Source organism: Talpa occidentalis, unplaced genomic scaffold (genome assembly GCF_014898055.3).
Source record: "Talpa occidentalis isolate TD23 unplaced genomic scaffold, MPIMG_talOcc4v2.1 talOcc4.5, whole genome shotgun sequence".
Lineage (NCBI taxonomy): Eukaryota > Metazoa > Chordata > Mammalia > Eulipotyphla > Talpidae > Talpa > Talpa occidentalis.
In genome coordinates this window covers 75,388,756-75,532,934 of record NW_023604861.1, presented here as the reverse complement: position 1 = coordinate 75,532,934, position 144,179 = coordinate 75,388,756, and the positions used below count along the sequence as shown (strand labels likewise).

The following is a 144,179-nucleotide window of genomic DNA, read 5'->3' as shown; positions in this document are numbered from 1 at the left end:
TGCAGAGGCTGCAGACAGCTTCACAGCTTGGCGCTCAACCCGCTGCGCCACCAGGGAGGCTTGGTATCAGCATAATTTTTTTAAAAAACCTGTTTTTCTTCTAACAGTTCTGTTAATAAATTGGAAAAAATAAACAAAATTATTTTGAATTAATATGTGTTCCTATTGATTTATGTGGCAGTGTTAACACTAGAACTGCTTCTGGAGGCTAACTTCTCACACATATAATTATTATTTACTGATGGCAAAGCTCTGTGGATGCAACGAAAGTGTCAATGTCATAAAGAAAAGCCTGTTTAAATGATTTGCAAAGCAGGGCCACAGCTGTAACTTTGCCCTGGCAGACCCTGTCAAGTAAATAGCATGATCTTTTCAAACACAGCCATATCATTTCCTTCCTGGCATTTGTAATTCGTTAAAATTCTCAGTGTTCATTCCTTTCTTCCTAATAACAATCGCAAATGGCCAATCTCTGTACTTATCTCTTGTACACACATTACTTCTATGTATATTTGGTCTAGTTTCTGTATCTGAAGGAGCTATATTTATATATATATATATATATATATACACACACACACACACACACATATATACACACACAAACATATACATATGCATATGTATATCTATGTATCTATTGAAGAATGTACTAGCTGCAAATTTTAAATAGCATTCAACGACTGATATAACCAATAACTCAGTGATGTAACACTTAAAATGCCAAATAAAATCATTTCATTTGAGATGTTATGAAAGTAGCTCAAGATCAAATGCCAAATCTGCTTAGAATAAAAAAAGAAAAAAATACCATGATACTTCAAAACTGTGATATTTGGTTTTGTAAGACATGCTACATCTGATATTTATAGACTTAGTCTTTTTTTTTTTTTTAAAGATTTATTTATTTATTTATACAAGCACTGGGTACAGTCAGAGGCACGGGAGGATGAGAGAATTCACCTGAGCCACAGCGGAGATGAATAGGCAGAGTGATAAAGTACACTGCTGAGGGGAGCAGCGGGCAAGTCAGGAGAGGGCTGCACGCCATGTGGGACCCTCGCCCAGCAGCCGAGGATCTAACTGGCACTGCAGAGACCGGGCAGCTTAACAACCCAGCGCTCAACCGCAGCGCCACCGGGGAGGCCCTATAGACTTAGTCTTATTGCCAGAGTACCAAGAGTGTCTGTCTGGGATCCCATCCATTGTCTACCAACTTATTTGTACCTTGGTAGATATGTGACCATCCAATAACTTTCTAACTTAGAAGCGATGGCTGGATTTTCAGTAACTTTTGCTTTATTTATAACTTAAAAATTAGATACTAAATCAGGAACCACCTAACATCGCTCACCACAACAGTAATCTTTAATATAAATTCCTTTAAGCATAAATTTTCTCCCCAATTTCATGTTTTAAAGAAATAGTGAAGATTACTGAAGCCAACCACTCCTTCCAGACATTTCTGTATTGGTAAGAGTTGGAATCCTGGAAACAGATCGGCTGTGTTTGAACTCATACTTTTATACTTATGAAAGTACGATGTACATACTTCATCTTTGTGAACCAGGGATGCCTTTTAGTCTCTCTAGCTTCTGTTTCATTTGTTAAATAGGGATGGAATAGAAAGTGTCTCATTTAGTTGCAATGACTAAATGAGATATTGCAATAACTCAGTAACTACATACAGTTGGTGCTCAAGAAATGTAAGAACTTTAGTTCCGGCAGCTTTAGGGACTCCCACAGCATTGGTTGAAGCCTCCAGAGACAAAGACCTTTCCACCTCAGGGATCCCTATAACACTTTTGAATCACTCTGGCTCTTAAAAAAGTTCTGCTAGAACTTAAAATTTCTCTTTCTCTTGCTAGTTGGTGACCCTGATCATGCTCCTCATAACTTGCAGGGGAAAAATAACAATTTTTCCCTTAAATATCTCAAAACAAGCTAACTTGCCTTTTCCCCCACTTTTGTGAGTTTTTTTTCCCTAAGTGAAATATTCCGAAAGTTTTTCTTCACATGACATGTCTTCCATCCCCTCTTTGTCACTAGCATGATGATTCCGCTACAAATCTCTTTTGGTTTACAAACACACAATATTCTTATAATGCAATACACATAACTAATGAAATAGCCCAGGAGAGGACTAAGAAGTTAAAAACATGTGAAGTTTTGATTCTGAATAATGAGTTTCATTTCTCCATTTTCAACCCTTATTTCTTTTATTTTCAACCTTTTAATTCTTTTTCATTTCCTGACTAATTCAGTACTGAGTAAAATGGGGTTAAGGGAGCAATAGGAAGTACGCTTGTCTTCTTGATTTTAAAAGGAATGTTTGTATCAGCAAGCCCTACTATATCAAGTAAATTTTAGTGAAACTTGAGGTAGGCCTATTGGAAATGGAGGATTTCTGAAAAATGGTTAAGGTCTGATGTTTGTATCTGACAACCTCAAAGAAAATGAATCACTGAAGCTGTGTTTCTTATACCTCGTTTCACTACAAAAATTGTTCATCTGAACTTAAAGATGAGGAAGTATTTTTGATTACACAGATTCGCCATCAGTTGTCTAAATATTATTCAATAAAATAAACAATCTCGAGTACTTCTAAATCAAACAAGCTCTGATGCCTGATTCCTTTCACAGTGTTGCCAGATTATAACTTTTCTGGACTTTAAGCTTTATTAACAAAGTCCAAGATCCCGGTAATTTTTTAACAGCCAAAGCACATGGGTACTGGCTCCCCTATCCAGAGGTTATGTAATTAGTATTATGAACCCAAGAGCTGCCCTTCATAGTCTATTCATATTAAATATTACATAACATATGAGGAAAGAGTTACATAACTTGAAACTATCTTTCTGAGTAGGACATGAAAGGCAAAAACAATAGAGTAACTGATAGATTTACTGTCTTTAAAATGAAAAATCTTTCTTGGGCCAAAAATAAAATTCATAAACAAAAGAAAGGACAAACTTGGGAGAAATTTGCTTTATGTACTTTTAAAAAATGTTAATGTGTTTAATATATAAAAACCCTTAAGGAATATTACAACAGATATTCTAGTTGAAAAATTAACAAAAAATATGACCATAGATGATGCTCCAAAGTAGCAAATGCAAATGATTGATATATGTGAAAAACATTCAGCTTTACCAATATTCAAAGAAAAGCAAAATTAAGCAATGTGTGCTTACAAAATTAACAGGGATTTTGAAAATCATAGTATCCAGTGATGACGCATCAGGGAAATGGAACAAGATACTCAAATGTTGGTAAGAGATTATTAGGGGGAAAAAAAGTTATAACATTTCTCCTAAAATATTGCTACAAAAATAGTCATAATTTTGAGACAAAAAATATGACAGGGTGCAGGAAGCATTCTAATAACCTAGTATAGCATACTGGTTAAATAATGGTACAGTCATGCAACTGAAGAAAAAAAATTTAACTTGGAAAAATTTTTATGATATTTAGGTGAAAATATTTAGAAAATAGTATTATTGCACTATCCTGAGAGTCAATTGATTAAATAAATTATGGTACATTGAAACATTATCATAAAATAATATTTAATAATTTGGAAATGTTTATGACTTCTAAATGATGAAATATTTACAAAATAGTATTATTATCCTAATAATATTTTTCACAAAAAATAGATCAAGACATAACTTTCTCAATAATTTTCTAAATATTTGGCAGTGAACATACATTATTTTTGTAATAAAAAATATTTTTTAATGTTATCTTGTTAGACTTAGCTTATAGGATCTTGCTAAACAATGTTTTTTCTCAGTGAATTTGATAAGCATGTCTCAACAAAGATGTTGATAAAAATGTTGAATACAACAAGGCCAATGGGAAAAGCTTTTATTATAAACAAAAGAAAAGGCAAAAATAAAGAGAAGAAAATATAACCTCACTCCGATTGAAACAATTCATTGCTTAGTATCCTTTGTGTATGCTAACTTAATAAGCTTTTAATTCATTGATTTGCATTTACATTTAGTGAAAATTTATCAATCTTGTCCATAGTGTCTTAATGAAATACTTGGCTGAAGCTCAGATTTCTCTGATAGATTAGTCTCTTGGTTGCAAGGAAGATAGACACATTCAGGTCACCTGAAGAAATGAAATTCCTTTTAAGATTACACATTCAGTACCTACAATTAAATAGATCCCAGGATCCAAGAAAGTTCTAGGAAAAAACTCTTTCTTTATGACCTATATGGTATCTCACTCAAGTACTTGCTTCCACTCCAAGATTTGCGTTATTCTCCTTTTCAAACTGACTAACCAATCCATTCTATATTGTTCTACTCCAAATCACAGAGAGAGCTAATCTGCTTAGTCATCACTGTGCAAAGAATAGCTCAACTGTTTCTTTAAGCGGAGGCTGTGGATGAGTCATTTTCATCTAGAAGAAACAATGGGGTTGGCAGGCACTATGATTGATGTGTCTGATGCTACTAATCTGCTAATTCTGGCAAGAAGATACTGAGATTAGAATGACATGATTTGTTCATAGCAGAAACACTCTGCCCAATAATCACCAATTTTACTTTTAAATATATTCATAGACCAAATCATGGGGAGGGAAAAAAAGGCAAAAAATAAATTTTAAAAGCACAGAAAATGTATGGTATGCAGTGAAAAAGTCTAATTTAAAATATATTTGGTTTCCTAGAACAGAAGAAAGAGAAAATAGACAGAAGTAATATTTTAATATTTAATGACCAAGAATTTTCTAAAAATCCAAAGTATATTAGTCTCTTCCACAGGGTTGTCTACAGAGGGCGGCCCCATCTCCTACTCAGCTTCATGGCCACCTCCCCTGACCACCCAGACAACTCATGAAACCCTCAAAAAGAAGACCAAGAAGTTCATCTGTTACCAGTCAGACCAGTAAGTCAAAATTAAGTATAATTGGTAGGAACCCAGGGGTACTGATAACAGGGTACACAGACGATTCAAATTTTGATGCCAAACATTTGTTATGGGAGCAATAAGAAAACAAAGCATATGCTGCCCGGTGGCTTCTGAAAGTTCCTGGTTCACTATGTCAGGGAGCTGGAAGTGACACTGATGTACAATAAATCTTACTGAGCTGTGGTTGCTCACAATGTCACTTCCAAGTATGGCAAAACCACTGTGCAAAGAGAAGCCCAGTTCACCATCAGAGTGACCAATTCCAATGTGTGTGCACATTGTATTTTGTTAATAAAACCACAATATATATGTGAGGGTATGGATGTAGACGTATCAACCATAAGAAGTGCTACAAATATTAAGCGATACGAATTTTAAAAAATTGGCATCTAGGGCCTCCCCGGTGGTGCAGCGGTTGAGCACTGGGCTGCGAAGCTGCCTGCAGCCTCTGCAGGGCCCGTTCGATCCCAGGCTGCTGGCGGGGGTCCCACATGGAGGGCAGAACTCTCCTGCCATGCCTGCTGCTCCCCTCAGCAGTGTATTTCGCCAGTCTGCCTGTTCTGCTCCCTGCTCTGGCTCTGGTGAATTCTCTCACCCTCCCTGAACTTCTGATTGTACCCAGTGCTTGTATAAATAAATAAATAAATCTTAAAAAAAAAAAAAGGCATCTATACATATCATAGTCAACCACTGAAACCAAAGACAAAGTAAAATCTTCAAAGTAGCCAGAGAAAAAAGATATCTTCATATCTTCAGAGGAACAAGAATAAAACTAATAGCTGATTTCTCATCAGAAATAATGGAAACATCAAATGTCAAAAAAATGGATGACTAGATCAAGAAGATGTGGTACTTATCTACAATGAAATACCATTCAGCAATCAAAATGACAAACATGTCATTCATGGCAACATGGATGGAACTGGAAGATTATAATAAGAGAAATAAGTCAATATCAGAAAAACAAATTACTGGATGGTGCTGCTTATAAGTGGAATATAGTGAAACTAAAGAAAAGAATAGATAAAAAATAAACTTATAAATTAACCCTGCAAATTGATCATAGAACTGAAAAATCTAGAGGGAAGGGGAGAAGGCAGGGTAAAAGCAAGGCAGGGAGGAAGCACAATGGACCACAGGGGTGGGCCACAGATACTTTGGTGGTGGGTGCTATCGCAAAAACACTTGAAGTAGGGGGTCCTATCCTCTCCTATCCTCAAAATACAAACAATGATGTAAACCAACATTACCTCAACAAAAAATAAATAAGAAAAAATGGAAACAGAGGCAATGGCATGTCATCTTCAAAGAAAAAAAATAAATAACTTTCAACTTAGAATCTACATCCAGTGAAATATCCTTAAAAAAATAAAAGCAAAACAAAGACATTCCAGACCAAAAAAACTGAGAGGAATTACTGTTGGTAAATCTGACACTGATTTGAAAGTTGGTTGATACTGAAAGCAACAAGAAATATAATCCCAGAAAGAAGCATAGAAATGCAGGAAGAAATAAAGAGCAACAGAAAGTAAAAATCTGAGTAAATCTAAGAAATGTTAACTGAATAAAACAATAATGATATATTGTGAGATTTCAATTATACACAGAATTAAAATGTATAACAATATTCACATTAAAGTTCAGAAAGCAGCAGGTAGTATTCACAAATCCCTGTGCTACCTGGGAAATGGCAAAGTGTTACTTTGTAGCAAATTCGAGGATGTATCTTGTCTCTAAGGCAATTACAAAAGGAACAATAAAGAATGTAACCCTAGCAAGCTAACAGACTGGGTATAAAATAATTTAAAGTAAATCCGAAGAAAGCAAAAAAGGAAAAGAAACAGGGCCTCCCCTGGTGGCACAGCGGTTGAACGCTGGGCTGCGAGGCTGCCCGCAGCCTCTGCAGCGCTGGTTCATTACCCGGCCGCCGGCGAGGGTCCCACAAAAAAAAAAAAAAAGAAACAGACTATAGAAAAAGTGGGGAAAATAGAAAACAAACAAAAAAAAATGACAGATTTAAACCCAGATATTTCAGTCATTATGTAAAATATAAATGAACTAAAGTATTCAACTAAAAGACTGGATTGAAAAACATTTATGCTGCTTATAAAAGACATATCTTAAGAACACAGAGAAGTTAAAAGTAAAAAGATGGAAAAAATAAATTATCAAATATTTACCAAAAAACCTAAAAGATGGGGCATACTATAAATACTATAAAGCAAATGATTTCTAGAGCTAATGCAGGTTATTTCAAAATGATTTTAAGAAAGTCACTTCATCAGGAAGTTACAATAGTTCTAATTTTCTAAGCTCATAACACAGTTTCAAAATATCGTAAAGAATACTAGCAGAGGGCCTCCCCGGTGGCGCAGCGGTAGAGCCCTGGGTTGCGAAGCTGCCCGCAGCCTCTGCAGCACCGGTTCGATCCCCGGCTGCTCCCCGGCCACCGGAGGAAGGTCCCATATGGCGCACAGACCTCCCCTGCCGCCTGCTGCTCCCCTCAGCAGTGTACTTCTGTCCTTCTGCCTGCTCTGCTCCCTGCTCTGGCTCTGGTGAATTCTCTCACCCTCCTGCGCTCTGACTATACCCAGTGCTTGAATAAATAAATAAATCTTTAAAAAAAAAATACTAGCAGAATTGAGGAGAAACAGGAAAATACACAACTAGAATAGAACATCTTAACTTACTTTCCTCAATTGCTGATAAAACAGACCAAAAAAAATGATCTAGATTTCACTAATATAATTAACAAACATGACCTAATTAAATGTCCATAAAATTTATTGCTCAAGATCCTCCAAAGAAACAGAATCAATAGGATATATAGAAATAGAACAAGAAAAGAGAATTATTAGAAGAATTGGCTCACACAAGGTTATAGAGGCAGAGAAATCCTACAATCTATCTAATGCAAGCTGGAGAACCAAGAAATTAGTGGTATAATTCAGTCTGAGCCTGAAGTGCTAGTAAACAGGAGCTCTAATGCACAAGAGCAAGAAAAGATGGACATCCACCTCTGAGACAGAGTGGATTCACCCTTTCTTCACCTTTTTGATCAATTCAGGCCCCAGCAGATTGGTGAGGGTAGACTCTTTCTTTCAGGCTACTGAATCAAATAATAATCTCTTCCAAAGACACTTTCACAGACACACCCAGAAATAATGCTTTACCAGCTATCTGGGCATCTCTTACACCAATCAAGTTAATACATAAAATTAACCACCACAACACTGCCTCCGCCAGTTGAAGGAAACGCATTCTAGTTGAGTGTACTTGGACATTTAAATCAAAATTACCAAAACTGATTATATACCGGGCCAACTGTCAACAAATAGCAAGTATTGGAATAATACTGAGTATGTCCTCTGATCACAAAGAAATTAAGCTAGAAATCAATTATAAAAACATAACTACAAGTTCCCTAGTGTTAGGAAGTAAAGGCAGTATACTTCTAAGTATCCCATGGGTCAAAGGCAGACCAAAATAGAAGTGAGAACATACATATATTTCTTTTAATTTTTCAATTTATTTATTACATTGTTGTTCACTTTTGTACAGTATTGGATTTCTCCCCTCAAGTGTAACCCCTATAATCCTCCCACCACCATAGCACCTGTGATCTATCACCATAGTCCCTTGTCTTCTTCCCTCCCCTGCTTTGACTTCCCTCCCTCCCTGTCTCCTTTGGTGTATGCCTCTGATCTATAGTCTGCTTGCAAGTTTTGTCTTTTACTTGACCTTTTGTTCAGTTTCTCTATATTCCACATGTAAGTGAAACCATCCAATATTTATCTTTTTCCATGTGACTTATTTCATTTAGCATAATCGCTCCCAGCTCCATAAATGTTGATGCAGGGCCTCCCCTGGTCGCGCAGTGGTTGAGTGCTGGACTGCGAAGCTACCCGCAGCCTCTGCAGCACCGGTTCGATCCTCGACCGACAGCGAGGGTCCCACATGGCACGCAGACCTCTCCTGCCATGCCCGCTGCTCCCCTCAGCAGTGTACTTCATCAGTCTGCCTGTTCTGTTCCCCACTCTGGCTCTGGTGAATTCTCTCACCCTCCCACGCTTATGACTGTACCCAGTGCTTGTATAAATAAATAAATAAATAAATAAACAAACAAACAAATAAATAAATCTTTAAAAAATAAAATAAATATTGCTGCAAATGGCATGAGTTTATCTTTTTTGATCATTGATTAGTATTCCATTGTGTATATATAACACATCTTCTTGATCCATTTGTCTAGTTTGGGGAATTTAGGTTGTTTCCATATCTTAGCCTTTGTAAACAGTACTACAAAAAACAGACGAGTCAGGTTTTCTTTAGAATTAGGATTTTTGCATCTTTTGGGTAGATTCATAGACGTGGAATCACTGGGTCATATGGTAGATCCATTTTTAGTGTTTTGAGGAATTTCCACACAGCTTTCCATAGTGGCTGGACCAGTTTATATTCCCGCCAACAGAGTAAGAGGGCTCCTTTTTCTCTACATCCAAGAAAATACTACATATCAAAACTTGTAGAGTAGTAAAAACCAAACTTAAAGGAGAATTTATAACTTCTAATGCATACTTTAAGAAATAAGAAAGTCTCAAGTCCAATAATGTACATATCTACCTTTAAAAGTATATCTAAAGATAAAATAGAAAATGAACAAATAGAAAGCAGAAATAAGGAAATAATAAAATTAGAACAGAAATTATGGGACACAAAATAAATATAGAATAGAGAAAATCAATATGCCAAAATTGTTTTTTTCAAAAGAGTAATACAATTGCAAACTGCTGTTAACACTGATCAAGAAAAAAACAAAGGTACAAATAATAAATATCGAGAAGAAAAGGAGAGACATCAATATAAGATTCTATATACAGGACCTATAGAATCTAGCAATAAAAGGAAATTATAAACAACTACACGCCAATGAAATGGACAAATTCCTAGAAATACAGATCTCCCTTGACTACAATGGGATTACTTCCCAATAAGCTCATTGTAAATTGAAAATACTGTAACAAAAATGCACTTACACCTAACCTATTGAACATCACAACTTAGCCTAGCCTTCCTTAAGTGTGCTCAGAATACTTTGATTAGGGGCCTACCCGGTGGCACTGTGGTTGAGCGCTGCCCGCAGCCTCTGCAGCGCCGGTTCGATCCCCGGCTGCTCCCTGGCCACGGGAGGAGGGTCCCGCATGGTGCGCAGACCTCTCCTGCCGCCCGCTGCTCCCCCCAGCAGTGTACCTTGGTCCCTCTGCCTGCTTTGCTCCCTGCTCTGACTCTGGTGAATTCTCTCACCCTCCCGCGCTTCTGACTGTACCCAGTGCTTGCATAAATAAATAAATCTTTAAAAAAAAAACAAAACTTTGATTAGTCTACAGTTGTGCAATCACATTAACACAAAGCATATTTTATGAGTAAATATTGAATAGTTCATGTAATTTATTGAATACTGTATTGAAAGTGAAAAACAGAATGGCTGTATAGGTTCTCACCATTAAATGTACACAGCTGAAAGGGCACCAGGCATGAAGCACATTTGAAGCACTGAATTAAAATTAATTGCTGAGTGACAGGGATACTACAGCAACGGGATAATCAATTTCCCTCTCTGATGAGGTTTGGGAATGGCTGGTAAAATATTTATTTTCCCTGTGATCATGTGGCTGCTTAGATGCTATTGCTCACTGCTGTTGCCCAGCATCACCAGAGTATAGCCTACCAATTATCACTAGCTCAAGAAAAGACCAAAATTCAAAATTTGAAGTACCATTTTTACTGAATGTGTATTCCTTTCACACCATTGTTGAGTCAAAAAGTCACAAATTGGGGCCTCCCCGGTCGCGCAGCAGTTGAGCCCTTGGTTGCGAAGCTGCCTGAAGCCTCCGCAGCGCCGGTTCGATCCCTGGCTGCTCCCCGGTCCCACGTGGCGCAAACCTCTCCTGCCGCCCGCTACTCCCCTCAGCAGTGTACTTCGGTCCTTCTGCCTCCTTCGCTCCCTGCTCTGGCTCTGGTGAATTCTCTCACCCTCCCGCGCTTCTGACTGTACCCAGTGCTTGTATAAATAAATAAATAAATAAATAAATAAATAAATAAATAAATAAATCTTAAAAAAAAAAAAGTCACAAATTGAAGTTTTGTAAGTTGAGACCCCTGTATTTAACTTATCAGAGTTGAAAAAAAGAGTAAAGAGAAAATCCAAACAACTCTATGTCTATAAACAAAAATTAAATTCATAATTTTAAACTTCTAAAACACATAGAAGAATTCTCTGGGGAATTCTTCCAAACACAAAAGGAAAACACTAATATTTCACAAAGCCTTCCAAATAACAGACAAGGGGAGAATAGCTCCCATTATTTTATGAGGTTGGTACAACCACGATATCAAAAACTGACAAGAGCATTTCAAGATAGGAAAATTTCAGGTTAATCTTTCTCATAAACAAGATGCAAAAGCCCCAAATAAAATATTAGCAAGCAAGTCTTCCAAATCAGAAAAAAACAAAAACAATGTCTATTACCATTGTATAAATAAAATTCGTAGTATATTCAAACAGCAAACTATCATACAGCAATGAAAATGAATAGTTTTCATTGACTTCTCCATGCAACAAAGTCGATGAATCTCACATAAGTAATGTTAAGTGAATGGAGTAAGTACAAAAGGTACACAATATAGGACTTCATTCACATAAAAGTAAAATTAGGGAAAATTAATCTCTATCAAAATCAAGACAGTGGTAAATTCAGGAGGAGGATAAGATTGAGAGGGAACATGAAGTTCTTGCAGCGTGTTGGAACTGTTTTCTTTCCTGATCTAGGTGTTCGTTACAAAGGTGAGTTCACTTTATCAAAATTCATGGAGCTCTAGACTAAAGATTTGTACTTTTTATGTGTATTAATGACATTTCAATTGAGGAAGAAAAAAAAATTCTAGTTTCTTACTTGAATTGACATTAATCTCGCCAGTCTGTGTTATTCAGAACTGATCATCCCACTCTCCCATAAAAATTAAACTCTATTTATTGTATAACTACTTCCTTGAGGACTCTCAATTCACAGGGATATGAATCAGAAATGGCTTTATTTTTGTCAAATAATCCCAAACACATACTAATTGTGCTATACCCCTGCCATTTTTAGCTGGATATCAACTCTCTCAATCACACCTTAGCTTGATTCTACTTATCAGTCTCTTCAGTTACTAGAATCATCTCATTCTGGCAAGTAAAATTCAGTTCTGCTTATTTTCAATTTAGTTTCAAGATGAGATAAAAATTTCTTTCCCCTTCTTCTCTCTAGAGAAAAGCAGACAGTCTGTTGGTGGCTTTCAGTGTGTGTATGTATGGCCTGGCGGGAGGCTGGGAGTGGGACTAAGAGCTGGAGAGCTCTACTCTAATACCCCTCCTGTTCCTCCTTTCCAGTACTCTCATTCTGATGTTAGAGTAAGAGAATGAATGTGGAAATAGGTATTTTATTAGCTCCCCTAATATGCTCTCTTTAAGATGCTGCTGTTTCTCTAGTCAACACTGTCAGATTTTCAATGCTGTCTATACTGGAGAGAATCCAAGTACTGACTTCCTTACTGAAAAGGACCCTTGGGGTGCCTCCTTGCTGCCTAGTTCCTATAAGGTATGTCTTTTGCCTACTTGACTTCTTCCACTGGTGTCCAGCAAGCTGCCTCTCTTAGATATGGCAATGTGGGTTTCTCTTACCTAGGCCGTCTCTCTGCCATCCCCATCCTTGTCCTAGAATACCAAGCACTTTGCTAGCCCCAGAGAGGTCAGAGATGAGACAGTCATCAGTCTCCAGTCTAGCAGAGAGGGATGATTTGGCATCTGCAACTTTATATGCAGTTCTCTTGAGGGAACTTTAAGGGGAAGACTCGAAGAGGAAGAAGAGTCTCCATCTCCTCCCTAACAGTGAACACAGGGTGAAGGCAAGGTGTTGTCACTTCACAAAAGGCTAACTTCCGATCTACCCACCCTTGCTCATACTCCAGGGAGTATTCATTCAGGGATGATTTAGGGAATTTTTGGTGGTCAGCCTGTTTTCCTGTGTTGACATTTCTTAGTAGACTGGCCTAACCATAGGTGGTCCGTGAACTTAGAATATGTGTGCTTACCACCTTCTGTGAGCAGCTTTGGACCTTATCCAGGGCCCAGTGAACATCCCTGTTGACATCCTGTTATACTTGTTTCCAACCACCTGGAACTTGGGTTAATCTTCACAGCATATATTGGAAGAAGAAAAAAAGAACAATTCTGTATTAACCAAAAATACAGTGACAAAGGGAAAGGTATACAGGAATAATTACAATAATTTTCTATTTTGCAAAGAAAACTTACCTTCAAGAAAATTTGGAGATCTGTTACTTATCTACATAAATTTGCTAAAGGCATTGCGCCACAATTTAAAACAAGCAAGAGGGTATGATGCATTAATATGTAATGAGGGGAAGGCACAATATTGTATTATAGTCAATAAATGGTAAAGAGTAATTTCTATCCAGAAAGGGAAACATCAGGCATAATTTCCATTTTATACAGTCATATAAAAACATTATTATTAATAATATCACAACTAATTCAATAAAATGGCCACTTGCTTCTAATTAGTATCACAGTTCACTTGACAGATCTGAAGTTTCCTAAAGAAGGTTTTGCTTTACTGATTCTTCCTGAGCTTGTCATTCCCATCTCCCACGTAGTTTCACACATGGACCAGCTGCCTGCTATAGTAGTTGAGCAGCGTGGTAGGCTAACACAAAGAAATGCCACAGAACCAAAAAAAAAAAAAAAAAAAAAAAAAACCTATAATATAAACAGCATTTTTAAAGTAAGAACTATTCTAATAAAAATGTTCAATAGGGATGTCTTTGAAAACAAAATATTGAAGTTAGCCTTGAAATATCACTTAATACAGTATGAAAATTTCCTTTTATGAGATCTGACTTTCTATGTAATACATAATCTGATTCTTACAAACCGTTGAAAAGTGCTGTGAATAGAATATATTGTACTAGTGGCTTAAAATGGTTTGGATTATCCATTAACATGCTTGAGGAGTGTAAGATTACATTTCAGGTAATTCAGAGTAATATTTTTAAAATGTGGATGCTGATGTGGAATCATATCCAAAAATATTATACCCGATTATGTGCTATCTTTTAAATTTATCTAAATTCTTAGAAATATCTCACAGTTCATTTTAAGGCAATAAATTGAGTAACAATTCACTTAAAAACATTATTTCATAAGTCCTTATTAGTATCAAGTAGAAAGAATTTCTATTTTTATTATACCATGGAATAATTTTAAATAACTCCCAAATCAACTACTTGCCACACAGAATAATACATCATTCAAACAAACCATTTCATTAGTCTCTGAGTTTTTATGAAAATATTTAGTAAAGCAAACCACTGATATAATTAAACCCCAATGAAAAACATTAAACAACTATTTGAGAATTAGCTTTGGCCATCAATGTTATTATAAGAAGTAAACAGTTTAACTTTATAAGGTTATTGATTAATCTTGCTGGGAATGAGTCTCATAATTTTAAAAGAAATTCTGTATTCTTTCCTTAGAATCTGAGTAATAAGTCTAGGACTAGACCAAGGAAACCCAAATTATACTAGCCTCCTGTCCCATGAAAATGGATTCTCTTCTCTGTTCTTTAGTACTTCACGAATGTTATTGTGAGCATCACTCACAACTCTGAGCATCAACTAACAAAATATCTGGAGTTTTTTAACACTGAATAATTTGTGACATCAATAATGGCAGAGTTCGTTCCAAATCAGAATTTTTCCTCTCAAAACTCTTCCACAATATTTTTTGCACTATTATTGCCTTTCCATCTCAATTTATTTTTAATAATATCTTTTCATATGATAAAATGCATGCTAATCATAGCAAAGCTGAGTAATAAAACTAAAGGGAAAATATCCATAATGTCATCGATTCTTTCTTCCAGGATATTGTTGAAATTACAGTCTGAACAAGGTGCTTTACATATTTTTTCAATGCTAGGGATGATCTTTAATTCACTTGGGTTTTTGATAAATTTGGCTACACATATGGAGTACTTCATGGTTAAATGCACCTACTGTGTTTACTAAAAAAGCCTCTAAGTATGGCCTAGCCATTGCGGCTGAATTTAAAAATTTAATGTTGGTATAATTTCATTCCACTGTAGGTATTTCTTCTTCACAAACATTTTAACAGATAAATGATAGCTATTACATATAGAAAGCCTTATTTTATGATATAATTATATCAACAGTAAGTTATTCGTATTTTCACTTTACAGAACAAAGTCTAAAATCAATGGAATAACTCAGGAGTGGTAAAATGAGAATTTTAGGGGCTCTGAACCCAATTCTCTCTGTTTCCAAGGACATTCTTTCTACCATAGTCCAACACTGTCCAACACTGTCCAATACTGTATAATCTGCTCAAGTGAACCCTGTGGTTGGGCACTTCAGATGTTCCCATCATTTTTTTAAAAACAAGAATCAATAATTTTGACAGCAATATCTAGATGTATAACATATTACTTGTTTTTATAATTATTTCCCAAAACAGAGGCTAACATTTTGGATTATTTCATTAGTGGTCAGACCATTTTTAAAAGCAATTTGTACAGATTGCTGATTGTTTTTCTCCAAGACATTGCTCAAATCATAATTTAACCTGCAGAGTATGAAGCTTCTTGCTTCACTGTGTTTTTGTAAAAACTGTGGCTAATTTAATATATGAAAGCTATTCTTTGTTGCTATATTTAAAAAAATTATTCATGATTCATCATTTTAATATAGCAATTCTCCATGATATAGAATGAATCTGATGTCAGAATTGAATAAATCCTCGAACTAGAAATAGGAAGTCACAGGAGTTGTCTTTAGACCATTTTCCCCTTCATTCATTCAATAGTTACCCAGTTCCTACTCTAAGCCAAGCATCATGTTGGTGTCCAGGAGATAAATAGGAAAGCTTATCCGTGAGTTTATAAACTAGCAAGAGAAACAGGCACAAATAAACAATTACAGTACACCATGACCAGTACTGGTCATGTACAGTACACCAGACCAAAGTAACAAAGAGGAAAATACTTTGAGAAACAGAGGAAGGCACTTAATCCAACTTCAGGAAGGTTCTGGAAGCCATTTTAGAGATGCTAAGGTTTAAGCTCCAGGCTTTCCCCAACCAGAATTAATTGCTTCTTCATATGTGTTCCTATACTAAAGCATATTATATTTACTGTTTCTACACCTCTCACTCCTCAGTGGGCTGAGATTCTTGATAGGAAGGGATTATACCCCTAATAATCTACTATAACTCTTCCCAAAAGCTAGTAGGAATGCAATATACATGTTAAATTATTTTGAATTCTAGCCTCAAATGCATATTCTCTCATACTTTCCTCTTGATATTTGTATAAATGTGTGGTTTTCCATTTGATTGTAAAAATAATACGATTCCCTTACAACATCATAATGGTTAAAAGGAAAGGATGAAAAATAGTTAAGTTTTGGTGATGGATCTGGAGCAACAGGAATGTTTATACATTGCTGGAGGTAGCAGAAATTGGTACAACCACTTTGGAAAAACTGTTGGCATCTATTAAACCTGGATGGTACCTTACAAACTAGCAACTCCACTCCCAGGATTTTACTCAAAACAACATAAATACATGCAAACATTCACCAACCGTATTTTCACCAAAAGTGGCACTATTCATAACAGCTCCAAAATAGAAAACACACAGATGCTCATCAATAGAAGAACTTATAAACTTATTATGGTGTGGTTATACACAACAAAGGAAAAGAATCTACACTCAACAATATAAAAGAATTTTATAAAATAATGTTGACAGCAAAGAGCTAGATTTTTAAAATATTTATCGTGTTTGATACTTTTATACAAGGCATAAAAATAGGCAAAACTATTTTGTGCTACTAGAAGTTAGGAAAGGTCAGTTAGTAGTAGGAAGTTAACGAGCATAGGAGGACAGAAAGGCAAGCTTGTGGAAGTGCTGACTGATAAAGGTCTGTTTATCTGAGAGCTGGCCACAAATATATGTTTCTGCCCTTTTCTATATGTATATTGCATTTAGTTTTTTTATTAAACATACAACTTGTTTGAAAGCTGAAAAAACAGACATAATTTTAAAAATTTAAGTCACCCAAAAGCCATCATCCAGAACATTTTAGATTACCTTCTAGTCCTTTTTTGAAGCCACAATGTTTGTGTTCCTCTCCCTGCTCCACACACACACACACACACGCACACACACAGACTTTGCTAAATTAGGTTCATTACTATTTAATTTCTGTTTATATGTTTACTTCAGGTTAATCCATATCAAGTATTTCTTGCAAGCATGTCTTTAAAACTGCTGCTATTCCATCAAATATAGGTGCTCTAATGTGTTTCATCAGTTCCTCATTGTTGCATATCTAAAGAAACAAACGGATATTTGTTATATATTGATATATCACATCTCTCCCTTCCAAGCGGGCTCGCGGTCAGCGCCTGGGCCTCTACAGTGCAGCCGCGGCGCGCGCGCGCACGTCCCCGGTTGCCGTGGGAACCGCTGAGCGCAGCGGGCCCGACAGTGAGCGAGTGCGAGGCCCGGATATGGAGCTTCCGAACCCGGTCCGTCAGCGGCTGGGAAACTTCAGCCGGACCGTGTTCAGTGACTCCAACCGGACAGGGCCGGAGTACGGCGAGGGTTCTGGTGAGTGGCCGAGGCCCAGCGTAGAGGGTGTGGGCCGCGTGGACCTGGCGTGGGTTTTAGAGCGGCCAGATTTTTGCCAGGACCTAAAATGGCGGTTTCGCCTTCAGCTGGTTCTCCGCAGTGCGGAAGCGCCCTGGAGGAGGGGCCGGGCGGAAGGCTAGGCTAGGGCTGGGGTTCCTCCGGGCGGGTTCCTGTCTTTCCAGGGCTGATCTTGCTGCGGCCCCACGGCAAGCCGGGTAGCTGAGGTAGGGCCGGCCTTCCTCAAGAAATAAAAATGTAAAAGCCGCCTCCGCGGCATTCGTGTGGGGCCTCGCGTCCTCCGAGAAAGCTCGCGTAGGCTTTTCTGGTCAGGAGGGGAAACCGCTCAAGCAATCTCCCTGCCCACTCCCCACCCGGGTAAAATATCTCCCTTTTTCAATTTGTAACAGAAGATATAAGCTGCGCCGCAAGTCCATTTTCTGGCGGAAAAGATGGCAAATGTTTTGAGTCACTTTAAGCCGCTCTGCTTTCCAGAATGACAGCTGCCGCATTAGTACAACCTTCAGTAAAACGCTTTCCCTTCCCTGCCATCTCCTCCCCATCTCCTATACATAATGCTTTCCCTAAATCTGGCCACAAAATATCAAGATGATGCATTCTACATGACAGCAAGTGAATAACGCAGTTTCCTTCGTCTTCTCCTCTTAAATCGTGACGATAAACAACATACTGTCAAACCCATGCAGTTTTTATCACTGAACTCTTCTCAGAAATAGAAATCGTTTCCTCTTGCCTTTTCAGAGATTTTTTTTAAAGGATGGGGAAGTCCAGTCAATTCCCACAGTTGTAATTGTCACCTGATGACTTGCCTCTTCCTAAATTCAGGCCTTTTCATGATTTAGCATGTACTGGGAAGAACAATGTGAAAAATGGGTATTTATGTTTCTGATCTTACAGCTCATGTTTAATAGGAGCTAAAATCTGATCGTAGAAGGTGTCAGGATCAATTGACCTTTTCTGTAAAGGGCCAGATATTAATATTTTAGACTTTACAGGCATAGGTCTCTGTACAGCCACAGACAATGGTAACTAAGTGAATATGACAGTGTTCCAAGAAAACTTTATTTACGGATACTAAAAATTGAATTTCATATGATGTTCAGTGTCTCATTGTTTTGGAGGTGGAGGGAGCGTTCGCCCACCATTTATAAATGTGAAAAAACATTTTTAGTAACTGGCTGGTCGTATCCCTACCCTTGATTCACAGCTGTAAAATGTAGCTCATTGTGATTTAAGTTCCCTTTATAGAACTCAAATGGCACTCTTGCAAAATTTAATAGATTCATTTCTGGTGTTTTCAAGGTTTATTTACATATTAACTGGATTTTCAATTGCATAATTAGTTTGACCTGAAATATAGGCATGGCATCACTCATATTCAAAATTTCTAACAAAAAAACTTACCTACAAAAATGTTGATTAATTACTGCTCCAAAGCTACTAAAAATTTTAGCTTAACCTAATTTATCTTTACTTTCCCATATTTTATTTTTTATGGATCTGAACTAGGATTATTTGTACTTAATTACAAATGAATATCTTATGTACACAGCTAATCAAGAGTAGTACTGTTGTTATGAATTTAGAATCCCTGACTAGTGAATATATCTTCAGATGTAACACATTTTAAGAATTCATTTATCAGTGGTAATTTAATAAATAGCAAACAAAAGTGGATCATAATAATGAGGTCTCATATACTTGGAGCAAATGGAAACTTTGATGTGAGAGACCATAATTATATGTTATATTTTAAAATTATTAAATGATAAATATAAATACTCAACTGCAGAGAAAAAGAAAAAATAGTTTTTAAGAAATTTCTTTTAGAACCTTTATATATTCTTTCATTTAGATCAATGGATTTCAAAGTAGATGTCTACTCTTCAAGTGTTAGAATTCAGTCAAATTTAAGGGTGCTTTTGTAGAACTCAATTTTAAAAATCAAACCTAATTTAGAATCCTCTTCCTTCCCCCCCAAAAAAAGTAGTATGTAATCAGCATTAGATAAATGAAATTTATGTATCACAAATGGCTACACTGAATATATCCTTATAATATTATGCTTTCATTAATTCATTCTCTCTGCTTTTGTGTATTTGGTACTGTTTGTAGAATAAGATGATAGGTTCTATGAGGGTCTCAAATTTGGGTAGACTGCTTACAAGTAATCTATATATTAAGAAAAGGAAATGGGACTAATATTTATTAACCCCTAAGTGCCATGCATAGTGCTGGAGTGAAATGATTTTTATTCTCTCTACTACTAACAACAATCTGTGAGGTAATTTGGTTGATTGATTTCCTACCACCATTCCTTATGCCTCCTTTGCCTCTGTTCTCTCTCCCCTCTCCCTCTTTACCTTAGAAACCTCACTTTATTTGTGTTCACTAATTTTTATAAGTCTTTTGCTTTGTTGTCTTTTCCATTACATAAATGACCAATATTTGTCTGTCATTCTGACTTGCTTTACTACACATAATTTCCTCAGAATCTTTCCATTTTGCTATAACTGTCAACATTTCATCCTTCCTATCACTAAATAATATGCCACATCTTCTTGATCCAGTACTCTAGTAATGGGCACTTAGGTTGTTTCCATTGCCTAACTGTTGTACATAATGCTACAATAAACAATGTAGAGCATCTAATTTGTTTTTAAGAAGTGGGGTAGAGGCCAGAGTCACTGGAGGTGAGAAGATTCACCAGAAAGAGTGGAGAGCAGACCAGTAGATGTACCGAAACACACTTAGAGCATGTGATTTTGAGTTGATAATTTCATGTTCTTCGGTTGGATGCCCACAAGTGGGATTGCTAGATCATATGGTATTTTCATTTTCAGTATTTTTTGCTTTCCACAATGGCTGCACCAGTTTGCATTCCCACCAACAGAGTTAATAGGGTTCTTTCTCCACATCCTCTCCAGCATTTGTTGTTGCTTTTTTAATCCATGACATTCTGGCAAGTATGAGATGATAGCTCACTGTGGTTTTAACTTCCATCTCCCTTATTAAAAGCAATAAGGAACATTTTTCCATATCTCTGTTGGTCTTCTGAATATCTTCCTTTGGTGACTTGTTAAGATGTATCCATTTATTAATTGGGTTGTTTAGGTGTTTTGTTGCTAAGCTGAATAAGTTTTTTATAAATCTTGAATGTTAACTCCTTGTTGGCTGTGCAGTGTGTGACTATTTTCTCTGATTCAGTAGGATGTCTTTGTAATCTACTTATATTTTCTTTCTTTGAGCAAAAGGTTTCTAATTTGAGGTAATTCCAATTGTTTTTGCTTTTATTTCCCTTGCCATAGGGGTCAAGTCTTCAAAAACATCCTGATATGATTAATATCCTGATATGATTCACTGAATTTTTTAGATATATTTTATTGTTGCAGGTTGCATATCTAAGTCTTTAACCTATTTATTTATTTATTTTTAAAGATTTATTTATTTATGCATACAAGAACTGGGGTACAGGCCAGAGGTGTAGAGGGTGAGAGGATTCACCAGAGACAGAGTGGGGAACAGACAGGCAGACTGACTGAAATACATTGCTAAGGGTAGCAGGTGGGCGAGTCAGGAGAGGTCTGCTGTGCCATGTGGGTTACTCCCTCGCGGGCTAGGGATCAAACTCCTGCTGCAGTGGCTGCGGATAGCTTATAGGTTGCATCTTAACCCCTCGCACTGGGCCCCTTTAACCTATTTAGAATTCATTTTTGTGCCTGCAGTTAGAGAGTGATCCAGCTTCATTCTTTTACACGTACTGTTCAGTTTTCCCAGCACCATTTATTAAAAAGACTCTCCTCATTGAATGGCTGTGTCCATTTTTTTTTGCAAATTAAGTACTTATATATACATGGGATGTTTCAGGGCTTTTGATTCTGCTCTTTTGGTCCATGTGTCTGTTTTTATGCCAATAACATACTGTTTTAATTACTTTTGCTTTATGGCATAGTATAAAGTCAACTACTTTATAATATACTAGCCTCTATTTTTCTTAGGAATTCTTTAGCTATTTGAGAACTTTTATGGTTCTATACAAATTTTTAATATTGTTTTTCAATTTCATTGCAGAATATGTTGGTTTTTTAATGGCGGTTATGTTAAATTTATATATCATTTTGGATGGAAGTCATTTTGACTATATTGATTTTCCCCCCATCCATGAGCATGGACTATCCATTTATCTCCTTATCTCCTTGTGATTTATATCCATTAATAATATCTTGTAAAAAAAATAATGTCTTGTAGTTTTCATTGACTTCACTGCCTTGGTTAATAGCTAGGTGTTTGATTCTTTTTGATGTAATTGTGAATGAAATTATTTTGATTTTTCTTCTCATTCATAGTTTTCATATAAAAATGCAACCGATTTTTGTGTGTGTTGATTTTGTAACCTGACACTTTGCTGGACTCATGTATTGTTTCTATTAGCTTTCCCCTGGAGTTTTTAGGGTTTCTATAAATAGTACCATATCATCTGCAAATAATGAGTTTTACTTCTTCTTTTCCAACCTGGAAAAACTTCTTTTATTTCCTAATGTTGCCTGGTTACTCTAGCTTACACCTCTAATACTAAATTAAAGTGAAGTTATGCCAATAAGCATTCTTGTCTTACTCCGAATCTTAAAGGGAAAGCTTCCAGTTTTTCACCATTAAGTTTATGTTGGCTGTAGATGTGGATACATAGCTTTTATTAGTAGGTTCCTTCTATTCTCATCTTGTTTACTTTTTTTCTTAAATAAGTACTGAATCTTATCAAATGTGTTCTCTGCATCTGTTAATAGTAACATGATGTTTATCTTTTCTTTTGTTGATATAATGGCATCACATTGATGAACTACATATGTTAAACCATCCTTGCATCCCTAGGATAAATCCCACTAGATTGTGGTGTCTAATCCTTATAATGTATTATTCAATTCAATTTGCTGGAATTGTATTGAGAATTTTCATATGAATATTCAGAAGGAATATTGGTCTGTAGGTTTCTTTTCTTGTGCTGTCTTTGTCTAGTTTTGGTATTAAGGTAATGTTGATATCATAAAATGTTTAGGAAGCATTCCCTCTTGGATTATAAATAGGCTTAAAACTTGGAGTTTTGTTGAGTCTATACTATAGTTACTAATTCTAGGGAACTAAAGAACTTCTAGGGCATAGACCAGGATTAATAGTTTGTTCCTTTTATTTCTTCTGTAGATAATGAAATGGTCTCCAGTTTGGAACTGCAGATGTCACTTTATTTTAACACTTACTTTTTCCCACTTTGGTGGATAAGCAGTGTTATGATGCTTCAGATGAAGGTCAGTCTATGCTCCAGTACTTCTGCTGAGATCTCTTCTGACCACCCCTGGCATTGGAATACTGTTAATAAAATTAAAGTTCTTAATATTTTTTTCTGTCTAAGTTTTATTATATGTAAAATTTTACAAACATTTTTAATTTTTATTTTTTAGTATTCAATCTTGCCTGATTACTACAAATTTATTGTGGTCACTGTTATCATCCTGATAACCCTAATTGAAGCTATCCGGTTATATCTGGGCTACATGGGTAACCTACAGGAGAAGGTAGGCTCTTCTTTCCTTTCTCTTAGCACTACATACATAAAGGCATTAAGATTTTCATAGCAAGGAAAAGGGAGTGAGATATGCTAGAAAGCAAAGGCCTACAGTTAAGGCCTGGCTTCAACTTTCACACTGCTGTTACTGTGGTTAGCTTAATCTCTTGAGGCACAGTTTCTTCATGTATAAAATGGGGGACATATTCATTTCACGGGTTTGTTGGGATTAAATGAAATAATTTCTGTAAAATACTTGAACACAGTAAACACCAAAGAATTGATAATTTTCCCTCATCTCATCAGTTTTGAAAATACTTGGTCAATTATACATGCTTATTTGGAATCTGAATAAGAAAATGGGGGGAAATTATAACTCATTTCCTATGCCAGTCACATATTTTCTGAATCATCTTGATGCATAAGTATTTACCATTACCAGAGCTTAGGGATAGAGCCTAAAGATTTTATGGTTTTCTAGGCCCTTCATAATTAGGCCCCACCCAGCCTGCCTCACCATATTGCTTGCTGTTTCTGCCCAGCATCTTAGGCTCAAATAATGATTCCCAGTCCGATTCATCCTACATCTTTGCTTACTAACCTTTTTTCCTTGTCCTCCTTCTCCCAACCTTAAATTGGGAGAATTTAGAATCCCAACCCCTTTTTTTTCCTCCAGTTTTGAGACATAATTCACATATAACGTTGTGTACATTTAAGCTATACCAAAAAATGAATTGAGATATATACATGCACAGCAAAATGATTGCCACAGTAAGTTTATTCACTTCACATAGTTACAAAGATATTTTTCCCATGTGATGAGATCTTTCAATATCTACTCATTTAGCAGCTTTCAGATACACCTATCAGTATTGTTAACTATAGTGATCAATAATTTGTGATACCCATAATTTATTTATCTTCTGACTGGCATTTTGTTGTCTTTTAACCATCATCAACAATTCTCGTAATCCCACCTCTAGTAACCAATAACATGACCACTGTTTCTATGAATTTGGTTTTTATGATTCCACATGTAAGTGAGGAATACCTTGAAGACCCATCTATGTTGCCACAAATAACAGGATTTCCATTTTTATGGCTGAATAGAATTGAATTCTTTTTTTACCACCCTAATCACTCTCTTAATTCTTGTACCATTCGGTATATACCTCTAAGTGTTGTGCTTAATTTTCCACTAAGTTATAGTATTCTACGATTGTCATGTAAGTCAGTTTGTTCTTCTTACGTAGAGTTTAAGTCCTCTGAGAACAAGGACTGTACTATTTTTCAGTTACTCCCAAGGTCCATGATGCAGGTTCATAGCAGTGCTAAGTACTTACTTATCTGTATAAGCAAAAGGCTGTACTTTACTGATCTTACTATTCTTTTTTTTAAAAAAACCTTATACATTATAAATTAACTGCACATTTTAAAATACTTACATTTATGTAAAATATGCATGTATACCATCAATCATAATGATAAAAACAAAATGAGGATCCAGCAGTTATGAAACCACCTCTTAGCTTAAGAATTATATTAGGAAAAGCTTGCTACTTATCTATGTGTTGTACTTCATTTATTTCTTCTGACACAAAAGATAACTACAATATTGATTTTCGTATTTGTTATGATGTCCCTTTATGTGTTATGCACTTAACCATATATCCATGCATTCCCAATGTAATATTGAGCTTAAGTTGTATTTAAACTTTGTACAAATATTCTAAAATTTTTGCAAATTATTTTATGCATCATTAAATATAGTACATATGTTCACATTGCACTATTTCACTATATTTCATCTATATAGTGATCTTACTATTCTTAACTGTGTCATTGCAGGTTCCTGAGTTGGCTGGCTTTTGGCTTTTGAGCCTTCTTTTGCAATTGCCTTTAATTCTTTTCTTGCTCTTTAATGAGGGCCTAACAAATCTGCCCTTGGAAAAAGCAGTGCATATTATCTTCACCATGTTCCTTACTTTCCAAGTTGTTTCAGCATTTCTTACCTTGAGAAAAATGGTAAATCAGTTGGCAACTCGTTTCCACCTTCAAGATTTTGACCGGCTCTCTGCAAACAGAAGAGATACTAGAAGAATGAGATCCTGTATAGAAGAGCTTTGACCCAGCGCTTTTCAGTGGAAAATTTAGAAGAATGTGTTTAGAAGATGACTACAAGAGTTAGGAAAACATCAGAGCGCTTGCATAAGAAAAGGGACAGTGCAAGTGTTTTGAATTATATACTTTCTAGCTCTGAAATTCCAAATTTGGGGGCAATGATAAAAGACTGTTTGTACTTGAAAGTAGCCCTAAAATCTAGATGTTGTCCACCTGATGCCAAATGTCTTATTTTTGTTGTTGTCAACTTTTTCAGGTATGTAGAAATCTGTGACAGTGATCACAGTTTAGCTACTTTAATGTAATATTTCTAGTTAACACCTTTAACTAGACAGTAGCACCTGTAACTAGGAATATATATATTTCTTTTAAACTTATTGGCTGTCCATATCTTGGTTGTAAATTTGACCATGTTTCTTAGGGCACCTAGAAATGCTTGTCAATATTCTTGTGTATTAGACTATATTTATAAACCAAATTTTCATATCTGCTAGGGTTAAATTCTAGCTCTAGTGCTAGCTGTTATACTGAGTAGAAGAAGAAAACTAGTAAATTGTGGTACTTAGGAAATATTTTTATCATGAATTTGTTACCTTTTATAAAATGATGTTCAGTATTTATGGTGGTGTTGTGCAAAATGTCTTTACAATAAATAAAGTATTTATGTTAAATTTTCAGCAACAAATCATTCCTGTCATTTGCAGTTCTTTTGGGCAGTGGATTTTTTTTTTTTGTTTTATTACAGAGTTGCTAGGAGAGGAAGGAGCAAAAAATATATATATTTAGGACCTTTACATAGTGGCACTGCACTAGGCACATTGACCCTTTTTTTTTTTTTTCATTTAGTTATTATTTATTTTAGGCACATTGACCCTTATCTCATTACATCACTATTCACTGAAGAACTGCTTTATAGCAGGGAATTCACATGAAGTTTGACTTGAAAACCAGGGTGTCTATTAACAATAGTGAGAGTTAAGATGGCCAAAGGGAATACAAACACAATCTCAAATGAGGATGTTCGCTGAGTGAAACGTGCCTTTATAAGTAACATAAATGAGAGATAGTTGCAGCTACCTTTAAAATGATTCCAATTTTCTTTTTATGCCCTATGTTCATTTAAGGATTGCCCTGTTTTGCCTTACTCATCCTTATAATAAAACGTCTGAACTTCCCACTCTTAATTACACCTGCCCAAACTGTTTATACTAATTTTATTATTTCTGCTTATTATTATATATAATGTCCCATCAATGATTTCTCCCCCATGCACTGACTGATTACTCTTTCCCCTAAACCAAAGTAGTGCCTGCGTATACTCCAATAATTTGACATTCAAAATAGAATTCCATTCGGATATTATTTTTTCAAGATAGGAATAGGTGATTCTATAAGAATTTAAAAAAAAAACTAAATATAAACAACAGATGAATTAAGGGAGTGATCAAAAAAGAATTTCCTATTTAGCAACTGTTTCCAGAGTTTGAAATAGAAGTGGCTCTGATATATTTAAACGTTAGAATTTTAGCTTTTAATCTCTTAACCCTAAATTAAAGTTTAAATGTATCAGAGGCACTAACGTTAAAAAAAATTAAGACTAGGGGCCTCCCCGGTGGCGCAGCGGTTGAGCGCTGGGTTGCGAAGCTGCCCGCAGCCTCTGCAGAGCCGGTTCGACCCCCGGCTGCTCCCCAGCCACCAGAGGAGGGTCCCACATGGCGCGCAGACCTCTCCTGCCGCCCCGCTGCTCCCCTCAGCAGTGTACTTCATCAGTCTGCCTGCTCTGCTCCCCACTCTGGCTCTGGTGAATTCTCTCACCCTCCCACACTTCTGACTGTACCCAGTGCTTGTATAAATAAATAAATAAATAAATAAATAAATAAATAAATAAATAAAAATAAATCTTTAAAAAAAAAAAAAATTAAGACTATAAAAATTTTAGGAAAATGAATTTGATTTATTAAATCTTTCCAAAAAAATTTTCTTGCTGTAATATATTGCTTAAAATGCAGATATAATAAGGATGGAGAAAAAGAATTAAGAAAGTCTGTTGAGAACATGACCAAGTCATTTATTTGTTTTTCATCTAAACAAATTTTGTGTTAGGTTGAACCAATATTTTCTATCAGAGTATACCTAGGTCCCTACATGAAAATTGAGGTAGGGAAGATAATCACATGTCAAGCACGTTTGGCGTTTAGGCAGTCTTTATTTTATGTGAATATGTCTGTCAATCCTTAATTCCTATGACAGCCTTCTTTCTAGGGGTTTTCACACTGTTGTGAAAAAATTCAGTTAAGATATTGAGCTTCACAGATAATTTTGGATTTCACAGATTTTTTTCTTCTGGAAGCTTATCTCCATCACAGAAAAGGTGGCTGTAAATTTCTATAAACCAGACTGATTTTTAAAATCAGATTTTAATCCACATGTTTGAAGAGTAGTGGAGGGTTCATAGACAAGTAAGACATGCTTCTGGTTCTCAGGAGTACATTGTGGGATGTGCAAGACAACCTTAGGACAGTACAAAAGTCGAACTTCATCAGAGAGGTGTATTGAATGATTTCTACCTGGAAACAGTCCTTAGCTTCCAGAAAATCTCCTGTGTTCCAGTACTTAGTGTCCAGGATTAGAACACTGGCCTTTCATCAATATCATGTAACATTCACTATTCTTCTCATTATCTAAGCATAGGGGTATAATGAGGTGGTGGTGGAGGGTGTTGGGGGGGGAGGGTGTGCAGTTAAGCATACACTCACTTGTACTCGCCTGTGCACACAATAACCAGTTTACTGTCTAGAGGGAAAGGTGGAACAATGATAGCGCAGTGTGATGGGGCACTATAGGATCAAAGAGAAGGGACATGTAAATGAGATAAGGAATCTGGAAGTGTTTCCAAACAAAGTAACACTTGAGATTTGGAATGAGTAGGTATTAAGTGTTAAGTTCAGTATTGACAACAGTAATAGTGACTGTGAGCACTATTTCAGGTATTACAAATAAACAAAGCTGGTGGGAAGGGTGCATATGAAGGACATAGAATGAGGTAAAGAAGCTTGGGAGGATCTAGTAAACTGACCTGAAGATGCTCATATTCTGGGCCCCCTCAACAAGCAATAGAGTATCACAAACAGTTTTGTCAGAAATATCTCTCTAAAGACAGTGTGGGAAATGGAGTGAATGGTGTGAATCAATATACAAAAACCCAGGAGGCTAGAAGACAGTGCCCAAGTAAGCCCAGTCAACATACTTCAAGCCCCAGCATGGCTCCTATCACAGGGATGTTGCTTCTCCACTCCAGAGACAGGAAGAAGGTCTTCCAGCACTGATATAAGGGGATGTGGATACACACACTTGTACTTGCCTGTGCACACAATAACCAGTTTACTGTCTAGAGGGAAAGGTGGAACAATGATAGCGCAGTGTGATGGGGCACTATAGGAATCTAGAAGTGTTTCCAAACAAAGTAACACTTGAGATTTGGTTCGGGGTTTGCACATGATCTCCCCAAGAGACATGTACTTTCAGTCTGGCTCTTTTCTGTTGGATGTTTCCAAATAAACCAGTTTTGTTGTTGGAATAGCTGATTGTTTTTACTTGAGGTTAACAGAGTGTTTCAGAACTTGACGAAGTAACTTTGGAGAGAAAAGCTGGCTAAAGTCAGTTACAGTAAAATAAACCTGAATAGACCTATTAAAGTCCTTAAAAGTAATTTTATTTTATATTCTAAAATAGTTATTGAGAGGTTTTTCCTAATTTATCCTTTCAGGAATTACACACAATGATAAGCAAAATGACATATTCACTGTTTTATTGTTCCTCTACTCCTTGTTAGATTAGACTTAAATCAAGCTCTGTTTGAAATAGTCTTTCAAAAATTTTATTTGACACAGCTTACCTCAATGGTTTTTTATTTGCATCGGTTAAGATTATGGATTTTAAAAATTTAAATTGTAGGGCCTCCCTGGTGGCGCAGCGGTTGAGCGCTGGGTTGCAAAGCTGCCCGCAGCCTCTGCAGCGCCAGTTCGATCCCGGGCCACTGGGCGAGGGTCCCACATGGCGCGCAGACCTCTCCTGCCGCCTGCTGCTCCCCTCAGCAGTGTACTTCGGTCCTTCTGCCTGCTCTCCACTCCGCTCTGGCTCTGGTGAATTCTCTCACCCTCCCGTGTTTCTGACTGTACCCAGTGCTTGTATAAATAAATAAATAAATAAATCTTTTTAAAAAATTTTTTTAATTGTAAAGAAAATTGACTCCAAGATTTTGAGAATAAAGGAAAGAAAAATAATTGACAATTCAACCAGCCAAAATAACAACTATTAGCAAATGTCACATTTCCTTGCAGTTTTCTCTTTGTAAATAAATGCTTTTTAAAAAAACATGGTTGTAGTCAAAGGCATTTAAAATTTTGTGCCTCATTTTTCTGAAAATTTCACATTTACCCATTTGTATATAGTCACATAACCATTACCTTAAATGACTGCACAATATTCCATCAAGTACACAATTTAACTTCTATTGTTAGATATTTGTATTGTTTTCTTTTGTTTTTATATATAATGTTGTAATGAACTTCTCATACATCTAGCTTTTCCCATATATTAGACAATTCTTTTTAATTATTCTCAGAAGTGAAATTGCTGGATAATAGGATATCAACATTTTCAAGGACTCTTGTTGTATATTGCTGAATTACAATATCCACTTTCTTCCATTCACCCAAAATTGTGAAGAGGGTACAATGAACGTTTTGACAAGGTCAAACTTATGGGCCTTTCATCTTTGTATTTCTAAGTAGCTACTGCAGGAGTACCAAGTTTCCTGAGGAGGAAAAAAAAAAATCCTAAAGCTGTGAAAGGAGAAGTGCAAAGAATAATAATAAAAAAAAAATTTGAATTAAGGGAAAACTGATAAGGAACAGGAAAAGGATTAAGCAAGCTGGTCACAGTCAGCAACAAACAGTGTGATGTGACACAATGAAAACTGGGTCATTGAGTTGGGACAGCCCTAGGACATAAAAACACTGAAATGAAGTAAAGCTCTGGATTACTTTGTTCTTGAATATTGAATTTTTTCAGAAGCATAGAGCATGAAATATTATAGTGATAAGCCCAAGATTGGAAACATAGCCAAGAAAAAAGAGGTCTTTAAGGGATTGCTTACAATGTATTGAAGGAATAATTTGGTTTGGTCTTAAACGGCTCAAAAAGTAAATTGACATAAAGCTTTTGCATAGCAAAATAGGCATGGAGACAGAAAACAATGAGGCAAATGGAATAGTTTATCCAGTAAATTTGTTGCAATGTAAAATGTTAGATTTTAGTCCTAGATTCGGTTTATCAAAAGACAAAGGCTATTTTTTCATAAGTGCAATTAACACTGATTTGTTATTGGTATATATCTTTATTCCAGTTTCAAAAGATTGTTAATTTTTGAGACAATAAAAAGCAAAACTAAACTGTTCATTGTAAGAATGATGCTATGTTCTGTTTCTTTTATGGGTGGCAATTTCATGGATATTTGCTTTACAATAATTTATTAAACTGTATTTATGAAAAAAATTCTAAAAATAACATATGATCCCCCATGTTTAGGTATTTAAAAATATTCAAGCCCTAGAAAAATGTTATTAAAAACAGGTTAAACACAAAATTTACATTTCTCCTGGTGCTTAGATTTACATCTTTATGAAAATGAGGCTAGGTATCCAAATGTAGAATTTTAACCAAAATTAAGAAAGGATAGAATTTTTAAAAACAAGATACAGAGGATAGCATGAAACCTACATCTATGAAAAACCAAAGACAGTTGGGACATTTTCTTAGCAACATGCAATCTAAGCAAGTTTGGAAAGGACCTTTTTATGTTGTAAGGTATACCACACAATCACAACGTATAGATTTCAGCTATTTGTTTCTCTTTGTTCCACGGACCTAAGTATTTGGCACTTGGCCACTTAAAAGTATAGACTTAAAAACAATAAAAAGTGGCCTTGTCTTAATCTTTCAGAACTCTAAAAGCACTATATTTGGCTTAGAGGAAAGTGGTATTATTGATTCATCTTCAAAGGTTTCTTGTTTCTGATCTTGAGTTATTTATATTCTAACTGAAACATATTGGAGACACTGTTCAATGTTATAACTCAAAAGAGAAAAATGCTTGATATTCAAGTTTTATGTACATTTAATATTTTTTGAAATGATTGATTCATTAGAGCCTAGAACTATAAATGATCACTAGAGTACATAGAAGTTTAGGATTTTGTCTTAAATTTTCCTAAAAAGAGTGAGAGTTATTAAGAATCAAAATTTTTGCTGCTCTAAAAACTATCGCTCCCTATAGTCAACAAACCCTTGCTAAGAAAGGAAGGAAAGCAGTTCACTGTTGATTGGTAATTTACAAAGCAGAACAGCAAAGTATATTTTCATGCTTTATATTTTCAGTATACGATTATTTTGTTCTGCAAAATGAATTTAGTTAGCTCCAACAATATGCTATCCACTATGCTTTGACACTCTAGGTCAAAAATACAAATAGGTTTGTGTCCCTGCCCTTCCAGCCAAGGTGGAGCAGAGGAGACAAATTTAGGTGATCATAATGGCTTATGATATGTAATAGAGCTATGTAAAATATGAAGATGTCTACAGAATCCTGTCTTAGGGGCAGGATAGTCTTTCAAATGGTGGAACATTGTGGGCAAAGGATAGACATTTGAATATATAAGGCCTGAACAGAACCAAAGTTGTTTGATGTAATGAAAATATAAGATGTATAGAAAATGGCTTGAAATAAGCTAGAGAGACGCATTAGGATGTTGTCAGTCTTTTATAACTTTACGTTGTGTGCAATGAATGGTATTATCTGTATTTAAATAGAATTAGAAGACACTGTTTCCATATTTGAAAATGATAGAAAGCTGAGAGAATGAGTCAGTTTGATAGATGATACAATCACATTTCAAAAGAATCTCATAATAGGCAGAAATGTTAGGCACAAATACATCTTAAACACGTACACATACACACACCCTCCAATATACACTCAAAATTCAGTTCTCTAGTTTATCATTAAGGAACTCATTCTGTGCTATTTTTTCAAGGAAAAATATCTGGGTGGTCTTAGGAGTGAACAAGCATGTATTATTAATAGGTACAGTAAGCAAATCTTTGAGGATAGCATCTCACTGTATGTTTCCATGCTGCAGTTGATGTTTCCTCAACTTTTACAGACCTTTCTCTGCAGTTGCACTTACTTAGAAATCTAAAACCAAATCGAATCCTTTCACTATTCTCCTAAAATGTCCACAAGACTCTCCATTTCCTGCAGCTTAACACCCAAACTCCTTAGCATCTTGTCACCTTGTCCAGCCTCATCTTCCTACACTCACCCCTGCAATCAATCCTATACTGCAGTTCCTCCTAGGCACCACTCACACTGTTTCCCCCCACATGCTCTCTGCCAGGAGTAATCTCATCCATACAGTGAAAGTCTACTTCTCTTTTTATGCCTGGTTCTACTGTCATATCAGCTATGAAAATTTGCAAATGTCCCCTACCCATGTCCAGGTAACACTTGTACTCTTTCCCTCATATCTCTGCTGAACATGTTGTGCATCTGAAACAATGCATTATACAGATTTTTATAGACTCCTGCTATTTAGTTGTAAGATCTTCATGACAGGAGCCTTATTCATCCTTGTATTCCCAATGCTTAAAGCATCATACTTGTTCAATAAATATTTGGTGAGTACATGAATGGATGGAATTAATCAAGGGAAGTCAGTGTAGCACAGTAGTTAAAAGCTTGAATTTTGAAGACAATAGACCTATGCTCAAATCCTTTGTTTGTTTTTATAGTGTGGTCAGGTCATTTAGCTTACCTAACCCTACATTTCCTCATCTTTAACATAAGTGCTAATAGGGTTTTTGTAAGAATTAAATGAGATAAGCATGATAATCATAACATGGTTAGCATTCATGAATGGTAAATATTCTTACTATCATTTCACATGTATCATCTGAAATTCCTGGGTAATTTCATTCCTTTTAAATCTTTAACTCACTTTGTTGCTTTATAAGTGCAGAAATTAGAGTTTCAGGCTAGACTAAGCAGGAGTTTTAATTACCTCCATCTAAACTGATGAGAGACTTGCTTGTAATGTATAATAGTAGCTATATCTGGTTGGAGTCCCCTGCACACCCGGCACAGGCATTGCCTTTTCTGAAGCACCAGATAGTTTTGGGAGATCAAATTATAACTACAGAGGTTGCTTGGAAAATAAAACTTCAAAAGAAGAAAACTAGCTATTGTTACAAGGGTGTTTATAGCATGCTAATATATATATCCATTAGGGACATTTCTACTAGGTCAAATCCAAGGTTCCTGACTCATTTCTCCAGAGGCAGGGATAATCTTGAAGCTGGTAAGATCTTTAAAAGTTATTATTGATGTAGGTAGGCAAGATAGATACCTTGTCTCAGAAGGCTACCTAATAACTTTGGTGTTGTCTGTGTGGGTTCAGCAAAGCAGAGTTAAGTCCTTGGAGTTTCTTCCAGAAACTCGATTTTGTTAGTATATCCATAACTAAACGTACTCAAAACAATAGTAGCCAAACTTATAAAAGACTGATGTACAAACTAGGGTACAAATTCATTTAGAATGCAAAAATACAACAGCCAGTACATTTTCTTCCAGTAGGAAATCTATTTTAAAAGCCAAATTGTAAACATTATAGTTGCTGGGTAATCATAGGACCAAAAAAATGGTAATCATAGGACCAAAATATCACATAGATACGATTACTTGAGGCCTTCGTCTCCACTCTAAAGATCTGTCTGCCAAGGAACTGGCTATTTGAACCCATGCTAATCAGGAGAGTTGTAGCATAGGTTAAAAGGGGTCTCCCTCCCCAGGACTGGGGGATGCCATGAGCAAAGTCAGGAAGATCAGGAGTTTCTTGCTATATGTAGGGACTTCCCTAACAGAGTACTTGATGCTCAAGGGTAAATGGAAAAAGGAAAGGAGAGAAGAGATGCTAATCCATGTTTGCAGCTATTCCTACCTGTGCACCTGGGCGTGGTCTATAGCTCTCTGGGTATTCTTGGACAGAAGATCAACAGTTAGGTTGGTACAGAGTTAGGAATATATGGAGCAAGTGTAGTAAAAAAACAACAGAGATTTTCAGGTATCATTGAGAATAGCAAAAGGAATAAACCATGTGATCAAAGCATAAACAAGAAGGGTAAGTGAAACCATGAAGGAAAATCAGCAGAAAGGGCAGGGATAAAGGTTTGTGTCAATTAAAGTGTCCATATAATGTTCTGTTTCTCTTGCTAAAGGGCCTGGCTATCAAAATTAAACAAGAAAACCTATCTACAAACTCATAGCTTCTAGAATCCTGAGTCTTATAGTTCAGATGTTTCTATGAGAAGCTGTTATATCTTCCTTGGTGTTTACAGCTCACTGTGTATAAGGTTTTAAAAAGTATATGAGACTTAAACATTTCTGAAATCAATATTTGGTCATACAGAAACAAAAGGAATTCACTGATTCTGGATTTCATAGATCTAAAGATCGTGAAGTTCAAATGTGCAAATGTACCTCCTAACATTTTGATGGAGAGTTTTTGTTTTGTTTTGCTGTAATTAAAAAAAATTGAATAGAATTAAGGTTGAAACACATGTGCATTTTGCAATGCTATTGTGTGGCTCCATATCACAGAAAATCTTAATAACACCTACAGCTTGCCAAATTTTTCTTGAAAACGCTAGTCTTCTAGGTTACAAAAACAGCCCCCAGTAAGTTGCTGCCTTTACTGCATGGGATAGAATAAGCCAAATATTTCTTCTTTTGTAAACAAGTCCAAATCAGCACATGGGTTGAGGAATGGAAAAGACAGAACAAAAATACGAGAATAATCAGGCCTCTCATAAAAATGCCCACTCCGGGGGCAGGGTACAGGCAATCATAAATCAACGTGATCCTCAGCAAAGACAAAAGCAATTCGCTCACAGCAAATGCAGCTGCAGTTAATAACATGAGCAATATCAAGAGCAGATCTGAATGCACACGTGCCAGTAAAGAGATCTTCATGATTTCATTAGAGAAAACTCCACCTTCTATTCCATTCAGGGCCAAGAGCAAAGTCAGGCAAATGGAAAATATGCTGGAAGCAGTGCCCAGACTCTCCAATGAAAACATTCCTTCCCTTTTTATTTTCACTGTTTGAGACAGCCATGCTTTGGAACTAGAAGGTGAAAAATCAGTCACTGCTTGCCCTTACAGCAAATCCATCCTAGGAGTGGTTTAATGCAACTGCTTTCCAGAACACTGGGCCATTCCAGGATTCAGATACCATTTTCAAGTCCCTAGTCAATACGTTGCCAACCAGTCACCTGGTAAGGCATTCATTTAGGGATGGCACATTGTTTTGAAGTTTAGCATTTCTCACTTAGCAGTATAAATCCCTTTTTTTAAAAGATTTATTTATTTATGCATATAAGAACTGGGCTACAGACCAGAGGTGTGGGGGTGGGGGTGAGAGAATTCACCAGAGATAGAGTGGGGAACAGAACAGGCAGACTGACTGAAATACACTGCTGAGGGGAGCAGCAGGCAAGACAGGAGAGGTCTGCTGCACCATGTGGGTAGCTCCCTGGCCAGCTGGGATCAAACTCATGCTGCAGTGGCTGCAGACAGCTTCATAGGTTACATCTTAACCCCTTGTGCCACCAGGGAGGCCCTAAATACCTATATTATTGACTGAAATATAGACAAATATCCCAATAGACACCCAGCATAAATCTTTTAAATCCAGCCTCTCAGTAGGTTGGGAATTTTCTGTTTCTTTCTTCCTTGATTTCCCAAGATTCAGGATTTAATTCCTGGGCTTCCAAGCCAAACTGCTCAGGGAAATCAGCCATTTAGGAGTAACTGAGTCCTCTATATATCTGAATGGTAATCATGGAAAGGCAATCGAAGCTCTGCCTTGCTAGTTGCTTTTAGGATCACCCTAAATGCCACAGATTTTCTAATTCTTTTTAAATGGAAAAATCTCTAGTTTTGCTACTGCACAGTGAAACAATCATTATAATGAGAAGACACCCTGCCGAATGGGAGAAAATGTTTGTATATCATATATCTGAGTAGGGATTGATACCCAAAATCTACAAAGATCTCATACAACACAACACCCATCACCAATCAAAAAAAAAAAAAAAAATCAGGAGAGCTAAACAGACACTTCTCCAGAGAAGACATACAGATACAGATGACCTGCAGGCAAATGGAAAAATGCTCATCATCACTTATCAGGGAAATAGGAGTCAAAACCACACATAGATGACATCTCACAGGTGTGTGAATGGCCCATATGAAAAACAAACAAGCAAGCAAGAAAAACAAAAACAAGAAATGTTGGCCAGCATATAGAAAAAAAGGAACCTTGACCTCCCCGGTGGCGTAGCAGGTTGAGCGCAGCACTGTGAAGCTGTCCGTAGCCTCTGCAGCACTGGTTCTATTCCCAGGCGGCCAGGGAGATTCCCACATGGCGCAGCAGACCTCCCCTGTCTCGCCTGCTATTCCCTTCAGCAGTGTATTTCATCAGTCTGCCTGTTCTGTTCCCTGCTCTGTCTCTGGTGAATCCTCTCACCCCCCCCCACACCTCTGGCCTTCACCCCAGTTCTTGTATGTGTAAATAAATCTTAAAAAATAAAAAGTAAAATCTGCCATTTGCAACAACATAGATGCAATTGGAGAGAATTATGCTAAGTGAAATAAGTCAGAGGGAGGAAGACAAATATCAGATCATTCGCTCATATGTGGAATATAAAGAGACAAAACAAAGGAACAGACAAAACTAAACCTAAACAAACCCTAGAAATCTGACTGTAGAATTGAGGGTACTGGAGAGGGAGGGAGAAGATGGGGAATAAAAGGGAGAGGGGACCTATGGTAGAAGATTATGAGTGTTTTGGTTGTGGGTGTAGTATGGTAACATGTAGCTGAAGATGCATGAACCAGTAACAGTATAATCTAAAAGGGGAGGTTCCATGCCCCCTGCCCCATGTAGAAGGGATGGAGCTGAGCAGTGAGGGGGAAGCAAAAAAGGACTTGGAGAGAAGACTGAGAAGACTTGGAGGAGGCACCTAAAGCAGACATGTGAAGAAGCCATGCTTGCTTTTTGGCCTTGGACTTGCACCAGAGACTTGGGGACTTGGGAGACACTTGGGAGAAATGTGGGAGAGAGACTGTGGGGAGGTTGACAATGGCAGCCTTTATCTTGACTTGTACTTTGATTTTGCATCTTTCATCCCAAACTTGCCTGGCCCCTCTATCCCAATCTGGTTCACCACCAGAAGGTATCTTAGACTCATGGCAAGCTTTCAGTCCTCAGTGGCCCCACTTTGGGCCAAACCTGTTTGGTTGGGCATTTACATGGGAACTTTGAATGTTTATTGGAAACTATTATCCTTTCTTCTCTTCTTTCCATTGCATACTAATTCTATTAAAGTTATTTTTTACTGAAGGTGTTACCCACTAAGATTATGTTTTGTCTTCATGAGTTGGATGGCACAACCAATTTAAAGTATACAAGGTTTGAGGGTTCTGGGGGTACTCCTCAGTTTGCCCACTACCAAGCCTAGATCCTAAATCACATACACTGTTGTAGTTAAAAACCAACATTATCTCAATAAAGAATTCAATTTTTTAAAAAGAAAAATCTCTAGCTTAGTTAAAAAACTCCCATATAGTTTTTTTATGTAGAGATCTGTACCACTCTGCCTCAAGTTAATAAGGAATGTATACCACATTAATGCATACATTTATTTATATGATAGCATTTAAAAACAATTTTATTTTTATTGTGATATAACTGACATAACATCATACTAGTTTCAAGTACACGAGATAATGATTCAATATATGCATATGTTGCAAAATGGTCACCACAATAAAGCTAGTAAAACACCCATCACCAAGTGTAGGGTAAGGTAAAAGGTATCAGGCTTTTCTGCCCTCCCGCCATCAGGATAGATGAGGGAGCCCTGTGATCCTGGGTGCATGCCTGATGGCGGGCCCCTGAAGTGGGTCCACCTGCGCTAAGATACTGATTTATAAGGGTGGTGCAGCAGAGTGCGGGGTGGTGGTAGTGCGGTGTCGAGGGTGGAGGAGTGGAGTGTATGGAGGAGAACGGCGACCACAAACCACGGCGAAGAGCATGTGGCTGCTAGAACCGTTCATAACCTGCCCGGAATGGGTTGGTTGCTTTACAACAAGCATACTTTCAAATTTTTTGTGTGATGAGTTTTCAAGGATTTCTCTTAGCAACTTTCAAACATCCAATGCAATATTATTAGCTATACTTTCCATGTTGCACATTATATCCCCATAAATTCTTTTTCAAAAAGCTCATTCACTATCAAAAAGAGTCTGTCCATGTGTTGACTGCTTGTCTGTTCCTCCTTCACGGAAAATTCAAGGTAAGTATCAGGATCACAGTTTTTATTCTCCATTCAGCATCTTTCTCTGGCCTCATTTTAATGAATACAGGTCGTTTTGCATTTGAGCCACTAATTTCTATAGCTGCTAATTGGATTAAAATAATCTGTGTGGTCACTTTCAAATGCACTCAGGAAGGCAAAAACAATGAATCACAGAACAGGGAATGACAACAAGGTCAAGTTCATGAGATCACCAGACTTCAATACAGGTCTGAAACATACAAGTCACACTTCCCTCACACTCCTCTCTAATATGCATTGTCATCTAGCATTATAGCTACCAAATGAACTGGATGCCATGACCTGCACCTGAACTATGTTCCTGTCCTAGTCTATTTCAAAGAAAACTCAGGGTGAGATCTGTATAAGTTTTGTTTACTTTGTTTTGTTTTTTTTAACTTGGCTCTCACTTTCCTTATCCATTAAAAGAGATTAATAGTTCCCCCCACTCACCTGTCGCAGAAGCATTTTGGGGAAGAAATATAAAAAGCTTTGGCAAAAAGTGAAGATTTCTTAGTTATGTGGGCAGAACATAGATATCCATTTCCTAATTTCTAGAACTTGTGAATATGTTAGGTTCCATGGCAAAGAGGAGTTAAGTTTGGGCCTCCCCGGTGGCACAGCGGTTGAGCGTTGGCTTGCAAAGTTGCCCACAGCCTCTGCAGCACCAGTTCGATGCCGGGCCACTGGGTGAGGGTCCCACATGGCGCGCAGACCGCTCCTGCTGCCCGCTGCTCCCCTCAGCAGTGTACTTCGTCGGTCTGCCTGCTCTGCTCTCCCCTCTAGCGCTGGTGAATTCTCTCACCCTCCCGGCTTCTGACTGTATCCAGTGCTTGTATAAATAAATCTTTAAAAAAAAAAAAAAAAAGAGGAGTTAGTAGATTAGTTACTATTCAGCTGATTTTGATATAGGGAGATTATTCTGGATTATACAGGTGGGCCTAATGTAATCACAAGGGTCCTGAAGTATGGAAGAGGGGAGTAGAAGAGGGGCACCAGGACAGTGTGAATGAGAGACTTGACAGACCATTGATATCTTTGATGATAGAAGGAGGCATAAGTCAGAAATGAGGACACCATCAGAATATACAAAAGAAAACATTTCTTTCCTAGAGCCTCCTGGCAGAATACCTTGATTTCAGCCCTATGAGACCCATTTTGGTTGTTTTAAGCTACTGAATTGTGGTAGTCACATTGCTGCAGGAAACTAGTACAATTATTTAAATTACTGAACTTCCAAGGACTGAAGTAATTTCTAGATGAATTATGAGAGCTGGGGGAGAGTCACTCCCCCAGTGTCTGCCTGGTAGATCAGCAAAACATACCTGATAAGAGAAAGACAGACAATATAGCAGGAGCACACAACCAACCATGGAGTAGGTATTCTAGGTATAGCACTTGCTAAAATTAACACAAGGTTGATACTAACCCATCTGTCCCTCTAATGCCAGCATGCACAGGGCGGGGTCACTATCAGTTTGGGCAGACAGATAAAGAGAGTTCTGGAGCCCTCAGTGGATTTGTCAGGCTTTAATGCTCTCTCAGGGAACCAGGAACATCAGACAGGGATCCTGGCAGTCAAGGAGGCAGGCATGGGACGGGCAAGGGGGCAGCGAGGCCTTCAGGCAACTGAGCCTCCCAGCCGCCCAGAGATCTTTACCCTTTCTCTGGTCTCCCTCTGGCGTTCTCTCATGGTCTCACCTCTTCTGTAGTCATGCTGCTCATACTCTCACTGCCGCTGCAGTGGCTTTTAGCCCTGCCTCTAGGCTTAGTTGTGCACAGGTACACATGCACACACACCCATGACCACAATCAGGCATGTGCCCCATGCCCACACGTCTGCTGCATTAACACGATCAAGGCCACAGGTGCTAGCCACAGAGGCTAGTGGTAAAAAGCCTGATTAATTCATTTACCCTATAGTCCCCCATCACCAAAGTGAGCAGACACCCTCCCATTGCTGTTGTCCCTCTAGTGGAGCTGTATGCAGACACTCCAGCCCTCTGGTTTCCTTCTTCCCTTTTCAATCTCTTCCAGCTGGTTCTCAGCTCATTTTCATGGAGCAGGAGTTGGAGTTGGCCCCAGCATTGCGATCAACAGCACTGTTATCTCCCCAAGGACCAATGCCCAGGAACACCTCCAGCTGCTAAGTTCCAGATTCAGGGACGAGGGGGAGAACTGAGCAGCTTCATCCTTATTCTATTCTTGCTGGAAGATCATTCTTACTTCACATACACCACATCAGAGGGCCTCCAGGGACTGAGGCTGAGCAAATGCCAGATTTCAAAATTATTTTCCTCCAGCTGTGCATTAATATTTTATTTCAATCTCACCCCAAAGCCTACTGAAGATGAAAAGCTGGAGGGGGTTCCAAAGGTGGGTTAGAGCCAAAGCGATTTTTGTCCATGTCTCCAGGCCCCAGCTCTCCCATACCTCTAGCAGCCTTATCATTAAAATGGAAATCTTGCCCCGGAGAGACCTCTATTCCTGCAGATTTATACACACCCAGTATCCCACTCAGGCCCAAGCAGCTCTTTCCTGGTCAATTCAGCTGCCATAGGAGCATTCACTCTGACCCACATTCCTGGAACAATTTCTTTTGCAAATCAGCAGGTTTTAAGCAAACAAGGGCACATTTCAGAACACTGAACTATGCAATTAGCTGAGGGTAAATTTGGCAAAGCATCTGGTCTGCTCACCAAAATGGAAATTAAAAAAAAAGGGTAGGGGGCAACTTTTAAAATAAAGCATTAACTGTGTAAAGTTAATTCTGTGCAAATCTACTTGAAACAGCTGAGGGAGTCACTGGCTCTGTACAAGCCAGGGGGAGGGATTAGGGTTCCTGAGGTGTCACAGAGAATCATCATGTGATTGGGGCAGATGCCCCATAATTTAGCAGTGCCAGAATGTGAGAGCAAGTAGTCATCTTTGAAAACTTTAGGAACGTTTTAGCATTCTACTTACTTCTATGAATATTAGAATTGTTAAAAGAATACACTGGATTAATCAAGTTAAAAACATCCTCACTTTTATCTTGAATATTAGTGCACATATGTTATACAAAAGCTTTGTACTACTCCTCTCTGTATAATGCAAGGGCAAAAACACAGGTCAAACAACAAAAGGACCATGGAGAGAAGAAAGTGGTGGCATTACATGTATCCACTATTGGAGCCTTTGAACCACTTCCATTTCAGAAATACTTTTATTGAAGTTCTGTAATCTCCCCCTGCAGAGAAGCAGAAAGGCCAGTTTGACATACTATTTTCAAACATTTGATATCATACATACCAATATCACACATGGAGATATCACATATAACACATGCTGAATACTAGGATGATCAAGCAAGCAGGTTTTCAGTGGGAAGAAGTACAAAAAAAGGAAGTCAATATTATCTTTCCCCCATTTTTGCAACAAAAGGCACCCCTGATGTTATAAAAATTATGAATCTATTAGGAGACTCATGACTGTCCTTATTTTATCCCTCATTCTGCTCTTTGAGGAAATCTTATGAAATTTCCACCAGCTGATTTTATGGCCTAACCACTCTTTTTGGTCAAAACCAAACTATTTCAAACAATGAGAAATAGCAATAGGAATGTGATTTAAGTAGTGATAAATACAGACTTAAAGACATAAAAAATATCAAAGCATTCACATAGAAGCTAGAAACTATAAAGAGATCATAGAGTACAGGTTCCTGGTAGGCCACAAACCAAACAAGTTATCAGGTCTCTAAAGAACAAAAATAATACTTGGTGGGGCCAGAAACAAGACCAGAACATGTGTGTGCTATACACAATAGGGGGACTAAATATAAACAAAATTTAGATTTCAGTCCCTCAGTCACACAAGTCATATTTCCAGGGCTCAGGAACACATGTGGCTAGTGTGCTCTTATAGAATATTTCCTTCATTGAAGAAAGTTCTATTGGATACTGCTGCTTAGAGTAAAGGAGGCCTGGAGATAATCTGGACAATTGCTCCCTCCTCCCTTAGAATAAAGGTCATTGGGAAGAGGAACCTTTGAAAGAGAAAATAAAGACTAATGTAAGTTTCCTGAGCTTTGAAAGAAAAAAGGTGAGGAGTGATTTTAAATCTTAAAATTATGTTAACTGTTGAGTAAAGACCAGATGTTTTCCACTTGTTCTAAGAGCTAAAACAGGAAGCTTGTAAGTTAGTCATAAATAACCTCTAATTAGGACCTCCCCTGGTGGCGCAGCAGTTGAGCACTGGGCTGCTAAGCTGCCTGCAGCCTCTGCAGCACCGGTTCAATCCTCTGCAGCTCCGGTTCAATCCCCAGCAACCAGGCGAGGGGCCCACATGGAATGCAGACCTCTCCTGCCGCCCGCAGCTCCCCTCAGCAGTGTACTTCAGTCCTTCTGCCTGCTCTGCTCCCCACTCTGGCTCTGGTGAATTCTCTCACCCTCCCACGCTTCTGACTGTACCCAGTGCTTGTATAAATAAATAAATAAATCTTTAAAAAAAATAAAATAAAAATACTGCCATGAGGCAGAGGAATTGTGACATCAATTGGAATTCATCTTATAAAAAAAAGAACCTCTAATTATAAGGTGACTGGACACTGGAAGCAAAGAGGAAGGAACACTGTCAAAGTTGTATCCTGGGAAAAGATTTAAAAATAGGATAGCAACTTGACATTCAGGATTTCATATTGGGGGATAGACTGGAATGAACTTTGTTTTAATCATCAATTTGCTTTGATCTGCTCAAGTCTTGTACATAGAGTATGGAAATGATAGCCACAGTAAGGATTGCCGGATGAACCCCAGAGGTTTTTGTCTCGTTCCCTAATAATATGTAGGGGTAGTAATTCCAAATCACAGCCTGAGATCTTTACTTCAAAATCTGGCCACTTTTCCTTCCGGTGACACAGTGGGTTGAGCACAGCACTGTGAAGCTGTCCACAGCCTCTGCAGCATGGGTTCGATTCCCAGCCAGCCAGGGAGATACCTATATGGCACGGCAGACCTCTCCTCTCTCGCCCAATGCTCCTCTCAGCAGTGTCTTCAGTCTGTCTACCTGTTCTGCTCCCCACTCTGTCTCTGGTGAATCCTCTTGCCCTCCTGCACCTCTGGCCTATACCCCAGTTCTTGCATAAATAAAAATAAATCTTTTAAAAAAAAAAATCTGGTCACCTTTGCTTCACCCCATAGTCTCCTTTGTTTCTAAATTGAACTACAATATCATCTCAGACTTCCCTTCAAGCATCCCACTCCAACTTCTTTGAGAAGCTGCCGAGAAGAGCCAGCCCATGATAGGTTAAGAGTCTATGTTTTGGAGCCAGACAGACTTGGAATTGAGGTCTGGCACTCTCTCTTACTGGCTGGGCAACCTCGGGTCAGTCATTTCATCCTTGTATTAGACATTCTCTTCTTGATTACAAGTAACATTTTCTTAAGAAAAATCAAAAATTTATTGGTTTATGTACCTAGGAAACCATAAGAATCTACATTTTAGGATCTTTCACTTATTATACTCCTTTTTTGTCACCCATTTTATTAGTCTCTTTTGAAGCCAACATACCAGCTTATGTAAACAGGAAATTCATAGGTTTATTCAACCTGGGTGGTTCAAGAGTATCACAATTATTTTAGACATGGCTGAACCCAGGGGTCCAAATGTTATCTTTCTTTCCATCCTCAGACAACATTGTTTTATATGGTAAGCCCCAGACTTAACTTGATAAGTCCCCAAATGGTAAAGGTCATATTTTCCTTGGTAGAAAAGTCCAAGTTACTGGTTAGTCCAACCTGAATCAACACCCATTTATGGACAAGTCATCATGACTGAAAGGATAGAATGCTCTGATTGGGCAGGACTGTTCATTCCTATGCCTAAGGGCACAATAGATACCCATACCCAAATTGAACAGAATGGGTTCCTTACAGGAGAAAGGAAGTTTGAGTACTGTATGGTTCAGAACAACATGCTCACTGCAACTTCTCAATCTTGGTTTCCTCATCTATAAAATAGGAATTCAATACTTTTGGACTATTATGAGATTAAATGAAGTAACTTATATAAAGCATCAGGAACATTGCTCAAAAGATAGTAACTAGTATTTTTGCCAAATAATACTATAATTTTTTTTAGGACATACGATGGCTTTGTAATGTGTGAATTTGTCTAGGTTTAAACTCATTTCCCAGAATTCCCTTTCATGTTGTTATTCTGGTTTCTGGTTGTTATTCTGGTTGTTATTCTGCAAGTGATTCTTGTGTGATATTTGGAAAGCGGAAGTGAAGCAGCAGACATTTTGTAACTCAAACATGTTGTCACTTATCTGCTGCTGCACATCATTAATATGGTGCCACAGTCCCACCTACAATTCCACCACCCCATGGAACCTTCTTTAGTGACTCTGACTCTTGCACAAGTTGTGTTTAGTTATGTGAGAAAGGGTTTCACCTTCTCATGCAGGACACTCATCAAGTCAGAGGCAGCTAGAATTGACACAGGTTTCAGTCATTTTCCTCTACTTTATACGCATTTCCCTTTCCAACTGCCTTCCCTGGAGACTTCTAACTAGAGCATTAGACACAAAGACAACAGCCTAACCATCTTCTTAATCAATTCCCATAATTGTACAAGCCTATACACACACACCTCTAACTAGTTCTTTCTCTCATTGGACACTCACTGATGAAACAAGAACCTATTTTTTTTGTAACTCCCCCAACCTCCTTTTTGGGGTTAAAGGAAAGAAGACTCTGGAAATCATTTCAACAGAAGCATAAGCTAGGACATAATAGGAATTGACAGTAAAGGTAACTTCCAAAGTAATAATTTTATATTTACATTGGCTTCCAGGAGTATATCTGTCTGTCTGTCTGTCTCTCAACTGGTTTACAAAGCACAGGACAGCTGCTTTCCATCAGGAGTTAAGTTGTCAAATAAAATGATTCCCCAAACCTAAATGAGGGCACATCAACACACAACACACATTTGCTAACTGTGTGCTTGGCAAATGTCTATATCCAGAGCCTAGTTGCATTACCAACTGTCTCCTGAACCTATATCCTACTTTTCCTCATGGTCAAGAAAAATATTTTTCTTTATATATTTATTTTTTCCCCACCACCAACCTTTATAACTCTGTTTACCCTTCTCTCCCTCTACCCTCAGAAATCTCACTTTAGTGACCCCAACTTTCATAAGTATTTTTCTTTGTTGAATTGTCCATTATGTAAACATCCAACATTTGTCTTTGACATTCTGACTTGCTTTACTACACATAATTCCCTCAAAATCCTTTCATTATGCTATATGTGTTAACATTTCATCTTTCCTGTGACTAAATAGTATATCACATCTTCTTGATCCAGTCCTCTTGCAGGGGGCTCTTAGGTTACTCCATGGCCTAGTTACTGTAAATAATACTGCAATAAACATTGTAGAGCATATAATTTTAAGGTATTAATGGTTTAAAATTCTTTGGATAGATACCCAAGTGTGGCCATATGGTATTTTCATTTTTAGTTTTTTAAGGTAAATCCAGATCACTTTCCAAAATGGCTGTACCAGTTTGCATGCCCAACACCTCTTCTCCATTCCCTCTCCAGCATTTGTTGTTGGTGTCTTTTTAATACATGTAATTCTCACAAGTGTGAGATGATAGCTCCTTGTGGTTTTGACCTTCATCTCCCTTATTAAAATTGATGAGCATTTTCCCCTATATTTATTGGGCTTCTGCACTTGATCCAACTGAAAGACCAAGAAATGATTCTACTGGGCTTTTGGATAGCCTCTTTGGTGAATTGTCTGTTCAGATATGCTTAATCAATTGGGTTTTTTTTAAATTAAGTTGAATATGTTTTTCTTCAATAAGTCTTGAATTGTTAACCCCATGGCTGGCTGTGCAATATGTGACTATTTTCTCCCATTCAGTAGGTTGTCTTTTATAATTTACTTATATTTTCCTTTGCTATGTAAAACTTTTTAGTTTGAGGAAATTCCCATTGCTTTTTATATTTAGCTTTTATTTCCCTTGATGTCAAGTATCCAAAAATTTTTTTATCACTGATGTCATAAAAGCTACCACTAATGTTTTCTTCTATGTATTTTATTGTTGCAGGTCTTATATCTAAGTCTTTAATGCATTTAGAATTTATTTTTGTGCATTGAGTTAGAGAGTGAGCCAACTTCATTCTTTTACATGTGACCATTTACATCCAGTTTCCCCGACATTTGTTAAAGACACTCTCTTTATTGCATGGTCCTGGCTCCTTTATCATGAATTAAGTATTGATACACACATGGAGTGGGTGAGAGTGTCTACCATACCCATGTACATACACCATGGGAATTTCTTGCCATGAGCTTTCTGCACTTGGAGCTTGGCTAGATCCCCAGTGGCAGCTACCCAGGATAGTGCTCTCTGGACGTCCTCATTCCTGCCCTCTCTACACAGGAAGCAACAAAGCAGTACATGTTGCTCCCTTGTCTGTATTGTAGGGAACTCATAACAGTCAACACTGGCTAAAAACGGAAGTATTCCCATCCTGTCACATGAACCAAGATGAGTTTAGGAAAAAGTGAGCTAGTTTGGGGCTCCATCAAGGTACCCCAGAGGACAGGGAAGCTCATTGGCCCTTCCAACTCTCTCTACGGATCTCTCTTCCTTGAATGTGCCTACCTGAAATTTGCCATAAATAGATTGTGGACTCAAGTCACAACCATACGAGACAGTATAATCATCCTTTTGCCTTGTTACAGCAAGTAGAGTTCCTCCCAGCAAGGAGTGGGAAGTTTAATGGCAGCTGCTAGGACATTTAGGGGATTGAGATATAAGACCCAGGCAGTGAGGCAGGGGAGCCCTGAAAAATAGGAGGCAATGCAGTAGAAGTCCCAGGAGCTGCACACAATGAATGCCTTTGGGTGACCTGGTGATGTATGGGGCTATCAGTCAAGGGGCACCTCAAAGCAGGAGAGAATACATCCAGGAATACAGAAAGGCTCTGAGTTTCCCTCTGCCACAGCTTGTCCTGAGGTCACAAACCTTCCTCCACTAACCCCTTTCTGTCTTAGGGGTTTTGTGATGCTAACCTCACCCTGACATACTGTAGTCTTAAGAGTCGGCCCATGCTTTTGCTTTCTCTGTCTGGGAGTTTCTATGATGCTGTTCACTCGAGTGGAGACCACTTAATACTCATATGCACAGACCTGATATTTGGGAGAGTGAATGCCCCCAGTGGAACCCTCAAATGACAGGTGATCGAGCTGATGGGTGAATGCCTCTCTCTGGATAATCATCAAGTGGACAGTCCTGAGATTTTCTCACACACTCCTTAAAAGGTCCTGCATGGGATGAAGCTCCTGGTGCTCAGTGATCACCCTGATAACTCACTTCCACTCCCTGGAATTACCTCCCAAATAAACTGCCTGCCTGCAATCCCTTATCTCGGGCTCAATTTTCTAGAGGGGGAACATAGAATAGGAAAAATAAATATTTTTGTGTAATCCCAAACAAATTTGAGGGGTCCAGGGGGCTCAGTCTTGGCAGGAAGTCTAATGTACTATACAAAAAGCAGTAATAGCATAATGAAAAAGAATTTCAATCTTTCATATCTATAGAAATATAACAAATAGGACCTGACATGTTCTAAATTCTCCTTGTGATGAGATGAAATGGCCCCAAACCACCTCACAGCTTCGGCATACCATTCTTGCTCCTCTCCCCCATCTCTTTTATTTATGACTATATTTAGCTTCTCTGACTTAAATCACACATACACCCTTCCCGTCTCTCTACAGAAGCAGCTTCCCTGAGAAGCCAGCAGCAAACCTCTTTGGTGGTGAAATGGGGACTCATACTCCCTACCAATGCCACCCCCCTTTGGGTCTTGGATAAAAGTTAAACTTCAAGCTTCCAGGGCATCAATATAGAGCCTAGCATGCATGGTACCCAGATTGAAGCCCAACAGCAAATGTGCCAGGTCCCTGTCAGGACACACATTGAAATAGGCATTTTTATACCAGACACACAAATAAACGACAAAAAACTGCCAAAGGCTGTGGGACATGCAGGCAATGACCAGGGCCGGCCATACTGTGGCAGGTTCTGAGAACACGTGAAAAGCAGGCTCTCTGCCTCTCTCTCTACTCCTAATGAACACAATGACTTGCTTGACATTTTCCTGCACATTTTTACATTTTCCAACTGCCTCCCTGCCCCCACCCGCACATTCCACAACACAGCAATTAATTGTTCTCTGCTGTTCAGCAGCATTGGTGTCGCAGCCACGGCTGGAGTCTTGCTTTGTTCCCAATTTAATCAGTGGCTGTCCCTGGCTGTTCCTCAAAAAAAGAGACAAAACCAGCCAGCTGCAGACCCAGCTGTCAGTGAGCCCCGACACTGGCATTCAAGTGGCTGTGAGAGAGCCCACACAGTGCCCAGAGAGAGCCCATTCTTCTTTCTCCTCCTCACAATTGACAGGCTCTGAGGAAGGAAACGCGAGCTCAGGGCTTGGCAGCCGGGCAGGAGGCTCTTGTTAACAGCTTGCCTTCCTGTTTATATGGGGTCTGGCAAAACTGTTAATTTCTCTCACGGAGGTGACAAATGGGAAAACCAGGAACGCCAGGGAGTAGCAGCCTGGAAAACAGCCGCAGAGCAACTTCTTGAAGCAAGCAGGAGGCGGGAGTGGGGGAGGAGCCACCTTGGGTTCCCAAGTTCTCTGAAGAAGACATCCCACGTGGTGTCCCTCCAAAGAGGGACTTGAGGATGAGCCCTGTTCAGGAAATAGACGAGGATTCAGTACCCCACTTCCTGCTGTGTCCACCAAGCAGCCAAAATCCTAGGTGACATTTCTCCACCCTGGCTATACATTAGAAGCCCCTGGGGGAGAATCTGATTTCATTGCTTCAGGGAGGGGCCTGGGTACTGTTTAAAACCTCCTCAAGGCGCGCAGACCTCTCCTGCCGCCCGCTGCTCCCCTCAGCAGTGTACTTCGGTCCTTCTGCCTGCTCTGCTCCCCGCTCTGGCTCTGGTGAATTCTCTCACCCTCCCGCGCTTCTGACTGTACCCAGTGCTTGTATAAACAAATAAATAAATCTTAATAAAATAAAATAAAATGTAAAAAAAAATTAAAAAAAATAAAAATAAAACCTCCTCAAGTGATTCTTATGGAGGACAAGAATAGAAAAAAAAACCAAAAAACTGAAAGGAGGTACGCCACAAGACCAGAAACCTGGCTCACACAAGGAGGTGGGGGTAGAAGAGAATCACATAGCCATTGACACAGCTATGGAAACCAAGATCCTTAGGCACAGGTGACACAGTTGAGAAAACTAAGATCCTTAGGCGTGGACCACATAACTGCGGAAACTAGTATCCTTAGGCGCTGATGCCTAGATTACAAAGCACAACATCCTAGCAGGTATCAGAGCATGCATCCAAAGGTAAAGATACGGAGATTGAGCCCATCGTAGAATCTCCAGTCCCTTTCAAATTCTACATAGTTATCTAAAATTAGCAATCAACTGAGACTCACAAGGGCTGAGGCCCTCCCAAACAGAAGACTACATCAATGCAGTCTCTGCACAGGCTCTGGGCAGTACTCCCACTGCCCACCTGTGACTATGCAGCTGCCTCTTTTCACCAACCCTCCTCTGCAGGGCAGCAGCTTCCTGCCTGCCATTGACCTGTCAAGGCCACCCGCCTGCAACCATGCAGGCCTCTCTCAGCAAACCTGTCCCTTCTGGGGCAGCTCTTCCTGCCCGCTTGTGCCTATGCAAGTGTCTTTAACTGTTTTATCCCTCCCCTAATAAACCCGCCCTTTAAATATAACTAACATCTCTGTCTCGTGGAGAAACTCACCTGGGAAACTCCCCGTGTGCTGCTGAAAGGGGAGCTCTGGTGAAACCTTTCCCAGAGTGAGCCCAAGCACCCCGCACTCCAAACCCACTGACTCCAAAAATCTCAACACATTGCTCCAGAGAGGGGCCGGGCTACTGTTTAAAACCTCCTCAGGTAATTCTAGTGAATAAACCAGAGTTGAGAATGTTAGGGAAGAAAAATTTTTCCTCTACCCTCTTAGATTCAGTGATGAGGGACTGCAAATTTAACTACTCTCAGAGGAGCCCACATAAAAAGAAGTAAAATTCAAAGAAGTAGTTAGCTCAGGGGCATATATGCCTTTAAAACAAAGGAAACAGGGTTTGAACTTTCAGGACAATAAATTATGGAGATGTGACTGGGGAATATATAAGAAAAATAATGGAAAATAAGGGTAATTTTAAGGTTTATTGATGCAGATCTGTCTCTACGCCTACTCAGGTGATGAGTTGCTCTCCTCTTCCTGGTATGGGAAGGAATACATCTTCACCAGGGAGACTATGCAACCTCCACACAGAGAAATTTATGTCCTGCTTTTAGGTGGATAAGAGGAGGGCAAAGAACTCTGCCTTTGGCTCAAAATAATCCTTATTTCAAAATGGCATATTTTGAGGGGGCATATCCTTATCCCCTTCAAGAATCACTGTAAAGGATAGATTGTTGTTAGTGTCACTATCAATCATTATTTCTATTTTAAGTTACATGCTACATTATTTCAGGCTATTTGTAGCGGTGTAGGCAGGGAATGAGATGCAGGGGTTTTTAAGTCACATCCCCCATGAGAGCAACAAAAGCATCGTTTGCATTGGGAGTAGAGCTGTGGATTCAGAATGTTCCTGGAATATAGGACTTTGGATGCTAAAACTGGGAAAGTCAGTCACCCAACTATTCCCAAGGCACAATGTGCTACCTTTGACCATGGACTCTCTGGGCCCCTGAGACTCTTAAAGGCAGAAGTAGGGTCTTATTCATGCTTGTGTCCCCAAGAATCTACCATACTGTAGGTGCTCATTATTCCTATACCTGAAATTGATGCCTCTTGTTTAATTCAACAGAGGCGCCTAGCTGCTAATATTTTATGTAGGAATGTTACCATGCTTTCACTGCCTGGAGAAAGGTATAGTGTTATTTGCCCTAGAGAGAGAAGCAGCTTCAGAGTGGGTGGGAAAGCAGGTTGTAGGCTGAGCTTTGAGGAGGCAATGCAAGCCTGTGGACACAGAATGCTGTGGATGTAAACATCTCAGAGAAATCAAGCTATTCTCACCACAGATATAGAGCTCATTTAAATATCTCTATGCACACAATTCCTATCAAAAGAGCTGGATTGCAAAAATTAGTTATTTTGGAAGTTTTGTCTCTTATAGAAGGAAAATCAAGATTCATTCTCTCTCTGTGTCTGCTTTAGTTTAACATGGGGAAAGTAAAATGAGGGTTTGTGGACAACACTGTAGGTTTCTACTCAAGCTCTTTGAAGACTCTGGAAGCTGACAACAAAGGTCTCCTTACCCGCCACACTAGCTCCTTCTCATCCTCAGTGTGGTCACCCAGGGCCCCTGCAAGTCCCTGGGGACCTACCTGCCCATCTCCTGTCTGGAAGGCTCCCACCCAGCCTCTCTTACCTCTACTTTTTCTGTAATAGTCAGCTTAAGTGTATCTTCCTCCAAGAAGCCCTACCTCCCTCTCCCTTTCTTCTAGAAGTTTCCAAAACAAGCAGAGTCCATATCACACTGTCCAGCATCCCTCTGTGATCCCTCCTGGAAGTGACCAGATAATTAGTTCTGCCAACATTTCCTTTGCTGATATATTCTCTGCCTACCTACTGACTCTAGTGTTCTTCGGACTATGTGAAAACCAAGGTCTGGCCACTGTTCACCGTGATGTGTAATCAGTAGCAAAGATTGCAGGTCAGACATTTTGTTACAGACAAGTCCAAAGAAGCTGCAATGCTTCCCTTAACTCCCAGCAGCTGAAGTAGGGGTGGGTGGTGGTGCCATGTCTGCTTGGCCACAATGAAGCCATGGGTGTGCATTCTCTGATGTAGTTACCTTCCCTGCCTCTATATTATGGGCATCCTTCTGGAATTTCCAGGACCACAGGTTGTCTACCATCTCGACTGCTGTTGTACAATGTTCTATGCTCCCAAATCCTAACCTTATCCTCAGCAGGGGCCCAATGGAGAACGGCTGAGCTCAGACCAGGAACCCACCCCTTAAGTCAGCTACCTGGGGTCTGGCTGCGTGGCTAGGTCCTCCCAGTAGCTTAGTTTTTTTCCTCCATAAAATGGAGGAAATAATAGTATAATAGTACCTACTTCACTGGGTTATTGCAAGGTGGGCGGGAACAACTCCTATTAACACATCTGACATGTAAATGTTGCTGTTAATATTTAATATTCTCGTAATGAAGGGGAAAGAGGAGATTGCAGGTTCTTCCTAGGTGAGAGGACACCTGGTTTGTGGGAGTCCTGTGCCCTGAAGTTTTCCCATGTCTAGGTCTAGATCTTCTTCTTAGAAGAAGTTCTGGCCTCTTTAGGAACTTGTGATCCCAGCCATCCTTGAGTATCCTTTTATCCTGTTCTGTCTCCCAAAGAGGTCAGCCAAAGTCAAGTTCTAAAGCAGAGTCCATATCACACTGTCCAGCATCCCTCTGTGATCCCTCCTGGAAGTGACCAGATAATTAGTTCTGCCAACATTTCCTTTGCTGATATATCCTCTGCCTACCTACTGACTCAGGTGTTCTTGGGACTATGTGAAAACCAAGGTCTGGCCTTTTGTTCACCATGATGTGTAATCAGTTGCAAAGATTGCTGTCTTTAATTTCCACCTTGGGAGAGTCTATTTCTAAATTGCTTTGAATATGTTAGTTTTGATCTCTCTAATCTCCTTGGGCTTCTTGGGGGAAGTAATTCTGTCTTGTGCATTTTCTTAATCTCCCAACTAGGTCAAACAGTTTTATGTACCAGTTAAGTGATACATTATAACTTAGGAAACCCAAAAGCAATTTTCTAACCCTATTGCCTCATGTCCATGAGACGAGAAATGACACTGAACCTTGGACCTTGGACATCTGAGACTAGAACAGGCATGTTGGCAAATACACCTGCTTTGAATTTTGGTAAATGGGGGCAGTGGATTGATAACTAGTAGAACTACCAGCCCCATTCCCTGGGGTTTGGAATAAGCCCAAATGGCTTTATTTGGGAGAGAGACAGAGGAGTTGCCAGCCAGAACCAATAAATAGACATCCTTCTCTGCCTCAATTTTATTTTCTCAGCAGTTTACTGAAATAATGCTGAGCATAGAATCTGCAGCAATAAAATAGACAGCCATGAAGGGGCTATAACTCTAGGTTGCAGGGAAAGACCCAAGGCTCTATCATGGTTCTCATGACGACCTTTCTTTTATATAAAAGGGAGCTATTTGTAGCACCTCTTGGGCTCTTCTGGCATCTTAAAGCCTTTTTTGGCAAATGCTTTTAGATTAGCATTAAGTCTGTCATCCTTGAAAAGACTAGCTGAGTAATGAGAAAGCTAGCCTATCCTATTTTCCACAAAGAACTCTAAATTCCCCTTTCTTCTCTGAACAAGTTATCTGTATTCCTACTCATCTCATCTACCTCCCGGGAAGCTTAAAGGTCAGTTGGGGAAATAACTTACCTGCTGTAGAGGCTGAAAACCAACCAAGTGTTGCTTTAGCACTACTGTTCTGGGGGGTGCAAGCTGGTCCCCCATTCGGCCAGCATCCTCCACTCTGTCTGAGTTCTTGCTCTGCTCCAATGAAGATAAAAACATGTTAATGGAGCCAAGAGTCCCTCTGCCAGATGGGCTGAAACACCAGGGGCTTACTGCAGTCAGCAGGTCTCAGAGAAGAATCCAGATATTAAATGCTTTACTGTACAGCCACAGTCAGCAAACAGCAAAGCAGACTAGCCCCACTCCCCATATTCCTGCCTGGGTGCCTAGACTCAGCCTGTTCCTTACCTGTGATGCCCTCGATTTTCCTAGGTATCTAACAATCCTACAATCTCAATACTCAGCTCTAGCTCCTCCCTCTCTTCTATCTACTCATTCAGAATGCATTTATGGAGCATCTGCTGAATTCCAGGGAGTGGAGAGTGAATGTGGAAACAAAGATAAAACTCACAGGCCTCACCTGCAAGGAACTCCCAATTTGGAGAAATTTCCCTGAGCAGTCCAGCCATAAGCACTGCACTTTCTATAACTCCTTTAACCATCATCTGATTAGCTCAGCCTTGGCTTTCATTAATTCCATTAATATTATTCCTAACTTACAGATGAGGTAACGGAGTCCCTAAGAGATCAAGAGCATGATCCAAGGTAACTAATTCAGTAAGTTGCTCTAAGTGCTCCAACTATTCTCTGAATTGGTCTTACTTCCCCCAACTGGTCTCTAAGCTTGAGGTAGATAGACACTTAAGATTTGCTACCCAAAGCCTTCCTGTCAACCTCTTTGTACACATTAAGTACTTAATAAAAACTAATGATTTGCTGATTGCTTCTTGGGCTGACCCAATGTCACAGGACTGCTCAACCTGGGAACCCACAGATCTGACCTGCATCTTTGAAGGCCAACTTACCCATTTCTCCAGTTCCCACACATGCGCCTTTGGTGTGGTTTCCTTCTGGAAAACTGTGATTTTCAGTTTCTGGGAGAGATGCACATCTCACTGTTTGCAAACAGCCTTTGTTTATTCCAAAGTCACCATTCTCAAGACAGGCCAGGTAAAAAGCTTGGGTGAAGAGGTTTGCTTAAATAGGGGCTTGGGTTGCAGCCTTTTCCTCAGAGAAGATCAGATTACACTGATCTCTTGTCCTATGAACTATTTGTGGAGTTGCTCCTTAGAAGGCAGCTGTGGTTCCCTTGGGAGAACATAAGTTGGGGAGGGGCTCGTGGAACGGTGCAGGATGCCCCAGGTGAATACCCCTCTAGTAGGTCACCATGACCTATATGCTTGGCCTCTGCTCAAGATGCTTAGGCACAGCTGTCATTCAGCCAAGGAAGCTTGCTGTACCAAGAGAATGCTCATCTATAGACACAGCCTCACTTGAAATGCCATAGGCTGTGGGCCAAAGTCTTCTCATGGTTGTTTATCCCTCTAAAGGCAGCCTACCACACAGGGAATTTTGGAAGCAGACACTGAGGACTCTACATGAGAATATTTAGATTTTAGGACTCAAGTCAGAAATCTTATTGAAAAATTTTCTCTTGTCCCTGTGGCAAGTTAAATGTCCATTTAACCTTTTTGCCAGAACCGAATCCAGAATCTGGTGAACAGGGACAGAGGCCTCAGGCCTTGGAATTAAACCCTGGGGATAAAGGAGCAGGGAGAGACAGAAAAGACGTCATCCCCCCAGTAGAGGTCAGTGTGGTGGGGGAAGCTGACAGAGAGCTAATTATCCCAAAGGAAACAAACCGGCTGATAGGAAAACTTCCAAGAGCTCAGGGACCTGGAAGACACAGCAGCTCACTAGACTCAAAGGTGACCTTGCTTTAGGGGCCAGGGAAATAAAGGACACAATCTGGAGGAGTGTACCCAAGGCCAGGACAACGTAGGGATACAATGGGGAGGATCCTAGGAGAGGGATTACCTCAAGGGCAGGGGAGGGAGAGAGACATGGCACCTTGAGAAAATTCTACAGCCAATTAGTGGTACTCAGTCTGGCCAGGTGGTTGGTGACTTCTAGGGCACCAGCTACTGCCTCTTCCCAAAGATCCCAAAGGTTGAGCCAACAACTGGACCTCTTGGCACAATTGCCTGCCCTCAGGAGCCAGGAATTTGCCACATCTTTCTGTCCTGGCCTCATTGATCACTCAGCACAAAGGCTATTTGCCACACATCACCTGGCAATGGGCAAAAGGCAGATTGAGTAACCAGAACCTTTGCTGAAATTTTTGTTTTCTTGAAATAAAATTTCCCAAAGAGTGGGACATCTGGCTGGCGAGCAATAACCCTTGTGTTGTGTGCAATGAAAGCGTTTTAAAAATGAATGGCTTTGAGAAGGGCAAGAAGATTTTTGTTCAGAAGTGTGTCCAGCGCCATACCAAGCAAAAGGGAGGCAAGCACAAAACTGGGCCAAATCTCCATGGTCTGTTTGGGCAAAAGACAGGTCAGGCCCCTGGGTTCTCTTACAAAGATGCCAACAAGAACAAAGGCTTCACCTGGAAAGAGGACACATGATGGAGTATGTGGAGACTCCCAAGTACATCCCTGGAACAAAAATGATCTTAGCTGGCATTAAGAAGTCAGAAAGGGCAGAGTTGATAGCTTATCTCAAGGAAGCTACTCATTAGTAATAGTTGGGACTGCTTTATTATTACAAAACAGAAATATCTCATGACTTTTTCTGTGTACCATTTTTAAATTGATCTCATACAACAGAATTCAGGTCATGAATGGCTAGTAGAATTATTTTGTTCAACAATCCTGATTTAAATAAGATTGGCTTGTGGGTAAAAGAAAAAAAGTAAAATTCTTTAGAGTTCAGAAAGTGAGAAGAAATCCGAATTTGGTAAAACCATCAAATGTTTCTATTTTCCAGGGCAATTAAATGCTGATTTTTAATTAAAAAAGAGAAGAATTAACTGAAAAAGACCTTAGTGAGATGCTAAATTAGCCCATGCAGTTTGAAAATGAAGACCAAAGTCTTAGCAAAGTTTGTGCTTCCCTTGGTCACATGGATGACAGGGCCAGGGGACTCCCCGCCTGCTTGCCACCCAGCCCATTTGAGGGAAGACTGTAGCAATCAGCAAGCTGTAGCAACCACTTCTGCTGGGCCTAAACTGAGTCTGGAATAGCTCACTAGCCAAATCTAAGCAAGTGCATTTTATATACTAAAAATTGCCTATATAGCATACAAGTTTATACAAAATAAAAATTATATGTGTGCCTAAAATAACACAAAGTGTATTTGCATATTTTTTGAAAAAAAAAAAAAAATAAAGTTGTTTGCCTTGACCCTCTGGGGATGCCCTAACATGAGGCAAAGAAAGGTGGCTGCCTGCCATAACAGAACTGAACCCTGGGGTCCATATTCAGAGATGAGGCGGGGGCTTGTTACCTTTCTGTCCCATTCCAAGGATAATAGATCTGTCAACCTCTTGTCTCTGCCTGCAGCATATCCACTCCCACCTCTGATGCCTGCTTTACTCAGTTGTCTCACAGTGATACTCAGGGCACACCAGTCCTGGAGGTCAGACTGGCAGGCACACCAAAGTAGTTTGGGTCTCTCCCATGTGTACGTGCCTGTTACCTTATCCACTAGACCTTGCATTAAGATTCCTGCAGGGAGGGACCTTCCACTCCAGTTTTCCCATGTGTCAAAGGTGTGTCTCCACTCTGACACCCCACCTCTCCCAGCACCCACACCGCACAGAACCCATCAACTCCAGAGACATGTAGGAGACAAATGTAGATATAGCTCAAGTCAGGGCCCAGCTTGTAGTTCTAGTGAAAGTTTCTGATTTTATTAAGATGGCAAATAAGGCTGCCCCTTGGACTTCAGGCCAAATGTCAAATAAATAAATAATTGGTGGACCCTGAAATTGGTTGCTCCCCAAGACCTCCTTTCACTTGGGAGTCTTTTTTCCCTCCTGGAAAACCTGACAGGACATTAACCAGCAGGCAGTGCTGACATGCCCCTGCCTCCTCGCCCTGCACGCAGCTTCCTCTCTACTCAGCCCTGGCCCCAACAACAGCTTCATGGAGAGCTGGGAGGAGGTGGTACCGGCTGTCTCGCAAGATCATGTGGAAGAGAGCCAGGTCTAGGGCCCACCCCTGGCAGGAGTGAGATGGAAGGGGACTTTCATAAAGGCAGGAAAGGAAACAACTCTAGTCCCTGCACATTGACCAAGGTCACACCAAGCCTAGCTCTCCCCAGCTCTGGAGCTGCCATTACCACTAGCAACTCCAAGCTTTCTGGACCAGACACAGCCAACTTTCATGATCCAGGTGCTGAGGATTTGGCTCCTCTCAAAGAGGTCCTGAAATCAACACCTGGATTCACAATTATCATCTGTTCTCTGATTAGAAAAGACAGATGCGGCATGTGAGAGCACAGCAGTGGGCAGGCATACCTGTCCCTTTCCACAGGCCCCTGCGGAAGCTCACTCACCACGAAGGCCCTGCCATCTAGCCTGAGGAAACCGTGAACCTCTAAGCACACTCAGCCTCTGTGCCTCTGGAGCATGGAGGCCCATGGCCTGGAACTCCTGGCTCTCCCTGCCCTGAGTCACCACAGCACCTGCTGTTCCTGCAGCCAGGAATAAAACCATTGAATTTTACTCAAAGGGTCTTGAGAGCTTGTGGAAATTCAAACAGGGCCATTAATGAACACTCTTGCATTGAGACTAAGCAGAACAAAGCCAAATAGAGCTTGGCCAGAAACCCAAAGAAACCAAACCTAGAGTCGGCACCTGGACCCCACTTCTGCCTCTGGGAGCCCTGGGTCTCGCACCAGGGCAAGGTTTCCTAGAAGTGTTTTGAGAAGGATACTCTAGGCGCCTCTGCAGTGCTTTCAAGTGTTCAAGAACATTAAAGGAAGAAGTTTTTGTGTACTTTTACAAGCCTTTCTCTTCTCTGGGTCATACTTTTCTTATCTGTACAGTGAAGGGATTGGACTTGATCCATGGGGCTCAGCCCTGTCTGCACCTGAGAGCAACCTGGGGATGCCAAGGTCATGAGCTTGTGCCTGAGATGCTTCAAAGAAATCAGGGGCAGGTGCAGGGGAGTCAGAGGGGGAAGTGCTTCCACAAAACAGGCCAAGAGTTGACAATCATTTAAGCTTGAAGGTGAGGGGTGGGGGGTATTTTTCCCTTTGCTCTACCGTTTTTTGAATAGAAAATTAAAAAACAAAACCATTGATGCCCTAAAACTAGTTATGCTTGAGTTTTAGTGGAAACTACTAAATCAGAATGTCTAGGGGTTGGGATCCTTGCACTGGGGGTTTTAAAAAGATGTCCCCAGGCGATTGCAATGTGCAGCCAGGATAAAAACTGAACTAGGCACCGTCCACCTTCAACCAAACACAGCAAGTCATATTCCATCCCATGACTTAGCTTCCCTCTGCAGGAGCCCTTACCCTCAGAGGAAGATGATAGGAGGGCTGGAGCAAAGCCCCACAGTTAGACTTAGAGCAGGGAACCCCTGCCAGACCTGAACCTCAACTTCTAGTGAGCCCACTCTGCACTGAATAGTGGACCCTGAAATTGGTTGCTCCCCAAGACCTCCAGGGCCACCTGCACCAATGCAGGGAGGGTAGAGCCTGCATCCTAGCTGCCTCAGGAAGCTCTGCACAGGCAATCCCTCTCACCCACAGTGAACTTGAATTTGAGCTTCTTTTCCAACCTCCACGTGTGGCCAGGGCCTCCCACCTCTCTGAGCACAGTGAGCACATTCCTGCTGCATTTGATTTGACCTCCCAGAAGACACTGCATGTTCCTGGATGACTTCCCAGCCTCCTTTTGGTCCCCTGTTGCATTTCAGCATCTGGGACCAGAAAAGAGCAAACAGACTAGGACTCTCAGTTTAGATTTCCCCTCAGGATGCTCAGCCTGTTCCGGGGCCCTGAGAGGTGCTGCCTGCTTTCCCTGCACCTCACCCCAGAACACCATCTCCACCCACTCGCCCCACCCTCTGCATTCTTCTCCTCTCGCCTGGGTTTTTCTTTACCCTCCCCACTGGTGCTGGAGTTTGCGTTCCAAACTCTTAAAATACTTCTCAGAATGTTCTCTTCCTGACACCTTCCCCCACCCATTCTTTGTCCTTAGTCAATAATCATCTCTGTCAAGCAGTGGGGACCCCATCTTAGTACTTCTGAAACAGAGGAACTTCTAAGTTTATGTTACCACTTTTTCACACATTCTCTAGCTGGGGCTGCACCTTCAATTAGGTAGTTGAGTCCTTTCCTACCTCATTTCCTATTATCCCTATTTAAAAATAATTTTTTAAGCCTTCTCCTTTGATCTATTTGGTCTGCTTATATCCCCCAAACATGTCTTGTAGCTGTAGGTCTCTGCTCAGGCTTATCCATCTGCTTTGAAGGCTGGTTTCCCCTTTTCCCTACCTGCCATCCTTAGGATTTGTCAACCCCAAAACAGAGGCTAAAACTTCTTAAGCACATACTGTGCCGGCAAAGTTAAGCACCTTCTGTGCATCTTCTCACTCCCCACACACCCTGAGTGTCACTTTTTAAAAAACAAATGTAGATTTACAGAAAAGTGGTGAAAATAGTACAGAGAGCTCTGTGCACCCCTCACACTGCTCCCCCTGATATTAACATCTCACACAACCATACTGCAATTCTTTTCCTCCCTTGTGTCTTTTTTCTGGTCAGTGAGCCCACATTTCATTTAGTTGTGTGTCCCCTTGTACTCCAATCTGTAACATTTCCTTAGTCTTTCATCGATGATTCCTGGTGTTGAGTTTCTCATTAGTGGTGATTCTATGACACATCATAGAAATGATGTGTCCTTCTCAGCACATCATACCAGGGGCTGCATGATGTTGATTTATCTTATTATAAATTGGTGATGTTAAGCTTGGTCACTTGATTAAGGTGGTATCAGTCAGGTTTCTCCATAGTAGAGTTATTCCTCTCTTCGTAATTGGCAAGTACCTTGGGGGAGATTATTTTGAGACTATACAGATAACCTGCTCCTCCTTCAACTTCTGCCCATGGATGAGTTCAGACATATCTGTGGATCTTGCCTGTGGTAGTTATGACTAGGATGCAGACCCAAAGGTGACTGTATTTCATGAGGGCCCCTATTATCCCCATGAGGACACCGTGGCTCAGACCTGCTATATAACTTGCCCAAGGCCCTAATGTTAATTGGCAAGGAGTCAGAACTCAGACCCCAGAGCACTGCTTCTGACACTGAGCAATCTGTTCTACTCATCATGGGGTGAACCATGTGTTGTCATGTGATGCCTCTTATCATCACTTGATCTTCCATGTGTGTCTCTCCCCCCAAACCACACTCTCAGTTTCTGGAAGGCAGGAATTGTCTCTCTAGTCTTATCCCCTAGACTGTGCAGGGCAGGGTCTGCTGTGGTAAGTACTTGTGACTGGTCCTGGGAGGACCAAAGAGGTTGTGTGTGTCAAGAAGAGAAGGTGGAGCCAAAAGAAATGTCCACTTTCTCCCCTTTTTTCCTGTCCCCAGGTATATGGCTGCAGACAGACTCAAGTCTGGAAACCTGGGGGAAATGGTGGTTAAGTGTCTCCCTAGGAGGCAGGGGACTAGGAGAGCAGACACCAGCAGGGTAGATACGCCAGAGGCCAACTGGTGGGAGGAGGTAGCAAGCTAGATACAACAGGCAGAGGGAGGAGGAACCATCTTAGGTTTTACAGGTGAAACAGTCAAGGCCACATTTAGAGCCTCATTGACAATAATCAGTGCAGAGAGGGGCTTACTTATTAAAGGGATTCAGGGAAGAAGTTTATAGAACTGATTGATAGGAAGTGCAGTCTGGAAGCTCAAGTGCTTCCCCTGAATACTAGTGCCTCTAAATTCACATTTATACAACAAATATTTATTGAACACCTTCCATGTGGCAGCACCTTGCTGGCTTCTAGGTATAAAACTGAGCAAAAATAGGGGTTCCCTTGGTCGGAAGTGGTTGGGATTGTCTGATTTGACTTCCCTGGGCTATGGGTGGGGTGATTAAACTATAGTGAGAAGCTAAAGAATAAACACACTGCATGACATCCTGTCCTGAATAGGGGTTTGATGACTTGCTCAAAGCCACACAGAACAGCATCTTGGGGCTTGGGATGCTGATTTCAAAGCTCTCCTATGCTAGCATGTTCTTGCTCATTTCTGCTTACTTTCTGATGCTGGGGGCAGAAGATGGAGGGGCCTGTGAGCCCTATGGCAGCAAAGAAGACCAAGGGGACTTGAATGTGGTGTGGGTGTTTATTACTATGTGCAAGGATGCAGGACCAGGCAAGGTCTGCGAGCAGGTAGCAGTGTTACAGGGCAGAGAGAGGGGCACCCCAGACTCAACCTATGGGAGGCCTGAGGGCTGAGTGGAGGTGGCTACTCATGAGAAAGCCACAGACCGGAAACAAAGAAACAGTCTGAAGGGGCGGGTTTCAGGTCTCAACTCCAGGGTTCCCTCTACAGTAACAGTCAACCCTCTGGCCTGGCTGCCAGGACTGAATGTCGAGGACCCAGACTCCAGATGTCCACCGTGAAAGGAAAGTGGAAGTGAACAGCGGTGTTGAGTACAGTGACAATCACTAGACTGGCAGTGGTGTAGGGCTCTCATCTTAACTTGGCCAAAGTGTCTAGACAAATCTCTTCACTGGCCAGACTTCAATCCACTCACTAGAAGCAAAATGAGGGTTGGTTCAGAGGTTTTCAGTCTGAATCACCCAAAGGACTTGTAACATGGCCCTTGCTTGGCTAACAAGTGACTCTGGACCATCCTCAATCCTAGGCAGTGCTTTGACCGACAGTGGACATGGTCATCTTTAGGGTCTCTTGCAGCATTTCCCCCAAAAAGTCAAGTTCTTGGGCCAAGTTGAGGAAAGGCTACATTTTCCCATTTTCCAAACCTATTAGTGTGAGTGGGTCCATAGAGAGAGGCTTGGTTGCCCCCAACTGGCAAGGCAGGAAGAGCAGAAAAGCTGCCTGCAGGTGAGCTGGGGGAAGCTGGTGCAGCAAAACCTCCAGATGAGGGCAAACCGTGCCCTCTGTTCAAGTCTCTGAGGTCAGGTTTTCCTCCATCTCCCCTTCTGTGGCCTAACCCAACCACATCACATCCCAACCAGGTCAAACTCATTTGACAGATTGGTATGCCAGAAAGCAGAGTTCAGGGCTGAGCCCAGGAAGCACTTTGTGTTTTCCCAATTTCCAGGAGATAATGATGAAGACATTGAACAGAGTCCAAGGAAGCCTGGACCAAGTGGAAATCACACAGTCACCAATTTGTAGCTCTAAGTCTCAGTTTGCCTCATGTGTATGGGCCATCAAAAGCTCCATCTTTCAGGGCTTCCTTCCTCCATGATGGTGTCCCCAGCCCCAGTCATATGTCCCTGTTTTTTCCCCATGCAACACTGTTAGCCATTTTAGTGCCCACCTCCTGCACTAGGTGGAAGTCGGAGTCATCCCATTTTGTTCTCCAGGGGTCCTGGCACGTAGTAGGTGTTCATTGAATTGAAAATAGAATTGAAGGAAGCAAGGGTGGGTCTTCCAGTTCAAAAGGTGTAGAAATTATAGTGCAGTTTGTTACTAATTTAGATAAATTATCAATGTGATGCTATAGATTGCCAGTTTATTAACATAAACATTTTGCAAATAATACGCTACAACATCTCCCAGTAGTAACAAACTTTTTACAAGTTAGTACTAGGGGATAGCTAAAGGAATCAAAAAGATGAACCACGCATAGTAGGAATGGTGAGTAATGGTACTTAGCATCTTTTTTTGGTAAGCTTCAAACTGAGTGGTATTCTATCTTAAAAAGCAAAAAAGAGGACTTCCCTGGTGGTGCAAGGGGTTGGGATGCAACCTGTGGGACTGTCCGCAGCCACTGCAGTGCAGGTTCAATCCCAGGCCAGAGAGGTGACCCACATAGCGCAGCAGACCTCTCCTGTCTCGCCCACTGCTCCCCTCAGCAGAGTGTTTCAGTCCGTCTGTCTGTTCTGTTCCCCACTCTGTCTCTGGTGAATCCTCTCACCCCCCACACCTTTGGCCTGTGCCCCAGTTCTTGTATGCATAAATAAATAAATCTTTAAAAAAATAAATAAAAGCAAAAAAGAATAAAACTCTTATTTTGGTAAGTAGGGAAGGAGTTTCTCCCAGAAAGACACACAGAGTTACATGAACTGCATACACAGCTAGTAATTATGATGGAAACATAATGTAAGAAGAACAAAAGGATTGCTGTTGACTCTATGGACTCATTTACCTCACAAAAGACACAATAAGGAGCCTAACGTGAGAGTGGTAGGGGAGGCTTGTTCACATCTGAGTCTGAGGCGGCCCCTGCTGCTGAGGGAGGTTGGAAACACAAGTTCTGGAGGTATTGGTGGTGCATGGAGCCAACTGGGCTGAGAAGGGTACATCAGTACCCCAAACTAAAAAGACTTTACCTCAGAGAAAGTACTACTTGTGAAAATAATGACTGAAAAGAGTCAGGCTCTGAACAACTCTGAGGAAAGGAAATGAAAACTGCAAACCACACTACCAGGTGGGACGCTAGGCTGCCAGCAGGCTTCCAGGAGAGGGGAATGAAGGTGACGTCTTCAATTTTAAAAAGGGGGTTGAAGAGTTTATGAATAAGAGTAACCAAGGGCCCTGAGAGAGTTACAACAAAAATGTGGGAACATTTACAACAAAAATGTGGGAACATTCTGAACAGGGTGGCAGAAGAAAGCTAGAAGCTCAGCAGCTAAGACAAAGCCAGGCAGTGACGCTCCGTGGGTATTTTTCCCAGAGCTCCCTGTGACCATTCACCTCAACTATGAAAGTGGAGCAAAGGGAGGAAGGACAACCAGCCTGCTTCTCCGAGCTTCCATCTTGTCACCTACACGTGTCCAACAATCATTTGTTCCTGTGGGTTTGCTGTGAGGAATAAAATCACAGCAGAGTTAGTAGCTGCTTTTCCTGAGACCAGAGCAAACAGCACCTTGGCCTGGCTAGCGAATTTGTAACTGTCTGCATTCTAGTGTGGAAAGCAGAGGTGCTGTTCAGACTCTGGTAACTGATTAGGACATGCGCCCCTTCCCCCACAATGTTTAATATTTTTTGGTTTTATGATTTGTTCTCATTGCTTTGCTTATTTAAGGAAAACTATTCATCAGGACTTGAGGAAAAGCTAGTATTCAACGAAGTTTATAGCAAGTCAACATTTTTTATAACATTGTAATGATTTTTACGCTGACTGGGAACATCTTCCTTTCCCCTTTGAATAAGAGTTTATGTGAGTGCTGGGTTGCAAAGCTGCCCGCAGCCTCTGCAGCGCTGGTTCGATCCCTGGCCGCTGGGCGAGGGTCCCACATGGCGCGTAGACCTCTCCTGCCGCCGCTGCTCCCCTCAGCAGTGTACTTCATCATTCTGCCTGCTCTGCTCTCCCTTCTGGCTCTGGTGAATTCATTCTCTCACCCTCCCGCGCTTCTGACTGTACCCAGTGCTTGTATAAATAAATAAATCTTTAAAAAAAAAAAAAAAGAGTTTATGCAGAACACATGAAAATTCAGTTACGAGTCACAGTGTGTTTTGTAAGTTAGTGTGCAAGGCCGTTTTGGCATTGTTTGTGGTGATGAAAAGTGTTAGCTCTGGTTGGATTCTTTACAGAGGTCCTTGTTGTGACAGGCTGCTCAATGAACCAAATGAGAATGTTGATACTCCACACTGTGACTTGGTCAAGTAACCTGATCGGGAAGGCGTTACATGAACGCTGTGTGTCTGACCCGAGGCCAGCCTGCAGTAGATGGCCTCCTAGTTCTGAGTGGCTTGGCCTTGAACCTTACTGACAATAAGGAAATTCCAAGAAATAGTCCCTTAAGCCCAAACCAACTCTGATTTCAGTGACGTACAAAGAGGGGCCACTGAAGGGTCAGGTTAAGGCCCTGTCCCTCCAGGGCTGCAGCAGATGCCCTGAAGAGCAAGAGTGCCCTGCCCACCCCCCCTACTCCACTCCCCACAGTCAGTGTGGAAGGCACCCACCCTCTACACACAGATATGCTGCCTATTATTTACAAAAATAACCACTGACTCCCGATAATTCTGTGGCATTCTTCCCACTGTTAACATCTGATTGAAATCTCTCCCACGAGGGAAGGAATTCCCCAACTATCTTACAATTTTCAATCAGAAATTCTACAAGCAGGGAAACCACATGACCCCAAAATTACACTCCCTAGATATTCATCCTAGAGAAGTGAAGTTGTATGAAGTTGAACACAAATGTTCACAGCAACCCAATTCATAATAGATTGTGAATCTTCTTCAAAGATAGGCTACATTTACTTCAAAACCACAAGTTAGTTTCTCCTCAAGCTATGTCCAGGATTCCATCTTAACAGACTGTCTGAAGATACCTCTTGAGAGGGCCTCGATGGGCTGGCTGAAATGTTCACCAGATGGACCCTGGCCCCAGCTGTTTTCTAATTGAACCCTTTGCACTCCGCTGTCCCCTCTCAGGGGACATCGGAATTCTAGCATATCCCTCGGATGTCCCCTCTCAGGGGACATTGCAATTATTAGTGATTACAGGGAATTGAGGTTATTTCAACGCAACTTTTTGAGACATGCATGTTTCCCTGAAGTTTTATCTTGAAATGACACAAGAAATTAAATCAAAATATCGTAAAATGGTTCGGAGTGCAAAGGGTGAAGCAACATTGGGTTATATGATTCAGGGGTACAGGAGCATATCCTTCAGGTGTGTTACCTGAACAAAACCACCACCAAGGCACCCATACTCCTCTACCATAGTCCCCAGGGCCCCTCCCCACTTCCTTCTCCGCAGTCCCCTTCTCTCTCTGGTACCCTCAGTTCTACAGTCAGATTTCTAGGTTTTGTTATTGGCTTGGTTTTATTTGACCCTTTGTTGTTTCTCTACAGGCATACTGACCAGAAGTCCAATTAACCTTGGATTTCCTATTCTAAACATCTCTGGCCTTAGTATCAAAATCCAAGGCTCCATCATGCAGATCATCAGTGCCAGGCTGCTGAGGGTTACATGCTCAGCTCAGCAGCATCGCAACCATTTTTTCTTGGTCTTCAGTGTATTCCAATAGTAGACTATATCATATCCCATTTTCGGTGAGGAAACCAGTTCCCACAGAGAAGTACATGGCCAAGGCAGCACTGTTGGTGGTTCTCCAGCTGGGACTGGACCTCATGATTTGCCCCTGCAGTGACTGATGTGCCCCCAAACAGGTGGGATTTCTTACTGGGAATCATCTCTCAGCTGCACCCAAGGGGAGCATGAGGGCTTCATCCCAGGAGGGCATACACTGCCCATGTAGCTCTGTGAACCTGGCTAGGCTGTATCTCCTGGCCTGCGGTTTGGGCTCTACCCAGCCCACTCACACCACAGCCTCATCCATCAGCTGGCCTTGATGACCTCCTGGGGTGCACAGACCAAAAAGGTGGGGTTTAAGAAGGCTTGATTTCTAATGTTGGCATTTTACAAGTACTGGAGACTGATTCTGCAAAATAGCCCTCTCTACAGTAAGTTTTGTCAGTGTTCCCATTTAACAGTTAAGAAGATGGAGATAAAAAAATAAAATAAAATAAAAGATGGAGACATAGGCAGTTCTTGTCCTTTAAGACTGCCTGCCTGTATTTATACAGGCATCTCCCTTTCCTCTTATTTCTTTTCTCAATAAACTTGCAGTGAGGAAAAAGAAGAGGAAGAGGAAGAGGAAGAAGAGGAGGAAGAAGAAGGAAGAAGAAAGAAGAAGGAAGAAGAAGAAAGAAGAAAGAAGAAGGAAGAAGGAAGAAGAGAGAAGAAGAAAGAAGAAGAAAGAAGAAAGTGCCATAAAGAGGTGAAGAAGCTTCCCCATCATCTCACAAACAGTAAGCAGCAAAGCCAAATTTACATCCAGGTCTTTTTCTGACAGCAGATCTGGGCTCTAATCTCTGTCTACACTCAGGTTAGAGAAATAAACCTTACCATGCTGCTGCAAAATAAAGGCCTTAGCTCTGCCGAAATCAAACAGCCATTTCTAAGTTCAGTAGCAAAGCAGTGACAGACAGGCTTAGGGGTTGCTGGTGACAACCCCTCGGGTCAGGCCTCAAGTGTGCGAGGAGCCAATTAGATTAAACTCAATTGCAGGCCTGCCTCAGAGCCTAGAAACAAAAGATCACTGCAGCTTCCTATGCTAAGAAATACCCACTGGGCTAGCTCAGCCCTCTGCATCCAAGCAGCCCCACCCCATCTGCTTTCAGGAGAAAGCTCTTCCCCTAGGGACTATAGGGAGTTCCAAAGCAGACAAACTTTGGCTAAGAATGTGATGTGCCCGGTAAGAAACGAATTGAAATCCAATAGCTCACCGCCACCAGCAAGTCCTCCGAGCTTTCATTGCACAAAGAAACTGATGCCTCTGACTCTTGCCAGCAAACAGCCTCCTTCCTGCAGGACGGAGGCTTCCTGCCGGCGCAGGTGAGAAGGGACCCTTCCCTCGGACCCCTCCCTCTACGCCCTCGAGTCTACGCACTCGCCAAAGGCAGTTCTCTGCTTTTTCTAGGATCGTGCTAGGCTGAGAAGTAAAAAGACACAAATGCCTGTGTGGCTAAGACGGTGACACATCAAAACACACCAAGCGAAAGCTTGCTGGCGGAAAAGTCAGGCGCCGCGGGGTCCACTTTCTCGGCGGCCGCAGCCCGGCAGCCCTTTGCGCGGAGGAGGCTGACACCTGCTGGCGGCGCGCGGAGATGCAGCCTGGCTGCCGCCGGGGCCTCGCCGCAGAGGAGTCAGGCTCTGAGGACGGGGCTGAACTCGGCGGACCAGCCGCCCCAAGAACCCCCAGAAGGCTGTGAGTCTGGGAAAAGGCAGGGACGGAGAAGACCTGGGCATGGAGGCCTAGAGTTCTAGACCTTCCCTGCCCTATCACCAGTCGTCACAGGGCTGGCTACCTCAGCCCTTTCCAGGTCTCAAATGCTGTCAACGCCCTCTACGTTCTAGAAGATGAACTTCTAGAAGGCAAGAATTCAGTAGTGCAAATAGTTCCAGTACCCCTCCAGGGCCTACCTGTGCTTCCAAAAGGTTTGTCTCCTCAGAGGTTTTTCCTCAGGCCCGACTGACTAAAAGTCATGAGCCAGGGAAGCAGCGTTCTGTTAACAGGGGGTTACTCTGTGGTTGGATATTGACGCCCAAAGATTCCAGGCCCTAATCCCGGAAACCCGTGAGCATTACCTTGCATGGCAAAAGGGACTTTGGTGAGGGTGATTAAGTTAAGGGTGTTGAGACAGGGAGATCACCTGGATTATTCAGGTGGGTCTTAAATGTAATCACAGGAGTTAAAAGAGAGAGGGAGATTTTACTACAGAAGAGAAAGCAAGCCACATTCAGAACAAAGAGATTTAAGAGGCTGTGGTGCTCACTTTGAAGTGGGGTAAGGGGCTTTGGGGGCAAAGAATGCAAAGAATGAAGCTGTAAAAACTGGAAAAGGCAAAGAAATAGATTCTCCCCGGATGCTCTGCTAATATTTGATTTGGGTCCAGTGAAAATGAATTCAGACTTTTAATCTCCAGAATTATGAGGAAGAATATATTTTGTTTTAAGCCATGAAGTTTGTTGTACAGTAAGTCCTCAATAGGCTCTTGAAAGCTGATTTAAACAAAATGCATGACAGAATTAGGTCCTTGAATAATGTTGACTCACTCAAAATGGCCAGATTGTTTTTCTCATCAACATTATAAGAAAATGCTGTTGAACAAGGACCTGCTTAATTGATTGCAACAGCCATCAGAAACTAGTACACAACCTTCTATTCCCAAGCTCTTGAGCTAGGCACTTGGGATAAAGCAATTAGTGAACCGGGGGACCATCCACTACTGCCCCTCCCTCAACTCCATCCCCAAGGAAGTTTATATGTTTCCTTTTCAGGGATTTTAAAAAGCAACATCCAAAGAGGCATTTCACCGCAGAAGACAGGTAAATGACCAATAAGCTCAAGATGCTTAAAGTCATTAGCATTAGGGAGGACAGGAATCATTAAAACCATGGTTAGATACCATTTCACACCCACTTGAATGTTTACAACAGAAAGAGGCAGACAATAACAAGTCCAATAGACTAGGACTTGGAAAAACTGGAATCCTCGTATATTTTTGGTGGGATTGTTAGCTGGTAAAACCACTTTGGAAAATAATTTGGCAGTTTCTTAAAAAGTTAAACATAAATTGACACATGACCCAGCAGTTCCACTCCCAGAAAGCAGTCCAAGATAAATGAACATTATATCCAAAGACACATATATCAAAGTTCGCAGCCACCTTGTTCACGATAGCCAAAAGCCTGAAAATAACTCAAATGTTCATTAGTAGTGAATGAAAATATGGTGTGTTCAATAGAATGTTATTCAGCAATTAGAAAGCACAGGTTACTGGCATGCTACAACTTGGATCAACCTTAAAAACATTATACAAAAGACCACTTACATGATTCCATTTATATGAAATGCCAAAAGTAAGCCTAGAACTAGAAAAGTGAATGGTTGCCGGGGACTGGAGGTAGGACTGGGAAATGGCCGCAGATAGGCAGCAGGGATATTTTGGGGGTGATGACAATGTTCTAAAATTAGAATGTGGTGATGGTTGTACAACTCAGTAATTTTGGGGTAAGTTATTTTCATGCAACCATCCCAGGCCAGGTGGTTGATTCTGGCAAATAGGAAACGAATCTTGGAGGTTTAGGGATATCTGACATGCCTTTAATGCTAAAGCAGGAGACCAGGTACACAGGCAGACCAGCAGGGAGGGAGGCAAGCAGGCAGCAACCAAGCTGCCTTTCATCCCCTGTCATCTCCACAATCTCCCTTTATCTCTCATGCATTTTGTTTCTCAGCCTGGGTGTCTGTAATTACAGGCACACATGCCCCCTCCTCTCACTCCTGAGCACTTTTTAGAATAACATGACATCACATGTGGGTAATGAAACCTGGAAGTAAAGAAAAGCCACAGGGGGCAGCCCTAGAGGCCAGTGGCGGGTAGAGGTGGTGAGGCAAAGGAGCCAGAGTTACTCCATGTTCTTTATACCTCAATGAAGTTATTTATTTTTATTTTATTAATGTAATTTATTTATATGTATATATTTGTTGATTGTTCATTTTTGTACAATTCTTGCTTTCTCCTGTTTTGATCCTTCTCCCTCCCGCTTCCCTGCAGAATATCTCTGATTTATAGTTGCCTATTAATTTCGTTTTGTGTTTTTCTTTTTTAATTATTATTATTTTCCCCCATCCCTTATTTTGTTCCCCTATAGTCCTCCTATAAATGAAACCATCTAATATTTTTCTTTTTCTTCTGACTTATTTCACTAAGCATAATCCCTTCTAGCTCTATCCATGTTCTGTGAATGACATTAGTTTATCTTTTTTGATTGCTAAATAGTATTCCATTGTGTGTGTGTGTGTGTGTGTGTGTGTGTGTGTATACACCACATCTTCTTGATCCAGTCATCTATTTTTGGGCATTTGGTTTGTTTCCAAAGCTTAGCTATTGTACATAGTGCTGCTATAAACATAGGGGCGCAGGTCTCCTTTTGAATTAATGTTTTTGTGTCCTTTGGGTATATTCCTGGGAGTGGAAATGCTGGGTCATATGGAAGCTCCATTTTTAGCAGTTTGAAGAACCTCCACACAGCTTTCCATAGTGGTTGGACCAGTTTGCATTCCCACCAGCAGTGTACAATCCAGTCAAAAAATGGGCAGAAGAGCTAAAAAGGCACTTCTCCAAAGAGGAAATGCAAATGGACATCAGGTATATGAAAAATTGTTCAACATCATTTATAATCAGAGAAATGCAAATCAAAACCACAATGAGATATCACCTTACACCAGTGGGAATGGCACATATTAAAAAAAAAAAACTAGCAACAACAAATGTTGGTGAGGATGTAGAGAAAAGGGAAGTTATAAAGGCACAAGCTAAAGCATAAGTTGATGAAGTAGTCTCAGACCACCTAGGAGTATTTGCATTTTAAGTGGAGCTCTTTAAAACCTAGAGTATGACAGAGGGTCGGGTTACAGGCTGGGGAGCACAACCCAGCACTTCTTCAGATCATTCTGGTAGGCAGTGTCCTGCTCCACCACCAGGTCCCCCACTGTACTGGTGCCCTCTTTTACACTCTGGGGAGCAATAGGAACAAGCTGCACCCTGTTGGCCAGGCTCCACGTGGGATCCAGTACAGGCCGCTTGAGCCACATTCATGCAACAGCATCCAGACCTGATGCTTCAACTTTCCATGATGCAGACGTGGAATCTGCTCCACCCACCCCACAGATGGTTCAGTTCAGCTGGAGCAGTTCAGCTGAACTGCTCCTAAAATCCTTCCCTGTTCATTCTCCCTCTCTTCAGAAGGACCCTGCCAGGTCTCCCTAGCTCCCCTACCTCAGCCTAGGGATGCTCTTGGAGAAGGTTAGAATGAATGAGCTGGAGCTGGAATCTGCCAGGATGTAGTCAGAGCTGCCATTCCCTGAATGCCCCATAGAGGTGAGGCCAGCTCAGATGCACTACTTCTCCTGCAGCTTTACTTGAAGTAAAGGAGCTCCTTCTGTGGTTCTACTTCTAAAAACTCAGGCCTCAGCCTATCTGCCTCTGTTTTTCTTCCTAATCTTTAAAACTTTCTCCAACTATTCTCTTTGTAGGACACAAGCACATTCAGACACCTGTTCCCTAACTGGATTGACTCTGCTTAGTCAGTATAATAAAAGTAAGCACAGTGAGGATAGGACCATATTTAAGACCTCTACATCCTCCCCAGCACTTCCCCACAAATGCCAAGTTAGGAAAAGAACAGAATAGTAATCACCTTATTTTTAAAAGATAAAGAACCAAACCTTAGTGGTAAATTTAAAGATGCTCCACAAAGTTGTTGAGGGTATATACATACATGCAAAAAGGGTTTCTTTTGTTTAGGGTAAGGCTATAGGACTCTACTATTAACCTGGCATATACAGGGGCTGATATAGAATTAGAACAGAAGAGAAAATCTCTCTAAATAGAAATTCATAATCAATAAAATACAACAAAGAATGAAGGAAAATGAATCAACAATGAAAGTTTCTGGGGGCCTCCCTGGTGGCGCAAGGGGTTAAGTGTCAGCACTGTGGAGCAATCCACAGCTATTGCAGCACAAGTTCAATCCCCAGCCAGGGAGCCAAAACACATGATGCAGCAGACCTCTCCTGACTTGCCTGCTGCTCCCCTCAGAGTGTATTTCAGTCAATCTGCCTGTTCTGTTCCCCACTATGTCTCTGGTGAATCCTCTCCCCCTCCCACCCTACCCCATACCTCTGGCTTGTACCCCAGCTCTTGTATGCAGAAATAAATAAATCTTCAAAAAAAAAAAAATGAAAGTTTCTCACTCCCTGCTTTTAGGGGAATTTCTTCTGAGGTCAAGAGAGTTTTCACCATGTTGACAGTTCCTTAGTCTGTCCAGCACCATCCATGCCTTCAACTTGGGTGAGTTGGTACCATGTGCTTCCTGTCCATGGGCACCTCCTGTGGACCACAGTCATTACCCAGTGTCTGAGTCACCAGAATTCTACCTCAGCCTTTTGCTGGAATGACAGACTGAGTTTTGATGCAGGATCCAAAGCACACAGACCTTCTTCTCAGGGAGGAAGAAGGTCAGAAACAGTGGAATCATAGAGAATAGAAATGACAAGCAGGTTTGGAATCGATCCTTAATTTCTTGTGTGATTTGGTGAAACAGTGAGTTTTTCAACTCCGACAAAAAACAAAGTCTTCTACGGCCACCCTCCTTTAATGAGGTCAAATAAGTTACGCCAGGTCATTCTACAATTGGAAAATTAGTCCTAAGAAGAACCATTTTGTCGATTCAAAGTAAAGGTTGACAGGAGCCAGGGTTGCCACAGTTCCTGATGTCTGTTGTGGCATCGGGTTGTGTCCATCTGAACCCGGGGAGAGGAGGAGTGATGGGTGGCGAGCATTTGTGTCTGCTAAGTGGCCACGAGCTTTTACCAACACAGTTCAGCCATTAGTTCAGAGACTGGAAATAGAGCAGGCAGTAGTGGTAATAGTCCATTAGGTCTCAGTTAGTTAGAAACTTTCAGTTGTTTGAAACTTTTAGAGCTAGGACCTTCGTTAAACTCACAGGTGGACTTTACAGAAAACAGATTCTGAGTGGGGACTTTAGCCCAAACTCTACTAGGAACTCATCTGACACTAGATCCTAATCATCCAAACCCTATTTCAAACAACCATCATGCCCCATCTGTTTCCCCTCTATTGTATTACCTGATCCCAGCCAGAAAGAGGGGGATTCCCCACCAGGGATTTTTTTTTTTCAATTAGTTTTTTTTTAATATTTTATTTTATATAATTCTTACATATTTTTTCATCTTTGCACAATGTATGCATTTTCATTTTGGTTATATTCCCCATACAATGCACCCCCCCACCCCTTATTTTGACTCTAGTCCTTCCTTTCCCTGCCCTTCCTGCACCCACCCCCCCCCCACCGTAGTGTGTCTCTGGTTTATAGTATGTCTCTGGTTTATAGTGTGTCTCTGGTTTATTGCTTGTTGATTTTGATTTTTACTTTGTATTGATTAGTCTTTTTCCTGGTCTCTTATTTAGGTTTTCTAAATTCCTGCTATGAGTGAGACCATCCAGTATTTTTCTTTTTCTTTCTGGCTTATTTCACTGAGCATGATCCCTTCCAGCACCATCCATGTTGCTGCAAACTGCATGAGTTTATCTTTTTTGATTGCTGCGTAATATTCCATGGTGTATATGTACCACATCTTCTTGATCCAGTCATCTATTTTTGGGCATTTGGGTTGTTTCCATAGCTTAGCTATTGTAAATAGTGCTGCTATAAACATAGGCGTGCAGGTGCCCTTTGGAATTACTGTTTCTGTGTCATTTCCCACCAGGGATTTTTAAACTAACCATGTTGCTAGACTAAGAAGAGCTCATGGACACACAGCTACTTATTCCAATGTTCAACTTACCTCCTGCTTAATTTCTGTTACCACGGACTTTAACACTTTGGAGTGATCACTCAAGGATTCTTTGATGTGTTCTAACTATCACTTTAACTAAAACATTTGCCAAAAGAGGGGAGAACAAAAAGAACCTTATCAACAAAGCATAACAATCTCTTTAGTCCATTGGGGACTTTTTGCCCCATCCCTCCCCATAACATTCTCTTATTGTTTGCATTTATATTTGAGTTTACACTAGACTTGGGAATGGATTCTGAGACAATGGGCCCTGGGTGATGTTGCTATGCAGGGGAAACCTGGTAAATACAAAGCCTTAGGCACAATAAAAAATTAAAATGTATTAAGTATGTGTATTTGTAAAGTTGGGGAGGCACCTAGCTTGAAATCTAATCAAGAAAGGCTGAGGCTGGGAAGGGTGATTGAAAAGGGGAGGGAGAAAGATGTTAAGAACCAACAGAATTTGTGCAGCCCTACGGTTAAGTTCAAGCTTTCCCTAGCAACAGCTTTGCTCAGTGAAACAGGTTCCGTGCAGGGAATGAGACATTCCATAAACGGTCTTTCAGCAGAAGTGCAGTCATGTTCTCATACAGGTCATGACAGGAACCAATAGTGCTGACTTATTTGAAAATTTACCAAGTTGCTGCAATTTTCTTTTTGTTCTTGGAGGTGTGGGCAAGCAATGCCCTGCAGAGTTCACAGTGGATCCAGAATGTCCAAGTCATAGGAATGTCTGGAATTTGCCAGGCTTCCTTTCTATTGTTACATGGTGACTTCAATGGTGGGACTGCCCCACTCTTGAGGGCTCCAGTGTACGCAGCTTCCTATGCTTCTGTTAACCCTTGTAAGCCATCACATTCAGGCAATGGACTGGAGAAAGAAGCTTAACGTAAATCTGATCAGATTCTAAAACCAAATTTGGCGAAATGTGTTAGGGGTAGACAAGAGTAATGAAACTCTACCTAAGGAGGGAATAACAGGTACTAATTAACTCACTGGATCTCCATGAATGGAAAAAACATCCACAATTGAGCAAGTGCCTCTGGACCATTCTTTAAGACCTCTCCTAGCCTCTCTCAAAGCCCTCCCTCACCAGGATTCCATCCAGTCTAAATCAGTAGTTATTATTTTTTTAAAGATTTATTTATTTATGCATACAAGAACTGGGATACAGGCCAGAGGTGTGGGGGGTGAGAAGATGCACCAGAGACAGAGAGGGGAACAGAATGGGCAGATTGACTGAAAATGCACTTCTGAGGGGAGCAACAGGCGAGTCAGGAGAGGTCTGCTATGCCCTGTGGGTCACCATCCTGGCCAGGGATCAAATTCATGTTGCAGAGGCTGCAGATAGCTTCACAGTGCTGTGCTCAACCCCTTGTGCCACCAGCGAGGCCCTCGTTATTATTTGCGTAAACTGTATGTCCTGAAATTTCTAAAAAGATTCTCCAAGGAGAGTAACATTCTTCCAACAGTTACAAGCTATGTCCCAAGAACTTGGGCCCTGGGGACAGCAATACCAATGAAGAAGTCAGGTGAGCTTTCTGGGTGACATTTACATTCCAGTGAGGGACAGACAGTAAACAAGAAAACTGCCACTAGCAATAAGCGCTCTGAAAGGTGGTCCAGTTGCAACAAATATTTGGCAGGTGGCTGGGCAGATTCTGTGGCAGCAAAAACTCTCCAGATGGGTCCTTCAAAACACATGACACCTAGAACATGAACTACGCTGATATTGTGTCTTATGTCTATGGAAAAGGAGTGGCAGGGAAGAAAGCAGGAAGAATGAAGGAAACAGGTTGCCATAAGACTTACCCAGTGAGTCACAGAAAGGGGGCTATTAAGCAAGCTGTTCGCCCCAAATCAAACATAAAACTCACCTTATGCTATGCTTACGGGTCTCAGTTTATGTGTCACCACCTCCAGAAGCTTCCTTTCTACTCCCCCTAAACCCCTTCTTCTCTGCTGGCCTGCAGTAAACCAGGATCCTTGTATCCTGCCAGTAGTCATGCACGGCACTGGTCAGGTTGCATCTGGAGGCACTACTTGTCTCTTCACTTTGTTCAGTTATAATTTTAATTTAAATAACTGCATATGGCTAGTGGTCACCATATTAGAGAGCATGGCATAAATCAAGATCAAGCAAGAAACAACAAAAACCAAGTTATACTCAAGGAGTTACTGAAATTGTCAAATAAAGAGAATTATGTGCGAAAATGTTTAAGGAAATAAAGAACATAAAGCAAGGAGATACTGTTAGAAGTAAATAGAATGATTAGAAAATAAATGAACTTCTAGAAATGAATAATTGAAATAAAAGTCCATGGTTACTGATGCCTGTAATCTAATTGAATGCATCCAAAAAAATAGATGAACAAGCGGATAGGTATTGTATAGCAAAATGCCAGCAGTAGAATCCAGATAGTTGGTATATGAATGTTTATTGTAAAGATCTTTTAACTTGGTTGCATGTTTGAAAAATTAGAATAAATTTCAGGGGGAAAAAACCTAATGAACCAAATATGTCACCCACAGTGCAGCAGAGAGATAAGGAGATGAAAATATGAAAGGAGAGATTTGAAGGATTGAATAAGGAAGTCAGTGGTATCTAATTAGAGTCCCAAATGAAACAAATAGAGAATGGAGGAAAAGAAATATCTGAGAAAGGAATGGCTACAAGTTTTCAAACAACCAAGAAACCCGATATAGATCTCAAACTAATGAAAAACAAGATTCAGGACATACAATGTAGTAACCAAATCTGATCACATAAGCTATGGTATTCTACCATTGTAAAGTGGGATCTAATTCTTCTACTTCAAAGAATTTTAGCCAAGGTTTTAATTATAGCATGCTATGTTTGCACAAGTTTTTATTCCAGTGGGAATGAATAGGATTAGGGGGTTCAGAGAAGTTTAAGATATGTCCTTGAGAACAGTCCAGTTATAGGCAAAAATAATAATTATATTTGTAAGGAAGGAAACCACAAGACAGCCTGTGGTTGTTGATGCTGAAGTTTAGAGGAAGGGAGAGAGACTTTGAATCCCCCAGATTGTCCCTATGACTTATGAAGGTGTAGAACCCAGAGAACATAGGACTGTAGACCAGAGAAAAGGTAGAGCTCTAGCTAGAGCTCTATACCCACAACGCACCGTTAATTCTTCTCCATGCCTAACTGATACATCAGCATGTCCTGTTGGTTCTTCCTTCAAAATACCTACAATCCAACCATTTTCCACCCCTACCTCTACTACTACATTTCACAGTTGGATTACTTTTGTCCCCTCCTAACTCATTTCCCTGTTTCTACTGTTATAGAATGGTCCATTCTTCAAAGTGACTTTTTGTTCTAAGAAATACCACATCATCCACATCCTCAAAAGCCTCCAATAGCTCACCCTCAGTCAAATGAAATTCTGACACCTAAACAGGATCTCTAAGACTTTCCATGATCTGGCCATCACCTCATTGACCTGCCTCTCTTCACCTTGTGTATTCCTCTAGTTGTACTGGCTTCCCTTTCTGTTCTCACAATATGTGAAGCTCATTCCAATTTTCCTGAAAGTATGACTGGTGACCTAAGTGTGGCCAGTGGCCAAGATCTTTATCCAAGCAGAAATGCGGACAGTTGTGCATGATCAAGAGATCCTGCCAAAGACGATCCGAGCTAATCGCCTCTCCCCAGCCCAGCCAAGTTGGAGAGTGTGCAAAAACACTTAGGGCCAGAGTGAGTACTGTCCTGCCATAGAGGACTGGGGTGGGGGGGGGTGAGAAAGGGGGATGTGAGTCCCTGCAGGTATTGCTGCTGCCATTGCTACTGCCCTCCTGGCAGGTTGGTGACTGGGCCATTCCATGCATCTGTATCAAGCATCAGCTCCTTCTCCCAGCTTGCTTTTTTTTTTTCATTTTATGTATTTTTTTATTAAAAATTTTATTTTTATATTCCCCGTACAATTGCGACCCCCTTATTTTGACCCCAATCCCCCCCTTCCCACCCCCCACTCCCCATAGAGTGTCTCTGGTTCATAGTTGTTTGTTGATTTTGATTTTTACTTTTTTATAGTTATTCACTTTCCTGGTCCCTTATTTAAGTTTCCTACATTCCTGCTATGAGTGAGACCATCCGGTATTTTTCTTTTTCTTTCTGGCTTATTTCGCTAAGCATGATCCCTTCCAGCTCCATCCATGTTGCTGCAAATTGCATGTGTTTATCTTTTTTGAATGCTGAGTAATATTCCATGGTGTATATGTACCACATCTTCTTGATCCAGTCATCTATTTTTGGGCATTCGGGTTGTTTCCAAAGCTTAGCTATTGTAAACAGTGCTGCTATAAACATAGGGGTGCAGGTGCTCTTTGGAATTACTGTTTCTGTGTCCTTTGGGTAAATACCTAGGAGTGGAATTGCCTGGATCATATGGAAGCTCTATGTTTAGTAGGTCAAGAAATCTCCACACAGCTCTCCATAGTGGTTGGACCAGTTTGCACTCCCACCAACAGTGCAGGAGAGTTCCTTTTTCTCCACATCCTCGCCAACATTTGTTGTTGCTAGTTTTTTTAATATGTGCCATTCTCACTGGTGTAAGATGGTATCTCATGATAGTTTTGATTTGCATTTCCCTGATGACAAGTGATGTTGAACATTTTTTCATATGCCTGTTGGCCATTTGCATTTCCTCTTCAGAGAAGTTTCTTTTTAGCTCTTCTGCCCATTTTTTGACTGGATTCTTTTCTTTGTTGTTGTTGAGTCTCATCAGCTCTTTGTAGATTTTTGTGATCAGTCCTTTATCATTAGTGTTGTGTGCAAAAATGTTCTCCCAGTCAGTGGGGTTTCTCTTTGTTTTGGTTATTGTCTCTTTTGCTGTGCAGAAGCTCTTTCCTTCTCCCAGCTTTCTGTGTGCAGCAACCCCCACTAAACTCAGTATTGGGTCAAGAGCAAGTTTCAAACTACCAGCTCTGAAGCTCTTCCTCTCTGAGGGTCCAGTCCTTGCCTTGATGAAGACTAACTTCTACTCAGTTCCAGTGTTGTCGAAAGCTCAGGGGACAAATCTTCACTTAACATCTAACTAAGAAGAATGCTTGGAAGTTGACAGCATTTCAGATCAAGCACCCCTGATCCTGGCAGAGGCCACTGTTTGCCAAAAGGGTGGGCAAAGATAGTCTGCATTAGAACTGCTGGACAAAGAGGGGTTCATTTGCTAAAACGCAGAATCCTGGATCTCCTGGTTCTTAACCTCTGGGGCATGAGGCCCATAAATCCACCTAATTAACAAGCTACCATGTCCACCCCCAGGCAATTCATTTGCTCACAAAAGTTTGCAAAGCATTGTCTGCCTAGTCCAATAGAAATAAAATCAACATGGCTTACTTTCCTAAGGCAAGAATTAAAAATTCACTTCTGTTCCAGGGTCCATATTTCAGCAAAGAAAAAGAGTCACCATCATTAAACCACCTCCATATGAGCACCTGGTTTTGTACTTATCTCCAGAAAACTTGTGCATGTGGATTCTTGAAAGTAAATGTGTGTGTGTGGGGGTGGGGGGAGTGACCTTTGCATTTGAAGGAGGTTATAGTGAAGGTGCAAAGGAGGAGATATGAGGAGGATAATGAGACAGACAGTGGTCTCCATGGGATTGTTGTACCTTGCGACAAACTGAAGTAGGACCCTTCGTCCTACAGGGTCATGAGGAAAAGGGAGACTGAGGAGCCCAACTGACATATAAAACCACATGCCACAGTGGGAACTGGATCTAAAAAGCCTAATATTGAGTGGAAAGAATGCATTGTAGAAGAACAATGCAGCAGATTCCATTTATATGAATTTTGAAAAGCTAGCCAAAACAAACAGCATTATTGTATAGGGATTCAAACCCAGGTGGTGATGCTGTAAAGGAAAATACAGAAATAATGCAATTGAAATTGGAGATGGTGGTCCTCTGGGGAGGCAGAAGGAGATATTTTGGAGAAAGAGAACCATGGGGAACTTCAAAGGCAGAGATATATTTCCATTTCTTAAGCACGTGATGGGTACTCAGGCATGATTATGTGTGCATGATATATATCACCTGATGTCTATGGTATGCTAAGATTTTAAAACATACATATGAAATATTGAGCTGCATGAATAAAATAAACATTACTTGTTCAGGAGATTCTGAAAAGGCACCATCTTCTGAAATCTGAGGCAAATATGGCTTGAGGAAATAAAAGGCAGTCCCATTTTCCAAAGGGATGGTGAATGGCAACTCATAGTACTTGTTAATACTGGCTGATCTTGCCTCCAGGACAGGGATGGGCAGGTGAAGTCTTGGGGACCTGACTGGCAGAAAGGTATGATGTCTCCCACTGGAGGCTACAGGGCATGGCGCCAGGAGCCGTTGAGCAGAAGCAGTGAGTGTCCTGCAGGGCATGCAGGCCCATGCCAGGGCCAACGAATCCAAAAAGGGCAAATATGAAGAAGGAACTAAGACTGGGATTCAGGTAAGTGAGATGGGAAGAGGGGTTCGAGGGGAGACTGAAGGAACCAGTCTGTGGGCATTCTCTGGGCTGCAATTGGACCCTGTCTGGGACTAAGAGTGGCCTGGGCTGTGGTAAGGTGCCAACAGATGGACATGAAGTGGGTATCACCTCCAGAGGTGACCCCAGCAGCCAGAGTCCCAGATGGCCAAGAGCAGCCCCCCAGGGCAGAACCTGAGGTGTCCCCCTTAGCCACATGACTCCAAGACATAAGGAATCCTAGAGAAACTGCCCTCCTACCCCCTCAAATCAAAAATTCCCTCTCCATCCTGTCACACAGGCCTCCAAGCTCAGTGTGAATACTCCAGTGACCGGAAGGCCCTGTCTGCCTAGTATTAAAAGACATGATTTTATCAAGTCCTTTGTTCTGAGCTGAAGTCTGCCTCCTTGGTATGTTTCCATGAGAAGAGGCACGTTTCTGCTCTTAGAAACTGTGCACTATGAGCTAAGTCCCTCTAGGAACTTACCCACCAGGTTAGCAGGACAGTGGGCCCAAGCCAGTAAGCAGAACAAGGTTCACTAAAGGGGTGGTATGGCAGACACAGATGTGCAACCCGACCCCCCTCAAAAAAGAACTTGCTCCTGTCATAGCCTCCTATTCCATTGGGTTTGGCAGAGGCTTCCTCCCCAGGACCAAATCCCACAGCTGATAATGGGAAGGGTGTCTCAACTCTGGCCACTGAGTCCTGCCCAAGTCTGACGGGCTGTGTATGCTGGGGAGGCAGCTCTTTCAGGCCGCCATTACAGCATGGTCCACTCTTCGTCCCTCTGCCCAACGCTATGTCCGTCCCTGCCCTTCGCAGGTGTTTACCCTAGTAAGTGTCCTGTACCCCAAACTCAGCAGCTGCTTCTAGAGAGCCCCATCTGCTATAGAAGGGGAGTATACAAAACATTAAACCACAGAGAAGGTGACTTAGGCCCACTAGCACAGAAAAAGAAATAGTTTTCATTGCAGATATCTTATCTGCTGCAGCCTTGCTACCGGTCTGTGGTTTACCTAAGAGTTTCTTCAAAGTAAACAGGAAAGAATTTTATTTAAGAGAATCCTCTGAACATGTTGCTTCAATGAACAGTCCAGAATAGGAAAGATTGCAAACATGCTCAGCTCCCTGCCCCTAGGTGGGGTTGGACAAGCTCCCCGTGGACCGTGCCCATTAGCCTTCTTCTTTGCACTGGTGCCAGCAAGAGACTTGCCAAACACAAACCAGCAGAACAATCTGGAAGTTTCCACTCACTTCAACAGATTTTCCTTCAAGTTCAGTTTCCTTTCCTAGTCCCAGAAATCTCAAAAGCAGCAGCTCACTGACGCTCCCTCTCTTGCTCCATTTGTAAAATTACCTGTACCCGCAGTGGGGCACTTCCCAGGCTGCTGGCTGGTCTGCTTATTAACTTATCCTTTACATTGATATTTTATCCTAATTACAGAACAACAACTGTAGGCTCCTCATCTAAATTTTTTGGTAGGAAAAAGATCGTGCCGGGGCTCCTCTTTGAAGAGCAGCTGGATTAAATTATAAGGAGTGATTTCTAATCTTCTCTTTTAAAATGACTTTTATTATCATCATCACTTTTTTCTGACTTAAAAATGAAGTTCATTGTAATAGTTTCCTATTGCTGCTGTAACAAATTACCACAAATGTACTGTCTTAAAACAACACAAATTTACCTTACAGTTCTATAAGCCCGGCTGTCCCAAATGATTGTGACTGGGCTAAAATCAAGGTGTTGTGTGGAAAGGAGTTCTTTTTGGAGGCTCTAGGGCAGAATCCACTCTCTTGCCTCTTGTACCTTCTCAGGGTCCCTGGCTTCCAGGGCTATCACCCCCTTCCACCTTCAAAGCCAGCAACGGCTGGTGGAGAGTCTCCCAGAACATAGATTTTCCACCTTCCTCTTCCACATGTAAAGACTCTGATGACTACAGTGGGTCCACCTGGATTAGGCAAGCCACATGCCCCTTCTCTGGGTCAGCTGATTAACAACATTAATTCCATCTGCAAACTTAATTTCCACTTGCTAAATAACCTAGTATATTCACAGATTCTGACGATTATGAGAGGGACATCTGTGGCTACAACATACATGTTCATTGTAGGAAATTTCCTACAGAAAAAGTATACAGTAGAATATAAAAGTCACTTCCAATCTACTTTCCAGAGATAACCACCATCAACAGTTTAGTATATAGTTGTCCAGTTCTTCGTTCAATGCATCTCTTTCTTTGCAAACTAGGTTGAATAACATTATATATAAATATATATTACATATAGTATATATGCCATATTTGCTGCTATATATGTAAATATACTTAAGTAATTTTCCTTAATAATGTGCATATATTTCCATGTTATTATTTTGCTACGTTTAATTTTTCAGTGCCTATCCAGCATTCGACTCTATGGATATACTATAACTTATTTTTTTAACTGACTTAGTTAATCCTCTATTTTAGGACACATATAACTTATCTATAACTTTTCCTTTTGTCTAGTAGTGGCATGATAACCACCCCTAAAGTTACATCTTTGTACACATTCTTAGGATACATACCTTAATTACCTCAAAGATTGGGTGACCACACCATATATCCTCCAAAGCAGGACACTTTTGAGAATGAGAAGGGTAGTCTTTAAATTTAACAATAATTAATAACTAACAATAAGCCAGAACTGTGCTGGGCATAAAGCAGATGCCTAAACCAGTGTCCTGAAGTGATGTCCGTGCCCCAAGCATCCTTGCTCTGAGTCCCAGTTGACACTGCCAGTCCTCCACCTTCCGGCCCCCAACCCACATCTTCCTAACACTGAAAACCACACAGAGGTCAATGCTATTCTACTTCTCACAGGAGGGGTGACAGTGGCAGGTTAGTTTCTTGCAGTTATTCATTGCCCTGGTTGCTAATAATTGTATTCCAATCCAGGTACAGGCTGCATTAGCTTCAAGGGAACAGGGACCAAACTGCCCTCCCTGCACACAGGCCCAGGTACAGGTTCAACCTGCAGAAGAACCTTCCATCAGGGCCTTTCACAGGCCCAGGCAGGCGTCCCCAGAGAGCCCTGTGGCCAGACAGCATTGCCAGAACACATTTACCTGAGCAAGAGACACTGACCCAGAAGAGCCAAGGACAAGAACTTGGAACTGAGTGGGTCCAAGTTTCCTGACACGTGATGGTTACCAAGGACTGGTTACACTTTCCCATCAGCGGGCTTCCTCTTGGCTAGAACCCTCTGAGCCATCTAATGCCATGAGCACACCCAAACAAAGCTGCTGCTTTTAGCAAAAACGAAAAGACTAAGCTCATTGTGAAGATGTTTTCTAAGATTCAAATAGGAATTTTGGGGGGTATTTTTTGTTTTGTTGCTTATTTTGATTGAGGTCATTTGAATCTTTGAGAAAAGACTCAGCCTGTGCACCAGGCCGCATCCCTGGGCTTCAGGAGATATGAGGTGGGCATTGTGAATACAATACTAAAACCCCCGTCTTGAGTCCTGAGACATTTCCTACAGAAAAAGCACGTACTGGTGACCTTCAAAAACACAGCCAGCTTTTCTGACCTTCTGAGTCAAATAACTTGCTGAAACCAGTCATCTCCTCCACACAGAGGCCATTCAGGAAACATTTGACTCATTCTTGTTGACTCCTTTGCTGGGAAAGCAAGTTCCAAATAGGCCCTGATAACAATCTAGTTTGGAGCAATTTTATGCCTCTGGCTCCCTGCCTCTAGAAATCACAGGCCTTCGGAAATAAATTAAAAACCTTAGCACCACAAATGTTCCAGGTGATATTTGTAAGCATCTCCACAAACTGTACTCTGCTTGTTCCATGAACAAAAGTCATAGCAAGTGAGCCCAGAACACGAACTGGCTAATGTGCACATCTCTAAAGCTTGGGGAGTCTCTCTTTGTGAATGAATTGCTCTTTTTCCATGTCAACTTTAATGTCTTATGAAGACCTTTGGCGCAGATCTAAAATATTTGATGTGGAAACAAAGCTGAGTTGCAGGATCACTTGCCACAGAAGGCAGCCCCACAATTTAGAGAAAGAAAACACTGGACCACATGGTGAAGAGTGTTCTATTTCTCACATCAAACCCCAGTTTCTGTATTCAGAAGACGGGAGCCCTGAATTCAGACTTGGAGCACGGCCTGCCCACATGTTCTGTGAGGCTCTGGCAGGTGGATTTTTGGGAAGACACCATGGGACCTGCTTTGGGTCAAACAGGACCTCCAAGTGGAGAATTCTTTGTAAACAGTTGAGATAGCAAAGGCGATGTAAAGACAGGAACGGGCACAGTGCAGGTTTTCTGATCCCATGCAGACCGGGTAAAGGAGGAGTCAGAGTCCTCTGGTTTTTTTGCAGGTCTTTTATTAGGATTTACCCGGTACACAGCAGGCAAGGGTTCTGGGGGGCTGGCAGGCTGGCAGGCCTCCCAGCCCCCAGCAAGTCTTCACTCTATCTGGGCTCTCTGGCGTTCTCTGCTTCTGCTGCTTCTTCTCTGCTTCTCTCTCGGCTTCTCTTTCGGCTTCTGCTGCTGCTGGCGTCCCCGTGACGCCGCCCTTAAAAGCCCAGTCTTAGCCCAGGTGAATCCCATCTACCTATACCCACACCCTGCTCCAGGTGCCCGCCATCAGGCATGCATTCAGGACCTCAAGGATCCATCATCTATCCTGATGGCGGGAGGGCAGAAAAGCCTGACATTTTTCCTTACCCTACAGGCGACTAAAAAGAAAGGAGTCACGAACTGACTCTCACAGCAGAGTCCTTCCCACACCCCTGCCCCACAAGCCAACTTCCAGCTGAAGATCCTTGTCACCAATCACAGACAGACAAAGAGACTTAAGAACCAATTCCCGGTCATTTCCAAAGAGCCGAGAAGGTGCTGGAAGCGGAAGCAGAAGCAGTGGCAGGACTTCCATAGCTTACCTCTGCACAGAGTGGACCAGGCCAGCTGCTGGACCCTCCCATGAGCACCTGCCGTGGCTGAACAGCGGGCAGGTGTAGGGTAAGGTAAAAGTATCAGGCTTTTCTGCCCTCCCGCCATCAGGATAGATGATGGATCCTTGCGGTCCTGAATGCATGCCTGATGGCGGGCACCTGGAATAGGGTGTGGGCATAGGTAGATGGGATTCACCTGGGCTGAGACTGGGCTTTTAAGGGCGCCGTCACGGGGACACCGGTAAAAGCAGAGAAGCATAAAGAACCACAAGAGCGAAAGAGAAGCAGAGAGAACACGTGAGAAGGCCGGAGAACCCAGAGAGAGTGAAGACTTGCTGGAGGCTGGGGGGCCTGCCAGCACCCCTGCCTGCCGTGTACCTGGTAAATCCCAATAAAAGCCTGAAAAGCCACCGAGGGCTCCAGGATTCTCTCCTCCTTTACTTCGTCTGCATAGAACCATAGAAAACCTGCACTGTGCCCATTCCCGCCATTACAGCAGGGCAGCTGAACTTGGGTCTCCTCGGAGCACCCTTCTAGCCTGGAGGCTTGCACACAGCCAAGGAGAAGGGAGGCCCACCCCAAGGGAGAGGCCCAAGGTGGTGAAGATGCACCTGTGGGCCATGATCCTCCTGCCAAGGGTGAGGGGGGCTGGGGTAGCAAGACCTTCAGCCAGCTGGAAATCAAGCCAGAGATGACAGCCACTCCTCCCTGTTCATCCTGTCAAGCAGCCTCCTCCTCTTCCTTCTTTTAAACGAACAACAGCAGCAAAAAATAAAGAATAAGAATAAACCAAAAACCAAATAACCTAAACTCAGATCACTTCCCTGCTTGATCCTGTAAACACTCCCCTGTGCCCTTAATCTGGCCCTGTTGGTACACATCTTGAGACTGTCCCTTGGTTGTGGACCCAAACTGTGACTTCTATTTTCCAATAAAGGTTTTCCTAATTATACTACAGCCTGATTATTACTTGGGTTAATGAAATCTTTGGATTCTAACAATGAGGTTTCCCAGAGAAAGCTGTGGGATCTACTCACAGACCCTACATTACCTCTGTGTGGCAGGTCTTACAGCTGCCACAACCCAGAAGACCCACAAATCGGCCTTGGGTCTTCGCGTCCTCAGATATCCACATGGCCTAACCCCTCACCTCGTTCAGGACTCTGCCCAAATGTCACCTGCTTTATAAAAGTTGTGCCTGTCAATTACCCTATCTGAAATAGCTTAGGATTCCCTAACTTGATTTCCCCTTGTTGCACTTCCCATTACATTAATTATTTATGTGCCTTACATCTTTCTCTTCATAGGAAGTGCATGAATGGGGTCATTTTTATTGACTGCCAGGTCTCAGGACAGTGCCTGCAAATAACAAGAACACAAAAAATATTTGTTGAGTAAGTAAATGAGTCTTACAGTTAGTGTTCAATCAAATGCAGAATGGCAGATATTTCACTGGCCAAACATGGGCTTACCCTGAGAGGTATGTGGAAAAAGTAAAGAGTTTGGTGTTGAAGTGGTTTTGTAAACCAGTTGGGGTGGAGATAGGCACTGCCAACCTGTGCCCCTGCAGTTGCAGACACCATGGGCTGGCACAGGCCATGGGTTTGTTGATTCTATGCCTCCTTCCTAGTGTGACACCCGCTCTTGTCAAAACCTTGCAGATCCTAGCCTGGTAGAACTGGAAAATCTAGAGGAATCATTTGACTAATGAGGAAACAGCCCCAGAGAAGCCTGTGGCAGAGCTTGGGCTGAAAGCCTCATCTATCTGATTCCCAGAGTTCCACTGTTCTTTCCAAAAGGCAGCACTGCCCCAAGTAATTGCTGAAGCCCTCTCCAACAGAACAAGGAAAATCGCTCCTTAAATCCTTAATCAATTGCTACTCTTAAGGTAGAAATCAAGCTCTAAACTATATTTCTTCTGAATTTTTATAGCATTTCCGAAAATAACAACTCTGAATTTTCTACAACAATATTCAATGCAACTTTCTATAAGTGTGGAAATACTCTTCTTCGGGGCTCCCCAGTGAAGTAGTCACTGGTTACATGCGGTTTCTGAGCACTTGAAATGTGGCTGGCTTCACTGCGAAACTGAGTCTTACATTTCCAAATTTCAATTACTTTACATCTAAGTGTAAATAGCCATATGTGGCTGGAGGCTACTGTTTTGGGAACAGTGCCGTTCTAGAACCGTGTATATAGGAATATTACCGCGAAAAACAGAAGTGGAGAGGTTGGGGAAAGCGGAGGGCGGCGAGAGGAAGAGAGACAGGTGGAGAGGGCGAGAGGGCGAGAGGGCGCGCGCCTGAGCGCAGGCTTTCTCTCTGGTTGTAATCCCCGCTTATAACCACAGGGTGGCACGATTGCTCAGTCTTCACTCCGAAACGCTAAGTAAATCCTAGCACCCTCTTTGCGATCACCTCCCTCCCTCCCTGGCTTCCGGGAGTCACAGTAGTGGCTACCCTCCTCCTAATCTTCCTGTCTCCTGTTTCCCCCTGTCTCTTCCTTGCCCTCCCCTTCTTAATTCTCTTCTCCTCCACCCCAGACGTAAGCAACAGGATGGCAGAGACCCTTTTGTGAAACTCAGAAAACCAAAGATCCCTGAGATAGTTCTGTGATGTTTGGCTGTGCAACACATAATGATTTGCTCACTGGGCATGACTGCAAAGGCTGAATCCACCTGCCTTTTCTCTGCTCACCACGCCCCCTTTTGTTACCATAGACCTGGCCCTTGACTTGGGAGCCCTTCGGGGGCCACCTCCTTGAGCCATCCCTTCCTTTATAGTGATAGCCACAGCCGCCAGCACATATGACTTGAAAGCTCCTGCTCTCAGATTCCATTCTAGAGTTCATCAGAATGTCTCCAGAGAAACTATAAACAAATGGAGACTGTCTCCTGGTAGGGGTTCTGAAGTCTCCTTTGTATTTTTGCCCAAGGAAAAAGCTTGGGGATGGTGGGTGGAGCTTACAGTATTTTTCTAAGATTTTTGTAGTTAGGGAATAAATCCCCAGGGATGGGGCAGGGCTGCAGGGTAATTCCAGTACAGTAGGATCAGGGCTATAAACACACACACACAAAGGAAACTTCAAAGCTCTTCAGAACGTGAATGGAAAGAGTTGGATGTTAACCTTGCACCAAATGCCCCCCAGCTTTTGGATGACCCTGCAGTCTCTGAGGGACCAGCCCCTTGCAGTGGGAGCAGGAATCCACAGGGCCCTGAAGGCAGAAGCAAAGCCCCGAAGTTGAGGTCTTTGAGGGCTCTTCTAACTGTTCTCTGGTCTTAAGAGCTGAGGCCGATTTCCTCCCTGCAAACTGAGCAAACCAAGACTGATGACGTGGGAACTCACCCCACTTCTGTCCCTCCTCTTCCCCAAACCTGGTCAAACCCTGACACAGCTTCTTTGCAGGATGTGATGAAAATTACTACTGTTAGAAGGTCACTAAAGACAATAATTAGGACAGTCATTAGTTTCTGAAGCCTAAGTGACTCATTTATATCTGATATGTACAAGATCAAAAGCGGGCAATTATGGTTGAGAAACAAACTTCTCTTTGCCCTGCTCTAATAAATAAAAAGCTCCTAAGCCTCCCTCCCTCCTCCATCTCTTTGTACCAGACCCTTTCTGTCTTAACTGTTCAAAAAGCAAACCCTCCTCTCCCTTCCCTCTACTGTTTCTCGTCCTCTTTAAGACCAGGGCAGGTCAAGCAGCTCTCTGCCTAACCCGGGGTCTCAGCTGCAGCAATGACTGGTGCTGAGCCCTCTGTCTCTGGAAAACTGGAGCCCCTAACCTCAGGCCCAACGCAGGCACCCGAGCTGGGAACTTACCATCTGTTCTCCTGGGTATGTATGTCAGCCTCCAGGGTCAGACTGCCAGATTAGGTTAGAAACCTGACCCTGTCACTTTTTAACTGTGTGATCTTGGGTGAGTTACTTTAACCTTTAAACCTCAGTTTCCCAGTATGTGAAATTGGAATAAGAATGGCATCTAAGGCTTGCTTATGAGAACTGCCATATAAATAAGATATGTAATACTAAGATAAAGTATGTGAAGGACCTAGTACAGTCTGATACAAAATAATGTCAACTACACTTGTCAGTACCTCAAATCCTTATTTCAGGTAAATGTCCAAATGTCTCTAGGCATTGCCATATGTTCCAGGGGACGCAAAATCACCCTTGGCTGAGAACCATGGTTCTGAGCAGGTGTAGAGGTAGCTGGCTGAGTTAAGGTGTGAAGGTAGGAATGATCAGCGAGGAAACCTTCCTTTGCCAGGCAGGACTCAGGCACAATCAAGGCTGAGTACAGAGATTGGCCTTGGAAAAGGAACCACTCCCATCTCCCCAGGCCTCCCCTCCTCCCCACCCTAAGTCCTCTGTGGTTCTCACTAGTTAGGATCTCAGCAGGCTTGCTCATGAGGCAATGGCTGCTTAGATGTGGACCTCTGGATTCCCTGTAACCGGAACCAAAATACATAACCCTGTCCAGCCCCAGGCATCCTGGCCAAGAAATAGCTCCTCAGGGGCACAGAATTCACTGTGGGTCAATTCTCATCTCAGGGCAGAGTGTGGCGCCAGCACTCCTGAAAATGAATGCTACTCATCACTATGTGACCTTGGGCAAATTGCTCAACCTCTCTGTGCCTTAGGCTCTTTATCTGTAAAATGAAGACACTAATGCCATTTACCTCATAGGGTTGTTATTAGAATTACATGACTTAATATTTGTAAAGTACTTAAAATAGAACCCGGCATATAGCAAGCACTTAAGTATTTGTTAAATAAGCCAAACCAGAAAGGAATCCTGCTGGAGCAGGAGACGTATGCGTTGGTAAGTCAGGGGTTGCCTCTACTAGGACCTAAGGTTCAGAATCTGTGTTTCTGTGGATCCCTGGCCATGTTCAGGGGGGATTAGGGGGCTGAGGGGGGGTGAATCCCTGGGGTACCTCCCTTATAGATGTGGTTGTTCTTTGGGACAGTCTATTGAACCAGAGAAAACTCAGTGCAAAGGGTTCCACAACTCCCCACTTGGTAGCCCCTGGGGAATTCTTTCAGCGTGTTGAAAGGAAAATCTTTCCTTCTATCAACTTAGGTTTTCAGGATGGTGGTGGGGGTCAGTGTAATAATTGAAAATAGATTAAGAGGAGAAAAGACAAGATTTGTGCACAGAGAGTGAGGGGGCCCTAAGAAGTCAATAATTCACTGAATAACCAGAGGTAGAGATTTATATATCATTTAACAAAAGGGGCCAGGGGAGGAGTTATGACTTCAAAAGATGGAAGGTTCTCATGAGGCTAGTCTACACAATTTTGGGGGGAATGTCCAGATGCCCAAGGTCAATACCTCCCTGACTGGAGACCTTCCCCATGTGGGGCTGGGGGAGTATCAGGGATAGTGGCCACTGATTCTCCTAAAGCTCTGCGCTGGTCTGACAAGGGAAATTCCCATGAGGTTTCCTTCTGCATCAGCTGTTGGGTTATCCATCTCTACAAGGTAAGTATCTGGGGAGGCAGGAGAAATGAGAAAAGGAACATGGTAAGTGGGTGTATCCTTTTGGGAGCCCTGATATTTTGCCTGTCCAAGGAGGCAAAACCCCAGCCAAGATGTCTTCTCAGACACAGGAAAAGCCACTAGGCATTGTCAAGTATTTGTGTTAGTTACCCATGGCTATGTAACATTACCCTTCAACTTTGAAGCTTAAACAACAAACATGGGTCATCTCTCTCAGCATGTAAGAGTCAGGCATTGGAAACAGCTAAACTGAGTGGTTCCAGCTCATGGTCCCTCCTGAGGTGAGCAAGATATTGAATGGGACTGCCAGAGCTGAAGGGACCCCTGATCCCCACCCCAGGATGGCTCCTCAAACAGGTCTGGCGGGAGGCCTCAGTTCCTCACCACATGAGCTTTTAATAGGACTGCCTCAGGGTCCTCACAACATGGCATCTGGCTTCCTCCAGAGTGAGAGGTCCAAGAAGACTAAGGCAAAAATCATGTCTTTATTGAGCTGGTGTCAGAGGCATATTTCATCACTTCTGCTCTATTTTGTTGATCATACAAAACAATCCTGATACACTATGAGAGGAAATAACACAAGGGTGTGAAAACCACGAGGTGGTGGGTCACTGGGCACTCACTGTGAGCTTCCCCTCCTGGAAGAGGGGAAAGTCCACCTGTGCACTGGCCCTGAGTCAGCACTATTCTGTGCTGAGAGGCAGAAGCCTCTCAGACAGGTGTGACTAGCAGCCTGTCAGAGCTAGTCACAGACAGCATGCCCATTGAGAACTGGTGAGTCATCCATGTAACACAATGGGTGGGAGGAGCATGCAGTCCCACACTGGGAAACGAAACCTTCACACCAGAAAAAGATAACAGTAGAGAAATGTCTGATTGCAAAAGACTAGCACAAGATTTCAGAGGTGGGGAGCATGATGGGGCCAGGCGCTGCTGCAGGCTTCAGGGAGGAGACAGGAAGTCTTAGAACTCAAGGTCCTGCCTGAGTTCCCAATTCAGATATAATGAACTGCTTACTGAGAGCTTCCCAGCAACACCTGCTGTTTTGTGCCTCCCAGTCCTTGGAAATGTTCTTTCCTCCCAGAAATACCTTTCCCCCATTATTGCCCTTCTTGTTAACTTCATTCATCCTTTCAGACTCAGCTCAGGGAACACCACCTCCAAGAAGCCTGATACCTCTCATCTGATGTAGTCATCTGTAGTCTCAAAGCACCCTCACCCCCTTCAAATGTCTACCATGCTAAACCACTCACTGCTTGCTCCCCACTAGCCTTGAATATCCTTGAGGGCAGGCTCAGGTTCAAGTTGTATGGTAGCTAGCATAGTACTTGGTACATACTTACTATGCACTGAATATATATTTGGTTTTTTTTTAAAGATTTATTTATTTATGCAAGCACTGGGCTAAAAGCCAGAGGTGCAGGAGGGTGAGAGAATTCACCAGAGACAGAGCAGGGAGCAGAACAGGCAGAAGGACCAAAATTCACTGCTGAGGGGAGCAGCAGGCGAGGCAGGAGAGGTCTGCCACACCATGTGGGAATCTCCCTGGCCAGCCTGGCTGGCCGGGAATCGAACTGATACCGTGGAGACTGCAGACAGCTTCATAGCGCTGCCCTCAACCTGCTGCGCCACAGGGGAGGCCCTGAATATGTATTTGTAAAGGGAAAGAAGGATGAGTTCAGGACATAGCAAACAATTCATCTTTCTCCTCTTTATTCCCAAGAGTTGGGCTTTAAGCAGGTGTGTTGGTCAGAACCACTCTCCTCTGCTCCCTGCCATCCCAAGAATAATAAGCTGTACAGTTCTAGTCCTGATCATATAACCTGCAGTTTGAGAAGCAGCTTGCAGTACTGAAAATATGCAAATAAGGGGAGCTGAAGAAGTGTTTGTTCCCAGGATACCCTGATTTTGCTGGAGGAGGTTGAGGCTAATAACGGGTTGAAACCACCCAGTGGTGACACAGCAGGGTCCCTGAGAGCAGCAGCAGTGCTGGGGAGGCTAGCTGGAATTAGTGTGAAGGAGCAGGGACACCCAGCCTGCCCTGGAGGCACCCAAGACTCCCCCTGGCCCTGCTGTGCCGGACCCTCCAGAGAGAGCCCTCTCTGCCACCTCTAGGCACACATTAAACCCTCTGGTTATTCACTCACTCAAGTTCTCTTTCCACATGCATCAAGTTAATATTTTAAATATTAACTGATGTTTTGTTTTGGTTCAGTTTTCTCTTTGTTGAAGTCTCAGTGCTCAGAGGAGTTAGCATTAGCCACACTTCGTAGCTCGAGGCACATCAGTTTACTTGCCTGTGTTCACTTTTATTTACTCTAGTTTTTGACCCTTCGCCCAATGCCCAATACCATCTTTCTCCCCCACCAGCTCTGTAGTTCTGTGTGCCCTGCTAATCTGGATTTCTAATTGTGTGTTTACCCAATACTTGCATGATTTTTTTGCATATATTTTCAAATAAGCAGAAGTGGCTTTTAGGTAAATTTGTATCTTTCACTTCTCACTTTTTTTGGCAAGATTGGGGTTGTAAAATGGCCCCAAGTGTGTACAAGTAGATGTGGGCTAGAACATTCCTTTCATTTGCTGAATAGTACTCATTATTTGCATATAAGTAGACTTATTTATCTACTTACCTATTAACAAACTTCTAGGTGTTTCCAAATCTTTAGAAAACACTTCTACAAAAATACAGTGATGGGGTCCCCCCGGGTGGTGCAAGGAGTTAAGCACAGCACTAATGAAGCAATCTGCAGCCTCTGCAGCACAAGTTCAATCGCCAGCCAGCCAGGGAGCAACCCACATGTCGCAGCAGACCTCTCCCGTCTCGCCCACTGCTCCCCTCAGCAGTGTATTTCAGTCAGTCTGCCTGTTCTGTTCCCTACTCTGTCTCCGGTGAATCCTCTCATCCCCCGCACCTCTGGCCTACACCCCTGCTCTTGTATGCATAAATAAATAAATCTTTAAAAAAAAAAAAAGTCATACAAGTTTCTTTGGGAATCTGGGCAAGAGTTTCCCTGGGCTTAGTGTCCAGGAGTGCTGGAATGTAGGATCTGTCTATACTGCAGCCCCCATATCCACAGGAGTATGTTGCAAGACCCCCTACTGGGTGCCTGGGATCTTGGATAGTAGATCTTATATACTTTGTTTATATACTTATAATAATTTATATACTTATATACTTTATATATTTATATATCATGTTTATATACTCTGTTTTTCCTGTATGTACATACCTATGATAAACTTTAAATTTTATGTGTAGCAAGAGATTAACAGCAGTACCTAATAATAAAACAACTGTAACAATATACCGTGACAAAAGTTACATGAATGTGCTCACTCTCAAAATATCTCATGGTACAGTCATGCATCACTTAGTGAGGGGGATGTACTCTGAGGAATGCAGTTACACATTTGTCATTGCACCAATGTCATCAGAGAGTGCAGTTACACAGCAGCATAGCCTCTACACACCTAGGCTGTGTGTAGGGACCATCATCACATATAGTCTGTTGTTGACCAAAGCGTCTCTGAGTATGCATGACTGTACCCAGTATTTTTGGACTGTGGTTGGTCCTGAGTAATCCAAACTTTGGGAAGTGAAACAGTGGATTAAGTGGGACTAATGTATTCCATTTCACTTAACACCTCCAAATTGCTTCCAGGAAGGTTATGTCAGTTAACATTTCCCTAAGAGCTTCTGTTTTCCATCATCTTTGACAGCACTAGCTAATCATCTAACTTTTCATTATTTGCCAATCTGATGAGTATAAGACTTATGTCAACATCTTGACCAAATTTTCCCTTCCCCATCTGTTTTTTTCCCCCCATTCAAAGTGTGAGGTTGTTCTATTCTTACTCCCTTGTGGATGTGATGGCCAAAAGCATGGGGCAGAGTGGAGGGTAGGTCTCCTGGTTTTTGAGTTTCAAAATCCTGGGCCCTTCGAGGACCACAAAGGATTCATGGCACAGAAAAAATGATTTGAGAAAAAAAAAATCATAAAAGAGAGGGAGAGCCTGGTGCAGGCAGTTGAGTGCCACACTGTGAAGCTGTGCAGCCTCTGCAGCGTGGGTTCCATCCTGGCCGGCCATGGAGCAACCCACAAGGTGCAGCAGACCTCTCCTGTCTCGCCCGCTGCTCCCCTCAGCCGTGTATTTCAGTCCTTCTGCCGGTTCTGCTCCCTGCTCTGTCTCTGGTGAATCCTCTCACCCTCCTGCACATCTGGTCTGTACCCCAGCTCTTGTATAAATAAATCTTTAAAAAAAGAGAGAGAGAGAGAGAGGGAGCGCAAACACCTCCTTTGGCCCATTCCTCTTGACAGTGGTGACTGGGGTGTGAAGGGGAGTGCTGGCAGGAAAGGAAGGAAAGTTCCTATGAAGCATAGAAGAGAAGACTGCTTGCCGGCTGAGGCAGGTGCCGAAGCACAGGAAGTGGGCCAAGTTTAAGGGCATCTGGGAATGGTGAGGACTGTGGTTCCCGAGAAGATGCCTTCCTATGACACTTTTCACCTAAGGCTGTTTGTTAGAATGTGGAGATCTGGCCTACCGTTACCAGATCTTTCCTTTTTTTTTTTTTCCAAGAGAAAACAAAATCGGAATTTTTATGTGGAAACCATCCTTTTAAGAAAATGGAAAACTTCAAACATATTTTTTAAATAAACAAAATAGTATAATAAATCTCCTTGTACTCAACACCAAGTTCAATAACTACCAACTCATGGCCATTTTTGTATCGTCTATAACCCACCCATTTTTTCCCCATCCTGAATTATTTTAAAACCAATCCTAGATTCATAATTTTCTTCGTAAAGATAAGGATTTATGTTTCTAATTATAAAACAATATCATAACTAAATAAAACCTCAATAATTTGACATCAAATAACCTGAGTGTTAATATTTATCATTTTCTCATGAAGGTCATACATGCTTACTTGATACTTTTTTTTACAGTTTACTTGAGACAGAATCCAAACAAACTCTAGACATTGCACATGTAGGTTTGTTCCCCATCATTTTACCCCTTGCAATATATTTGTTAAAGAAGCCAGATCCTTTGTTGTGTAGTTTCTCAGTCTGGATTTTGCTGGTGTCATTTAGCATTTCCAGTAAATTGGTCGTTGGTCCTAAAACTAAAATTCTCATTAAAAATAAAAATGTTCATAATATTTTCAAAAGAAGCTTTAAATACTATCTGAGCCAGACAAAATGCCTCCCGGGCTGAATTTGACCTGTGTGCCACTAATTTGCTGTCTCTGGCTTAAATGCGGGGCCCTCTGTCCTGAGTTGATCCTAGGGTGAAAGCAAAATCTCAAATGAACATATAGGATCTAAAAGCTGGAGGCCCTTGTGCCTCACTTTCCAGATAGAATCCCACCAGGGAGGTGGCAAGACCCAGAGAACAGAGGGAGGTGTGCAGCCTGTGGGGGCATAGAGCTGATGTGCCTGGCTTGGTGATCCGGGCACTCGGGGCAGTCACAGCAGTGAAGATACACCCAGTCGTGAGGGACCCTGTTCACAGACACCCCAATCTACCGCCTACACCACAGGAAGTCTTGTAAAACTAAACGACTAAGGAAAGGGTGGCCCGCACCAGGCCAGGATCCTAATCAGGATCCCTTGATGAAATGGGAGTCTGTTCTGAAGATTAACCACATCAAAGAAAACTGAGACACTTGTGTTTCTTCCTCACTTAAGTTTGTGGATGGAGATTCATCTCAACTCTAATGGAGGCGTCTGAGGACCCCTAAGGAATTGCCTTACAGCATCCCTTAGAGCTGATGCATTTGAGGACAGTGGTCCCCTCCCTAGAAAGCGGGTTTGAGGAGACGAGGGGGCGGGCCCCTCAGAGATCACTAATAATTCTGGAAATTCTCCTTTTTCTTTCCTTCTTTTTGATTTGATCAAAATAACGCATCTAATTTTTGGTTTTGGCTTTGAGAAAACATTTGACTGCACCTTAATTAATTTAGGGGAATGGAATTTGTTTTTCAATCTGAACTGAGCATCTTTGGGGTTTTCTTTATAGAATTTTGACTATATACATTTACTATTATGTTTAGTCATTTCCTGGGTTCATGTTTTGCTTTAATTTACTTCCTTGTTTCTTTTCCATTATGTCTTTTGCTTATTTATATCCTGTAAGTGTGTATAGTAAGTCATTTTTTTTTTTCAGCAGCAATGGGCTATTAACTTCAAACAATGAACATTTAGTCCTAACTAATAACAATCAGAACTTTTAACCATCTTCTATGAGAAGAAAAATAATTTTACTTTTCACTGACTACCAAATAAAGGCAAGAAGCATTGAAAAGAACAGAAAGACCCTCATGTAATGGAAAGGACATGGTTAGTAATAAAGTGTTGAACAACATTGAATATGTTGAACAACATTGACCCCCAAATATAGTAACAAAAGCATAAATGGTATAAATACAAGGAAATTTTATTTTAGAAAAAGCAATTGTGAGATTTTACTGTCCTATTTTCAGTTAGTTTTGAGTTTAGCTATATAATAATAGAAAGGCAGATACAACCTCATAATCAAAGGGCATGTTTTCCCCAAGTAACAAGAAGTCTTGCAGAAGTCCTCCAGGGCCAGTGTGGAGGTTGTGGAGGTTTTCAAGTATTCATACTCCTCCTGACTCCAGTGTACTGTTACACTGCTACAGTGTACTGTACTTGACCTTGACGTCGCTAAATGTGCCACCCCAAAATATGCCACTTTGGCATAAGGATTATTTTGAGCTGAAGGCAACTGGGAAGAAGCAGGTACAATGAAAGCTGTCTGCCCTCCCCCTTCCTGCCTAAAAAAGCAAGACATAAATTTGTAAAGGTGTCTCTCCCCACACCCCCCATCTCCCCCACTGCTTAGTCTCAGGAAGGATAGAAATTAATCACTGGAGACAACTATAAAACAAACACCCATAAAGAACATTGAAGAAACATATATAATAAATCCTGCCAATATTAGCCCTTTATCTACTTTCAGTTCCCCTCATAGATTTGCCTTCTCACAGTCTGCTGCCCTAGAAATACAATGTCCTTTTCCTTCTTTAAGTTTATTTTTCCTTCCCTACAACCTTATTATGCAAAACGGCTGCCCTCAGGCACTGGCTCTGCATTCTGGGCAAGAATAAGGGAAGAGACTGAAGGGAAAAGTCACATGCTTGCTGAATTAGTCTCTCTTAATTAGGAGACAACAGCTTTTCTGTGAACCCTATTCAATAGCCTCTTTTAAATTTCATTGAATCTCAGCTAAGTAACATGGTCACTACTGGTTGCAAGTGAGGTAAGTATTTTTACCTGGGTGTGTTGCCATTCTGAACAAAATTAGGTTATCCTTGTAAGGAAAATGGAGAGAATGCATATTATAGGACATTAAGTTGCACCATCTGTCTTACACATATTGATAAAAGAGTTGAATATTTATGTCCCCCCCACCCCAATTAATATGTTGAAGCCCTAGCCCCCAGTGTGATGGAATTTGCAGGTGGGGTCTTTGGGATTAGATTGTGTTATTGGGATTAGATGAGGCCAGGAGGGTGGGAATCTGCCTGTTGGATTACTGCCCTTGCTAGAGAGCAAGAGAGAGAGCTCTCTCTCCATGAGCACTGACCAAGGAAAGCAGGTGAGCACACAGTGAGAATGTTAGGGGGAAAAGGATGTCCTAAAGCTAATTCCATACAGGCTTTGTGGACTCCACCCCCACTCCAGGCCAAAGCCAAAGACACTGGGAACTCCAAATCCCATCAACACCAAAGAGAAGGTGGCTGGGAGCTGAGGGTGGGGTTAAGCAGCCAGGTTTGGTATAAAGCCAGACACGTGGGCTTTGGAGGGGATCCCCCATTTTGGCTCCCCGCCAGCTTGCAGCTCCGGCCAGCTCTGAGAGTGCGGATCGGGTAGGACGCATTAAAGACTTTATTTCCCTATTTTCTCCCTGAGTTGTACATTTCCTTAATTCCCTTTCCCTTGTTAATAAACCTTTTATTAACCTTTTGTGTGTGCCTGTAGTGGAGAATTAATAAGTCCCTTTTAAGCGCGCGGGTGAGGACCCACAGCCAGGCAACCCGTTTTATATCGGGGTTGCCCTATAACAAGAAGGCAGATTCTACACTGCAGGAAGCATTCTCCACCACACACATTCAGAACTATGAAAGACACATCTGTTGTTTAAGTTACCAGTACATGGTATTTTGCTATAGCAGCCCTAGCAGACTAAGATAACCAGCAAAGTGCAAGTAGGAAAAAGGAGAACAGTGGAAACATTCAGAAATAGCAGCAGAAAAACCTAGCCTAGACCCAGACCCACAACGGGCTCACTATGACACTGGGGGAATTTACCCGACACTCCAAGCCTAGGTATCCAGAATAGGTAAGGGGGGCACTAGAGATGCCTACTCTGCAGGATTGTTGAAAAGGTTGTTTGGTTGCCCTAGTCTATCACCCAGTACAGAGGTTGAACTCAGTTAATAGGTGTTATGCATATCCACTCAGGCCTGTATGACTCTCAGGGGCTGTTCCTGCTCTGCTTTAAAGGAATTAACTTTGTAAACCACTGCAATCGAAGTCAATAAATATTTATGAAAGACTCACAGTGTGCCTGGGATTGGGAATGTTCCAGAAGCAGGCATGGTTCTGCTTCTGGAATGCAGCAGAGATGGCTAGTTCCCCACCATCTCGTTGCCCCTTCTTCCTCAGTAATAGAGGATTCAGATTTTATTCACCCAGATTTTAATGCACCCAGCAAGAAGACATCATTTCCCAGCTTTCTCTGCAGCTAGGAGTAGTCATGTGACCTAAAGCCAACAAAATATAAATGGAAATGTGGAAATTCCAGGAAGACTTCTACAGGGAATGGATTCAACTGGAAAGCAAGCTGCTTTTTGTCTGTTTTGTCTTTTCCAGGTAGGTGTGGTTGCTGAACTCTCACAGTCAAGAAAAGGAAGGAACAGGGATGCCTGACAACTCTGTGAAGCCACAGTTCAGGCCTGGACTGCCTCTCTCCAGATGACTTTTACATGAGGAAATAAAATCTTAGCTTTTCAAGCTGCTTTTCCTAGGGTTTTCTGCTGTACACAATCAACCTAAATCTTCACTTTCACACGGCATTTTCCCTGTGTGCATGTCTGTGTCCAAATTTCCCCTTATTGTAAGGAAAATACTGGGCTAGAGGCCCGCCCTACCCCAGTATGGGCTCATCTTAACTACTTACCTCTGCAACAACGCTATTTCCAAAGGAAGTCACACTCTTAGGATTTGGGGATTAGGGTTTCAAGACATGAATTTCTGGAGGCTACACTTCAACCCATACCAGGTATCCAATCAGTAGCTCAGAGATTCAGCAAAAGAGGCAAGGCCACCCAGCATCAACATCTCCTGGGAGTTTCTCAGAAGTGCGAATTCTTGGTCCTACCATAGATCTACTGAATCAGAAACCAAGGGCTCAGCAATTGTTCAACAAGTCTTCCAGAGGATTCCTTCATTCATTCTCCCTTCTTTTTCTTTCTTCTCCTTTCCATTCCATTTCTATCAATTTCTGATTGAGAATATATTGAATATACACATAGATTTAAGGAGAATTCACATCTTAACAATGCTGAGTCTTCTGATCCATAAATTTAGAATTTCTCTCCACTTATTTAGATCTTCTTTAATTTCTCTCAGCAATACTTGGTAGTTTTCAATGTACAGATCTTGTACCTCTTTTGTCAAATTTATCTACCTTACAGGTGTGTCTGATGCACAAAAAGCTACTTAACTTTCTACATTGGCATTGTCATTTAAATATGGCGTTAGAAAGTAAATCTTAGAACAGAATACGCAAAAACATTATTGTAAGCATATTACAAATTTAGAAAATTCAAAACCTTAGGCTATAATTCATTTAACTAAAATGTGGGTGAATATAAGATAGAGTATATATTCAAAATATAATTCCTTTGAACTGATTAGAATTTTAATTGAAGGGCCTCCCCGGTGGTGCAGCGGTTGAGCGCTGGGCTGCGAAGCTGTCTGCAGCCTCTGCAGCACCAGTTTGATCCCTGGCTGCCAGCGAGGGTCCCACATGGTGCGCAGACCTATCCTGCCAAGCCCACTGCTCCCCTCAGCAGTGTACTTCGGTCCTTCTGCCTGTTCTGCTCCCGGCTCTGACTCTGGTGAATTCTCTCACCCTCCCATGCTTCTGACTGTACCCAGTGCTTATATAAATAAATAAAAATATCTTTAAAAAGAAGAATTTTAATTGAAAATGAGGTCTTAGTCACAATAGTAACAAAAAGTACTGAGCAAGACATTTAATCACATTCAGTATCATCCAATTTATATTTTTAAAAAATATGTGTGTTTCTACATCTCAGTAACATCTTTAAAGACACATCACCCAAAACAGTGATAGTGAAGGCAAAGACAAACAGCTGGGACTACATCAAACTAAAGAGTTTCTGTACAGCAAAAGAGACAGTAACCAAAGCAAAGAGACACCCCACCGATTGGGAGAAAATTTTTGCATACAACACTAATGATAAAGGACTGATGACAAAAATCTACAAAGAGCTGATGAGATTCAACAAAAACAAAATAAATAACCCAGTCAAAAAATGGGCATAAGAGTTAAAAAGAAACTTCTCCAAAGAGGAAATGCAAATGGCCAACAGTCATATCTAACAATGTTCAACATCACTTGTAATCAGGGAAATGCAAATCAAAACTACCATGAGATACCATCTTACACCAGTGAGAATGGCACATTTTAAAAAACTAGAAACAACAAATGTTGGCAAGGATGTGGAGTAAAAGGAACTCTCCTGCACTGTTGGTGGGAGTGCAAACTGGTCCAACCACTATGGAGAGCTGTGTGGAGATTTCTTGACCTACTAAACATAGAGCTTCCATATGATCCAGCAATTCCACTCCTAGGTATTTACCTAAAGAACACGGAAACATTAATTCAAAAGGGCACCTGCACCCCTATGTTTATAGCAGCACTACTTACAATAGCCATGGAAGCTATGGAAACAACCCAAATGCCCAAAAATAGATGACTGGATCAAGAAGATGTGGTACATATACACCATGGAATATTACTCAGCAATCAAAAAAGATAAACACATGCAATTTGCAGCAACATGGATGGAGCTGGAAGGGATCATGCTCAGCGAAATAAGCCAGAAAGAAAAAAAAAAATACTGGGTGGTCTCACTCATAACAGGAATTTAGAAAACTTAAATAAGGGACCAGGAAAAAGACTAATTATAATAACGTAAAAATCAAAATCAACAAGCAACTATAAACCAGAGACATACTATGAGTATGGGGAGGAAAGAAGAGATTTGGGTCAAAATAAGGGGGTGGGAATTGTATGGGGAATATAACCAAGATGAAAATGCATACATTGTGCAAAAATGAAAAATGATGTAAAAAATATAAAATAAAATAAAATAAAATTTTAAAAAAGTATGTTTCTATGAAAGGAAGAGGATGGAAAGGGTGAGAGGGAGTGTCTCTATTTCCTTTGAATTTATTCCAATGATAGTATATTAATACAATACTTATATAATCTTTAAAACTTTACAAAAAAACAACATATATGATCCTATTTTATCAAACTTTAAATATACTCAGAAAAGAATCTCAAACGATCTTCACACAAACATGTACAGATGGTGGGATTCCAGAGGATTTCCAGTGTGATTTTTCTGTTTATTATTATTTAATATATTATAATGAGCACATGTTACTTTTACAAGTAGTAAAGATAGCTTCATTTTAAAATGAAACAAACTTAGTGGGGCCTCCCTGGTTGTGCAAGGGGTTATGACACAACCTATGAAGCTGTCCACAACCACTGTAGCACGAGTTTGATCCCTGGCCAGGGAGCTACCCAAATAGTGCAGCCAACCTCTCCTGACTTGCCCCCTGCTCCCCTCAGCAGTGTATTTCAGTCACCCTGGCTGTTCTATTCTCCACTCTGTCTCTAGTGAATCCTCTAACCGCCCCCCCAATTCTGGCCTTTACCCCAGATCTTTTATGCATAAATAATATCTTTTAAAAAACAAAAAGAAAAGAAACAAACTTAAACTAAAGAGTGTTGCTCATGACAAGAACAAGGACACTTAACACTAAAATAAAAGAAATAAGAATGTATCATTCAGGGTTGGGGAAAGGAAAAAAATAAGAATATAAATGGATAGAAAATAAATCATGTTTCTATTTATAATTTATTATAGATTCACATATAAATATAGGAATGCTAAATCTTCCCAAGCTTTAAATGGATTTATTACAATAGTAATTAATATCTCGAAAAAGAAACTTCCTATTAAAATGCTCACTCTTTCAATTCTCGGCTTTTTGGCTAAGATCAAGTGTAAAATATTCACTCTCCTTTTATGAAATCCATTGAACCAAGCAAAGGAAAGGAAGACTAGAGGGAGATCCCGTTTTCAATGAGACAAGGAAATATGTCATAGCACCAAGCCAGAGTCAGTAAAGCAGACCTGCTGGTTTCTGTGGAATCAGAACCAGAACACGAAAAGAAGTGCCAGGAACCTTCACAGCAGGCCCCAAATCTCTTCAAAGGTCCATAGTGGGAGGCTGAATGATTAGTATGGGCTGTCTCCAGAAACCAGGGAATGTCCCATTGACAGTGGGATCCACACTGCAAGCGAGATGGGACTACATGAACCACTTTGCCTCCAGAGAGAACATTCTGGGGTGATGCAGTGGGAAGGAGAAAGTGAACCTCCTGGCAGGGACCAGCAGATACACCACAGGGACTCTGTGAGTCTAAGCCATGTGGACACCAAAGGCAGCGGGGAGGTGGTGCCTGAAGAAAAGGAACTGAGAGGGTGCTTAGACAATAAAAACCATTAAAGTTGGAGGATGCTACATGTTTTCCAATCCCTCCACTTCCCTACTCACCATCCTGATAAACTCTTCATATTCTCACAGAAATTTCAGACACTGTATTTCTAGAAAACAAGCCCAAACAAAAAACATAAAATTCAAAGAAGAGAGTATAAAATGAAAGGAGATTAAAAAGCAAGTTAGTAAAGTTCCAATTTAAATGGAAGATTAACTACAATAGAGATGGAATCTATATTAAAAGCAACATGAAATAGGATATAAATAACTGACTATGGAGTTTGAACTATAGTAGACAGACTGGGAAAATAATAAAAACCAGAATATATTAATGGTTCTAGAGAAAATTGCTATTGTTACAGAAGACCAAAAACAGGGATCCTGGGCATTTCTGAAGGAGAATAAAAGGAATGAAATATAAATTATTTTAAAAGTAAAGGAACTCCTTTTAAATAAGAATGACTTAAATCTATAGCTCAAAAGGGCACATATATCCTAAAAAAATTGATATGGACTATTCAATACCGTACACCAACATATACATCCTACTAATGCAATGAGACACTCAAGATAAAGAAAATCTCACATGAATAACCATGAAGATAGTAAACCATGTAGAGAGAGAAAAAAAAAATTCAAGTTTTTCCACAAAGCCAGGAGACAGAGGACCAATAGCTAAAAAAGTCTAAAGGGAAGAAAACATGATTCAAGGATTACATACATGCCACGTCATTCATCAAGTGAAAAGGCAACAGACAGACATCCTCAAGCATGCAAAATTTAGAAACCCAGGGACCTTTCTTGAAAACTGTTCATGAATGCAGTCTATCCAACCCAGGATCAGTCAAAATTATAATAGACAGACTAGGTGCACTGGTTTCCTAGGGCTGCCATACCAACTTCCACAGACTGGGTGGCATAGAACCTAAATCTATTGTCTATCAGTTCTCTGGAGCGAAGTCTAAAGTGAAGGTGTTGGCATGGCCATGCCTCCTGCCGAACGGGTGGGGGATCCTTCCTTGCATCTTCTGGCTTTGTTGTAGCCCTGGATGTTCCCTGACTGTGGCGGCTAACAGTCTTCACATACTGTTCTCCCTGTCTTCACAGTCTTCCTCTGCATGTCAATGTCCACATTCCCCTTTTTATAAGGACACAAGCCACACTGTATAAGGGCCTACTTGATGATCTCATTTTATCCATTTTTTAAAAAAGATTTATTTTTTATTTATACAATAGCTGGGGTACAGGCGTGGGAGAGTGAGAGGATTCACCAAAAACAGAGCAGGGAGCAGAACAGGCAGACGGACCGAAAGCACTGCTGAGGGGAGCAGCGGGCAAGACAGGAGAGTCTGCTAGGCCATGTGGGCATTTCCCTGGCTGGCCAGGAATCGAACCCTTGCTGCAGAGGCTGCGGACAGCTTCACAGCGCTGCGCTCAATCTGCTGCACCACCAGGGAGGCCCAATGATCTCATTTTAACTTGATTATCTCTGTAATGACACTTTCTAAATAAGGTCACCTTCTGAGTTGCTGGGAGTCAGATTCCAACATACCATTCTTTTTTTTTTTTAAAAAAAAGATTTATTTATTTATGCATACAAGAGCTGGGATGTAGACCAGCGGTGCAGGGGGAGGGCGTGAGAGGATTCACCAGAGACAGAGTGGGGAGCAGAACAGGCGGATTTACTGAGATACACTGCTAAGGGGAGCAGCAGGTGAGACAGGAGAGGTTGGCAGCGCCATGTGGGTCACCTCCCTGGCCAGGGATCAAACTTATGCTGCAGTGGCTGTGGACAGTCTCACAGTGCTGCATCTTAACCCCTTGTGCCACCAGGGAGGCCCCTGGGAGGTGAGGTTTTTTTTAACTTTTTTTTGTAATACTTTTCTATATTACCTGAGTTTTTATAAGTGTTGTGAACAAAAACAATAAAATCATTGCTCTACTTTTTTTTCCCCACCAAAAGCTTTTCCTGTAGGCATTGAGGGGTGGGCCTTACCTTCAGGTCCTGGAAGAAGGTGGGATCTTTGAGTGTGGTGACAGGGGACATGAGGTGTATGGACTGGGAGGGGGCTCTTACACAACTTGGGGTCTTGTTCATAGCTGCTGTTTCAGAAAACTCAGTTGCAAATGTGACCACGTGTATTAAGGACTTTCCATAGTCAGACCCAATCCCCAGAGCGGTCAAAGGCCACTAAAGCTGATAAAATGAGTAAAAGTGCCTTTTAACTTTCGAGAAGGTGCAGCATTTGCTTTACTATGACATCAAAGAAGCCAATTTTCCCAGAAATCCACCCAGAGACTCCATTCTGTGTTCTGAGCTCCCAGCTACAAGCCCCACCCCAACTTGTCCTCCTACCTGGACTTTTCCTACAGGAAAGGCATCTGGTACCCAGTGGTCATCACATTCTTATTTTATTTTCCTCTTCTTCTATCTGATTGTCCCCAAATGTTTGACAGGAAATTTATCATTTATAACTTCTCTTCCAGTATTTTCATAAAAAAGGTGCAGTTTTTTGTGGCCACAACATGCAGGCAACTAGGGTTTTGTGAGGTTAAGCACATGGCATGACAAGATTGGTGGGCTTTCAGTCTTACTTCCATAAGTTGGTGCTCACCTCACATTTCCTCTTTCTGAATAATATACATAACAGGTGTCCCTACAGGAGACACCAGCTCAGCAGCAATGGGTGCAGGGACAAGCAGGGCTATAGGGGCAGGGAAGTCTACAGTGGGACTAGGGTCCTGAGCCAGGCATGCTTTTCCTTGGGCCTGCAGCCCTAGAGGTTTTATCTACCTGAATGAGACCTAAGGGAGTGTGGCCCATAGGATCCGCACACTGGTCTCTGACAAAAGGCTGGGGATCATACATAGCCTCCAAGGGACAGAATCACTGGACAGGTTGTCATAGTAACATAACCAGAGAGGCAGGTGGGAGGCTTTCAGTGAATGAGGAGCACAGAGAAACACAGCAGGGGCCATAAGGGTAGCACCTTCCAGGAGCCTTAGGAACCTCCTTAGAAAATGTGGCATTACCCACCTTTTTTTTTTTTAACCAGAAAGATTACTTTTAAACATACAGAAAATTATAAAAACATACAGAAAATCAATTCATTTCAAGTAAAATAAAACTACAAGTCCTATGTGTTCTGTTTTAAATGTTCTAAGTTATAGAATTTTCTGTTGCAATTTGTCCACTTCCTCTTTGCTCTTCAGACCCCTCTAAGATGGGTGCTAATTATTCAGAGAGCTGAGTGTCTTAGAACTTACAGATATTAAATAAGTCTCAGAAACCACCCTGACCCTGATTGCTCATATCTCCCCTCATGACCCTTTGCCACTTAGTCTTTGCTCTAATGATGAGCTTCTTGTATTTCACTGTGTGACCAGGCTGCTGCTTCTTTTCTTCTCCAACAATACTGATTTGGGCAGATGGCTTTTGCTCTCCTTGTTTATGCTTATTTAGCTGCATCTTCTTCACACCAAAGTCTCCATCTCTAGAGAGTTACCTCTGATTATTAGTGATGGTATTCATTAAGTGAGAGCAAATCATGAAAAAGCAAAATGAATGAGCATTTTACCACAGGCTTAAACCACTGCCCACAATAAAGATGAATGGAAGTCTCTGGCTTATCCAGTATCAAAACTTGGGTGACAAGATTGAATCATTTTTTTGTCAACCACTTCAGTTCATTCATTTCTCAGCTACTTCAGTCAGGCTTCTTCCCTCTCCACCCACTGATGTGTTCTTTTCAAGACCACCAGGGAGACCCTATTCTTGCCAAACCTGATTGACTTGTTTTTGATACCAGGCACCAAGGAGCACTAAAACCGGCCAAGGACACTGCCCAAATAGTTTACCGGTTACTGCCCGAGTTCTTCACCCACCTGCACAATTGCAAGACTACTCAGGCACAGAGAACAACAACAATGGGATTTATTTAACAAATCAGGGAAAAACCAAGTTACTGAGGCCAAAATGGCCGTTTGCCTCATCTGAAGCAGTGTCCAGTGTTTTTAAGTACTGAACAAATAGCATCAAAGATGTCATCTTCCTGCCACTGAGGACACAGAGCTCCTCTCCTGAACAATAGGCCACGGTCCCAAGATGGCATCTTCCCACCACTGAGGACCTGGAGCAGGTGCCAGCCAGACTATAGGCCAGATTCCAACTCACAAAGACAACAGAAGGCACAAAAGGAAATACTCCCCCAGAGCTGCTGAGATGCCCCAGCACAGCACCGGACAAGCAGCACTCAAAACAGCAGCTGCAGTGACTGAACGACCCAACCAACAAAAGGCCACACTCACGGAGCTAAGTGAGGTACCTGGCTCCAGGTCTTCACGTTCTCTGGCGGGCTGTAACAGCAGCAAAACCAGGAACAGCTTCAGTCGCTGCGCTGCTTACAAAACCTCCTAACTTTTCCTCTCTGAGGTTGGCTGCTGGAGACCTCTCCACATCCTCCTGAGGCCTGCACCAGCCTTCTGGAATATTGGGGCAGTGGGGGCAGAAATTGCTGACCCTGGAATCACTGAAGATCCAAAAATACTTAATCCCAAACACCAAATGCTCAAATGCTGAATCCCAAACACCGAATCCTGGGGGCTGCTTCTGCAGTCCCTCATATTTCTTATCAGAGTCTCCACCCCAAAATACAATACATTTTTAGCATTTTTCCTGGGGATATCCTCACCAACACCCCACTCCAGGGCTCACCACCTGTAACAGTCTTTGGCTTCAGCCACTGGTTACATTCTGTACCATTGTCTAATTCCTCTGCTCATATGTGAAACTAAACATTCTCTACATCTTTAAACTCCCTTTTCCATTGATTTCTCTCACTTCTCTCCCAGTTCTCACCAGCTCTCTAATCATTCCCGTCACTCTTTCCCTATCCTCTCCTAACCATGTTTTCAGACTCTATTCTTAGTGAAGAAAGTTAAAAACCTCAAGTTTAACTACCAAATGTCTTCCAGTCCAGATCCCTCCAGTGTGCCAATCTGAAACATCCAACCCCTTTAGGATGTTTTAATTTGCCCCCAATTGCTCAACTCAAGTTGCTCAACCTCCTGGGTTCTAATTCCTGAGGATCCTCTGCTGCCCAGGAAAATATACTCATGAATAAAAGTAAGATTCATCCCAGGGGCCCCAAAGCAGAAGTTGACTCCAAGAACTGCAATTACTTTCCTTGGTTTGATCAGAAATCATGACTGCAAGTTATTTCACAGATAATAGCTCAGAGAGGAAGTTACATTGTTCTTTCTCCTGTATCTATTTCCCCTTTCGAGATCCTCCAAAGGTAGAAAATAGAGAGGGATCTCTACCTTTCTTCTTTGCACTTGTGACATCAGCCTGGAGATTCGTGATTATCAGGATGAAGGGGTTCAAGTGGATGAAGAGCGAGTTCAGTAAGATTTTCCCAAATGTTCCATGTTTCCTGAGAACACAAACCAAACCAATTCACTTAGCTCTGAGCTCGGGAGTTTTAATCTTTCAAAAACACACTTCCTTCCTGTATTTCTAATAATTACTGTTTCTAGCTCTTCTAGAAATCCCACTAGTCACCCCTGACTCTGTGATCCAAAAGAATTAAGTCACAAAAATAGAACCATGAGAAAAGTTAGTTTGACCCCTTTGCTCTCTGAAATGTGCTGGGTGGAAAGAGCCTTAGGGGATGGGGGGGGAGCAAAAGGGGGAATTTTTTCACTAGGTCTTCCATCTCAAGGAAAAATAAACTGAAGGAATAAAAAAATGTTTTAAATTAATCATCCACAGGAAAGATATTTTGTGGGAAAGAACTCATACTGGAGCTATTCTAGTACTTAGAAAATGAGTTTTAAACCTAAGATACCTGAATTGGCTTATTCGAATATATGCTCTTCTAGAAACTGTGAACTATGTGCTTTTGTGTCAGGTGCTCAGAGGGGTTCCTAATGCCTCAGAAGGCAAGAAGGCCCAAGGAAAAGCATGCCTGGCTCAGGACCCTAGTCCCACTGTAGACTTCCCTGCCCCTATAGCCCTGCTTGTCCCTGCACCCATTGCTGCTGAGCTGGTGTCTCCTGTAGGGACACCTGTTATGTATATTATTCAGAAAGAGGAAATGTGAGGTGAGCACCAACTTATGGAAGTAAGACTGAAAGCCCACCAATCTTGTCATGCCTCCAGGTTAACTAACTTGTACCAGTTATCTATTGCCATATGACAAATTACCCAAACAGATTTGCTGTATAATAAATTCCTCTTTCTGAGGGAAGAACTGATTTGTGCAGTGGCAATCCCTGGAAGAAAGCTTTATCATATTTATCAATCTTTTTACTGTAACAGAAAGATCCTGTCAACCTTTCAAAGGCAAGAAAAGCATCTCATACAATGTAATGCAATCAACATTTATTATCTCACACATTGGATGGGCCAGGAATTGCCGAGTGATTTAATTGGGTGACTCAGCTCAGGGTCTCTTGTGATGTTGCAACCAAGAAGTCAGTTAGGATTGCTGCCATTCAAAGGCTTGACTGGGGCTAGAGAAGCTGCTTCTCTGTGATGATCACAGAGCTATGATGTTGGCAGAGGCCTCAGTTCCTTGCTGGCTACTGGTAGGATTTATTCCTGGCCATACCAACTGTCCATGAGCTGCTTGAGTATCTTCATAACACAGCAGCTGGCTTCCCCCAGAGTGAGTGACCAAGAGAAAGAGCAAGGAGGAGGCCATAATGCCTTTTATGACAGTCTCAGAAGTCATAAGTCAGTCCTGTCACATGCTATTCTTTAAGCCAGGCAGCTCATACTCAAAGGTAAGTAGGCTCTACTTCCTGAACAGCAAGTATCAACAAACTTGTGATATATGTTTAAACTACCAGACGAGTAAAGAAACCTCTAGTCTCGCTGAGAATCAAATTTCTTCTTATATCAGATTGTTTTGCAGTGTTTGGGACCCCAGAGGGTAAGGTCCCCTGGCCGCCTTCAACAAATCACTAAACTAAACAATGTCTCAATTTTTTCATTGGTTACTGGGAATAAAAATAGTACCTACTTCAAAAGATTGTTGCAGTAGAATTAAGTGAAAGGCTAGATCAAAAAATTCTAGAAAAATTAACAGTAATAATGGTGATCCCACCCCCAAGTTAGAATCCCCATTTCCATTAACTAGAAGAGTATATTAATGGATTATAAATCCACAAATGAATCAAGAAGTGATTATTTATTGAGTTTATTTGTGGAACAGGTGCTACAGGGCAGGCAGATACGAAAGTTAAAATCAGACTCTATCTTTGGTAGATATATTGTTTCATTGAGAAGAAAAGATTTATATGCACGAGACAGGAATGCTTAGCCATCCAGTGACATTCCTCTCTGTAGAGCACAGAGGAGTCCCTGCCTTGAGTGTAATTTTGAAGGTTCAGATTCAGGCCTGGGAGAGTAAATAAAATTTTAAGGTGAAAGGGATGCTGAAGTCTGAAGGGAAACTACAGAAAGCTTTTTAAGGACAAACAAAGGAAAAATAAAAAGAATTTATGCAGTCAAGAGTTCACAGAAAAAGGAAGGACTTAATGAAAAAGAAAAATAATGCAGGAAGTTTTTCTGAAGGAAGAACTGGTTTGGGCTGTGGTAATCCCTGAAGGAAAGCTTTCTCATATTTTTCAACCTATTTACTGAAACAGAAAGATCCTGTTAACCTACCAGGGGCAAGGAAAGTGTCTGTTAGGGTTCTGTAAACCAGCACAGAGTAGCCATGGAAGACACTTTAAAAAAAAAAATACTTACTGAAAAACCAGTTCTTTAATTCAGATTTTACATTAAAATTTTTGCTGGCAAGCACTCCCCAGAACTGGTTCCCGGCAGTCCTGCTTTTCTACTCATCTGCTATTGTGGGAGGTCAAAATTTCCAGGAGCTACTTGATTCTATTATGCAGCTGAAGCACTCTCAGATTCTCAGCTGACCCCCAAGGCAATTTCACATGGTTGAGGGAAGAAGAGAGAGGCATCTCCAGTCTAGTCTCAAAGTCCATCTCGAGTGTGGAGGCCATGGGAACTAAGGCTGATCATATACTCCTGGGGCCTCATCTCTTTCCCTCCTCTCCTCTCTGAAGTCTGTTGATGGCAACTAGCCTCAGTTGTTTATAGTTTATAGCCCAAGACACTTTGACGCAGGTAAGTCACTTGCTTACTCACTTACCTTTCTATTAAGTTATAATGAAACAAGTCTCAGACCAAATTCTGCCCCCCATGTAGACGTGAATTAAACACTCATGAGGATTTGGGCATAGGACATTTCCTACAACCTGCTCTGTCAGTTCCATGAAATCCCACTCTCGTTCTTTTAAGTAACCCAGCCATTGCCTGGCATGAGTGGTCCACTGGAGGCAGAGGTGACAGCATTCTAGAGGCAGGCTTTTGTTATCTTTGTTGACGGTCAGTACCAGAAATCCCCTAAAGCTGGAGACAGGAGTGGCTCAGGACAAAGTGGCAAGCACTGTCCTTGCAGGTGTATGCTAAACCCTGTTCAGGTAAATGTGGAGAGTGCCTGTAAAATATTTTAGTTTATTCACATATCTTCACTATCTTTAATTTTGTCAGCGAGTGCCCTTTTTGTTATCATTCCTCATGTAATTACCAAACCACTAATTTCACCAAATAAAACTCAAATAGTGCCTACTATGGATCAACATACAGATTACTCAAGCACTTTTAGGGACTGCTTCAGCAGGTGGCCTCTCTGCTATAATGCTAGCTGACATCCCTGGAGTGTAAAGTGGCCCCTGGAATTGAAGCTTAATCTCTAACCAGCAAGTGCACAGGAGTATACCATCAATACTGCAGTATTTTCAGTAAATTATAGACATCAAGACACTTGCTTTGACCTGGGAGGGGGGAAAAACCCATTATTTTCATAAGTTACAATGGAATCCTAGTTGATAATAAGAACAGTGGCCCCAGGCTCTGTTCTATGGCTATTTATCAGTCACTCTTTTCTGTTTGGAGAGATGATTCATATAAGAGATGACTTAATGAGATGACAGAAGTTGGATGAGATATGATTAAAGTTGGTGAGATGGTAGAGGGGACTCCAGATTCCTAAGCATTACAATAGAGGGAAATCCTTCTTACTTGAAAAAGGTTATTTTAATACCAGGAGAAGGAAATGTTATTTCATCTGGTTCTCATAGAAATAGTTGCCTCCAAAAGTAGTTTGGGGTATAAACAAAAAAATAATAATTCTGGGCTAAATCAAAGGTCATAAAATGACAACCCACAAAACAATGTTTTATTTGGCCTTAAGAATATTGCAAAATGAATGAATGTGATTTCTAGGACATAAAAATCTGCATTTCCAGCTTCTCTTGAAAAAAAGAAATCACAAGATTTGGCAACACTAGGTCTGTGCTCCCTGCTGATATCAGCAGCTGAAATTGAAGAACCACCTAACAGGCATTTCCTTTCCACCTTGTGACAGTCCTTACTCTGCCCTATCATTCCCAGCTCTGAGGGCCATTTGGAATCTTGGTTACACTGCTGCATTTTTTTTCAAAGATTTATTTATTATGCATACAAGAGCTGGGGGGTACAGGCCAGAGGTGTGGAGGGGTGAGAGGATTCACCAGAGACAGAGCGGGGAACAGAACAGGCAGATCTACCGAAATACACTGCTGAGGGGAGCAGGGGGCCCGGGGAGCCAACTCATGCTGCAGTGGCTACAGACAGCTTCACAGGCTGTGTCTTAACCCTTGCGCCACCAGGAAGGCCCCTGTATTTCTTATAGTAGAAATATGAGAAATGTGAACTATTTCTCATATCTGAAGCAGCATTTCAGCATCATAGTTAAGAGTATGGGCCCTAGAGGTAAGACAGTCCAGTTCTTAATCTGGTTCTTTTACTTTCTACTTATTTGACTTTGGGGAAATTGTTTAACCTCTCTAAGGCTAGGCTCCCTTATCTGTAACATGAGAATAATACTGGTATCTACTTCTTAGGGCTGTTGTGAGGATTCAAATGCTTAGGGAAGTTTCAAATAAGTGCCTCTGGGATGGCTGCATGTCCCATCCAGCCCACCTCAATTTTTTTACCCTCTTGGCCCCATCTAGGCATTGAGTTCATGATCTTTGGTTCAAATGAATATGTGGGCATCATTTAGGAATGGATACTGAGCATGACTGGGGAAGACCCTCCTCCACTTCAAAAATCATTTCATGGAGCACCCCTTAACTATCTGTACCAGCTGAATCTTGAATGTAAGTAATAGGCGAAGATGTGAGGGAGGATCATGGAACTGAATTTCTATCCAAACATTGCCTTGCAATAAGATGATATTCCTGCCTCATTAGACTCGATCAAAAGAAATAATGTCTTCATGAAAACACAAATCACAAAATGGGAGAAGATATTCACAATCCATATAGCTGCTGAGGACTGGTATTCAAAATAATATTGGATATTGAAACTAATACAAAGAATTTCTATAAAATGCAAAAAGATAACCAGCCCACTAGAAAATGGGCAGAGATGAATAGGCAACTCACAAAGAAACAGGTATGACCAATAAATATAGGAAAAGATACTCAATTCCATCGTAATCTAGCAAATGAAAGTTACAGCCACAATGAAGTATCATTTTATTCTAATTGTACTGGCAAAAATGTCACAGTCTGGTGGTGGTGGTGGTAGACTGTAATTGCTGGTAGAGGATAGAATGACATAGCCACTTTGAAGAACACTTTGGGAAAACTGCTTATCTGAGGTACTAGCCCTTCCATCATGGGAATCAACCCAGTAAAGACCTGGCTGAGAAACAGGCATAAAACTGTTTATGGCCCCATTGCTCGTAATAGCCAAAACTGGTAATAATCTAAATGTTTATCAGCAGAAGAACATATCACATATTCAAACAATAAGTCACAATATCAATCAACAAGAATGATTTGCAAAATATATTAGATACAGAAAGCAAGTTGCATAAGAAAACACACAACATGAAGCCCCATATATAAAAGAGCATGCAAAGCAGCACTGCAAATTGCTTGGAAGTACATGTATTAAAAATGCATGGGAGCAAGAAATACCAAATTTAAGATATTGATTGCCTCTGAAAGGGAGAGGGAAATGAGATCTGAGATCTCATTTCAGCTGTATTGGGGCTTCAGCCGTATTGAACTGCTTTATTTCTTGAGTTGTTAATACCTGGTTCGAGTATCTAATTGGTCATTATATCTTTTTGTATATGTTAAATATTGCAAAAAAAATTTAAAATACACTTATTCATTTCTTATAGTCTTTTTGTATTTCAGAGTTAATTAAAACTTTTCCCAGACTGTATTAGTTTTCTGTTGCTGTTTTAGCAAATTACCAGAAATGTAGTGGCAAACAAATTTATATATCAGTTCAGGCCCTTTTCTCCATTTTTTCAAAGCCAGGAGCACAGCATCTTCAAATCTCCCCCACTTCTGTCACATCTCTGAATCTGATCCTCCTGTCTCCCTCTTATAAGGACCCTCATAAGATTATACTGGTTGATTCAGATAATCCAGGATATTCCTCTCATTCCAAATTTCCTAATCATACCTGCAAAGTCCCTTTTGTCATGTAAAGTAACATTCCCAGGTTTTGGGGATTAGAACATGGTCACTTTGGGGTGGGGGCATTTTCTGCATGCCACATGGACCTTAAACCTTTTGCAGGCTTAATGCAATGACTACTGTGCCAGTGGAAAACCACTGGCCTGCTTAGCTCTTGGTATCTGGGTTAGATTCCCTGCCCTGGTTGAGATCCAGATGGCTACAAAGCTGTTAAAAGGTAAATCCCCTGGGAGAAAAGAAAATCAAAGGCTGGCCATTCCCAAGATGAAGAATGGATCCAGAACTATGGAGAGAGTAGTCCCAAACTGGACAAATTAGATCTCAAAATTTCCTCAGAGCAGCTAAACCGATAGCTCTAGAATATAAATCTGATGATGTTCCACCCCGTGTTAACTCCCTTGGCATTAGAATAAAGAACAAAGTCCTTATAATAGTCCTAAAAGAGTGTTTCTCAACCCCAACGGTATTGATATTTGGGGCTGGATAATTCTTTGTTGTGGAGGCTGTGCTATGCATTGGGGGATGTTTAATAGCATCTGTGGCCACTACCCACTAGATGCCAGTCTCTCTCTTTCACACACACACACACACACACACACACACTTATGCTTATGACAATCAAATTATGACAACCTTGCCAAGTGTCTATGGGTTCACAATCACCCTAGATTGAGAACTGCTGTCCTCAAAGATCCTACAGGATGGGGCTCTGCCCATCTCCCCACCCTCTTCTCTCCTCTTTAGCTCCCTAAAGAGCATCTCCCACATAACACAGCAGTGGCCCCTCTGGTCACTGTATTCTACATGCACTGTTCCCTCTTTCTGGAACTTTCCTCCCCATGACCCCCACCTGGCAAACTCCTTTCTGTCTCAGTTAAAGTGTCTCCTTCTCAAGCACCCTGTGCTGCCTCCTTAAACCCTTTCATGCCTATCATTATCTGTCTGCCTTCTCCATCAGAATGCCACCTTCCAGAGGGGAGGGCCTGTAACTCTCTTGTCTACCCACAGAGCCCACAGATGAGTGTCCACATGAACTGAATTATCTCACGGCTGGCAGGCATTATTGGTCTAACCCGTCCCATCTTCCGGTTGCCAGAACAGAAATCAACCATGAGGCCAGGTAAATCCCCAAGGAAAATAAGAGATTAATTGTCTGCTCTTTGTTTTGTCTGGACTATGTTGGCCCCAAAAAAGGTTAAACAGTAACCAGGGAAGTGAGGGCAATGAACTGATAATTCCTACGGCTACATATCAGGAATCCTTTGCCCTAGAGAGTCCGTTAAATTATGCCTTCCCTGGGGGAGAAAGGGTACCATGAGTTGGCACCAGCTGCCAGCACTCCTCGGGAAGCAAGCCAAGCAGTGGTTATCTTGCAGACGAGAACAGTCCAGCAGGGAGAAGGCTGTCCCCATCAGCTCTGATACAACAGACCATTCAGGACAGCCCTCCCAAATAAGAGATGCCTAGACCCTGGCCAGTTGCCCTTTGTCCCAACCTGGGGCACCTAAATGCAGGCAAGGCAAAGATATAATACACCACCGAAACTTGGCCCAAACTCACAAAATGATCAATGCTTAGCCTGATTCAAAAGTTGTAACTGAGACTCTGAAATGGAATGAAGAGTCTCGGGACAATCCTGAAAGGATGAAGCTCAGGCCCCGGTGGAAAGAGACAGAATATCCCAGGACAGAAAGCCAGTCCTCTCTCTCTGCCCAGATTCAGGTTCCTCCCCATTTCTCAGTCTCCTCAAGTCAGTCTAAGTCAACCATGTTACCAAATCCACACATTCCTGGTATTAATATGTTCCTTTAGATATATATATGCCTTTATGTGTAACAAAAAAAGTTACTTTTTGATTATGTAAATAGTGTATGGTCATTGCAAAAAAAATTTTCAAACAACACAAAGAAAAATAAGAAAGATAAAAATCATAGTGAGGGCCTACCCTGGTGGCACAGCGGTTGAGCACTGAGCTGTGAAGCTGCCCGCAGCCTGTGTAGCACAGTTCCATCCCCGGCCTCCGGCAAGGGTCTCACATGGCGCACAGACCTCTCCTGCCTCGCCCGCTGCTCCCCTCAGCAGTGTACTTCGTCAGTCTGCCTGTTCTGCTCCCTGCTCTGGCTCTGGTGAATTCTCTCACCCTCCCACCTTCTGACTGTACCCAGTGCTTGTATAAATAAATAAATAAATCTTTTTTTTTTAAAAAAAAAATCACAGTGAGACAGCATCAGCATCTTGGAGATTCTCCTTTTCCACAACTCTAACCAAATGTGCACATAAATGTGATTTTACACATTTAAGGCAAACTTCTTTGGGCAAGAAGGAAGAAGAAAGGAAACTTTCTTTTTGCATCATTAATAGTTAATTTCCATCACTTGCCAGAATAAAAGGCAACTGAAAAAAAAATAGAATAGAAACAAAACAATATGTTAAATATCTAGCCAGATATAGCTCCCAAGGTTCTAAAAACTAAGGCTCATTCTCTAGGAGCTGAAAGGGGAAATTAGCAAGTAATAGAGCTTGACCTGTTAAACCAAAGGGAGACTTTCTCCCAGATATAATTAGGACTGAAGAGAATTCAGGGGGGGAAAAAATCCCTCTCCTGTTATCTGTTCAGCCTCCATGCAGTAACTTGAACTGGTTGGTTGGTGCCCTCAAGTGCCTCCCACATTCAATGGAGAAGGCTGGAGGCAGAACCCACAAATACCAGAACCTGTAAGATCTGCTTAAGAGAGTATGGAGGGGAAAGGCCCGTGTGCACCAGCCCCTTGCCCCCAGAAACCTCAGGGAATTATAAAACATCTCACAGCACCTCGGGGCCATCAGTCCCGTCTTCCCTTCTCCCCAGTTCCAGACAACCCTCCTTCCCCCATCCTAGAACTGACAAGACTCTTTTCCCTCCTTCTCCACAGGCTCTTTTATTTCAGGAACCAACATTCTTGGGCAGGAGACACAAAGTCTCCTGTGTCAGGATCAGAGAAGCCCTTCTGCTGCAGGCTGCGTCCCCTGTCATCACAGACAAACTTTAAAGACAAAAACTGGGATAACACATTGCATTGCATATAACTGACAGAAGATTGGTATCCAGTATCTGTGGGGATAGGGGGAAGACTTAAAAAGAACATAAGAAAAATAGGGCCTCCCCGGTGGCGCAGTGGTTGAACACTGGGTTGTGAAGCTGCCCGCAGCCTCTGTGGCGCCGGTTCGATCCCCGGCTGCTCCCCGGTCACCAGAGGAGGGTCCCACATGGCGCGCAGACCTCTCCTGCCGCCCGCTGCTCCCCTCAGCAGTGTACTTCGGTCCTTCTGCCTGCTCTGCTCCCCGCTCTGGCTCTGGTGAATTCTCTCACCCTCCCGCGCTTCTGACTGTGCCCAGTGCTTGTATAAATAAATAAATAAATCTTAAAAAAAAAAAAGAACATAAGAAAAATAGACAAAAGACTGAATAGGAAGAGCACAGAAAAGGAAATATAAATAGCCCATAAACATATAAGAAGATGTTCAACAGCACTACTATCCAGGGAAATGTATGTTAAAATTACAATGAAACGCCCATTCACATCTGACAACTCCAAGTGGTAGGGAAAGAATTGAGGCAATAAGAATTCTCAACCTGATGTGGGAATGTGAATTAGAACAGTGCTTAGGGGAGGCAGCTGGGACTGTCTAGTAAGGTTGACGACATGTGTAGCCCCTTGACCGGAGTTTTTTATCCTTGATTCTTCTAAGCTCCCTCTCTGAATCCTTTCCTTCAGTGGCTTTCCATTGCCTTTGTGATGACTCCAACGTACCTTGCAGTTTCTAGCCCACTCTGCCCTATGTTTTTAAAGCTCTTCCAGTAAAATTAACTGCATTGTGGGATGTTAAATTAGGGTGAGGTGTCACTGGAGGATAATTTGATTTAATATCTTTACATTTCAGATGAGAATACTGAGGCTCCTGAGGGTGAATGTCTACGAAGAATACCCTGAGAAACAAAGAATTGGAGGAGACCCCATTTTTCCAGGTCCCCGATCAGGGATTTTACCCGGCACATCTCTCCCTAGACTGACATATCACAGGTTGGATTATGGGGGCACCAAGAACCCAAGCCACTTGGCTCCCTTCATACCTCTCTATTTGACACAGACAAAGAGTGACAGCCTCCATTTGTCACAGAGTAACAATGTGCCAGGGAGCTGGAGAGGAAAGTACATTCTGTGCCTGCAGCTCGCCGATCCTCAGCACTCTATCCCGGAACTGGGATGCCCTTGTGTTCACCTTGTCAAGAGGGAGCAGCCAGATCTCTCTTTTACTGTAATTGGGTTAGTCTTGTGGGTTTGCCCTCCTCCCAGCTGTCAAAAGAGATTATACAGAAATGGACTGCTGCATCCACCACAGTCCAGGTGCAGGCTGAGGCCAAAGTAGGAGGAAATTTCCAAATGTATTCATTAATCACCCTAAGTACCAGGTTGCTGCTGGCTGCAATGCTTTCTTCCGACTGCAATCACTTTTGCTCCAACTGGAGCTCAAAGGTCGCCATGCGAGCTGCAGTGCCGTCAGCAGAGGCTTGGGTGCAAACAAAGGGCAGGTGTGTGAAGGTCTGTACTGACCCTGCAAGACTCCCCACACCGGAGGGGGTGTGATATTAAATAGCAAATGAAAAAACATATGATAAGCAGGAAACCACAGAAGAAACAGGCTTTTCTCCTGCTTTTTGAACACGGAGCTCTGTATTTTCATTTTGCACTGAACCCCACAAATGATCTAGCCAGCCCTGCCTCTCAACCCAACAGTATCTTATTCCATGCAGGCTGCTGTAACAAGATAGGACAGACGGGGCGGCTTATGAAGAGTAGAAATTTGTATCTCACAGTTCTGGATGCTGGAGTCCAAGTTCAGGGTGCCAAAAGGGTGGCCTCACTCCAGGTGTGCAGGCTTCCCATCTTCCTCATTAAAAGCAGGTAGGAAGCTCTCTGCAGCCTCTTTTATAAGAATGCTAATTTCATCGTGAGGACTCCACCCTTATGATTTAAGCACTTCTCAAAGGCTCCACCACTTAATATCACCACCTCTGGGGGTTAGGGTTTCAACCATTGAGATTAGAGGCAAGGAGGGCCTTGAGTGTTCAAACCACAGCAAGCCCTTTGTAAACTCAAATAGGTGAGAGTGGAGCATCTGTTTACTCAGAACCACACAGGAGTTTATAGAAGTGGAGCTGCTTTAACTAGATTGAGAAGATGTGGTATATAGACACAATGGAATACTATTCAGCAATCAAAAAAGGTAAACTCATGCCATTTGCAGCAACGTGGATGGAGCTAGGAGGAATTGTGCTGAGTGAAATAAGTCAGAAGGAAAAGGAAAAATATCGGATGGTTTCACTTATAGGAGGAATACAGGGGAGCCAAATAAGACATCAGTGTAAAAAAATAATAACAGTACAAAACACAACAGAACAAAAACAGACAATTATAAACAGAGACTATAAGGACAGGAAGGACACAGTGCAGGTTTCCTGATCCAGGAAACCGGGTAAAGAAGGAGTCCTAGAGAGTCCTCAGTGGGTTTTGCAGGCTTTTTATTTACATTTATCATGTTGTAGGGGGCAGGAAGGACCACAGTGCAGGTTCTCTGATCCCATGCAGACCGGGTAAAGGAGGAGTCAGAGTCCTCAGTGGTTTTTTGCAAGTCTTTCATTGGGGTTCCCCAGGCATATGGCAGGCAGGGGTGCTGGCTGGGGGGCTGGGAGGCCTGCCAGCCCCCAGCAAGTCTTCACTCTATCTGGACTCTCTGGCATTCGTTCTGCTGCTTCTCGGCTTCTGCTTCAGCTTCTTGGCTTCTGCTGCTGCTGGCATCCCCATAACACCGCCCTTAAAACACAGTCTTAGCCCAGGTGAATCCCATCTACCTATGCCCACACCCTATTCCAGGTGTCCGCCATCAGGCATGCATTCAGAAACTCAAGGATCCATCATCTATCCTGATGGCAGGAGGGCAGAAAAGCCTGACATTTTTCCTTACCCTACACAGGTGTATGGCAGGCAGGGGTGCTGGGGGGCTGGGGGGCCGTGAGGCTGGCAGTCCTCCCAGCCCCCAGCAAATCCTCACTCTATCTGGGCTCTCTGGCCTTCTCTCTGCTTCTCTCCTTCTCTTGGCTTCTCTGCTTCTGCTGGCGTCTCCATGACATCGCCCTTGAAAGCCCAGTCTCAGCCCAGGTGAATCCCATCTACATCTGCCCACACCCTACTCCAGGTGCCCGCCATCAGGCATGCATTCAGGACCGCAAGGATCCATCATCTATCCTGATGGCGGGAGGGCAGAAAAGCCTGATACTTTTTACCTTACCCTACAGAGACATACTGCAGGGGAGGAGGGAGAGGGATCTGAGGGAGGTTGGGAGGGAGGAGCACAGGGGACTGTGGTGATGGTGCACAGCTGCATTGGTGAAGGAAATTCTATGGAGACTACACCTGAGGGGGGGGAAGAAAATATTGTTTAAAAATGAACAATGATGTAAAAAATAAATTAAAAAAAATTTAAAAATGAAGTGGAGCTGCTTTGGTGAGATCAGCATCAGGCTCTGGAGCCCAGTCCATTAGGCTTCCTGCGTCTACACCGGAGGGTGTCTATGGAGCCGTATGTGTAAAGACTTCTGATAGTTCATCCAGTGATTCTCAAATGTTAGTGATCAAAAAACCACCTAGAGTGAGTGTAGGGTAAATGATTGTCAGGCTTTCCCGCCCTCCCGCCATCAGTATTGATGATGGATCCCTGCAGTCCTGAATGCATGCCTGATGGCGGGCCCCAGAGCAGTTGTGGGCATATGTCGGTGGGTACACCTGGGCTGAGAGACTGAGCTTGTAAGGGCAGCATCACGGGACGCCAGAGGAATGGAACGAGCAGCAGAGAGACTACCAGAAGGAGAAACAGCAGAGAAGCAGAGGCCACGAGAGAATGCCGGAGAGCCCAGAAAGAGCAAAGACTTTCTGGGGGGCCTACCAGTCTCCCAGCCCCCTGGCACCCCTGCCTGCCATGTGCCTGGAGTAAAAGCCTGAAAAAGCCACCGAAGGCTCCAGGACTCTCCTTCACCTGTCTGCTTGGATCATAGAGATCCTGCCCTGAGCCCTTCCTGCACTACTATGTGCTAGAAATGCAAATTCTCAGGCCCAGACCTAGATTCAGTAGGTCTCAGATGGAGTCTGAGATTTTGCACTTGTAACCTGTTCCAGGAGATACAGAGGCTGCAGGTCTATGCTTGCTTCCACACTTCGAAGGTCACTGGTAACCCCTAATTTCACAGGCAAGGCACAAACCAGTTCAGGACAGGCACCATAAAACCCAAATCACCACATGGCAGCATCACGTTCCCATCGCCCCAGCATGCCCTCAAGGACTTTGAGGAAGGAGGGTATGAGTTTGGCCTATGTTCTGAGTTTTTCCACAAATGCTTGTTGAGCAAATGAGGATTCTAACACCTGAGAAAACCCCTCTTCAGGTCTCCCTCTGACCTCCAAGGTAAAGCAAAGGAACACTGGGGAGTAAAAAGATCACCCTACATCTACTTTGAGCACCCAGTTTCCTTGATAATGGCCAATATTCATTAAGCACTTACCAGAGTTTAGGTAATTTAACCAAAGTCATCCAACCAGTGTGCAGAGATAGGATTTGAACACATGCACTCTGGCTCCATAGCCTAAACTCCTCACTACTCTGCCATAAAAAACAAACAAAACTAAGTTAGGAACCAAGGACTCAGTTCTGGCTCCCTATCCCCTATTCTTCAAACCTCCCCACTTTTATTGTCCAGCTCAAGCCCAGCTCCCTTTGAAGATTCCCCTCAGATGTGGTAGCTCATTTGCCCTCCACAGGCAACTGTCTGGGTCTGAGCCCACTCACCTGGCTCTCAGCCAGAGTTTCTTATGCGGGCAGAGCTGAACTTGGAGTAGATAGGAGGAACTCCTGGCCTTAACTTCTGGGTAGAGGGCCTTGCTATGCCCTTCTCTAGACATGTCCTCTTTGTTGGGGCAGATGAGGATGAGGGGGGAGGATGCTAGGACTTGAAGCCTTTCTTCTAGAATATTCTGAGTACCCTGAAGCCTGGCTATCATTGCACATATTGTTTTAAGTCTTGCCCAGGGCTTGTGTAGAATTACCCCTGGCCCATCCTCCCAAAGGCAACATTGCTCTCATGGGTAGCAACAGCTGAGAGGTGCACCTCTCTAGACCTAAAGGGTATCGAGGAGTAGGGAGTGGGGGTTACCGAACTGATATGAAAGTTGGAGTATCTGTAGAGGTAAACATGAGGTCCCTCAAGAGTTAAGATGAAGAGGGAGTGGGGAAAATTATGAATAGATCACTATGAGGGAAGGGGTGGGTAGGGCTGAAAACCAACTATTCCAGCAGTGCCGTTAGGTTCATTTTCTATTGTTGTATTACACATTACTGCAAACTCCATAACTTGAGACAATATAAATTTATTATCTCACAGTTTCTGTGAGTTAGGAGGCTAGGCAAGGTTTAACTGGGTCCTCTATTCCAGGGTCTTGCACAAGGTATTATTGAGGCCTGGGGTCTCATCTGAAAACTTGACCAGGGAAGGATCTGCTGCTAAGCTCATGAAGCTGTTGGCAGAATTCCTGTTCCTCCAGCAGTGTTGGACTGCAGGCCTCCATTCCTTGCTGGCTGTTGACTAGAGGCTACTCTCATTTACTTGTCATATAAGCTTTTTCAAGACAGCAACTTGCTTCACCAAAGCCAGGAAAGGAGAGATTCTACTAGCATGACAGAAGCCACCATTTTTTTAAATTTTATTTTTCTATTCCCCATACAATTGCAACCCCCTTATTTTGACCCCTTCCCCTCCTTTCCCCGCCCCCCTCCATAGTGTGTCTCTGGTTCATAGTTGTTTGTTGATTTTGATTTTTTCTTTCAGAAGCCACCATTTTATATAACCCAATCATGGAGTGACATCCCATTACCTTTGCCACATTCTATTGTTAAGAAGCAAGTCATGGGTCTCACCAATCTCCAGAGGAGAGGATCACAAGAGGTGGGGATTACTGCCTGCCATAGCCATATCCAAGCACAGAATTCCAAGGAATAGAGGAAGTTCCATGTTAAGACTTGGCCTTGTCAGGTCATTGTGAAATATTTATTAAGTGAGAAAACTAGAAAATATTTTAGTCAACAGTTTGTTGGCTTCAGTCACAGCTTCTAAGTATTTAGATAAGTTTATGGATCTACTCTACTGATAGGGGCCTTTATGTGGGCCTCTACTGATACCTTATCCTGGTCCCATAAATGTTAGGGTAGGCCAGCTTCTAGAGACATGTTCTGCAGCCACATCAGACAGGTAGAGCCTTGTCAACAGAATACTTTCTGCACATTTTTTGCCCCCTACTTGATGTAGCACAGAGTCCATTGTGTGGAAGGTAATCAGTTAAGTTTGTCTGGCTATTCAATGCCAGTGCCAGCTCCAGTGGCAGACCTCCCCCACTGACTGCCATGAGGCATCTGGGCGATTTTGAAGCCTCAGCTCTCAGGCTTCCTCTTGAGTAAAAGAAGAGGATCATCACATGGCGAAGGAAGTAAAAAGAGTAAAAAGCCCACTCATCATTGAGACGAAGATGACTCCTTCTGGTGGAGTAAAAGCTCTTCTTTTACTTTCATTATAAAAAAAAATGAATATGGCTGATATTTTTAAAAAGAAATAAATAATAGAATCATAATTCCACCACCATTGGCTGTCCCTTTGTGTGTGTGTGTGTGTTTTATATCTTTCCCAGGAAATATTTTCTATGCGTTTTTTTTTTTTAATTTGTGTGGTTTGACAGCTTTTAAAAATAATACAGTATCTTCAATTATATATCTACATTTTCAGGTTAGTATGTGGTTTTTTATATATTAAAGAGGTAGAATTTTTTAAAAATAGATTCACGATAAAAAATACACACATTGCGACCAGCTTTTCTTAGAGATAAATTTTTTTCTTATCTTTATATACCAGTGGTTTTCAACCTCGATTGAATGTTAGAATTATCTAAGTAGTTTTTAAAACTCCCTGATGCCCCTACCAACTGCCCTCGGTGATTAAATTAGACTCTCTGGGGCTGGGACCCAGGTATCAGGGATTTTTTAAACTTCTTTATGTTCAACCAACGTTGCATACCATGAGTTTCTTCAGAAAGTTTCTTCAGAAAGGAAATGGACAAGGAATATAATAATTCCATCGTTGCCTGTAACAGAAAATTAGGGTGACCAACTGTCCTGGTTTTCTAGGAACAGAGGGGTTTCCCAGGAATTGAGATTCAGAGCTGAAGCAGGTATGAGACACACACGCCATAAAGAATATTCACAGACACAGCTGAAGGAATAGTGGATTAAGAGCAGAATGGAAATTTCCCTCTACCTCTGGATCCTTCTCAGTCTGATTGAACAATCAGATTAGCATCAGATAGATTAGGGGAAAAAACAAATTTAATTCTATTCACCTGGAGAATCTACGCGGCTGTGGCTCTAAGCCAATGGGGGCAAACGAGGGTTTTCATTTACTGAGCTAAGGAATAAGGACAGGGGGCAGGAGCTTCAAGAAGAGAGAAGGGGCCTCACATACAAGGAGAGGGTGACTCATTCCTCAAAGATCAGACACTCTAATTATGGTTATGCTGCCATAACTTTCTCCAGTAGAAAATTTATTTCTGGTAAAAATCCCAATCCTGGATTAGACCCCAATGTTCATTCTTCTAGGTAGTTAAAGGAGTGGTACAAATTTTTTCATGAGCCTTCAGGGTTTTGACTGACTTCAACTCAAAACAATCCACAAGCCAAAATGACACATTTTAGGAATTTTTGTTCTGAACATCTTGGAGAGATCTATCCTTCAACACCGTTCTCAAATCATCATTTAATGAAACTAAAATTAATGACAGAACCAGAAAATAAAAAGACCTTGTACATGTATAACTTTCCCTTAACACATGATTCAAAGAGGAAAAAGAAAAGATAAAGAAGGAACTGAGGTGTACCTAATGCTAATAAAAGCTATAATAAATACATGTTATATAATGTATAATAATTAAACACATCATAAAATAATTAAGCACATAATATAAAATAAAACTATATAATTATGTGTATGTGTACATAAACCATAGGATATAGCTAAAACAGTTCTAAAGGGAAAAATATTTAAAAATATGTCTTAGGCTAAAGATGTCTGACGTCTCTCCAAGGAGTGTGCTTGCTTTATGAACCACGCATTGCTTTGTATGCCTGAAGTACTTGAAATGCAAATTTGGAGAGATTTTGCCATGCTAAATGCTTGACTGGATTAAGTACCTAATTAGGATGATTTTCAACAGGTTGCAATAAGTATGCAATCAGTGTTTTGGTCTGGGAAGCTGTTTGGTTCATCGTGAAAAAAACTGGTGCTAATTTATCTCTACCGCCGTGTCTGTTTTAGCCCACCAGCACTACATCCAGCCAGGAGAGGATGTCATAATGTTCACAGCATCGTTATTCATAATAGTCAAAAAGTAGAAAAAACCCAAACATCTGTCAGCTTATGAACATAAATGAAATGTGTTATACAATGGATTATTATTAGGTAATAAAACGGAATTAAGTACTAATGCAACAAGTTATCTCTATGATGCCATTTACTAAAATGAAAGCATTATGCTAAATGAAAGAAACAAATAATGAAAGAATACATGTATGACTCCACTTACATGAAATATTTGGACTAGGAAAATCTATAGAGGCAGAAGGTAGATTAGTGGTTGCCTAGAACTCGGAAATGGGGAGTAGCTGTTAATGCGTATGCAGTTCCTTTTTTTTCATGGTGACTGCTGCACAACTTTGTGAATATATCAAAAAACAGTGAATTGTATACTTTTAATGAGCTAACTGTACAGTGCATAAATTATATCTAAATGATGTTATTTTTTTTTAAAAAAACTACACTAAGATAGCATATTTTTAACTATTAAGAAATTCCCCATTGGTGTCCAAATCAAAGATTAACCACAAAGGGCCACCTCATCCTCACACCCAAGGCAAGACCAGACTGTATACCTTCTGTGAAGCGTCCCAGTTTTAGAAAAGCAAATATTTTCTTCTTCTTTTGAGACTTTCCTCATTAACAAACATTCTCCCAATTGCTAACCTACATAATTTTAGTTGTTGGGTGCATTTTGTCCTAGATGATATTCAGACATAGGGTGTTCCTTACAGAGATTGGTTAGATTTTGTAAACCAGACAATCATAAAAGTATCAAAATTATGGGTTTGAAAGACTGGCATTAAGTATTTGAGTTTTGATAGTCAGTGAAGCACATCATAGTTTGGTCTGTCATAGCTGATCTGTTTTGTGAGTCAGGATATGCTTGACAAGTTGTGATTTCTGTGTCGGTGCTCAGTCCTGAGCACTCACCTGGTTCCTGGTAGGAGCTCAATAAATATTAGTTGAATGACAAAAAAAATCAATAGATTGCTGGCAGGTGGGCAAAAATAATACAACTCCTTTTGGTTATAATTTGGCAAAATCTACAAAAATTACAAAAGTGAAACCTTTCACTTCTAGGAATTTTTTTTTTCACTTCTAGGAATTAATTCTACAGATCTTGCACATGTGCAATATGCTGCCCGATATAAAGTTATCCATCACGATCACTAAAGACCAGAAGTCTCAATATTTTATCAGACTGCTTAAACTATGGTACAGACATACAAAGGAATAAAATAAAGATGTAAACATGAATGAGAGAGTTCTCATAATACGGAATATCCCTGATACATGTTCACTCAGCTCCAGCTACAACGGGCTCCCTTGTTCCTGAATTGAGCACTCTCCCTGCCGTCCCAAGGCCCCCACCCTCTCCTCCCCCTCACCACCTTAGGGAGGGATGATTCTGCCTTGATGACCACTATGAGTGGCTCACGCCCTCACTTTCTTTAGGTCTTAATTAGCCAGGCTTTCACTGATCCCCTTTGTAAAATAGCAACAAAATTACACACACACACACCCCTTACCTTCTATCTTGCTTTTTCCATAGCTCTCACCACTTATTACTATATATTTACTAGTTTATTTCCCACAAAAACATAGGCTTAGTGAGGGCAAAGAATGTTATCTGTCTTGTTCACTACCAAATGCCAAACAACTAAAAGAGTGCTTGGCACATAGTAGGTGCTTAGTAACTATTTATTTGATTACTTTTTAAAAGATTTATTTTATTTATGCATTCAAGAACTGGGATGTAGGGCCAGAGAGCGAGTGGGGGGGGGGGGCGGCGGTGTGAGAGGATTCACCAGAAACAATGGGGAGCAGAACCAGCATATCTACTGAAAAATACACTGCTGAAGGGAGCAGTGGGCAATACAGGAGAGGTCTACTGCGCCATGTGGGTTGCTCCCTGGCAGGGATAGAACTCATGCTACAGCATGAGTTGATAGCTTGATAGCTTGATAGCGCTGACTTTAACCCCTGCACCACCAAGGAGGCCCCGCAAATATTTGTTGAGTCAATGGTTATATTAAGTGCAAAAAGCAAGATTCAGGGCAATGATTTTAATATGCTTCCATTTATGCTTTATTTTTAAAAGAATATTTTAAAAAGTAAATACTTCTATGCACACAAACTATGTTTAAAAGATTACAGAACAAACAGGGTATGATGCTTGCCTGCAAGGGGAACTTAGTGCCTGGGAGTCCGACTGGGAGCATGGCTTTTCTTTAAATTCTATTTGTAGATGCTTAGCTATACAACAATTTTACTTTAGAAGTAAAAAGGAAAGCTCTAGTGTCATTTGTTTATAGTTCCATAGTATTCTGTTGTGTGGATATACTATAAGTCATTTCATCATTTCATTCAATGGACAATTTATTTCCAAACTAGCATTACACATAAGTGAGTGTGGATATTTACTTTTTACATAACAATTCGGACGTGAATGACCCCCTATCTCTAGTTAACTATCTCTGCAGCTGAAAATGTAAACTATACCCTGGATTAAAGTTTCCTGCAGGATTCGGTGGCTAGAAGTGGGCCGCCTCAGCAAGTAGAAGGTCCAGGGAAAGGGAGAGTGTAATTATCTTCATTTAACAGCTTTATATTATCACTTACAAATTAGCCCAATCCCTGACCACGTGGACATTTACAAACCTACCAAGCTACCTTACAAAAAGAATAAAACAAACAAATAAGCTTCTAGCAAAATCTGAAGACAGTTCAGTACTCCTAATTCACACAATGGAAAAAAAAGGTGTGTACTGGAAATTAACAGTCTTGGTGCTACTAATTCCCCTCACCAGTCTCCATCACCTCTGGCTGCCGATGTAATAGATCTTACTTGGTGGTGGTTCCTGCAGGTACAAGGAGCACTGGGCTTACTGTGAATTCACAAGCTGGGTTGGAAGGGAACAGCAAAGAGAAAAGCAGCTGCCTTGATTTCCAGAGAGACGCCTGCACGGGACTCAGGGAACGGTGGCCAAGTTGACTCCAGGGGCTGAGGGAAGGGGGCCCAGCATGGGAAGGGGACATCGGGCCACTTCCCCCAGGGGGTTGCCCTGCAAGAGTCAGGGAGGTCATGTTGATGCTCAGCGTGTCTTTTTCTCCAGACCCACAATAGGTCCAGAGTGTCCCAGAAGACGCAAGACTCTGACAAGGCAACAGCTTCCTAGAATGTCTCCACCCTGTGCTCCCAACTCTGAAAACACAGTCTGAGAAAAAGTCTGACTGGCATATTTTCACTGTCCCTAAGTCAGAGGCCACCTACATTCTGATTCTTTGGATCTGTAATTAACCTTATTTTGTAAAATTTAAGAAATTGGATTCATTTGGCCTGTTCAAATCGGAAATTTGATGAGAATAATTTTTGCCTATTTTTACAGTTTACCAGTAATTAAAAGTTTATTAACTAAAGAATTTGTGAAGTTCCCTGTTCATAATTTTTATAAATACCTGCTCAATAGACGATTGCTCACTTTTGGTGTTTGTGGTTTTTATAATTTGAAGATAGCCTTTGTGAATACCTTTCCTTTTTCATTTTTCTTTTCTGAGCTCCAGTGTCATTTTCGAAATTGATTGCAACTTGTACTCATTTTCAAATTAAAGTTATTTTTCTTCTAAAACAGTCGAACATTATTATCATTACAAAGCAAAATACCAAAAATAATAAATAAAAAAATGTTACATGAAAAGTAACCTTACTAATTTGTTTAGTTTTTAATTAAATTTTGTAAAATTGTTTTAGAAAAATCCTTCACAATTCTGAAGTTTTCATGCCCTTGTAAAGTATACGCAAAGAATCTCTTGCAACTTCCAATATCTCAGAACTATACTTATGCAAATATAAGGGAAATATGATTTAATAGAGCAAAATGTTCCTCAAACGCTGTGATTTATTGTTACGTGATGGTCCCCAACACACACCTCCCAGGTACTGCTCCTTTGCAATAGGACTTCTGCTGTGCTTGCATGAAGAGAGAGGGTCTTTTTCCCCACTCCCCATCCACAACCCTTCGATCTAGTGTTCTATTAATACAAAGTTTCATTGGTTAAGAGAATGACACAGAAGTGATGCCATGCAACTCCCACTCCCAAGGCTAGGTCTTAAAGTCTTGTAACTTTTGCTCTTTTGGAACATTTCTGCCATTATATGAGAAAGCCACACTAGCGTAGAGGAGGAAAGGCCCTTTGGAGGACGAGGCATCCCAGCACAAGAGCCAGCAAAACCACCAAATATGTGAGTGAAACCATCTTCCACCATCGAGATCCGGATGAGCTGATTGCAGCTGCATAAATAACCAGTAGAGATCAACACAAAAAATTGCCCAGCTATGCCCAGCCCAGCATTGTGGGCAAATGAACTGTTGTTTTAAGGGCATCAAGTTTCAGTGTGGGATGTTAATGCAGCAATAGATAACTGACAGAAACCTTGTGCAACCGTTGTAAATACTGAGCTAATTTGTGAATGCCTCCAGAAGCACAAATTACAACTGTAGAAGGATATGGACGTTGGCACTGCTGAGAAATACAGTATTTGGTTATGCCCAGACCTACCGAATTCATGCTGAGAGTAGGGATATGAAAATTAACTTGTCTTTTCTTTTATCTACACATATGATCCAATTAAAAAATAGTTCCCCTCTGAAGCAGTTACTGCCTCCCGGGTCAGCAGGGGCACAACCCCCACACCTTCAGAGCATTTGGACTCAGCAGTCCTTTGTTTTAAAAACATAGGAGGAAAGTGGAAGCGTAGTCTTCGTCGTGAGCATTTGTGTTGAGGGTTGCAGGCCACACTGTGTCAGCGCATTTAGCTTTTTGTGTCAGTGACATGCCTGGCAAACTAAAGTATAGGCACCCAAGACAGAGGTGCCCATGACCTAACCCAGTTTGAAGAAATGGCTGAAGCTTTGTTTTGGGGATCTGCCTACGAACTGTAACTAAGGGAAATTGGTCATGGCTGTTGAAATTTTAAATCTTCCTGTCTCTTGATGCATCAAGTCAACTTTAGGGAAAAACATCCCATTGAAATAAAGGGGCTAATATATTAGAGGAACTGAGCAAAAATATTTCACCAACAGTTTAAAGTAGGAAAAAGTGGAAACAATTTAAACATCACTAATAAGGGAATGGTTATGGAAACTGGGGCCCATACGTATTAGTAAAAATTATGAGGGCCCCCTTGGTGGCGCAAGGGGTTGGGACACAACCTATGAGGCTGTCGGCAGCCTCTGCAGCATGAGTTCGATCCCCAGCCAGGGAGAAGCCCACATGGCGCAGCAGACCTCTCCTGACTCCCCTGCTGCTCCCCTCAGCAGTGTGTTTCCGTCGATCTGCCTGTTCTGTTCCCCACTTTGTCTCTGGTGGGTCTTCTCACCCTCCGCACCTCTGGCCTGTACTCCAGTTCTTGTATGCATAATAAATAAATGTTTAAAAAAATTATGAAACTGTTGAAAAGATCATTCTATCCATTCACTTAGAGAGATTATTCATTCTCCCAATCGTTAAATATTCACCAACCATCAATTCTGAACCTGGCAGTGTTCCAAGTTCTGGGGCTATAGCAGGGAACAAGACAGGGTTTGTTGTTCAAAGAATTCACATCTTAATGGAGAAGGACCATAAACAAATACCTATGTAGAGTGTGGAGAGTGGTGAGTGCTATCCAGAATAATGAAGGTGGCTGGGGCATGCTATCTGGAAGGAAGTGAAAGAAGTAGCTTCATGGCTGTCAGGGGCAGCCTAGAAACAGCAGGACAAACCAAGGAGGCCAGGATGGCAGGCGGCAGGAGTGGGAGGTAAGGTCAGAAAGGAGAGTAGTAGGACTGGGGCGGGGGTGGGGGGTGACTGGGGCCCCTACTGAGGACTTGGGATCTTCCTCTGCATTGATGGGAACCCCACCAGGGTGTTTTGAGCCAAGAGCAAGATGATCTGACTTAGGTTTCTAAAGGACCCCTCTGGCGGTTGTGAGGACAAACTGAAGGGGCAAGGGTGGAAGCAGAAGGCAGTGAAGAGGCTGCTGCAGTGAAAGACAGACCGAGGTGGGGGCAGCAAGGTGGGGAAAGTGCTGGATTCTGGATAGGTTTGGGGGTGAGTGTGTGGGGTGGGGGAGGATTAGGACCTGCCTAAGGTGGGGGGAAGTGCTAGATTCTGGATCGGTTTGGGGGTGAGTGTGTGTGGGGGGAGGATTAGGACCTGCCCGTGCCGTAATGGATTGGATGTGTGGTGTGAGCAAGGAGCCAAGCGACCATTTAGTGCTCATGAGAAAATCCAGTTTTGGAGTCATGAGATCGTACAGCCTGCTCTCACTTCTGCTCAAATAACAACAAATAAAACACACTTTCCTCCTTGTGCAATGATCTCTGTGTAGGTGTTATGTGAGTGTTTTAGCTTCCTACGGCTGCCCTGCCAAATACCAGAGACTGGGTGGCTCACATAATAGAAACGGATTTTCTCACAGTTCTGGAGGGCGGCAGTACAAGGCGATTCTGAGACCTCTGTCCCTGCAGTGCAGACTCCGCTGTCTCTCTGGGCCACCTATCACCTTCCTTAACCTCTTTTACCTCCTTATGGGCTGTGCCTCCAAATACAGTCACACCCGGGGAGAAGAGCTTAGGGCTTCAAACTTCGAGTGGGGGAGACAATTCAGTTCCTAACAAGGAGAATAGAGAGCTGTGAAAGGCGACCCACACGCAGCTAACACTGATCACCCCAGGACTGTGGGTCAGCCAAGGTGTTTATTTATTCCCCTTTCGTTTCTTTGGTTACAGTGAGCATATGTGAATTAAATATTTTGACAAGGTAAATTTGATAACGATGTTAAGAGAGGGGAGAGGGAAAACTGCCAACTTGATCAGAACTCACCCCTCGTAATCCGAAGGCTGCCACTAGCCTCCGACTCTCAGTTCCCTGTCCCTGGTTCACTCCAGGCGTTGGCGGGGTAGCAGGGATGCCCAGACAAGCTCAGCATTTGGCGAGGGGGTTAGGGGCCTAGGGAGGAAGGAAATGGGCCTGCTGGGAAATCTATGCGAGTCCGGTCAGGACCCCCGCCCCAGCGCTGGCAGGCAACTGGAGGGAGAGGGTCTGTGACGGGGGTCACTGGAGGAAGAACCTACTGACTTCCAGCTGCTGAGGTCAGATCCTGCCACCCGAACACATAGGAAGTTCAGAGCTGGGCTGCATCTAGATTCCTGCCAATGCCTTCGATATCATCCCTCACCTGCCCCCCATCATTCCTTGGTCCGCTCAACCTCTGATATCGTCGTTTGCCCCTTTAGAAATGAGGGGGTGTGTGTCTTGCACTTCTCCCTCCCAGTATACAGTGGAACTTGCTTCAACACTCACAGGCTACTGAACCCCAACTCTGCCCCTGGTGTGCTTGGAGACCCTGGGCAATGCGCTTGACCCCACTCATCCTCAGCAGACTTTCAGTGGAGATAGGAGGATCTTCTTGGAGAGGTGTGACGAGCATTCAGTGAAAGAATGTAGACATTTCTTCCTCTACTGAATGGAACTTTCCCTGTTAACACACTTCATCAGCAGGAACATCATCACCACCTCCTAATAGAAACTGCCATGTGGGGGGCACTTAAATGGAGCACCCCACACTGTGAGGTTCTCTGGACCTCACAGACACTGGGATCCATTCCAGTTTTCTACAGCTAGAGAAAACTAAGGATCAGAGAAGAGAGGTAATGTGTCTAAGATCATGCTGCTTAGGAGGAGAGGAGCTGGGGTTCAGGCCCCCCTCCTCAGTTCTTTCACCCCACTATGCAACCCTCACGGAGCTCCCCACTTGCTTCCATTTATATGAAACTACGTAGAAAAACAGTCCGCTGGGTAAACGCAAGGTATTGGTGTTTCTTTCTCTAACAGTTCATCCCAGATGGCTCATGAACTCAGCAGATCCCTGCTTCACACCCATCGCTCAGGCTGACAGCCTAGCCGCCCACATGGTGGGTGAAGGCCTGTGCAGATTTTTGCTTCTGTGTTCCAGGTGAGAGTGAAGACACTCCACGGTGAGGAGGGCTGGAGGCCGCCAGGCAGAGGCTGAGCCTCATCCACATGCTGTTTGTAAATCTGTCACTTATCAGGCCTTGGTGGCACAGCTATAACAGAAAGACAGAACCTGTCACAGCTTGGGGGCCCTTCCAACTATAGAGATTTGTGATCCTACAGAAAAACGGCCTCGGGCTTCCTCATCTGGGACTAGAGGTCTCATGGAGAGGCCTTGAGCTTTGTGGCTTCTAAAGAGTTCACCACAAAACCCCAGAGGTCATAAATCCCCTTGGGGACGCCTCAAACCAAGCTCATGGTCTGGTCCTGTCTCCCTCTTCCCGCTCTTCTTTTACTTCTCCTTCTGTTCCTCATATTTCAGCCAGAAGATCTCTTCTACTGCAGGGACTCTGCACACTCTGTCCCTCTAACAGGAACACCCTTTTCTCACTCTCAGAGTGCCGGGCTGGAGCCTGGTCATTCTTTAAGATCCCACCTTCATAGTGAAGAGATCCAGAAAATACCACTGCAAAGAAGGTGTTTTTCTTGAACTCCCCCATCTGCCTAAAAGCAGAACCTCCCAGAAGAATTCCACTGTAATAAGTCCCCTCACTGAGACTTTGCAACCAAGAGAGAGCAACTCTTATCACTAAGAGGAGAAATTGAAAGGGGCAAGAAATCACCAAAACAGACATTGTCATAAACTTCCATGGTTCCCATCTAGTCTCTTAAGGGCCCATTTATCATCCCTAAAAGTTATTTGTTTTCCCGTAAGCGCTTTTCTTCCCCTTTCCTTCCCCTATTATAATGATATATAAGTTTCAAATTCTAATGGCTTGAGCCACATTTTTCTGTGAACTCCCACATATATGCATGAATAAAATTCTGTCTTTTGCCACTTAAATTCACAGGTCCCCAACAAATTAAGCAGAGAGGATAGAAGTTTTACTTCTCTCACACTTGTTACCACCTTGCACAGGTCTTCCCCAACCATTGTAATCTCAATTAGGCCTCTTTTTTCATCCTCCCCACCCCATAGCACTTGTCATCACCTACTATGAGCTTATTTATCCGCTTACTAGATTGGTGTCCATTAGAATGTAAGCTGCAAGGCAGCAGGGGACAGTATCTACCTCATTCATCACTGAATACTCAAGGCCTAGCATGACACTTGGCATATAGTAGGAGTTCATTAAATACTTGGTGGATGAATGGATGAAGAATTCCATAGCTCAGATATTTATCATTGAGTCTTTAGTTCATCTTGGTTCATCACTCACTTGTTGAGAACTTATTAGACACCCTGATGGTGATCAGTGCCAAAAACATCTCCTCTCCTTGAGGAGCTTGTGGGAGAATGAACGGCCATGCTGAGCCCTTTGAAGGGCAAATATGGGAAAGAAAACATAATTCTTCCCTTAAAAAGTTACCTGATCTGGTTTTTGTTGAGTCTCATCAGCTCTTTGCAGATTTTTGTGACCAGTCCTTTATCATTAGTGTTGTGTGCAAAAATTTTCTCCCAGTTGGTGGGGTTTCTCTTTGTTTTTGTTATTGTCTCTTTTGCTGTGCAGAAGCTCTTTAATTTGATGTAGTCCCAGCTGTTTATCTTTGCCTTCACTATCACTGCTTTGGGCGATGTGTCTGTAAAGATGTCTTTGAGGTGCATGTCATGTAGTGTTTCGCCTATATTTCCTTCTATGTATTTTATAGTTTCAGGTCTTATGTCTAGTTCTTTAATCCATTTTGAGTTGGTTTTTGTGCATGGTGTGAGGTAGTAGTCAAGCTTCATTCTTTTGCATGTAGCGACCCAGTTTCCCCAGCACCATTTATTGTACAAACTTTCTTTGCTCCAGTGCATATTCTTTGCTCCTTTGTCAAAGATTAGTTGACCATAAATCTGTGGGTTTATTTCAGAATTTTCTATTTGGGTCCATTGGTCTGTGTGAGACTCAACAAAAACAAAGAAAATAATCCAGTCAAAAAATGGGCAGAAAAGCTAAAAAGAAACTTCACCAAAGAGGAAATGCAAATGGCCAACAGGCATATGAAAAAATGTTCAACATCACTTGTCATCAGGGAAATGCAAATCAAAACTACCATGAGATACCATCTTACACCAGTGAGAATGGCACATATTAAAAAAACTAGCAACAACAAATGTTGGCGAGGTTGTGGAGAAAAAGGAACTCTCCTGCACTGCTGGTGGGAGTGCAAACTGGTCCAACCACTATGGAGAGCTGTGTGGAGACTTCTTGACCTACTAAACATAGAGCTTCCATATGATCCAGCCATTCCACTCCTAGGGACTTACTCAAAGGACACAGAAACCGTAATTCCAAAGGGCACCTGCACCCCTATGTTTATAGCAGCACTATTTACAATAGCTAAGCTATGGAAACAACCCAAATGCCCAAAAATAGATGACTGGATCAAGAAGATGTTGTACATATATACAATGGAATATTACTCAGCAATCACAAAAGATAAACACATGCAGTTTGCAGCAACATGGAGCTAGAAGGGATCATGCTCAGCAAAATAAGTCAGAAAGAAAAAAGAAAAATACCGATGGTCTCACTCATAGCAGGAATTTAGAAAACCTAAATGAGAGAACTCATTTAGAGACCTAAATGAGGAAAAAGACTAATCAATACAAAGTAAAAATCAAAATCAACAAGCAACTATACCAGCGACATACTACGGGGGTGGGGGGGTGGGGGGACAGGGAGAGGAAGGACTAGTGTCAAAATAAGGGGGGGTGCAATTGTATGGGGAATATAACCATAATGAAAATGCATACATTGTGCAAAGATGAAAAAAGATGTAAGAATTATATAAAATAAAATATTAAAAAAATAAAAGTTACCTGATCTGGGAGGCAGGGAGGAGATAAACAAAACATGGAAAGGAACTTGGAAGCCAACATAACTACAAGTACAATTATTTAGTATACAATTAAAACAGTGATTGTTAAACTATTCTCTTGGCCTTTGTTTAGGGAATAATTCACGTCATTCTGCTAATTGCATTGGATGGAGCTTCTGCTACTTCTACTTCATTTATACACACAAGCCTAAGGAGAGCCCATCCCGTGGGCTCACAGACCCACTGACAGGATTGCTGGTCCCCTCTTGGCTGCTCCTCAAATGGCAGGCCTAGCACGTAGGTATACTCACATTAAGTCCTTCATTCTCCACTACCCCATCCCACCCCAAGTAAATAGATAATACAATACAGAGTTTATTGAAATGATTTCAGTACACCCTGAACCCAAGAGAAACTGAATTGTCAGACCAGGCCTAGTGTTCCAGAAAATATTCTCAGTTCTCCAGATTCCCAAGTCCAACCTTCCAAATTCTTTTTCCAAGTAAGACCTGAAGTCCCAGGTACTGGCTGGTCCTAGGGAAAGCTCCTGAGTCAGGTGTCCACACCTTGCTTTAATCAGCCTAATCCCGGGCAGGGATGTGTGGTATAAAATAAGGCCACTGGGCCAGAGGAGATGACCCCAGAAGAGGACTGAGCTAGCCAGAACAATGGACCGTTGTCTAGGACTGAAGAGATATCACTAGCAGTGTGACTTTTAGAGCGAAAACAAAGAAAGTTCCAGGCAAACCCAGGTGAGGTGATGAACAGTTTGGTCAGCAGCATCTGTTCCATGCTTATCTATCATGAGATCTGAGGAACATGTTTCTTCACATTTAACGTCACTGAGATCAGGATGAGTCTTCACACCAGTGCTGTCCTACAAAGGCTGTCAACTGGGATTAAAGCCAAGTTCTCCAGAATAAAATGCACACTTGCCAGGCACTGCTGGGGCAGCACTAGACTGAGACCCCCTCAAGTGAAGAGTCAGGTTCCTTCTTGACTCTTTTAGGCCACAGTGACAGTGAAAATTCTGACACCAGCCTGCATGGGAGGACAGAAATTGTTTTTCCTTCTTCCACGAAATGCTCAGTTCAAGACATGCTCAGATTAAGAAATGGCCAGTCTTTTCTCTGGGAAGATTTACTTATCTCTATTGTCCCAGTTTTCAAATGGAGTCTCCCTCTTTGACACTTTCCTTATGGAGTGGGAGAGAAAACAATGATGCAGCTTCAAGTGGATGATGGCTCAGATTGGGTGAAGTCCAGGTAATTAACCACCAGCCAACGTGAGGGAGGGGCCCATGATTGGTGCTAGGGGTTCAGTGCTGGATGTTCTAGAATCATGGCATCTCTCTGGAAGAGAAGAGAGCACTGTAAGCTAGATCCAGAGAACATAGAAACAGTTCTCCCATCCAGTTCTTTCAGTCTTGTGGGCCTTGTTCTGAACTCAGGTGTCACTTGCAGAACTGTGTGGCATGGCAGCCCACTGAAAAGCTTTTCTTCACCAGTTTCTCCAGATACATCAGTGTCTGGAAACATCTGTAGCTTTCCCTACAACACAGAGCCCACTGTTTGAAATGTTAGTAAACCCTTTCTACCTGCTGCCGATGTAGAAAACTCAGGGAAGCAGGATTGTTAAAGAGAAAGAGAGAGGCAGTGTTTAAATTTAGAAATCAGTACGCATATCTTCTACCCGCCCCCTAATTTTCTTTCTTGTCCCTGGACCCACTCAGGGAATTTTCTGAATTGTGATATCCTATCTTTAATCAATCCATTCAGTTGACATTCTTTTTTTTATGGCTTTAATTTTTTTAATTATTTTATTTTATATATTTTTAACATCATTTTTCATTTTTGTACAATGTATGCATTTTCATCTTGGTTATAGTCCCCGTGAAATTCCTACAGGCCAATCTCTCTAATGAACACTGATGCAAAAATCCTCAATAAAATCTTAGCCAACAGAATCCGACAATGCATCAATAAGATAATTCACCGCGACCAAGTAGGATTTATTCCAGGGACACAGGATGGTTTTGAAATTCTCAGTCAACATTCTTGAGGGCCATTTTCACCAAAGCTCCAGGACCTCGGAATCAGCTCACACCTCCTCATGTTTTTCCTGGCCCACATTGTGTCTTCCTGGTACTATTTCCCAGGTGCCTGGGCTAAGCCCCTTCCAGGTCCCGCAGGGATTGTGCCCTCCTGCTGTGCTCATGGGTGAAGATCCAGGCAGCAGGTGCTAAGGTATCTTGTCCTGGGGGCCTGTTCACCACACACCCTATCAAGGCCTTTCTCTGAGAGGGGCAGGAGGAGGGGGCAGGAGGGTCGGAGAGGACAGGCATGACAGAGGGGAAGACGTACAAGATTTTGCAAGTACTAAGAATCCAGTAGAGACAAAAAGAGCCTATATTGGCTAATTTAATCTAAGCCACTTTGTTAGATTTGGGGTATTACATCAAGTGGAATGAGGAGTCTCGTCTTGGTGAAAGAGCACTGGGTTTAGATTCAGAGGTTTGCATCCAAACTCATCCCTCTCTGGCTGTGTGATTTTGGACAAGCCATTTCAATAATTGGCACCTTGGTTTCCCCTTTCCTTAAAGGGAGTTATTCCCTATAAAATGGAATTCAAGGCCTCCCTCATGGCGCAAGGGGTTAAGATGCAACCTATGAGTCTATCTGCGGCCACTGCAGCATGAGTTTGATCCCCGGCCAGGGAGCTACCCACATGGCGTAGCAGACCGCTTCTGTCTCGCCCACAGACAATCTGCCAGTTCTGCTCCCCGCTCTGTCTCTGGTGAACCCTCTCAACCCCCCCCCAACACACCCCTGGCCTGTACCCCAGTCTTGTATGCATGAATAAATAAATCTTGAAAAAAAAAGGGAATTCATCTTGGTAAAGCATTTTTGTGTTGTGTAAGGATTAAATGGGATAATGTGTGCTTTAAAACCTACTTTGTAGGCATTAAAGCATCACGCAAATGCTTACTTTCAGCCATGGAGAGAAGAGAAAGGGGGTATTTTGTTCAGTGCAATAAAATGCTTTCAAAAAGTAGCAGGTCACAAAAAATAGCTAGTGGGTCCTGTAGGTACAGAAAGAACATTGCCCCCTACCTTTCTTGGTTCTTCTTGGGCTGATCAAGTAATCCAAGTAACATCAGCTGGATTAGTAAGAGAAAGAACAAATTTAATTACATCTGTATGATCTACAGGGAAGTGGATTCTAAAGTCAACGGAGCTAAATGAGGGTATTTATATCCCGACCTAAGAAATGGCAGAGGGACTTCAGAGGAGGAAGTGGGGCTCAAATGATGAGGGTAGGGTGACTCATGATAAAGACCAGAAGCCCCATATTTACATTTGACCTGCCACACAGATAGGTTTGGCCAATGGAGAGCTATTTCTGATAAAAATTCTAATTCTAGGTAATACCCCGAATTTCATTCTTCTAGGGAGTTGAGGGAGTAGTAAAAGTTTCTTGTGAGCCTGCATGGCCTCAACTGATCTCAGCTCATAATACTCCACAAGCCAAAGTGACACAACTTGGAAAATCCTCTTCTGAACATGTTGGGAAGGTCTATCTGAACATCTGGTGAGGCCTAGCATTTAGTTCTAATCAACATTTTAAAAATTGAATAGAGGATATCAATATGATCCCAAGTAAAAAGGGTATTTTTTTTTTATTTAAGGTGTGTGTATATATGATTAGCATGTGTGTTGGGACACAGGAATCTATGTCCTTACGTCACAACACACATACTCACATTTTACCTCTCTGATAAATAATGGAACTGGAAATAAAGGGAACTTTTTTGACTTGTATTTTTTTTTTTTAAGATTTATTTATTTATTTATACAAGCACTGGGTATAATCAGAAGCAGGGAAGGGTGAGAAGAGCAGACAGAAGGACCGAAGTACACTGCTGAGGGGAGCAGCGGGCTGCAGGAGAGGTCTGCGCGCCATGCAGGACCCTCCTCCAGTGGCCATGGAGCAGCCGGGGATAGAACCCAGTGCTGCAGAGGCTGCGGGCAGCTTCGCAACCCAGCACTCAAGCGCTGCGCCACCGGGGAGGCCCTTGACTTGTATTTTTTAAGCAGCAGCCTCTCCACATTCCAATAGTGGGAGAGGATCCTTCTTGGCAAGGAATTTATGTATTGTTTGGGAAAACAATTTAATGTTTGGTTATACAAAGGTAAGGCCCTAAGGTCTGGTTGAAGTGAGTGGCTAGGCTAACCTGCACATTAAAGCCACTACTTGTGGATTTCCATCCCTTTGATGGGTCCTCGAAGCAGCACTGCAGGGCTTAGGGTCTCAGAGAAAAGTAGATTGGGCTGAGCCCAAGGAGGGAGACCCTGAGTTATAGGCCTATCTTGACAGAGGATTTGGGAGCTCTCTGTGCTAAGTACAGTGAAATTCTCCTTGCCTGTATTGTTAGGAGCTTCCAAGAGCTTTCTCACTTCGACCTAGTGGATTTAGCTGGGTTTCTCCAGACAGCCCTGAGTCAGGAGTGATGGACAAAGCACCTTTAGGGGATGCACAGTGTGTAGAGGACAAAACTGGGGAACCAGAAGAATCCAGCAGCCAGGAGCAGTATGGAGTGACAGGACATGGTACCACGAGGTGGATATACATCCAGAAACACTAAAGGATAGTTCTGGAGGTCTGGGAAAAGTGGGGACTCACGATTTTAAGACTTAAGGCGGCTTATAGGAAAGAAAAAATAATTTTCCCTTTACCTTTCTAGGTTCTTAACTGAGGCACCCACTATAATCAAATACAAATTAATAGGAGAAAAACAAAATTTGTATGGATGGCAGTCTTTTAGACAAAGAAACAATAAATTTGTGAAGAATTTACAAGACAAAATTTGTACTTGGGGGCCTCCCCTGGTGGCGCAGCAGTTGAACACTGGGCTGCGAAGTTGCCCGCAGCCTCTGCAGCGCTGGTTCGATCCCTGGCCGCCAGCGAGGGTCCCACATGGCCGGACAGTCCTCTCCTACCACTTCCGCTGCTCCTCTCAG

The 144,179-nt window shown here is 41.9% G+C and overlaps 1 protein-coding gene, 3 long non-coding RNA genes and 1 pseudogene across 8 annotated transcripts; 3 read left to right on the top strand and 2 right to left on the bottom strand.

Moving 5' to 3' along the window:
* The first annotated feature begins 17,545 nt into the window (after positions 1-17,545).
* Positions 17,546-26,081, top strand: TMEM17 (transmembrane protein 17). 2 transcript variants are annotated; one of them, XM_037527470.2, is made up of 4 exons: positions 17,546-17,687; positions 22,923-23,026; positions 23,180-23,293; positions 25,132-26,081. In XM_037527470.2, exons 1-4 carry the CDS (start codon positions 17,588-17,590, stop codon positions 25,408-25,410), a joined length of 597 nt encoding a protein of 198 aa, XP_037383367.1. In that variant the 5' UTR covers positions 17,546-17,587; the 3' UTR covers positions 25,411-26,081. The 2 variants fall into 2 exon arrangements, with proteins under 2 accessions (XP_037383367.1, XP_037383368.1); XM_037527471.2 differs by lacking the exon at positions 17,546-17,687 and adding an exon at positions 17,867-17,932.
* A 30,683-nt stretch (positions 26,082-56,764) lies between these two features.
* Positions 56,765-57,078, top strand: LOC119258988 (cytochrome c-like; annotated as a pseudogene).
* An 8,260-nt stretch (positions 57,079-65,338) lies between these two features.
* On the bottom strand, positions 65,339-107,483 carry LOC129146924 (uncharacterized). Its single transcript, XR_008554303.1, has 3 exons — positions 107,243-107,483; positions 105,304-105,353; positions 65,339-65,349 (listed from the first exon to the last, which is right to left on the bottom strand). It is a non-coding gene; the product is annotated as an uncharacterized LOC129146924 (long non-coding RNA).
* Positions 87,584-88,449, bottom strand: LOC129146923 (uncharacterized). The gene is made up of 3 exons (XR_008554302.1): positions 88,349-88,449; positions 88,168-88,235; positions 87,584-87,620 (listed from the first exon to the last, which is right to left on the bottom strand). It is a non-coding gene; the product is annotated as an uncharacterized LOC129146923 (long non-coding RNA).
* Positions 107,484-111,751: 4,268 nt separating the features above from the next.
* LOC119259836 (uncharacterized) lies at positions 111,752-125,739 on the top strand. 4 transcript variants are annotated; one of them, XR_008554206.1, is made up of 5 exons: positions 111,752-112,035; positions 115,324-115,470; positions 117,820-117,931; positions 120,732-120,816; positions 125,725-125,739. It is a non-coding gene; the product is annotated as an uncharacterized LOC119259836 (long non-coding RNA). The 4 variants fall into 4 exon arrangements; XR_005128579.2 differs by lacking the exon at positions 125,725-125,739 and having other exon boundaries at positions 120,732-121,372; XR_005128580.2 differs by lacking the exons at positions 111,752-112,035; positions 125,725-125,739 and adding an exon at positions 112,055-112,184 and having other exon boundaries at positions 120,732-121,372.
* Positions 125,740-144,179: the final 18,440 nt, after the last annotated feature.

Bases quoted from the DNA above. Each gene is read 5' to 3' on its own strand.
- TMEM17 (XM_037527470.2), top strand. From the start codon at position 17,588: ATGGAGCTTCCGAACCCGGTCCGTCAGCGGCTGGGAAACTTCAGCCGG. The intron at 17,688-22,922 runs GTGAGTGGCCGA...TTTCTTCTGTAG, and splicing joins GGAGTACGGCGAGGGTTCTG to ATAATGAAATGGTCTCCAGT. The intron at 23,294-25,131 runs GTAGGCTCTTCT...GTGTCATTGCAG, and splicing joins TGGGTAACCTACAGGAGAAG to GTTCCTGAGTTGGCTGGCTT.